At 37.7% G+C, this 143,566-nt stretch overlaps 8 protein-coding genes across 18 annotated transcripts; 6 read left to right on the forward strand and 2 right to left on the reverse strand.

Annotated features, from left to right (window-relative positions):
- Positions 1-554: 554 nt before the first annotated feature.
- LOC125248123 (NACHT, LRR and PYD domains-containing protein 3-like) lies at positions 555-8,609 on the reverse strand. 5 transcript variants are annotated; one of them, XM_048159749.1, is made up of 13 exons: positions 8,510-8,609; positions 7,931-8,025; positions 7,521-7,631; positions 7,170-7,274; positions 6,873-6,983; positions 6,588-6,698; positions 5,134-5,220; positions 2,775-4,535; positions 2,518-2,682; positions 2,301-2,417; positions 1,460-1,633; positions 998-1,171; positions 555-863 (listed from the first exon to the last, which is right to left on the reverse strand). In XM_048159749.1, exons 2-13 carry the CDS (start codon positions 7,975-7,977, stop codon positions 686-688), a joined length of 3,141 nt encoding a protein of 1,046 aa, XP_048015706.1. In that variant the 5' UTR covers positions 7,978-8,025; positions 8,510-8,609; the 3' UTR covers positions 555-685. The 5 variants fall into 5 exon arrangements, with proteins under 5 accessions (XP_048015706.1, XP_048015705.1, XP_048015708.1 ...); XM_048159748.1 differs by having other exon boundaries at positions 7,170-7,289; XM_048159751.1 differs by lacking the exon at positions 7,521-7,631 and having other exon boundaries at positions 7,170-7,289.
- Positions 8,610-37,130: 28,521 nt separating this feature from the next.
- Positions 37,131-53,794, reverse strand: pxylp1 (2-phosphoxylose phosphatase 1). 3 transcript variants are annotated; one of them, XM_048161495.1, is made up of 6 exons: positions 53,640-53,794; positions 51,622-51,763; positions 45,141-45,302; positions 44,938-45,064; positions 40,460-40,599; positions 37,132-38,736 (listed from the first exon to the last, which is right to left on the reverse strand). In XM_048161495.1, the coding sequence occupies exons 2-6, from the start codon at positions 51,698-51,700 to the stop codon at positions 37,721-37,723; spliced, it is 1,524 nt and encodes a 507-aa protein (XP_048017452.1). In that variant the 5' UTR covers positions 51,701-51,763; positions 53,640-53,794; the 3' UTR covers positions 37,132-37,720. The 3 variants fall into 3 exon arrangements, with proteins under 3 accessions (XP_048017454.1, XP_048017452.1, XP_048017453.1); XM_048161496.1 differs by lacking the exon at positions 53,640-53,794 and adding an exon at positions 53,423-53,551; XM_048161497.1 differs by lacking the exons at positions 51,622-51,763; positions 53,640-53,794 and adding an exon at positions 46,166-46,497 and having other exon boundaries at positions 37,131-38,736.
- Positions 53,795-58,568: 4,774 nt separating this feature from the next.
- slc25a36b (solute carrier family 25 member 36b) lies at positions 58,569-78,841 on the forward strand. 2 transcript variants are annotated; one of them, XM_048160077.1, is made up of 7 exons: positions 58,569-58,939; positions 63,507-63,671; positions 69,176-69,253; positions 72,949-73,049; positions 74,041-74,107; positions 74,268-74,557; positions 76,972-78,841. In XM_048160077.1, the coding sequence occupies exons 1-7, from the start codon at positions 58,899-58,901 to the stop codon at positions 77,163-77,165; spliced, it is 936 nt and encodes a 311-aa protein (XP_048016034.1). In that variant the 5' UTR covers positions 58,569-58,898; the 3' UTR covers positions 77,166-78,841. The 2 variants fall into 2 exon arrangements, with proteins under 2 accessions (XP_048016034.1, XP_048016035.1); XM_048160078.1 differs by lacking the exon at positions 63,507-63,671.
- Positions 78,842-82,572: 3,731 nt separating this feature from the next.
- On the forward strand, positions 82,573-86,726 carry LOC125248334 (tripartite motif-containing protein 16-like). The gene is made up of 7 exons (XM_048160076.1): positions 82,573-82,801; positions 83,921-84,302; positions 84,537-84,632; positions 85,259-85,492; positions 85,610-85,763; positions 85,853-85,912; positions 86,056-86,726. The coding sequence occupies exons 2-7, from the start codon at positions 83,967-83,969 to the stop codon at positions 86,580-86,582; spliced, it is 1,407 nt and encodes a 468-aa protein (XP_048016033.1). The 5' UTR covers positions 82,573-82,801; positions 83,921-83,966; the 3' UTR covers positions 86,583-86,726.
- Positions 86,727-90,547: 3,821 nt separating this feature from the next.
- Positions 90,548-95,739, forward strand: LOC125248328 (E3 ubiquitin/ISG15 ligase TRIM25-like). Of its 2 annotated transcripts, XM_048160069.1 has the most exons (8): positions 90,548-90,697; positions 91,144-91,851; positions 92,036-92,131; positions 92,329-92,562; positions 92,652-92,805; positions 92,898-92,957; positions 93,807-94,175; positions 95,152-95,739. In XM_048160069.1, the coding sequence occupies exons 2-8, from the start codon at positions 91,294-91,296 to the stop codon at positions 95,304-95,306; spliced, it is 1,626 nt and encodes a 541-aa protein (XP_048016026.1). In that variant the 5' UTR covers positions 90,548-90,697; positions 91,144-91,293; the 3' UTR covers positions 95,307-95,739. The 2 variants fall into 2 exon arrangements, with proteins under 2 accessions (XP_048016026.1, XP_048016025.1); XM_048160068.1 differs by having other exon boundaries at positions 93,807-95,292.
- A 446-nt stretch (positions 95,740-96,185) lies between these two features.
- LOC125248327 (tripartite motif-containing protein 16-like) lies at positions 96,186-99,959 on the forward strand. Of its 2 annotated transcripts, none has more exons than XM_048160067.1 (7): positions 96,186-96,305; positions 96,556-97,145; positions 97,324-97,419; positions 97,680-97,913; positions 97,999-98,149; positions 98,242-98,286; positions 98,415-99,959. In XM_048160067.1, the coding sequence occupies exons 2-7, from the start codon at positions 96,588-96,590 to the stop codon at positions 98,978-98,980; spliced, it is 1,650 nt and encodes a 549-aa protein (XP_048016024.1). In that variant the 5' UTR covers positions 96,186-96,305; positions 96,556-96,587; the 3' UTR covers positions 98,981-99,959. The 2 variants fall into 2 exon arrangements, with proteins under 2 accessions (XP_048016024.1, XP_048016023.1); XM_048160066.1 differs by having other exon boundaries at positions 96,194-96,305; positions 96,551-97,145.
- Positions 99,960-100,787: 828 nt separating this feature from the next.
- LOC125248329 (tripartite motif-containing protein 16-like) lies at positions 100,788-119,644 on the forward strand. The gene is made up of 7 exons (XM_048160070.1): positions 100,788-100,927; positions 103,000-103,582; positions 103,783-103,878; positions 107,406-107,639; positions 117,805-117,952; positions 118,040-118,099; positions 118,220-119,644. The coding sequence occupies exons 2-7, from the start codon at positions 103,025-103,027 to the stop codon at positions 118,759-118,761; spliced, it is 1,638 nt and encodes a 545-aa protein (XP_048016027.1). The 5' UTR covers positions 100,788-100,927; positions 103,000-103,024; the 3' UTR covers positions 118,762-119,644.
- Positions 119,645-121,543: 1,899 nt separating this feature from the next.
- Positions 121,544-142,630, forward strand: LOC125248331 (E3 ubiquitin/ISG15 ligase TRIM25-like). Of its 2 annotated transcripts, XM_048160073.1 has the most exons (8): positions 121,544-121,836; positions 122,804-122,858; positions 136,496-137,053; positions 137,244-137,339; positions 140,813-141,046; positions 141,143-141,296; positions 141,378-141,437; positions 141,575-142,630. In XM_048160073.1, exons 3-8 carry the CDS (start codon positions 136,496-136,498, stop codon positions 142,015-142,017), a joined length of 1,545 nt encoding a protein of 514 aa, XP_048016030.1. In that variant the 5' UTR covers positions 121,544-121,836; positions 122,804-122,858; the 3' UTR covers positions 142,018-142,630. The 2 variants fall into 2 exon arrangements, with proteins under 2 accessions (XP_048016030.1, XP_048016029.1); XM_048160072.1 differs by lacking the exons at positions 136,496-137,053; positions 137,244-137,339; positions 140,813-141,046; ... (1 more) ...; positions 141,378-141,437; positions 141,575-142,630 and adding exons at positions 123,546-123,641; positions 124,697-124,930; positions 125,057-125,210; positions 125,310-125,369; positions 125,523-126,330 and having other exon boundaries at positions 121,551-121,836; positions 122,804-123,419.
- The last annotated feature ends 936 nt before the right edge of the window (positions 142,631-143,566 follow it).

Genomic DNA, 143,566 nt, shown 5'->3' on the forward strand with positions numbered 1-143,566 from the left:
CACTAATGTCTGATTGCTTTACATCTGTATATGATGTACTATTTGCTGTCTTGATAGTAGTTACTGCACAGCAATTTTTTGTTTAATTATTTTTCATTCCCTTGAGGACACTGGTTTCATGCTAGGTGCACAAAACCCCTTAATCGATTTTACCTCAAAGACGTTTAATGGGTGCGATCAGATACACTGACATCACACATATGCAAAGAAGTTAACCCAGGGTTTAGAAATGTACAGTGTGAAATGTCAGTTTATGAATACCCAGGATTAATTGTTAATCCTGGGTAAATTATAAGATGTGTAAAAGGTGAAGCAAGATAGCCCAGGATACCATTTACTCATGGTTTAGAATGACCCAGGGTTAACTGTTAGTGTGAAAAGCCCTACTGACAGCGGTCCACTAAGATCTGTCAATCTCATTGCAAGTAGTAGCGCATACAAATCCCCATAAAAACAGGCAAATAAGTTTTTCATTTTCAGTTTCTACTTCTTTTGAGGCTACTAATGTACATAAATTATTGTGTTTTGTATCTAGTCATAAACTTTACAATTGGTTTGTATATAGTATACTTGATGTTTATTAAACAAACTGTATATATAGATATGAAAATATAATTCAGAATACAACCTATCCAGACTATCAAATCTTAAATGTTGCTTTCTAGAGCAGTCTTAAAGATTTGTGTTAGTGTTGTTTCTTCTGTTTTAATGATGATTTTTCCAGGATCATGGAGAGCACGTTCAAGTCTGACTCTACCAGATCATTCTCAAGCAGATCAAGCTCTTTCAGATGGGATGGATTTGATTTCAGAGTTTCGGTCAGTACCATCACACCTTCATGTGTAACATTACAGTTGGACAACCTGAAGAGAGCAAAGAGGATTTGTTAGCACAGGTCAGTGGTTTGCTGTTACTTCTTAGTTAAACAGTTGCTTAATCAGATTTGAATGGCATTGGATTTGATATTGCACTAAATAAGATTTTTCCAGACATTTACCTCAGTTTCTCTAGTTTGCAGTGAGGATTCTGCAGTCCGGCACAGAGCTTCTTCACACCTGAGTCTTGTAGATCATTAATACTCAGATCCAGATCTGTCAGACTGGAGGTCTTTGAGCTGAGAGCTGAAGCTAGAGCAGTGCAGCTTTCCTCTGTCATTCCACATTTGTTCAACCTGAGAAATCATTCTGACCTCAGTGGAATGTGGTTCAAACATAGGTACATTTCTCTAACAGTCTGTATCAGTATTTCATTTTTTAGTTAGGTTTTTGTTATACTTGCAATGTCTCTATAGGGCTCTGTTATTGGTGGGAAATATTGCTTTTTAAATGAATAAAGATTGTTTTTAATGGGATGCAATAATGTTTATTTAATTTGTTAATGAAGCAATTAAAGGCTCTTTAGTCAATATTAATTTCAAATAATTTCACAATTTAGTATATTATGTTGTGCTATAACTCACTTCAGTATTTCCAGTGCACACTGAACGTTCTCCAGAGAAGCACAGAGTTGTTTCACTCCAGAGTTTCCTATGTTGTTCCAGCTCAGGTCCAGCACTCTCAGATGTGAAGGGTTTGAACTCAAAGCTGTGCTCAGGGAACCACAGCCTGTTTCTGTTACTCCACAGTTCTCCAGACTACAGAGAAGAGAAAATATATTAATATATAGAAAATATATCAATAATCGGTATCGGCCAATAAAATCAAATTTTCACATTGTAGGCTATCAACCGATAGTTTAAAAACAACCCATAGTCAGGGCTGATATATCCTGTCAATCAAAAGAGGGCAGGAAAATGAACTGCATTTGGGCTTTGTGTAAAGAAAATGCTAAGAAGCTAGTTTGATGTTCAATGTTTATAGTAATTATGTCAATTTATAACATTCAAAAAAGTTAAGAAATATTAATTTAATCTTCAGAATTTAGTTAATGTGTGTTAATATTAATTTGTGTTATGTATTTGTTTATAACTGATACCGGTTTCTCTGAAACAAGTTGATGAAATGGAGATAATAAAGTTTTTATTAGCATTTCTTTCAAAATGTAAAAATTAAATATATAATGATAAATTATTAATTATAATGAAATTATCATTAATTTAAAAGAAGGTTTAAAAGGCAGAACCCCCAAACTATTTGTATCGTTATTGGCAGATATCACTGAATAATCGGTATTGGTGGAGAAATTGCAAAATAGTATCAGTGCATCTTTAATATTTAGTCTCAATCTAACAGCAACAATTCATATTGCACAATTTGGATGATAAGGACTCATTCATGTCTTTTTAAGAGATAACAACCTACTTTAAAGATTCCAGTCTGCACTCTGTGTCCTGTAGTCCAGCAGTGACAGATATAAAATTATCAAACAAAAGATGTTGGTTTGGAACCTTTGGCCTACTCTTGAACCATTCCTCCATTCTGAAATGACACAGAAACATTTAATTAAATATCTTCATAAGTAAATAGTGTATTAGTAATTTAATGTTGTCATATTTAACTTTATTCTATAGAATCTTACATTGGTTGGGCAGATTGTGATTTCTTTAATCCAACACTGAGTATTTCTACTCCTGAATCCTGCAGGTTGTTGTGGCTCAGATCCAGCTCTCTCACATTGGATTGTGATGAAAGAATTTTAGTCAGCGTTACGCAGGCTATTTCTGTGATATTACAGTCACGCAACCTGGAAGAGTAAGAAAGATTGTCAAGATTTTTTTGTTTGTTTGTTTGTTTGTTTGTTTGTTTTTTTCCACTCTTTCATGAAAAAGTGCTCACCAGGCCTTTGTAGACAGCTTGATCACAGGTTCCAGCCAGGTAAAGAATAAGTCTGATCTACCATATTTACGTAGTTCAAACTCATCAAACTTCTCATCTGATATCATTAAAATAAACGTTAGAGCAAAACCAAGTTCTTCGGACTGGATGTCTTCAACTTTTCCCGAGGTTATGTACTTTTGTATTTCATTAATTAGAGACTGATCATTAAGTTCATTTAAACAGTGGAACACAAGGAGACTCGTTTCTGAACAACCGATTTTTATCTTTTCCTTGAGATATTCCGTAATCTCAGTAATGTCCTGGGGGATTATTGTTCTTTTCTTAAAATACCTTTCTAGGAGGCCCTGATTTGACTCCATTGAAAGTCCCATGAGAAAGCGAAGAAAGAGATCGAGATGTCCATTCTTACTTTCTATAGTTTTATCAAATGCACATTTGAGTATGATTGGCACTGTCACATTAATTTCTGATTCCTTTGCAACGCCTTCTACAAGCACATTTTTGCCACTGTTGTGGAAGGAGAGATGCACATATAGAGCTGCTAGATGTTCCTGAATGCTCAGATGAACAAAGCAGAAGACTTTCCCCTGATACCAGCCAAATTCCTCTCTGAAGATCTGAGTGCACAATCCTGAGTACACTGATGCTTCTGTCACATCGATGCCACACTCTCTCAGGTCTTTTTCATAGAAGATCACATTACCTTTCACAAGCTGCTGAAAAGCCACTTTCCCCAGTTTGAGGATCATGTCTTCATCAGTCACGTTCTTCTCATAGTCCTTCTCATGTTTGATGTTGGTCTGAAGGATCAGGAAGTGTGTGTACATTTGAGTGAGAGTCTTGGGAATCTCTCCACTCTCTGCTTCGCTCAACATCTTCTCTAGAACAGCGGCTGAGATCCAGCAGAACACTGGGATGTGGCACATGATGTAGAGGCTCCTTGATGACTTCAGGTGTGAGATGATTGTATTGGCCAGACTCGGATCACTGATTCTCTTCCTGAAGTATTCCTCCTTCTGTGGCTCATTGAAGCCTCGTACCTCTGTCACTCGATGGACACACTCAGAGGGGACGAAATCAGCTGCTGCTGGTCTGGAGGTGATCCAGATGAGAGCAGAGGGAAGCAGATTCCCCACAATGAGGTTCGTCAGCAGCACGTCCAGTGATGTCTCTTTAGTCGCATCCTGTAGAGTCTCATTGCTGTGAAAGTTTAAAGGAAGACGGCACTCATCCAGACCATCAAAGATGAAAACGACAGAGGAGTTTTGAATCAGATGTAAACTTGTCTCTCTCGTAAAGAAGGTTTGAAGAAGACCAACTAAACTGATTCTTTTGTCCTTCATCAGATTGAGCTCTCTGAAAGGAAGTGGAAATATGAGCTGGACGTCCTGATTCTCTTTCCCTTCAGCCCAGTCCAGGATGAACTTCTGCACAGAGACTGTTTTTCCAATGCCAGCGACTCCCTTTGTCAGCACAGTTCTGATGGGTTTGTCTTGTCCAGGTAAAGGTCTAAAGATGTCATTGCATTTGATTGGTATTGTTGCTCCTGCTGCAGTCTTTAATGTTTTTTCAATCCTTTTAATTTCATGCTCATTACTGATCTCTCCATTCCCACCCTCTGTGATGTAGAGATCGGTGTAGATCTCATTCAGGAGTGTTGGGTTTCCCTGCTTTGCCAGGCCTTCAAAAATGTACCGATGCTTCATTTTCATGTCAGATTTTAATTTTTGGTGGATCTCTGTATGAGGAGCATCATGTCTGTAAAAACATAATCTTTTCAGAATCAAATAAGAAAAATATATATTGTCTGTATAGGCTACATATATAGTTATGTTAACTTGAAACCCTTTTTTATGATATTCAAACAATACCAATTGTTTTATAGCAGATAAATATTTTAAGCAATATCATGTAGTATTTCCTCTTTTATAATATCTGTGATCTTTTTTTTTGTGACTAATTTAATTAGATTGCTTTTTCTACTCTTGAAGATTGTTACTTCTCTATTTGAACAAATTGCTAAAAATACAAGAGTGTTGATTCTCATAAGTGAGATACAGTATTAATTGAATAATGACTTCAATTTTGTTTAACTATGTGTTATTTCTCAGTTTTTTTTAAAAACGGATCATGTGAGAGATCAGCGTGATGGCAACTGAACAATGAGAAGTCGAAGATGCCCTGCTGTTCATTTCTTAAACCCTGCAGCTGGCAAATCATCTGTACTCATCCTTATTCACTGTGATTGACATGGCGAGTCATCAGACCCCCTGTTCTCCCTCTCTGACCGGGGAAGCACATAAGAGCACCCTTTAGCGTGAATGAACATCAACAGGTTATCAGAATGAAACAATACCTCTGATGTGGTAGATTTGTTTCATCTCTCCAGTGAATTGTCTTTTGTGTTGCACTGGGATCCGATGAATTTGATATCTCTAGGGAACTGAAAAAGACATGAACTATTAATAGAAATTAAATTCAGATTGATTTGAGTTCTTTCCATTGTTTAGATGCATTTTAAAATATATACAGAACTACAATATACAGTCAAACCAAAAATTATTCAGACTTTTTTGATATTTCTGATATATTTTTACTAGTGGGTGCAGGACACTATAGTTCATTTATGTAAGTGAGGATAGCAAAATAAAGTCAAATCAAGCGCACCGTTAGTTCAGTCAGGCCACGTAGGCATAGTGCTTCGACCAGCTGACGCGGTCAGCTGTCAAATCGCTCCAATCACTACCATTCTCCTATTAGACCGGGGACATATATACATGGCATTACTGCTTGGTAAGTATGTTCAAACTGCTCGCAACCCTCCCTCCCTCCATCCCCACTATAAGCATGAGCATATTACTGTGTACCTTCTGGGTTGTCGTCTTCTTTTTGTTTCAGATTCAAGTCCTACCCCTGACAGCAACATAGTGTAGGCCCAGATCTGACCCACATCTGGTCCATGTGTAATCCACATGTACCAGATGTGGGCCGGATCTGGGCCACACTATGTTGCTGTCTGGGACTGTAGCTGGCATGGACCTCTCTGCTGAGAGACACTCATCCTCATAACCAAGCTACAGTATAGACATCCCACTGCCACATTTGTTTCTACTGTTTGCATTTAAAGGCATTACTATGTGTCTTAATTGTCTATGTATTTCCAAGCTGATGGTTCCGGGGGGTTAATGTTAAAGCTCTTGTATGTTCAATTAATTTCGGAGTAAGAACCCACATAAGGAACCATGCTGCCAAAGATAACTTGTGTTTCAATAAACTCTAAGTAACTTACCAAAGTGGTCCTGTCTGAACTATGACATATTATACCCAGAAATTCTTCATACAGTGGACTACCAGTAAAATTGATTTAAAAAAAATTGGAACCAAAAATTATTCAGACACTTTTACCTGACCATGTTTTGCTTAAGTGTTATCTGACATGATTAAGATTAATATTTTTCTGACACAGTTTGACTCTGAGATCTTGTCATATTTTATTACCATTTTTTAAACTATAGTGAATAAACTGTATTAATGAATTAAATATTCAAGGTGTCTGAATAAATTCTGGTTTGACTGTATATATATTAATTTGAAAAATGAGTGAAAATAGGTTAAGAATTTTTTATAGATTTGAGAAATGCATCTTTGATTTCAGAAATAAAGTAATGGTTAAATAATATAATATGATTGTGTGTAAGGGATTGAGAAAAAAAAACTTTTTAAACATTCACAAAAAAAAGTGTTATTTATAGCTGTAGGCTAAAATTATCACAGCTATAGCATGTGGACATAAACGATAAATAGATAAACCTTTGGTCAAACAGAGAATATCCATGTTTTAACTGAACTGGTATTTTCATCAATTTGTCACTTTTCAGCGACAAAACACTGGGTTTTGATGAATGTGATCTCTCCTCAGAACTAAAAAAAACAACATAATCCATCTCACCGTAGTTCAAAATCATTATTTTCTAGCATATAAAAGATGATCTCAAAGATTTTTTTAGAAAAATAGAATTTGCAAGCAAAGTTTTGTCTATCTCACAATAGCACTAAAAACGTAGGTAATTTAAAACATTGTTATACTGTATTCACCTTCTATCATTTATAATATCTCCATCCTTTAACTGAATTGGTATTTTCATAGATTTGTCACTTTTCAGGGACCAAACACTGGGATCAGGTGAATGTGATCTCTCCTCAGAACTGCAAAAGACAACATAATTCATCTCACTATTGAACAACAACGATTGTGTGCTTCCAAGTAAAAGTCAATGTCGTCAAGATTTGTTAAGGACAATACTGTATTATTTGAAAGAAAATTTTTTAGTTTTATCTCACAATATTGCCAAAATAATCAAAGCTACATCACATAAAAATAGTTCTGTTTACCTCTGATCAAACAGAGAATCTCCATTTTTGAACTGAATTGGTATTTTCATTGATTTGTCACTTTTCATGGATAAAACACTGGGGGCAGCTGATCTCTCCAGAGACCTGAAAAACAACAACCTTTTTCTCAAAAGTTAAAGATTGCTCTTGTCAACAAAAAAATTTGTTTCATTAATCTATGTCTCTCTAAACTTGAATATTATGTTCAAGTAAATGAAAAATTGGTTTCATTAATCTTTATTTATGAAAGGTTATTTGCAAAGAAAACATTATTTTTATCTTGCTACTGTAGGATCAAAAGCAACACAGGTATTCTAAGCCATATGCAAACATAAATATAGTTGGATTTACCTTTGCTTAAACAGAGAATCTCCATTTTTTAACTGAATTGGTATTTTCATTGATTTGTCACTCTTCATGGATAAAACACTGACAGGTGAATGTGATCTTTCTCGCTGAACACTGTCAGATACAACACAAGTCTTCAGAGCAATTCATCACTTTCATTTAGATTATATTAAGATTGTCAATGCCTTTTGTAATAAAATATAATTAGTTGTGCAAGGTTATATCAGTATGATTTAATATTTAATTTTAAACTGAGTTGGTTTGAACTGAATTTGTTTCGATCTGTCAATTAAGCATATAAATATAAAGAATATGCTTCTTTAAAATATTCATTTATATTTGATTTATATCTATATAAATATGATGCATGTACTAAACAAATAAAGTAATAAACAAATATATATTTCTCTCACCTTTTCTCTCCATCACAAGTGTGATAATCAGTGTCTTCAGCATTCATTATGGTGTTTGTGTTTTCCTAACTGCTGAACAATTTTTTTTCTAAAGTCTGTGTCCATCATAATCAAATAAAGACAAATAAATAAAAAACATTCTTTTAGTCTCTCAAATACATTATGAAACAAATGACTGAGAATGAGGAAGAAAAGCAATGAAAGGCACAAACAGAAGCTGGTTTGACCGGTTTGGTTTGGTCGGTTTATGAGTTGTCTGTAAAGATATTTCCTGGTTTAGTTATATAGTTCGCATAAGTTCATGTTGTGTAAGGCTTTGACTGTTTCACAGTGTCTGACTAAAAATAAATACACACATTTTGTGATCATAAAATTAGATTGTTGTAGTGGAAGCATGCCATTTATTTTGTGCTTTTTAAAACACTTAAACTTGAATGCATTCGGCAAATAATATAACTGAAAATTGAGATTAGACAGTGTCAAATGTATTTTAGTCTTTACTCTTTAACTCAAAATGATTTATCCTGCCTAATGTAATCTAGCCAACATTCTTCTCTCAGTCTGTGCAGTTGTACTTACCATGTGTGCTCTGGATTCCACTCACTGTCTTTGAGAAACAACAGAATGATGGTGCTTTCCTTTTTCTCACTGCTTACCTGCTCTGTGAAGGAGGAGCTACTGTAAATCTTGAAATGGACAGGTTTGTGATTCATCAGCCTAACAGATGCAGCAGATAATGGGCAACTGTATAAATATGAACCACTTTACCAAGTGGCAGATGAATATGCACCAAAATACTGTTAAGTTTGATTGAAAACCACTGCTATAAAACATTAAGGCCCTTTTTCCCAGACAGGGTTTAGATTAAGTCAGGATTAGGCCTTAGTTAAGTTAGGACATTTAATTTTTTATAAACGTGCCTTAAAAAGAAACATTACTGATGTGCATCTTGAGACAAAACAATGGCCATATAGCCTACAGTATTAAACAAGTTTGATTATTTGTGTTTGCCTTTTGATAATTCTATTTGATTTATTTATTAAAAAGATGTTTTGGCAGCATTCTCTTAATTTCTCTTAAAACTGATTTATATTTGTTATGTTAATATAATCTTTATAACTCACTGCCCTCTAAACTGGAAAGACTGGTTCATGAGCTATTTTGAATGTTGAAAATGATAATATTTTGTTTGAAAATTCAATGTTTTCCAAACAAATCCTTTATAGAAAAACAGGGATTTGCTCATGACAGATTTTATGTTATCTTAAAAGATAATCAGCCACACTTCAGTTAGTCTTTTAAGATCTAAATTAAGGGTAGACCTCTGTGAGTCCTTGTCATGTAAATTTTCAGAGACTGCATAGTCAGTGTGTTTTGATGAATTTTTGTTTTGCTTTTTTAAAATCTTGTGTATTGTGCTGTAATTAATCTTGTGACCATTGTTTCTAATCTGTTTCGAGTTTGAAGGATGTTTGTGGCGTGCAAAGGCATTTGTTGTCATGATAGTAGTTATTGACCTCTCACAACGACACGCCTCCAGGCACTTAGCTGTTTTCGGAAAGACTCGGTACAGCGTATGTATCTTTCATAAACGTGATAAAACTAAAGACTTTTCGGCAATATGAATGATACTATACTACTCTATAGGTACTAAAGATTAACATGAGATTGGCAGAAACTGTGTGATACCTCCCCCCTTTAAAAAAAATTTATTTCGTTTCATAATTGTTACTGTCTTCCTGCAGAAAGCTGTTGTGCATGAAACTCGTACATAAACACATACATTAGTTTATATTGTTAAAAAATAATAAGTTAAGCTCAATATACCTCAATATGTTTTCTTAATAAAACTGGAAAAGGGTCTTTTGAATATGTTGATGTAGAGTGTTTGCTGATGATAATGTTTGTTAAAGACAATCCCAAGGTCTCTCCCAGTCCCAAGTGTGAATGGGCCTTACATTTTATGTTTGTTTACAGTGTGCATATGTCTGCTTTATTTTCGCTCTTTATGAATTACAGACAGTAGTTTTGGTTAATTTTTTTTTTTGTTTATTTGACTACTGATACTCATTTGAATTTTACACATCAGTTGGGGCTCATTCATGTTTTCTTCAGATGTCCGTATTCATCATCTTGGTGACAGAGGCATGAGATCATCGCAATGATGTAATAATTCTTTCAGAATTTCCAACATTTTAATGCAAATAAGCTTCTAGTAATGGTGTCATGAATATGCAGATGAATTTCCAGAAAAGGGTAACAAATGTTTCACTCCTGCAAAAATAAATGAATTAATTATAATTCAATTACAGCCATTTGTAATATTTTATCAGGATTTTAAGCAAATATTTATACAGCTATAAAATGTGGTCTTAAATTATAGCTTCAGGCTTCGTCCTTAAAGTATAATTTATAAACCTCTATCAAAACCCAAATTAAGAAGAAACATTTGTGCACTTTGAGACATCCTCCTGAAACACGTCACACTCATATTTCATCTCTCCACAGGTCACTGCAGCGTCCTGCGGTTCTCCCCTGCAGAACCGTAATCCTGTTAGAACCAACGAGCAGCCAGGCGTACTGGAATGTGCCATGACAAGGAGAGATCAGGTGGTTGAGTATTTGATTTTTCTCTTTTTTTTTAACAGTCAGTTTGATAAACATTTGCATAATCCATAAATATGAGGAACAGCAGGTGCATTCATGACAAATAAAGAGTGCAGCCAAAATGAGGGACTGTGTTTGTGAATGTGTGAGCTGATGTACTGCCGTCCACTATTAGTGTGTTAAAGAGCTGTAATTTGTCCACATTCACTCCTGCAGAATGTCAGTCCAACGTTTATAACACCAAACGATCCATATACAAATAACAAATAAATAAACAAGCATCTTCACCGCTAGAACAGGAAATTATCTTGAATTCATCTTTGTAATGGTGGGATTTTTGGTGAAAATTTAAGAGATATTAAGGAAATTTAATGAGGTTAAACAAGAAAAACTCTTTGCCTAGGGCGTCAGATGAATAAAGCTGTTTTCCCTTTGAATTAAGTTCATTTTTCTACCCCACTGGCAATTTTTTTATTACTATTATTATTTTTTTTTAGCAAAACCTCATTACATTTTTTTCTGTAAACAATGTCATATCTCATGCTATTTCCTTCTCAAGTAAATATATCTTGTTTTATGCATGTTTAAACTAGAAAACAAAACAAGATTATTTTGTTGCTGTGTTCATTCTGTAGGCCTTGTGACTTTATAGTCAACATTAAACAGCATTTGCAGCTTATTTTACTTCCATTGACTTTTTCTGAGCAAAACAGGATGTTCAGTGATTTTATCCATCAGAAATGGAGGATTCATCCACATTAGATGTGCACACACACACACACACACACACACACACACACACACACCAGTCTGCTCTGTTGTGTCCTGTACGGCCTGCTGGTTTTCAGTGGTCACATGCAAAATGTGTTGATTAGAGAAGAGAGGAGAATGCCAGATATACCACTGTGACACACACTACTCTGTGCTGTCTTTGGCTTTATTGTGAAAATCTGAATCACTGTTTCAGAGCTGGACTCAAATTAATCTCAGTGAAGACAGCTGTGATCATCTCTCTATTTCGAGTTCTTGGCACATATGTTGTTCACTCCAACTTTCAACAGAATTCGGTAACTTTATTTCTGGTTCTGGCTCTTATAATCTCTCTCCTCAAATATCTGAATCTGTTGACAGGAGTGTAAGTCCTGACCGAGTGAGCAGACTGACCTTTGACATTCCAAAGAAACTTTTGAGTGTAAGAACTTACTGTGAAGAGGAAAACATCATGTCTGTGTGGCGAATGTTCTTTTCATCTTTTATGTCACATAGTACTCCAGCCAGGTATTAGTAGCCTCAGATGGCAAACCCATTGAGTGTCTGGTGCAACACAGAAATGGAAAGAGTTCTCCCACAACCATGAGTTCAAAAAAATGATTGGAGCATTACCTATTTTCCGAAAGTCGAAATGCACTTTTCAATAGGTTTTAAACGGTACTAGAGCACTTCAATTAGATCAATGAAGAGCTCGTCGATGGTTTAATCAAAGGTTTGTAGCATTGCACCAAACCTTAAGATGTATTTAGACACTTAAAGGAATAGTTCACTTCAGAATTAAAATTTCCTGATAATTTACTCACCCCCATGTCATCCAAGATGTTCATGTCTTTCTTTCTTCAGTCAAAAAGAAATTAAGGTTTTTGAGGAAAACATTCCAGGATTATTTTCCATATAGTGGACTTCAATGGGGTTCAACCGGTTGAAGGTCCAAATTACAGTTTCAGTGCAGCTTCAAGAGCTCTACATGATCCCAGACGAGGGATATACTTCAAACGAAATCGAAGAACGAACTGATGTGACGTCATTTCGAACTAAATCAGGCCAAAATGAAGTTTGTTTTGTGTTCTTTTTGGACGTTTGCTTCAGCTGCAAAACTCCTTCATGCCACCATTGGTCAGTGACGATAATGTAATAGGAGGTGTGCGCTGAGGCTCCGCCTTCATTCGCGTTAAAGTCGTCTCTGACTTATTTGATCTGTTGAGTTCGTTGAGGTAAGAACTCTGCAGGTGAAAACACACTGAATAGCCGCTTTATAGTACAAAATGAAGTTGTGCTTCTGATGAAATGAGGCACTGACACTGTTTTTCGTGTGTGATACTATAAAGCTGCTTGCTTTTAAGCAATCTATTGAAAAAACATCCATTTTATATGCTATATAAATAAACGTGACATGACTGCTAACATAAACATGTTATGATCAGACGCTTTTCTTATGTTTTCTATAAAAATGCTTGATGTTCTGAGAAGAAAGTGCATGGGACATATTTACATATTTATATAACCGTCGCTCTCAGTTGGTCGTCAGTCACGCATTTCGAACTTCGTTTTACCCCTAAATGAAGAACGAAAAAGAACTTTGTTTGAAGTATATCAGGGCCTTTAGGGTCTTATCTAGTGAAATTTATTGGTCATTTTCTATAAAAATGAAAAATTGTATACTTTTTAACCACAAATGGTTGTCTTGCACTGCTCTGCGATCCACCGTGCATTACATTAGAAAGGTCAAGCATGAGGCAAAAAACTCCTCCAACTTCAAAATCATCCAACATCCTTTTTTTTGTAAAGGGCGTTTGGCTTAGTCTTTGCACGTTTGCTTTGTAGACACTGGATCGGTACTTCTGCCTATGTCACGGGTGACCTTTCCAACATGACTACGTCATGCGTGGCACATTGCATCAAAGTGCAAGATGAGCATTTGTGGTTATTTTTTATTTATTTTTTATTTTTTTGACAGATCATTTCACTAAATAAGACTCTTATTCCTCATTCATTACTCATTTCAGAGCAACCTATGCCAAAACATCACATACTAAAAGTAAACTTTTGGATGTGAATAGATAAGTACAGCTGGGTCTGTTTATGAATATTGACTGTTTATGAATTCCTCAGCCTTCTTAAATGTCTTCAAAACATGTCTTCGTGTCCACGTGATCAAAATACCCATGAATACCCATGTGTGAGAGCGAGAGAAAGACATTACAGAGTGGTGTTCCTCATCAATTTCCTCTCTAATCCCTCCATAATTCCCTCAGAGTAATAAAATATCAGTCGAGACAGCTTTTCCTCCTCTTCTGGAAAAATTCCCGACTGACTTTCGTGAGAGAGGGATTTGGGAGATTAAGGAGTAGTATGTAAATGACTTGAGAGGGAAGGATTTAGGAAGAAGGACCATCACATTCCAGAAGCAGACTGAGATGGGAAGACAGAGAAAAGATCCAGGGAATTTCCTTTGGTATTTTTGCTATTGCACGAAAAAGCTGCGGTCAGTTATTGCACAGTAGAGATTTGAGTCGTGTGACCGCTTGAGGGCAGCGTAGCAGGACACAGGGAAGATATTTAGCACCAAATGCAACACAAATATGGACTTTTATATGAACCAGCTGTTCAGAATCCTTGTTGCCTTTTTTGGTAAGACTGCTCAAAATGCTTTGATCAGTGTCAAAGTTCTTGATCAGACCCTGAATAAAACCACAAATGAAACACTTTAAAATAAATCGGTGAATTTCTGGCATGACGAGTCTGCGTGTCTGGAACATATTTGACCCCAAATTTAAAAGAAGGAATTAATGTTTTGCTTAAAGTTATGAAAGCTATTTCTAGGACCATTAAGAGGCATTTTACAATTTTATTTAATTTTTAATAACAATTAAAGGCATTCACCCAAAAATGAAAATTTGATGTCTATCTGCTTACCCCCAGGGCATCCAAGATGTAGGTGACTTTGTTTCTTCAGTAGAACACAAATGATGATTTTTAACTCCAACCGTTGCCGTCTGTCGTATAACGCATGTCAATGGGAACAGAATCTATAAGAGTCAAAAAAAACATGCACAGACAAATCCAAATTAAACCCTGCGGCTCGTGACGACACATTGATGTCCTAAGACATGATACGATTGGTTTGTTTATAATTTTTTAATTTTTTACCTCTAAAACACCACTATGTCCAACTGCCCTGCGCATCCGGTTAGCGAGGTCAGAAAACGCATTCTGATGACGGAAGCGATCTCTCGCACTTTGCTTCAATGAGTGCGACATCACTTCCATTGTCAGAGCGTGTTCAGACCTCACCAAACGGAAGCTCAAGGCAGTTGGACATAGTGGTGTATTAGAGGTAAAAAAAATTATATAAATACTGTTCGGTTTCTCGCACAAACCGATTGTTTTGTGTCTTAGGACATCAAAACCGCAGGGTTTAATTTGGATTTGTCTGTGCATGTTTTTTTTTTACTCTTATAGATTGTGTTTGGTAACGGTTGGAGTTAAAAATCATCATTTGTGTTCTACTGAAGAAACAAAGTCACCTACATCTTGGATGCGCTGGGGGTAAGCAGATAAACATCAAATTTTCATTTTTGGGTGAACTATCCCTTTAAGCACATTATACATTCTGATGCTTATTACTGTAACCGACAAAAATTCTATGCTCATTTAAGTACAAAAAGTTAAATTTTAAAGCTGTTTTGTATGTGGATTTAATTTTTTTAAAAAATCATTGTACTGTAATATATCATTTTTACTGTATTTTAGTAATGAGAATAATGTAAATAATGACAATTAAATGGGGAAATGCCATGAAAATATCACATTGTAAAAAAAAGTATTGATGTCTCTAAACAGGCTTAATTTTCTGTAAGCATTTTTTTTTCTTTTGATTTTGGGTTTGAAACGTGGCATGTATATGTTTATATAATATTCATTCTGACATTTGAAACATCATTTTTTGATTTTGTAGCTTTCGTTGATATAAATATTAAGGCCAGCGTTCAACTAAACTCACTCATCTCGTAGTATAGTATGTACACGAGCGTAGCACATGTTGGGATCCTCTCTGGCTCTTTCTTCTCCTCATCTCTCTCACTCTTTCTTTCCTCTCCTAATTTCTCTCTTTCTCCACGGTATAGAGTTTTAATCAGTCCCAGCTGTGTGATATTGCACGGCCAATTAACGAAAACCATTTGGCTCAGTCTCAAATGAGACGACCACATGTACCCCTTTTCTCTTGTTCACACACAAATCTTTACTCCAGATTTCATATGAAACTTTTTTCATTTTCTCTATGTGATCATCTGTCTTACAAGATGAAGATAATTAACAAGCGTAACTGACATATTCTTTATTGCAGATGCAGTGAAATTAAACAGAGAAATAAAGCAAGATGCAAGCTCATTAAAAATCCACACCATCTTCCTCAATTCAAAAGTTCAACATCCCTGAGTAACGGAGTAACCGCCCCAGACACGTGAATACTGCCGTCTGATGAAAGACCTCATTTAGGAGCCAAGACCTTTGCAGTTTCCTGTTGATAGTGGATCACAGCTGGAGGTCAAAGGTCATCTGTATGTGTGTGTATCTGTGTCACCTAACACTCTGACAAAGTGTTCTTCATTTTTCATACTGTCCAACATCCCTGATTATACTCTAAACAGACCTTTTTACAGGAGAGCTGAAGAGAGATATTTACTGACTGTCAAACCATTTTTTATTAAAAAAAAAAAAAAAAAATTATTCCTTATGACAATAAGATTATTCATGTTTTTTTCCCTTGCATTTTGTGACATTGTCACAGCATCATAAATGAGATTAGCCAGTGAAACTGCACAAAAACATGAAGATTAAAGGGTTAGTTCACCCAAAAATGAAATTTCTGTCATTAATTACTCACCCTCATGTCGTTCCACACCCGTAAGACCTTCATTCATCTTCAGAACAAAAATTATGATATTTTTGATGAAATACAAGTGCTCTCTGACTCCTCCATAGACAGCAATTTAACCACCACTTTCAAGGTCCAGAAAGGTACTAAAGACATTGTTAAAATAGTCGACATGACTACAGTGGTTCAACCTTCTTTTTATGAATACTTTTTAAAAATAATGACATGTGCCGCTCACATGAACACCATCGACCAATACTAAGCCAGCGTTCTGACGTAAACATGGAAGCGCTGAACATAAACGGTGTCGGAGAATGACTCAAGGTGATGATACACGGGCAACTTTTTGAGCAATGCTGCTGGGCAATGATGCCATCAACAGGAAACCTGGTGAGACACACGGCAACTAATTAGCAACGGACAGTAACTTTTCAAATATTTTCTTCATTTTTATTAAAAATATAAATGCCTTTCCGATCTGATTTGTGATGGGAAAAGGAAGAAGAGCGAGTTTGGAAAAAGGCGGATTCGAACCCGGGTTGATTGCATTAAAAGCTACTTTCATATGCCAAACTCCCAACAGCCTATGCCACTACAGATGTTATGTGGAACACGTATTTTTAGGTTTTATCTAAAAATATTCATTGGCTAAATTACAGCCTGCGCACATTAAATTGGACATCTGTTGGTATTTTAAAGGGTTAGTTCACCCAAAAATGAAAATTATGTCATTAATTACTCAATCATGTCGTTCCAAACCCGTAAGACCTCCGTTCATCTTCGGAACACAGTTTAAGATATTTTAGATTTAGTCCAAGAGCTTTCTGTCCCTCCATTGAAAATGTATGTACGATATACTGTCCATGTCCAGAAAGGTAATAAAAACATCATCAAAGTAGTCCATGTGACATCAGTGGGTTAGTTAGAAGTTTTTGAAGCATCGAAAATACATTTTCGAAAATACATCATCGAAAATACATCACACCAAAAATAACAAAAACTACGACTTTATTCAGCATTGTCTTCTCTTCCGGGTCTGTTGTATATCCGCTTTCACTCCACAGTGACGCTGCTTCTTCTTCTTTCCTGTTTTACGGCGGTTGGCATCCAGCTTATTGGTGCATTACCGCCCCCTTCTGCTCCGGACAGTGACGCTGATGACGTGTTATGTAGTGCGCCAGAGCTTCGTTTACAGTCTGAGGGAGACGCACGCTGTATTCAAGTTATTCTACATTGTTTGTATTTTGGTATTGCTATATTTTTTAAAATGGTGCGTAGGTGTGCATGTCGCGGATGTCCTAATCGTGTCACTGTCCAGAGCAGAAGGGTAAGCTGGATGTCAACCGCCGTAAAACAGGAAAGAAGAAGAAGAAGAAGTAGCGTCATTGTGAAAGGGGATATACAACAGACCCGGAAGAGAAGACAATGCTGAATAAAGTCGTAGTTTTTGTTATTTTTGGACCAAAATGTATTTTAGATGCTTCAAAAACTTCTAACTAACCCACTGATGTCACATGGACTACTTTGATGATGTTTTTATTACCTTTCTGGACATGGACAGTCTACCGTACATACATTTTCAATGGAGGGACAGAAAGCTCTCGGACTAAATCTAAAATATCTTAAACTGTGTTCCGAAGATGAACGGAGGTCTTACGGGTTTGGAACGACATGATTGAGTCATTAATGACATAATTTTCATTTTTGGGTGAACTAACCCTTTAAGCATTAAAATAGGTATGTTCTCTGTTTTGGGTTGACACATGACAACTTACCAGCGTAAAAAGATATAAGTTTACGCTCCTTTTCTACGCTCCACTGCCTGAGAGGCCGCCATCTTGTTTGAATTTTTTCTGAATCTCCAAGCCAGTCACGTGATCGGCTGCTAGCATTCTGATTGGAGGATCTCAAAAAATTGCCCACGACCGATCTAAGGTATCCAGATAGATATTTGTTGCTCATTCTCAATGGGAAAGTGCCCAAGCAACATTGCTTTAAAAAGTTGCCCCATGTATCATCACCTTCAGAAGAGAAGATATTGTTGAATAAAGTCGTTATTACATTTTGTGTGCAAAAACAAAACAATTGCTTCATAACATTAGGGTTGAACCACTGCAGTCACGTCGACTGTTTTAACAATGTCTTTAGTACCTTTCTGGACCTTGAAAGTGTTGATTATATTTCTGTCTATGGAGGAGTCAGAGAGCTCTCGGATTTCGTCGAAAATATCTTAATTTGTGTTCTGAAGATTAACGAAGGTCTTACGGGTGTGGAACGACATGAGGGTGAGTAATAAATGACAGAAATTTCAGTTCTGGGTGAACTAACCCTTTAAAGCACCTTATTTTCATTTTGGTGGCTTAATGTGAGGAGTTTTCTACATGTCACCACATTAATTTCTAGAGAAAAGAAACATTTGGTATCGTAGATAATATATAAAGTTTTTCACTGAAGTAAACACTGTAATTAGACTTAACCTACTTAAGTTTTTAAAAGTAAAGGCCAATTAATTTATACTCAGCAAAGCCAATTTCACTTGCTTGAATGTTAATTTTGGAGCATGTTTGAGCTCCACAGGTAAGCCTGTACAAATGATTTCCAACATTGCTCCTTTTATACACTGAAATCATAAAGTACAAAGCCCATAAAATGACTTCAGTTTCATAGAATGTTCTTACGAACTTCAGCCAAAAAAAATCAGCTGGTTTGTGGTTTCAATTCACTTTGTCCTTTCAAGTTTTCCAGTGATCCAATAACAGAGGTGAGTCTACATCAGAGTGCTTGATTGTATTGTCATATCACGAGAATAACGCAAATGCGTTTTAACATCTTTCAGACTGATGGAGAAGTTCAGCGTGGATCTGAAGATGTGGGGGAGGTGAAGGAGTATGTCAGGGAGTCTTCACGTGACTTTAGTCTACTCATGTTAATCAAGTTCAGTTACACACAAGCACACTACGGCCTGGATCACATTGGACACGCAGATAATGTAAAGAATGAAACCAGTAGGGGTGAAGCAAAAGAAAAGAGCGAGATCAAAGAGAGAATGAAAGTATGACAGATTCCTCCCCCCTTATGTTTGTCAGTGAAGAAACATGATGAACTGTAAAGAAAGAGAAGAAGGTGCTGGAGGACATTTTGTGTTTGATGAATTTGTATAAGTTCATGCTCTTTCACTCTTGCTATTTCTGATTGTTTCTGTCTTGCAGACATACAGTAGAGTCCAAAAGCATTAGACCACTGGTAAAAACTTCTAATTTTGTATTTAAAATTAAAAAAAAAATATTCATACAGTATGTCTACATAATATGCAGAGATGACTTTAACTCTTTTCCCCATCATTTCCACCTGATTTCCACAGACTGGTATTTTAGGCTACTGTAATTTTAAGACCAAATGTTTGGATACAGACTCATATCCGGTTGTCACCAATTAATGAAGCCATTATTGACTGTATTCATGTGAGACACTCCACATGATGACCATTTTGACAACTGTGTCTAAATAAAGAGAACTGAATCTGGATATCTAATAACTTGATAAACTTGATAGCCTGACACAGTAACATTGACCAATAGGATCTGTTTAGCTGAGCAATGGAACAGGAAGGAGTGTTTGATAACAATCAGCATTTAGTAAATCTGGGGGGCTAATAAAGGCCTTCTGAAGCAAAGCGATGCATTTGTGTAAGAAAAATATCCATATTTAACAAGTTATAAACTAAATATTTAGCTCACGAAGTAAGTGTAACGCCTCTTGCAGTTCAAAACAATTACGCTACATCCTATGCCTTCCATATTCAACTTACGAAAAAAGTAAAGGTCTTTGCACGTTAAAAAATAAATTTGACCTCACGTTATGTCAGTCACGTTTACACACTGCCCCCGAAACTTTTGTCTGTCATAAAAAAATTCGAATCAGGTTCGATTTCCTGTGTTTTTCACATCCGTTGCACACATTTTGAGAGACATTTTGACAATTCACGAATATGAAAAAACGCATGAAAATTTCAGCGGAAGCTAGAAGATATTTTACTTCATAAATTGTTAAATATGGATATTTTTTACACAAAGGCATCGCTTCCCTTCAAAGGCCTTTATAACCCTCCAAAGCCGTGTGGAGTACGTTTATGAAGGATGGATGCACTTTCTTGAGCTTCATACTCGTTTCCCGTTCACTGACATTACAAAGCTTGGATGCGTCAAGATATTTTTTAATATAACTCTGATTGTGTTCATCAGAAAGAAGAAAGTCATATACACATAGAATGGCTTGAGGGTGAGTAAAGCTTGGGGTCATTTTTATTTTAAAGAGAACTAATCCTTTAATCAGGATGGCAATTTAAAGGAAAAGTTGAATTTAGAAATATTGGATGAATTTGAGAATTTTACTATTTGCATAGTATTTGAAATGTCCCCATTTTGTTTTATTGACCAGCACTGGAGCTGACAAGAACATAATGGTCATATTCTCCAGCTTAAACTGAGATGTTCAAAACTGCATCTTGAGCTTCAATAAGAATATCTGGCCGCCTATAGAGTCACATGATCTTTCTCAATCGTTTACTTACATTTGATTTGTGAATTATAAATAATTCACATTCTTCTTGCATAACTTGTATTTGTTTTAAATGTAAACATTTTTCAAATGTTTATTTTCAGGTTTATAATATGACCTCAGATTTTTAGACCGCGCTGCCAAACCAAATGACATTTCATTGTTTTAACACCTCATCACCCAACTCTGGACCTGATAGAGCTCAGTTTCAGTCTTCCTCACGTTCGTCCTTTTCCTGTAGGATTTGCTCCAGGTTCTCTAATGACCATAACGTAAAGCTGAACTCTAGAAGGTCTGGTGTGGTTCGATGTGGTTTTCGATGTTTACTCATGCGCTGAGCTGTTTCTGTGTCACCATGGCTGTTCGTGTGCTAGATCACAAACGCCAAAACCACATGATCTCACTCATCTTTACGACCCACCAACAACCCCACGACTTCAGCTGCAAACACACTGGAAACTATTAAGGCTTCACCACAATGTAACGCTTTATATGTGAAAACAGATTAATAACAGACAATGTTTCTCCAGCAGGCATGAGAGACGAGTCAGAAGTTTGGTTTCCTGATGCTAAAAGCAGCTTTCTTCAGGAGAGTGGACGCCCTGAGGGGACTGATGTCTGAAGTGCGTAAAATTAGACGTCCTTAATGAACATCCATGCCACCGCAGTAAACCTTGCCAAGTGATTAAAATGCTACTAGCCCATTTTACAGTGCTGATTTTAAATCATCTGAAACAAATTTAGTCACATAAGAGAGAACTGTGACTCCTTGTTTTTTCAGGAAACTGTAGTATTGATGGCTGTCTCATTCAGGATTGGCAGGCTTATGTTTTCCTCAACTATCATTCTATCGTTCTAGCTATCTGTTCCATTCATCTTGTTCAATCTATCTATCAGTCGATTCTATGATTCTATCTATCTATCTATCTATCTATCTTGTTCATTGTCTATCTATCTATCTATCTTCTATCTTCACTGTCTATCATTATCTATCTATCTATCTTGTTCATTTTCTATCTATCTATCTATCTTGTTCATTGTCTATCTATCTATCTATCTATCTATCTATCTATCTATCTATCTTGTTCCTTGTCTATCTATCTATCTATCTTGTTCATTGTCTATCTATCTATCATTTATTTTCTATCTATCTTCACTGTCTATCTATCTATCTATCTATCTATCTATCTATCTTGTTCATTTTCTATCTATCTATCTATCTTGTTCATTGTCTATCTATCTATCTATCTATCTATCTATCTATCTATCTATCTTGTTCATTGTCTATCTATCTATCTTGTTCATTATCTATCTTGTTCACTATCTATCTATCTATCTATCTATCTATCTATCTATCTATCTTGTTCATTGTCTATCTATCTATCATTTATTTTCTATCTACACTGTCTATCTATCTATCTATCTTGTTCATTTTCTATCTATCTATCTTGTTCATTGTCTATCTATCTATCTATCTTGTTCATTGTCTATCTATCTATCTTGTTCATTATCTATCTTGTTCATCTATCTATCTATCTATCTATCTATCTCTCTGTCTATCTTGTTCATTGTCTATCTATCTATCTATCTATATTGTTCATTGTCTATCTATCTTGTTCATTATCTATCTTGTTCACTATCTATCTATCTATCTATCTATCTATCTATCTATCTATCTATCTATCTATCTATCTATCTATCTATCTATCTATCTATCTATCTATCTATCTATCTTGTTCATTGTCTATCTATCTATCTATCTTGTTCATTGTCTATCTATCTATCATTTATTTTCTATCTACACTGTCTATCTATCTATCTATCTATCTTCTTGTTCATATCTATCTATCTATCTTCTATCTTGTCTCTATCTATCTATCTTGTTCATTGTCTATCTATCTATCATTTATTTTCTATCTACACTGTCTATCTATCTATCTATCTTGTTCATTTTCTATCTATCTATCTTGTTCATTGTCTATCTATCTATCTATCTTGTTCATTGTCTATCTATCTATCTTGTTCATTATCTATCTTGTTCACTATCTATCTATCTATCTATCTATCTATCTATCTCTATCTATCTATCTATCTATCTATCTCTCTGTCTATCTTGTTCATTGTCTATCTATCTATATATCTATCTATCTATCTATCTATATTGTTCATTGTCTATCTATCTATCTTGTTCATTATCTATCTTGTTCACTATCTATCTATCTATCTATCTATCTTGTTCATTTTCTATCTATCTATCTATCTATCTATCTATATCTATCTTGTTCACTATCTATCTATCTATCTATCTATCTATCTATCTATCTATCTATCTTGTTCATTATCTATCTTGTTCACTATCTATCTATCTATCTATCTATCTATCTTGTTCATTGTCTATCTATATCTATCTATCTTGTTCACTATCTATCTATCTATCTATCTATCTATCTATCTATCTATCTATCTATCTATCTATCTATCTATCTATCTATCTATCTATCTATCTATCTATCTATCTATCTATCTATCTATCTATCTATCTATCTATCTATCTATCTATCTATTGTTCTGTATTGTTAGCTTGAGTTTTTTCCATCCTATCAATGTTTTTTGTTTGTTTGTTTGTTTGTTTGCTTTTCTTCCCACTCTTTGCCTTCAGTGTGATGATGAATATATATAAAGCTGAAGGGAACCGAATTAGATATAAACATTGCACACACGATTGAAAGGATTGATTAGATACACGATAGAAAGAGAAAGACAGGCCGGAGCATTCAGATGTTCTTTTGGCAGTACCTGTACAGTATGTTTAATTCAACAAACTCAAACTATAACACACATAAACACACATCTGTCTTTCACTGGCATTGTTCAGTGATTAAGACTGGATTTCTGTGAACGAGGATTTAAACAATGGATGCAGGTTGGTGCATTTTGAAAATGAAGATGCGAATGTTAAACCTTTAAATTTGTGTTGTGCTGCACATTCAATGCTGTAAAGTAGATTATTATATCTGCACGCCCATGATCTCACCAATAATATTTCAACCAACATGCATTATTCTGCTCAATAAAACACATTGGAAAATAAATATAAATGACAAATGCTCCTCTGAGGGGCTTTTAAGATTGTGGATGTGTTTTCTGTCACATTGCTCTGAGTTATAGTGAACTACCAATGAGATACGGAGGCACTTTAAATGACCTACACACACATACACAGTCTTCTTTTCAAGGCTTTTCCAGATGCCATAACCTCTTTTTGAAGCATTGGCAGTAAAAGGACTGTCTCTTCAATGTCTAACGTTAGCATTTTTTTTCCAGGGGGAGGTATTTGAAGTCAAAGATGACAGCATGACGGCTTGTCTTGCAGGTAACTGACATTTTGATTCCTTTCCTCTTGTTTTTGTTGGCTCACAGAAATGTTCAAAGTATGTCAGTGTGTAGGTCAGTCTTTCACAAAGAATCAACACACAGCCTTAACACTCAAGATACCACCATTCCTAAATTCATCTTTATAATTACACCAAGTGAATGGAAGTATACAGTAAATTAATTCTGTCAAACGGTTCTGGTTGAGCACAATCTCATGGGAACCCAAACATGCAATTAAACCTTCAACCTTTGAATTATGAGCTCAGAAGGCAACCAAAACTAACTAGTTAATTCATATTTAATCTCTTCAAAGACACGGTAACTTATAACTATATGAACATGCAGTGGTATTTGCAACCTTAAATTATTAAATTGTAATGTTTTTGTGTGTGTGTAATTCAGTGTGGTGTGTGCTTGTGTAACAAAATCTAAAGCATTCTTAGTGTGTGACGTATGTGTGTTGCAGAACAAAGACCATATTGTGTGAGAAATGTGTGTTTGTGCTATGGTATTCCCCGTACATGTACAATGTGTGTGCTAAAGTGATCTAATTGTGTGAGGAATGTGTTTTTTATAGTGTGTGTGATGCATTCTTTCAATGTTTTTGTGTCTCTCTGTGTGTGTGTATAGTTCAGGTAAAGCCTATGTTATGAGGATAAAACATCCCACACAAAGATGGCAATATCCAAAATTCTTGTCTTTGTGGGAACATTTTTGTCCCCATGAGGAAAACAGCTTATAAATCATTTTTTGAAAACAATTCTGAGTTTTTTGTGATGAGGTAGGTTTAGGGGTAGAGGATAGAATATAGTGTGTACAGTATAAAAATCATTATGTCCCCATACAACATGAAAGCCCAACATGTGTGTGTGCACACTTTCTGAAAGCATTAGAAGTGTGTTTATCAAGTCGAGAATTCTCATCATGTGGTATTTATTATTCTCAGTGTGTGAGATGCATGTTAAAGTGTTTTCACAGTTTGTAAATATTATTTCTGTGAGATAATGTTGTATGTTCAGTCAAACACTGCTTAAACCTTGGACTTCGTCTGCTGTACTAATTAGGGGCCAAGCACTGAAGCTGAAATTATATTGTTGGCAACGCCTTTGCAGGAACAAAACAACATTTTGATCATTTTCACCATGCTTTAAACTTGAGCAGGTTAGAGACAACACCATTTACTGGTTAAAAAAATATTCTATGACTAGGTTTGACAAATTTTAGATTAGATTTCCAAGCATAGTCTATTTTCCTGTGAATTGGACACAAATATCGAATCCACCTATCTTTGCCATGATTTTAATTATTCAAATGAAAGTTAGCATATGACCATGGGACCATAAATTACTGCACCAAATGCGATTGCGATTGCGATTTTCTAACAAATATTTTATCTGAAATAATAATTCATCAACCCAGGGTAAGAACAGAAAAGGGGAAAATTTCCAAGCTACCTCTGGATCCTTTCAGACAGATTTATTGCAGATTGGGAAGTCGTAGATCCTATGCCTTTCGATGTAGAATTATACACACAGAATGAAGGATATTTGACCTTATGCGATTTTCAGGTCGTTGGTTTTGCGTCTTGCGTGTCTGCGTTGATGCAACTGAACTCAGCCACCCCACAGTTTTAACCCACTCTTCTCATACATGCACACACTTATATTCACAGATTTCTTCCAAAACACTGAATAATGAGTGAGATACAAATGTACCGACTGACTGACTGACTGTTTATTTGAGTGTTTGTGGGTCTCAAGCGGTCGGGTTAGTGATTGTGTTATTGTATTGCGATATGTGTGTGGATTTGTTCTGCCCTGGGGGTTCTGTGTCGTTTTGGCTCGGATCTGTTCCACCCATCTGGTTTTGGAGTACAAAACTGAGAGGATCAGACCCAGCCAGAAATATTTCACTCGCTCACACACACAGTGAAGAAACAAAGCACAAACTATTAGAACTTTAATTTTATAACAAACAATTTCTTTCCCATTAGAGTTGGGCTATTTCTTGTTTTTTGCTTTCTTGCTTTTCTTTATTCTGTAGTAACTTTAATTGAACCTTTTTACATTTTCTGATGGCAATGCAAGTTGAACTCACAGTAGTTTCTGAGGTATTCTGGGTGTTTTAAGTGCATTGTTATTGTTCTGGCTGGTTGCTAGGAGGTTGATTACTGGCCTTCTTTTTGTATTCTGGTCAATGTAAAAATTCTATGACAAAAAAGGGACGTTTGAAAATCAACCTTTAAACATAATAGCAGACCTCTCTTTAACAAGACGTGATTTGTGGTATTGTTCATTTTTCTGTAGTACAAAACATGAGTTATACACCAAAGTTGGGGTAAGAGTTTTAAAACAGACATCATTAAACATCTAAACATCTAAACAAATGTCATTCAGACACACAAGGAAATACGCACATAAGGAGATAAGAAAGAAAATTAAAAACAACTCTCTTCTTTATGTGTGTGTGTGTGTGTGTCCCTGCAGGAGGTGAGCTGGTACGACCTGCAGCTCAGTGTGGTGTTGAGGAACAGGTGGAGATGGAAGACACCACAGAGACTGACATGGGGGTGTTTGGGCTCAACCATGTCATACCTGTATGAATTGAGTCTCTATCACTGTCTTCCATCTAAACATGCTAATAAGAAGAGCTAGGATGGTTCTAATCATTGCTAGGGTGTTGCGTGGACATTTTTAGGTGGTTGCTAGTGTGTTCATACAGTTGTTTTTAGTGCTAGGCAGTTTCTAGGTGTTTTGGGTGGTTGCTAGGGCATTGCGTTTTGTGTTTTCTGTCATTCATGTCCATAGTACAAATGGTGCAGGATGTGTTAAGCCCAAAGTATACTTTGGTTTTAGGTTTAAATTTTAAATTTCGTCACCAGAATAGTATGCAAGCCACACAATTTTTGTCGCACATGCGCATTGAATTTGTTTTGCACATATCAGTTTTTCCACAAGGTGGCTGTTGTTTCACAGTAGAAAACTAAACTAAAGAGATTGAACAACAACAAAATACCGGAGACCACAACAACAACAGATGTCCGCATTGACAAGTGCTTGTGTGAGGAGGTTATGAGAGCCACAACTTTAGTTTAAAGGTGCCCTAGAATTAAAAATTGAATTTATATCGGCATAGTTAAATAACAAGAGTTCAGTACATGGAAATGACATACAGTGAGTCTCAAACTCCATTGTTTCCTCCTTCTTATATAAATCTCATTTGTTTAAAAGACCTCCGAAGAACAGGCGAATCTCAACATAACACCGACTGTTACTTAACAGTTGGGGTGTACGCCCCCAATATTTCCATATGCCAGCCCATGTTCCCAACATTATGAAAGGCATTAGACAAGGGCAGCCAGTATTACGTCTGGATCTGTGCACAGCCGAATCATCAGACTAGGTAAACAAGCAATAACAACAGCGAAAAATGGCAGATGGAGTGATAATATCTAACATGATCCATGATATCATGATATTTTAGTGATATTTGTGAATTGTCTTTCTAAATGTTTCGTTAGCATGTTGCTAATGTACTGTTAAATGTGGTTAAAGTTACCATCATTTATTACTGTATTCACAGAGACAAGAGCTGTCGCTATTTTCATTTTTAAACACTTGCAGTCTGTATAATTCATAAACACAACTTCATTCTTTATAAATCTCTCCAACAGTGTGTAATGTTAGCTTTAGCCACGAAGCACAGCCTCAACTCATTCAGAATCAAATGTAAACAACCAAAAAATACTATACTCACATGACCCGAAGCATGCATGCAGTATGACGAACATCTTGTAAAGATCCATTTGAGGGTTATATTAGCTGTGTGAACTTTGTAAATGCACTGTATTATAGTCGAGAGCTCGGGGGGCAGGGAGCATGAGATTTAAAGGGCCAGCAGCCCTGAATCGGTGCATAGTTAATGATGCCCCAAAATAGGCAGTTAAAAAAATTAATTAAAAAAAATCTATGGGGTATTTTGAGCTGAAACTTCACAGACACATTCAGGGGACACCTTAGACTTATATTACATATATTACACGTTTGATGGCACCTTTAAAAGAGTACTAAGACATTTTTAGCGGTCATAACTTCTGGAGAAATTAGCGCAGACACTAAGCTGAAACTGTCTAGAAAGCATGTGTCGACATCTGTGTTCATGCATGCTATCAAATGGAGCATATTTTAAAAGGCTACACGTAAAAAAAAACAAAAAACTAAGTATTCTTTGGGATTAAAGGGAGAGTTTACCTAAAAATATTTCACTCTCGAGTGGTTCCAAACCTGCATGGTAAACCCTAACTCTGAAAATAATTAATTGGTTTAAGTAGGACAAACTTAAGTTAAACAAAGTGGTAACACTTTACAATAAGGTTTATTAGTTAAACATTAGTTAATGTTTATTAACTAACATGAACTAATCATGAGCAATACATTTGTTACTGTATTTACTAATCTTATTAACATTAGTTCATGAAAATACAGTTGTTCATTGTTTGTTCATGTTAGTTCACAGTGCATAATGTTAACAAGATTTTAAAAATGTATTAGTAAATGTTGAAATTAACATTAACAAACACTAATAAATGCTGTAGAAGTGCAGTTCATTATTAGTTCATGTTAACTAATGAACCTTATTGCAAAGTGTTACCAACAAATTAGTTCAGTTAAAATAACTGTTATGAGTATTTTGCACTTTCTTTTTCTTTCAAGTTCACAGAACTGATATATTTTAAGTAAACTGAACTGTTTCATTGTTCTGAGTTTTATGAACTTATTTCTTTTAATTTAGATAAACTTAAGTTTAACTGAAACTGGGCTTGGATTTCTATTTTCCAGCCTGCTTTGCTCACGGCACTCAAAAGGGAGAGTAAATGCTAAAATTAAGTGTTATATAATGTTTTTTGTGCAAGATTAATGTTAAGTGGGAGATTTAGAAGTGATTAATGCTTCATTATGCTAATTTAGAAGAGTTTCTGTTAATGTGGGTTTTTTGGAGAGTGACCATCAAGGTGACAAGTGGTGCATGCAGCAGGTATGTTAGATGCTTTATATTTCTGCACTCATTCAGCAAGTGCTATTATACCATGCTATTGGTTACGTGGTAGCAAATTAGCAAGTTAACATTTTCTGAATTAGCTTGTTACAGCTACCTAAGTTTACACTAATACAATGTTTACATTGAGGTTACATGATCATTTTAAGTTAAATGTATGAATCAGTCTACTCAAACATTTCAAGTTAAGTTGATTAAAATGTTTGAGTACAAAATAATCTGCCAACTTAAACTTTGAATTCCTTAACTTAAAAATTTTGAGGCAACTGATTGCTTCGAATTTTTTGAGTTTTGCCAATTTATTCGGGTTTGCAGTATGTATGAATTTATTTGTTCTGCTGAACATAAAAGAGGATATTTTGAAGAATATGGGTAGCCAAACAGTTGATGGGCCCCTTTGACTTCCATAGTTTTTTTTTTTTTTTTTTTTAAATACTATGATAGTCAGTGGTGCCCCACAACTCTTTGGTTGTTCATCCAGGTTTGGAGCAACTTCAGTAAGGTTCAGTAAATGATGACGGAATTTTCATTTTTGGGTGAAGTATCCCTTTAACATGCTAAATATCATAACTGTAAATCTTTAGCTGTGTTTTGCGATAAGAACATGTTTATAGAAGCACATTCACACACATTTGTTTACTCATTGCGTCTCGTCTAAATTATTCAGCCACTCTGTAAGTGTGTTGAGGGACGAATGGAGAGAGAAACACAACGTTTGGCCAGGCTGATGAACTGCGTCTGGCATGTGGAGGTCAGGATTTCTGAAACACTTCATGATCACTCGGCACCAGCATTCACTCGTCATTCTTTTCCTCGCTCAATCACTCACTCTGACACGTACACACACACGGAAAAACTCGCAGTGCGTTAATGTTCCATAGCTTTCTGCACCCTTTAAGTGTGTGTATGGAGACATATTCGTGTTTTAGGATCTGTTTTTGGAGGAGGAAACATCAGGTTGAAGAAAATGTTATGACAGAGCAGTGAGTGAAGCATCACAGATGTGACCACACACACATGCACAGAACTGAAAAAAGCCTTTTATGAAGACACAGTCATGAAGGCAGTCGTTTATTAATCTTACTTGATGGTGTTGCTCTGAAGAGTTCAAAGTTAAATATGGATGTCAATAAAATATTTCACTGGTGCTCTTTGCTCAGTTCCCCTTCTTTCTAGATTTATTGTTCTGTTTGTCTATTTCATTTTATCTCTATTACTCAGATTTAACAATTAAAGTCAATGTTTTTCATAAATGCTTTTTGTTATACTGGATGAAACTCTCTTCACATCTTCATAGCAAACAATAACAGAAGTGGTCTAAATATTAAAATATTGAAAGCACTAGGAGGGGAAGGTGGGACCTTATACTTTCAAAGCCTCCAAAATTGCCTACTCTACATTAACCTCCATAGACATTAACAATGAACACGTATTTTGACTGTTGTTTGATTAAAAACGGGTTTTGTTGAGTCCACCCTAAACTTTGGTTTGTCTTGGTTTTAACCAGGTCTAACTTATCCACACTGAATTTTAAAGACAACACAATCACAACACATTTAAAATTAACTATTGTAGAGACTATAGTAGAGACATCCTACTCATTTAACACACTGCTTTTTGCATACTATATACAGTAGTAGTATGCATATTTCAAAGAGACTTTGTGACCTCAGTTTGAACGGCTCATAACTCTTTTTGGAGATCCAAATGGGTCCATACACACCAAAAACAAGCCATTTTTTGCATAATCGCTAAAGTATAGGATTATGCAAAAGAAAGTATTTTGTCTGGAAACATAATCATTTCTGTATCATGCACAATTTGGAAAGTAAATCTCCGTACTGTTTAAAAACTCACAGACACACAAATACCATCAGAAACACACACTCCAACTCTCTTTAATTAAGATCGATTTCTCTGTCCAAGCCAGTAAATGAATGATCTTTTCTTTGGCGAGGAAAGCAGCGGCTAATTAAAATCATCTCATAGAGATCACGAGGCCTCAGATTCCTTTACTTACATCCCAATACACACTCCTGGGGAAATTTTGGAGATTACTCTAGGACAGATTTTTGGCTGTTGTGATTGAGTTATTTGACAGGCAAGGCTAAAAACTAGTCTGCATGATTTGCAATCTCGTATTTAACAATAATGACTCAAAGCCAAAAAGGCTTTCTGCATTTAGCAAATGTTTAATGCTGACCAATGAACTGATGCTTGTTCTATTTCTATAATGCTGACTCAATTGACTGAATTCCTACGCTCAGAGCCATGTGCAGCACCACAGACGAAAGTCTCCTGCCACCTTGTGGCCATCATGTGAAACACAAAATTTAAGTTGAACTGGCCTAGTTTCTTTGGCTAGCAGTGTTGCCAAGTGTCCCGCGGAATACAGTACCTCAGGGATGACGTGTTTTTGTAGGCAAAACTCAGAAGCGAGTTAGCATTTTAGGACTTCCAGTTCCATCACCCCGAAGTCAATGGGTTTTTGCTAAATCACCTGAAATAAGGTCTGTGGTTAACAAAGCCTCTAAATACTTTCACGTTTTGATCTATGACATAAAACACACCAGTTATAACCTGCTTGTGATTTTTTAAACTTTTATTGTGTCTTAAAAACGCAGTTTGCTAACAAGTTGCTAAAAGGGTCTAACGTTACTTCCTTTGGCGGTACTTTAGACGTCATCATGACAAACGGGACATTTGGACAGCATTTCTCATGAAAAAGTGGATAAGTATTCATACACAACTTAAAAAATGACCGTGATTTTAACAGTAAAAGACTGTAAAAATGCTGCGGTGAGAAACTGTCAATTGGTTTACAGAAAGTTTCCGTACTATATACGGTGAATAACTGTAATAGATCTAACGGTACATTTAATGTAATTTTACGGTAAAATACCGTTAAATTCACAGTTTTTGGAAGTGAAAAATAACAATTCATTGTAAAATTTACAGTGACAAACCGTAAATTGACATTCCCACAATTCCCTGCGTGACACTTCACATTTGATATATTTTCGTTGAAATAACTCTGTTTCTTCTTAGTTTTTCTAATTTTTTTCTAATCAGTTATGTACATTAGGGTTTTATGTTACATCTAATGTTGTTAAATTAATGTTTAATGCATTTTTAAAATTTCATGCATGTTACCATGATGGTGTTTAGTGTGTGTGTGAATGACACTGTGTGCACCTTCTATGTGTTAGTGTTGTCCTTCTCAGCTTGTGGAAAAGCTGCTTGTGATGAACTGTTGATTCATCATGTGACTCTTATCACCACTGTGTTTGGTGACTGTCAGTGTATTATAAAGGTATAAAACAGATATTAGTACTTCATTAGGTTGGTAAATTAACATTATATCAGTTGATGAAATACGTTATTTTACCGTAAATTTAACAGATTTTTTTTTACGTTGCTGCTGTATTTTTTACGGTAAAGTTCTGGCAACCACAGCTGCCGGTTTTTTACCGTAAATTTCACTGGGATTTTTTTTACAGTGCACAGTGCAGATCATAATCAGCGAGCATGTTTTTAAATAAAGTTGTTTTCTAAATAAAGTTTGAGGAAGCTTGGGGCTGACGACGTTGATCCACGACCATGGTGTGCTGTAGTCTGTTTATAGCCTACTGTTAGCCTTTTATATCTGACGACTTTATTTAGGCTTCAAAATCTATAAATGTTGTGTTAACTTGTAAAGATTATCTTGACAGACAAAACGTGTAAGTGTCATAACCCTTTGTTAAACACAGAGCTTATTTTTTGCGATTTTCCAAAAGTCTATGGGAAAAATGCATAGGCTTTCGATCGAGGGAACCCGTGCGCCGCTAACTTCCGGGTTGGCCTACAAAAACATCATCCCTGAGGTACTCTATTGGGCTACTTTTTTATTGCCGCTTGTCACGTGGTATTAGACAAGGGTGTCCAATATCTCCTTATTTGTTTTTATTAGTTTCCCAGATATTTGCATCTTATATTTCTAATAGTAGTCTTCGTGGTATCTCTATTGCTAACAAACAGATACTCATCAGTCAGTTGGCTGATGATACCACACTTTTTTTGCATGATGCTAACCAAGTCCCATTAGCGCTAGAGAATATCCAGCAATTTTCCAAAGCTTCAGGCTTATCCTTGAACCTTTCTAAATGTGAATTGATGTCCATCAAAGAGTGTAGTTTGTCAGAAATTTGTAATATTCAAGTTAAAGATCAGGTATCATATTTAGGTATTATTATAACAAAGAATGAATTAGGAAGATGCTCCATAAATTTTAATCCACAGATTGAGAGTACACAGAAAAAACTTTGTATATGGCTCCAAAGAGATCTGTCGTTAAAGGGCAGAATTTTACTAGCCAAAGCCGAGGGCTTATCGAGATTAACATACGCTGCTCTTTCTTTGAGTGTCGACAGCGCCATTCTCAAAAAAGTTGATACAATGCTCCTCAACTTTGTTTGGAAGAATAAAACTCATTTTGTCAGGAAATCTGTATTTATGAACACCATTGAGAAGGGGGGATTAAATTTCTTGATTTTACCACTTTAAACAACACCTTTAAAATAAATTGGATAAAAAACTTTAATAAGCCTGCATCTATCTGGAATTTGATCCCTAATGTTATTTTTTCAAAACTAGGTGGTCTAAAATTCCTATTAACCTGTACTCATAACATAATGAAAATCCCTATCAAATTATCCCTGTTTCATAGGCAAATGTTATTAGCTTGGTCCCTCATTTTTAAACACAATTTTACACCTCACTCATATATAATTTGGAATAATAAGGAACTACTGTATAAACATAAATCTCTTTTCTTTGATAATTGGTTTAAAAATTGAATTATTTTTGTATCTCAGCTTTTCAATGAGAATGGTTTAATTTGTAATTATTCTGAGTTCTTAGTAAAGCATGGAATTCCTGTTACTCCAAAAGAATTTGCGATTGTGGCAGATGCAGTGCCACAAGGAGTTCTTATGCTTTTTAAAGGGTTTTCTTTTTCATCCTTTTGTGACTCGGTGGATCTATGTAAAACATTTGTAGGTAAACAGTGCCTTTCTTTATCTAAATCAAAAAACAATAAGAAAATTAGAGTCTTGTTTCAGGAGGAATGTGTTTCTGTGCCATATGTAATTTCTTACTGGAATGGACTTGTGAGCAACATTCCCTGGAAAAAAGTTTGGACATTACCTCACAAGTATCTGATAACTAACAAAATAAGAGAAATAACCTTTAAGTTAATTCATAGGTTTTACCCAGATAAGTGTTCTCTCAGAAGACTTAAGAATGATATTAATACCCTCTGTTCTTTTTGTTTAGAGAAACCTGAAACTACTTTACATTTATTTTGGAATTGCTCTTACACACTAACATTCTGGTGTGACATTTGTGACTTTATTAAATATTATGTGAATCCAAATTTTCAAATTTACCTATAGAAATGTAATTTTTGGCTTTCATGAATGTGAAAAGAAAAATGATATTTATTTTATAAACCTTATTTTTCTGTTAGCCAAGTATCACATTCATAAATGTAAATTCTCAAAGTGCAAACCTCTTTTTTTAAGATTTAAACATGAGATGAAAACTCTATTTACCTGAAGGCTTTGAGAACAATGGATGTGTTTAAGGACTTGGCACTTAATCTGGACTGAAAGACTGGACTCTGGCGTATTGTTTTATTGTTATATGATGATGACAATTGTTGTTATTAATTTTTTTTCTGTTAAACATTTAATAAAAAAAAAAAAAAAAAAAAAAAAAAACTTTTTTATTGCCGCAGGTACTTTTTGTAACACGCTTGTGTTGAAGCGTGGGCTACTTCAAGATCTCTGAAATCACCATTCTTGCTGGGGAAAAAAAAAGTTGTTTTTTGCCAGGTTTATACAATTATGAAGAAATAATTGATGTACCAAAGTTTGTGATGTTAGTGCCATGTTGTTTGATATCTTAATAGCCAGTAAACTAGATACGCCCATGGAGAATTGGACAGCTGGTCTCATACCAACACTGTCAGACAATTATTTGAATTAATCTTTCCATGTTGGACTGTTGCCGTTTTATCAGGTATTTTAGATAAACCCATGCCTTATTGCCATGTAAATCAAAACAAACTGTGTTTGGACACTTTACATGTCAGTCAGATAATCTCTTCTGGTCTAAGTGGGTGGATCTTGAACAGAGTAGGATACAATTTGGCTGAAAGTCAAAATTATATGTATTTTTCAGATAAACCACAGTGAAGTTTTTAGACAAAATGATTCATTTATTGAAAATGTACTTTGAGGTTTGGAATGTGGCAGCACACACTGATCATAAGAACATTATTCATTATGCAAAAGTTCATTTGAATCAATTTTACAGTACTCACAAATACTACCACTCCTTTTAACTTTGTGTTACACAAAAATAAAGTACTAAAAGAAATTAAAGTATTAGTTCACTTTCAACTAAAATTTTCCTGATAATTTACTCACCCCCATGTCATCCAAGATGTTCATGTCTTTCTTTCGTCAGTCGAAAAGAAATTAAGGTTTTTGATGAAAACATTCTCCTTATAGTGGACTTCAATGGACTCCAGATGGTTGAAGGTCAAAATTACAGTTTCAGTGCAGCTTCAAAGGTTTTTAAACAATACCAGACGAGGAATAAGGGTCTTATCTAGAAAAACAATCGATCATTTAAAAAAAAAAAAAATACAACTGTATATGCTTTATAAACACAAATTAATGGCTTGCACGTGCTTCCACTTTCCATATTCTCCAAAACGCTTATGCTGTATGTCCTACGCCTTCCCTATTCTACTTATGGAAAAAAACGAAACTGGCGCCGCGTTCGTTCCATAAGTAGAATAGGGAAAGCATAGGACATACAGTGTAAGCATTTTGGAGAATACGGAAAGTGGAAACACATACAAGCCGTTAATTTGTGTTTATAAAGCATATACAGTTGTAGTTTTTTCGAAAATGACCGATCGTTTCTCTAGATAAGACCCTTATTCCTCGTCTGGTATCGTTTAAAGCCCTTTGAAGCTGCACTGAAACTGTCATTTTGACCTTCAACCATCTGGAGTCCATTGAAGTCCACTATAAGGAGAATAATCCTGGAATGTTTTCATCAAAAACCTTAATTTCTTTTCGACTGAAGAAAGAAGGACATGGACATCTTGGATGACATGGGGGTGAGTAAATTATCAGGAAAATTTTATTTAAAAGTGAACTAATCCTTTAAAGCACACGAGGAGGAATGTGTCAGGACAACATGACTGCACTGAAAACAAGCAATTCTGCCAATACTATTCAAGTGAGAACTCATCCGGGACGGAATGAGTTCTCATCAAACGGAAGGGACGTGAAATGTAAATAATATCCATTTCCTGATCACTGCAATAAAGTGGCGAAGTGCCCTATATCTAATACAAATGTAGTCAAAAAAAAATGACAGTTCAAACATTTTCTCTATTTAGCAAAACCATTAGGATTGTCATAATGACTCTGCTGGATTCCTAGATCACAGACTCAGAATAAAGGCAAGAGGTGTTTTAACAAGTGATTGCTTGAGTGCTTGTCTGGATATAGATGCTTTTGAAGGGACCTTGACATCACATCGTCATCCAGATGTGCATACACTGCAAAAAATGCTGTTCTTACTTAGAATTTTTGTCTTGTTTTTAGTCAAAATATCTTAAAGTTCTTAAATCAAGGAGCATTTTCTTGACAAGAACAAATTATTTTCTTGTTTTCAGGAAAAATAAATCAAAATTAAGCACAAAATAATCTGCCAATGGGGTAAGCAAAATAATCTTAGTCCAAACTGAAAACAAGATTATATATCTTGTTCTTGGTTTGAAATAAGATTATTTTGCTTACTACATTAGCAGATTATTTTGCTTGTTTTAAGGAAAAACTTATTTTTCCTGGAAACAAGAAAATAATTTTTACTTGTCAAGAAAATGCTTCTTGATTTAAGAACTTTAAGATATTTTGACTAGAAACAAGACAAAAACTCTAAGTAAGAACAGCATTTTTTGCAGTGTATTCACTGCCATTTTAAAATCTCAATCTCAGTGATTTCTGTAAACCTCTTCAGTTTGTGTAAGTTGATTCGATGTGATTAGCAAAGTGTACAAAGTGTCGTGCAGGACAATTATTTGGTCCACAGACTTAACACTACATCAAAAACGTTAGTACTCAGTCTTAAAGGAACAGTTCACCCAAAAATGAGGATTCTGTCATTTTCTCACCTTCACGTCATTTCAACAGAACATAAAAGGAGAAATTTTGAAAAATGTTCATGCTGCTTTTGATCCATTCATTGAAACAATGCAGTGACAAGCACCTGGAAACTCCTTGGAATATAGTGCATAAGTTGTATGGAGATTTTTTTTGCTTTTTTGGAGTCTCACTTCCTCAATTTTTTTTTTTTTTTTTGGGTTTGAAACGACATGAAGCAAATGATGACAGAATTGTGCAGCATATTTGGGTAAACTATTCCCATTTATCCTCCCTTGGCACTCTCTCTCATTCTCATTTCTCATTCACATTCATATATTACAGTACAATTTGGTGGCAGGCCTGCTGGTAACTCGTAGCATTGACAATATTGAACATATCCTTTCTCACAAAAGACAGGAAATTGCCCAGAGGGCACAGCGGCTGAGCAGAGCGTCGATTGTGGTCACGGCAGAAAGCTGTGTCAAAGGTCAAGTCCTCTCCGTTATAGAGAACACGAATGAACATATTGTCCAACCACTTTCCTCGTTTTCTATCATTCTTTCTCTCTTTGTCTTCGGGGCTACTCCACAGCTCAAACACTAGGCGGGCCGCAAACTTCGGAAATCCCGCCCCTTCCAGACCGAGCGCGCTTAGCAACGGCGCCATGGTTACGTCATGAGCAGATGCTAAAGCGAAGACTGCCTCTTCTTTACCTTTGCTTGTCTGGCTTTCTCTGGCGATCCTCTCCAATCGTGCTGCGGTCCGATTGAGGTACGGATGTGCCGCGAGCACAGCATAGCGACGATAAAGCCCCGCCTTCCGTCGCTCCAATTCGTCATCTTTCTGCTGCCGTCGAATCACAGCAAAGTGCTGTAGAGTAAGACACGCCCCCTCATCTAGAGCATTTGATGTAATCTGTGTGCTGGAGCATGGAAATGGAAGACCATGGCAAAAGTGACACAACAACGCATCCACCGGATTGGCCGCCCTCAGAGCCTTTGTGGCCACACCCAACGTCTTGGCCATGGTGACATACGTGCGCTCCAGTTCCGTGTCGGCGATCCTCTGTCGATACTGCCTGTGCTGCTCCTGGTCCAGGTACCGGTTGCGTGCGGGACAGTCGCACGAGGAACCACAGAACAGCGTACTCCACTGCTGTCTAACAGTCAGCCGCGACCAATCGAAATGTGGCATGAAGCCGAAGAGGAAGGCCAATCCACTCTGTAAGGTGCGGGTTTTACCTGTAGTCTCCACCCACAACTGCCGCGGTGACCAATCAGCAGTAATCAGATTGTGACGCTTAATGTAGGCCTGGCGAAGATGATCACCGTTTTTTAAATGCTGTACGACTCCTGATAGAGAAAAAAAAGAGAAAGAAATATTAGTAAGCATGGACAATAACATTTTAGTATCAGTGTTATTTTAGCATCTTTGAAATAATATTAGTTTTTCTTATTAATTTGAATGTTTTTATATTTCTTGTTTTATTTTAGTTTAAATTATGTTGTTTTAGTAGTTTTTTTATTATTATGTCTATAGTTTTTATGAGTTTTTATTCCAAATTTAGTTATTTTAGTACTTAAAGGTGCCGTAGAACGTCTTTTTAAAAGATGTAATATAAGTCTAAGGTGTCCCCTGAATGTGTCTGTGAAGTTTCAGCTCAAAATACCCCATAGATTTTTTTTTCATTAATTTTGGGGCATCATTAAATATGAGGTGATTTAGGCTGCGGCCCCTTTAAATTCTCGTGCTCCCCGCCCCCGAGCTCGTGACTGCCTTAAACAGCATGAACAAAGTTCACACAGCTAATATAACCCTAAAAATGGATCTTTACAAAGTGTTCATCATGCAGCATGTCTAATTGCGTAAGTATAGTATTTATTTGGATGTTTACATTTGATTCTGAATTAGTTTGAGGCTATGCTCCGTGGCTAAAGCTAACATTACACACTGTTGGAGAGATTTATAAAGAATGAAGTTGTGTTTATGAATTATACAGACTGCAAGTGTTTAAATAATGAAAATAACTACAGTCTTGTCTCCGTGAATACAGTAAGAAACGATGGTAACTTTAACCACATTTAACAGTACATTAGCAACATGCTAACAAAACATTTAGAAAGACAATTTACAAACAGCACTAAAAATATCATGTTATCATGGATCATGTCAGTTATTATTGCTCCATCTGCCATTTTTCACTATTGTTCTTGCTTGCTTACCTAGTCTGATGATTCAGCTGTGCACAGATCCAGATGTTAACACTGGCTGCCCTTGTGTAATGCCTTGAACATGGGCTGGCATATGCAAATATTGGGGGCGTACATATTAATGATCCTGACTGTTACGTAACAGTCGGTGTTATGTTGAGATTCGCCTGTTCTTCGGAGGTCTTTTAAACAAATGAGATTTATATAAGAAGGAGGAAACAATGGTGTTTGAGACTCAGTGTATGTCATTTCCATGTACTGAACTCTTGTTATTCAACTATGCCAATATAAATTCAATTTTTAATTCTAGGGCACCTTTAAACTAAACAAAAATGAGAAATGTTGTCTTGGCAACTAAAAGAAATGAGATAAGTTTACATGTTTTTTTATACTTTTTTTTCAGGTAACATTTATTTTATTTTAAGTAGCACATTTTTTTGTGTGATTTTAGTTTTAGTTGATGATAATAACCCCGTTTTACACCTAGAAAAAAAAAAAAATATCGGTAACACTTTATTTTAGGGTCTTTTAACTAGTTACTTATTAGCATGCATATTACTAGAATATTGGCTATTTATTAGTACTTATTAAGCACATATTAATGCATGACCATATTCTACATTCTTAATCCTACCCAATACCTAAACTTAACTACCTTACTAACTATTAATAAGCAGTAAATTAGGAATTTATTGAGGGAAAAGTTGTAGTTAATAGTTTATATGTGTTCCCTATACTAAAGTGTTACCAAAATATATACATATTCCCTTGATTGTTGATATGTATCATTAAGTAATCACTTATTCAAAATAAGTACCTGCTCAAGAGAGTATGCGATTTCGGACACAGCCTGTTGACTCGTTACCTGTCTGTGTAAGCTCTCCTATTTCACAGGTGCTGTGATTGGGTAATCGGGGCAGAGATCCAAGTGATGCGTCCCAGTGACCACGCCCACCGAGAGCCATGTGACTAATGAAGGAGGCCAAAAGGGGGTGAGAGGGCTTTCTGCAAAATTACCATGAAAGATGTGTTTTAGTACTTATTTTAAATCAGAAATATATTTGATGCAATACATTGATGATTTTTTTTTCACCCAGATTAAAGGTGCTACAGAGGATGTTTTCGACGACTGAGAAACCAAAGACTGTTACTGAGTTTTTGAAATGAGCGCATGCGTAAGAACAGCCCCCCTCCTTCACAGCTCATTTTGAGGGAACGCCTACCAAAACTCAAGCACGAGTATTGGAACACGAGTGTTTACCACCGGCATTCGCTGTTGTGTTTGCAGATTCATTATGTCGGACTCACCGCAGGTAATAACTCATAATCTGCAGTTGTTACTCCTGACAAAAACATTGCATGCGGCGCCTGTGGAAAGTTACTGGAGCGCGCAGCCGCGCACGTCTCTCACAAGGAACGTCATGGCAGTGATTGACAAGCCAGAGGGCCAATCGTTCACACGATGATCGCGTAAACGATTGGCTGACGTTTTTAATGCCCTGCCTCGTGCACAGATGATGTATATTTATATTATTCCTTTCAGTGCACCTAATAAATAGTCTTTTATCAGTTAGTAAAGACAGTTTCAAGTAATATTGTAAAAATGTATAAAAAAAAACATCCTCTGTAGCACCTTTAACAGTCTAAAACAAAACAGTATGCATCATAATGGCCAACAAGCAGCTCTGAGGATCCATGTGAGAGTGTCATTACAAGATATATCCACAAGGGGGAGGCATGATAACATGTAAGATATAAGCTAGAAAAGCCTCTAAATTTGACATGCTAATTAACATATGCATAAGGGACCTCTTTATAAGGAAAAGTGCTCAATAAAAAGGTCGATTAGCCTTTTGGTTGATTATAAAAATGCAAATATTTACTTTCAGGAGTACGTCTTGGGTTAGTCTGTAGTAAAATGATTAACATTTTAAAAACAATAAAATTCCAGGGCAGAGCTACCACCTTTGTTCTCGAAACGAATCATTTATATAATTATTGCAAGGATTTAATGCAGATCTAATGCAACTAAGGCGAAATCAAAACTAGTACTTTATATAAAATATAAATAAATTTCTGCCTGTCATTACTATTTGCACTATATGCAATAGACTCTGAGGTAAAGTTGATCATTTTTAATAGACATCTGTTCAATACATTTCTTATTCTTTTTTTAGAAAACTGGAATTCAAGAAGATATTTCAATTACACTGTATGTTATGATATCGAACACACTGGGTATTATTTCCCTTTGCAGGCTGTTTTGAGCACACAGGAGATTTCTGAGCAGGGATTTTAGATGGATCACTCCATTTTATTATAATGCATCTTCATTTCTAAGTCAGAACCTGTCAGAGTATTATGGTCAGGTTGGGTCAGGTCACAAATCAGACCTCTACATTTAGATAGCAAGGTTTGCGTGTATGTGAAGAACTACTGCATGATAAAGAGAAAGAGCAGGATTTATGGTTGAGGATTACTTTCTAATACATAAATCTCAGACATCATGGGAATATTATGGGTTGCTGTGCGTGATTAATAATTCTTGCAATATTCTGAACAGCACTGGTCATGTCATTGGTTAGAATACTACGATGAAACCATGGAAACACAACAATGTTATTTTAGGTAGCATTAGATTGACTGTTCAATGCTGCTGTAACCACGGCGACACGGCTCAGGCATGGATAAAAGACAATGGTGGGAATGAAATATTAATCTGATAACGATTCAAAAACTCCATGACAACCTGATAAACACACACACACACACACACACACACTAAACAAAACATAAGCCCACATTTACACACCAGTCACTGGTGGATATCAGTTGTAAGATCAAAGAAAAAATACAACCTTCTAATATGATGGACCATGAAAACAAGCTGCATTTTAAAATGATGCATTCTGTGTCTTTTCAGTCATTTCATTATATATGATAGATAGATAGATTTGGTCGATCAGATCACAAGTAGACGAGGGAGACACATTTCCGTTTACACCTGGTGTTTTAATCTGTCTCTTTTATCCACTTTTAACCACTTATGTCCTGATTTCTTTGAGGGGAGGGTTTATGGGTAAATGTATGAGCATTTTCAGATCATTTAATCTAGTGGATGAAATAAACTCACGCAATTTACATATGAACACAGATGATGGAAAAACATACGGAGCAGCAGCTTTCGTTTCTGCTCTGACAGCTGCGAGACCACACTGAATGCTGCGAGTGTGTGTTAGAAATCATGAATGGTGAGAGAACATTGTGCTTGGTACATTTTTCATCTTCAAACCAAACTTGGGTCTTCATCCGATAAAGTTTAAACCCCGTCTGACTAGAGCGTTTCCCATAATGCTTAAGAATTAGGTCAGTAGGCAGAGAGTAGGTGGTCTTTTGCACTGTTCAAACTAGTAGTTGACCGATTTTTAAAACCGATACTGATAATTTGTGTATTTATGTGCCCGATAACCGATATGCAGAACCGATATTTATTTACTGTTATACTTCTGTTTTTGACATGATTACAACACCACTGAACTGAACAAACCATTTTATTTATAACAATCACTCCCTCCTTGCATAGAAAACAAAACTTATTTATACACCAATAAATTTTGTTAATTTTAATCTTCATATTACAAAAATAATTGTATTTATTAACAGCATCAGCAGCAACACTAATGTTAACACTAAGCAAAATAAATGTAGAATGTCTAATGTTTTCAAATGTAGAAAATAAATTAAAGACAGGAGTCATATCAACTTTGCAGAAATGCATTAATCATTTTAAACTACAGTTTTAGATTTTTTAAGCTGTTTAATAGGCTAAAGAGTGAAGAATAATTCGCTGGATAATGTTAAATAACTGAATAATATTTTCTGGAATATTGGAATATAACAAACAAAACATTGCATTTCTTAACTGGTATGTTATATCAGAATTATTAATAATGTTTTTGTCGTTCTAGATTATGAAATATCTGCTGACAAAGCGCTGTTTATCTATGCATTTACACAGAACTATACTCAAACTGCGGTCGCTCGCGGCGATAATAAATAATTAATTTCCATAGTTGTTTTTACTCGGATATTAGCGAATTAATGAGTATATAGTAAATGTCAATTTTTGCGGTGGCCATGCTGGAGCATTTCCTGAGCATCAACCCGCTGAATGAACAGCAAAATGCAGACGACTTCACGAGACTAATGATGAGCACAGACAACAGAGAGAGAATTAAATTCAGCGCTTTTTTTCCAACGAGCTCATTCATGGCTGTATTATTTAATTCATGCAAAGTTACATCTTTATTGGGACAGGACTTGACGGATTATCTTACATGACTCTGTGAGCTTGTCTCTATTTCTTAGAGACAAGCTGCATAAACTAGCTATATTTCAGGCATTTATGTAACATCTAATTTGTGCATTAAAGCGGAACTCGGTAAGATTTGCGAAGCTCCCCCTACAGGTTCCTTCAGTGAATCACACTGTCGTAAATACTCCAAGCGCAGCTCTGGATTACAACGCTCACCAGTGCAGTAGTTTTGCAAATACAGTACAAGAAATCTCGATGGAGGTGGGTAATTTTCGAAATTGTCTTATAAAGTCATAATATATACATTGTTTTTGAATGACCGTAAAGCATCTTGTCACTCTCGCGTGAACCTGAACATGAGGCGAGATTGTGTCATGTCGGCGCAGCTCAACTTGCAAGTGCTGTTTTCTGGCGTAGACGTGCTAGAGGGGGTTAGTGCTCGCCTCAAACACACCACTACAAGTCAATTAACCATCGTAAGGACTTAGAAAATTATTTATGAAGGTAAAAAAAGTTACTTAGTTCTGCTTTAAGGGCTGTTGTGTTAAATAAAGTTTACTAATACTTTACCTGTGTATGCCGTTGTTTCATCTCCCCTCAGATGCGCTGTAATGGCGTTCCTGCGCGCAATTCGCAAAACACCCACAAGATGGCGGCGTTTATCTGTAAATCCGATATTACAAAACCGATATCCGATTATGGTAAAATGCTTAAATATCCGGGAAAATATCGGTAAATCAATATATCGGTCGATCTCTAGTTCAAACGTATTTGATCGCATGAGCATTTACACTACCAAAGCAATCCGGTCGAATGCGTATTTAGCGCCATCCACTTGTGATTTGATCGACCAAAACGCATCTTAATACCAGGTGTAAACAGGGCCATAGAAAGACAAAGATAGATAGATAGATAGATAGATAGATAGATAGATAGATAGATAGATAGATAGATAGATAGATAGATAGATAGATAGATAGATAGATAGATGGCGTGGGTCATCAGATCATTTACATTTGAATGTGTACCTCTTTTCTGATAGGGTGCAATCTATGGCGGGTTTCTTGGTTTTGGGGATGGAGTACAAAGGGAAACGGTCTCCATGCCGAATCATTACCTGGACCGACAGCAGCCTGTAGTCAGCCGGACTGTGACCTACGACACGCAAATACGTCACCACACGTCTGAAAGAGTCTTCAGGTGTGTGAGAAGGTAAAGGTGTGTTTCTTACCCTCCCAGCCATGCTCGGTGAGGTTAGGGTAATTGCAGTACTGGTGGGTGTCTCTGATGGGCTCTGGGGCGGGAGGATCCGTATGGAGGACTGGATTCACACGCTTTCTGCTTTTACCAAGTGACCTTTGCTCTGCCACCGGATTGGTTGGAATGAGATGCACTAGGGAAAGAAAGAAGGGAGCCATTAAGCACAAGCGCACACACTATTTCCAGCTTCCTCAGTTCTGACCTCATAGAACAAACATTGAGTCTGCACAGTGCTGCGGATTGTTGAATTTTGGGAATTGCCATGGTGATGTGGGCAGAGGGAGGAGTCTGACAGGATATTAGCCACTGATTGACACCTACCAGAAATCCTTTGAATGTGACACAGAGAAAAACACAAGACCAGTATCTGGATGTTTTTGAGCTACATATTTGCACTTTAGGTACACATAAACAATTACAGCAACTCACAAAAGGGAAAGAGGAAACTGTACTATGAAAACATACTCTACCAATTTATTAAGCCAGTCCAAGAGCATTTATACAAACTAACCTGTTTCACCCACATTATGAACAATTAAATTATGATTGTTTTTGATTCAAAAAACATATGTGGATTTCAAAGAAAAGAAATCAAATGTGAAAATAAGGTATTACGATTCATAAATAATGTAAAATGTACTATGTTTTGTAATAACAGCACCAAGCTAAGCCATGCATTGCTAACATTTTCATTATTCCTCTTATATAACAATACAATTTCGGCATAAATTAAAGCATAGGCACTATAAAGCATTTCTGGTAATTCTGGTAATTTCTGGTAGTTCCTTTTATTCCATTCACATTGGAAAATATTTATGCAACATTATAAAAAAAAAACATTAGCATAGAAACAATAACTAAACTGTTCAATAAAACTAAACACAAAATAAATGAATGAATGAATGTCATAGGGCTAAACAATAAACACTTTATTAAAAACTATTCGGAAACCAGCATTTCCAACTACTGATGTAACCAACCAGGAGTTAAACTCACCAGACAGAAGTATAACGGTTAGCTGGTTTATACGCGCAGCGACGGACATTGTGGAGATGTGAACGCGACCATGTGTGTGTGTGTGTGTGTGTGTTTGTGCACCACATTCTGGTTTTAATTCAGCACTGACTTACTCCCTCCTGTAAAAGCAGTCTGACCAATCGCACGTTAGCTCTGAACTCTCAGCCAATCACAGAACAGCTCTGTGTAGGTGCCGGCCACACAAAGAGCTCTTTGTAGCGGAGTATAGTGTAAAAGAAAAATCACACACACCTATGCACAAATACAATAGACACAAATCAAACAAGACAGACAGTGTTTACATTGCCGTTCGAGGCTGATATTGTGCTTCAGCGATGACTGACAGAAACCCACAATTCACCGGGATGAGAACCAGTCCTCTTTCATCCTTCTCTCCTTCTCTTTTTCAATGTATAGCTTCTTTCTCTCCGTCTGCTTGTTAGTCTCTACAGACCTGGAGCCTCTTTCTTTAAAAGTGCATCAGTCATGCTTGAGTGAACTGAAGTGAAGAGAGAGAGAGGATAATCTAAGACTCGGTTCTGTCCTACATTCAGACAGCTTTCAGCTCTTGTTGGAGATACCACAAAGGAGGGAATGAATTAGTAATGACCTCACACAGGGTGAAAGAAACAGGCAACGTGAGGAAGGCAGGATGACAAACGTAATGACAACCCATATCAGAGCAAAAACTGTATTTGCGTGTCATTGCAATAGACGAGCTAAGACTAAGCAACTGGTCTCAAGGTGGATGTATAACTTGGTACGTTTTATGGTGTGTTCACACTTGTAGTTTGGTTTGCTTGGTTCTTTTGGTCATGATCAAAAAAAGAAAATGATAAAATGATTCTGGATAAAATGAGAATCTCGATTTTTTGGTTTCAAATAGAGATCACGATTATTCCACAATTCTGAATATACAACCAAACAAAATAACATGTAATTTACTAAAGGTTCTGACAAAATATAAATTGCTGGCTCTAATTGCTGGAAAAATGTTTGAATTAATTATTTAAAAAATGGTTTTGAACGAATTCAATGACTCATTAATAAATACTTGTTTCATTGCTGGATGAATCAGTGTTTTTGAACGAATCTTTTGAATGAATGATTCAATGACAAATACATTTTTTAACAGTCAGTTGTCGCCAACTAGTGGAATTAGATTTAATTGATACAACCGTTATTTGATGTGTCAAGTTCGTTTCAAAAGGTAGTTTGCTCTATTTTGATCGCCATCATAGACATCGGTGTTTAAATACTAACTTAACTTATATCTCAGTACTTCTGTGATAATGTGAATATTTGTAACACAGAAATAACTCAAGTGTGATTCAAAACATCTCTCTCTGGTTCTGGCAGCACGAGCACAGATTTGAACGTTCCGGTATGATTTTGTCAAAGGTTTAATAGATGTGGGAGAATCGTTGCCATTACTAAAGTAGGATCGTGTGGGTGCTTGAATTGAGATCGCAAGCTTTTTACGATTAATCGTGCAGCTCTAACACAGTCATTTTTGAACCTAAAGAGGAAAAAAACTGCTTTTATTGCATATATTTTGCGACAGAACTTGTTGAACATCCAAAACAGTGTTGGTGAAGTGAAGTGAAGCGTTTGTGTAAGAAAAATATCCATATTTAACAAGTTATAAAGTTAAATATCTAGCTTCCGCCAGACCGCCTTCCATATTCAACTTACAAAGAAAGAGTAAAACTCTCACAGTTCAAAACGCTTATGCTATTTTTCTTACACAAACGCATCGCTTCACTTCAGAAGGCCTTTATTAACCCGACGGAGCCGTGTGGAGTACGTTTATGACGGATGGATGCACTTTCTTGAGCTTCATACTCGTTGTTCATTGCCGTTATAAAGCTTGGATGCATCAGGATATTCATAAATATAACTCTGATTGTTGGTGATCAGAAAGAAGAAAATCATATACACCTATGATGGCTTGAGGGCGAGTAAAGCTTGGGGTAATTTTCATTTTAAAGTGAACTAATCCTTTAATTAAACCTGCCAAGAGTGAACACATCCTTAAGGACAGAGAGAGACTGTAGCATGCCAAAAGCCAACTCTTTCATGTCTGAACACAACAAAAACTTCCAGGTATATCCTGTTGTTCAGACTGAGCTGTAATTGGCTGTGGGATGCAGAGGGCATATATTAAGAGGATCACTGACCAATCCCTGCTCACCTTGTCAATAAAAAAAGACATGTTTGGTTTCATTTGAGTTGGCTTTGCAAATTCTTACCATCTGTGCTGTTAAATGACTAAATTTGCAGGATTTTCCTGTAGCTGTCACTGTGACATGAACTGTTTAATCTGTGGGGCTGGTTTCTAAGTTACAGATAACCGCAGTCCTCGGTGAAAGAGGATTTTCAGTCAAGGACATGGGACACTGGGGTCTAATCTGGGAATAATCTGTCTCAAAATCCAATCTAACTGACCCTTATATTATAAAGATACATAAACATTTCTCTACTGCAGATCATTTTCTCACTAATGACTTTAGGACCTCGAGGTTTGTTGACTGCTCGGTTTCAGGTTTTAAAAATATATCATGTAAACATGATATGATTCCAGGGACTGCATTTAGACGGTCTAAACCAACCGTCTGTGAAGTATCATCCACGTGTCAGCTAGTGGCCCCAACTTCTGCTGGGTTAACAAGCTCATATAAATGTGCTCAGAGGTCAAAGAGTCTGTACTTGTCTACTTTAAGTCAGTTTGAATGAAAATTCAACTATCTATTTTCTAAATGCATGTTACAAATCTTATTGTGAGCAATTTAAATTTTATTTTTATGTTTTGAACTCCAATTGTTTAACTCTTTCCCCGCCAGAGTTTTTTTTTTAAAAGCCAGTCAGTGCTAAAATTTTTATGTAGAATAGAATATTTTGTTGTATGAGTATCCAATATATCAAAAGAAAGAATAGAGCCTCTGCTTTAAAAGTAAAATTCTAACTTCAGCAATTGTTTTTTTATCAACACTCGAATGTGTGCAAGTTTCATAAAAAAGGCAACATTGTGAACAAAAAGCATTTTTTAAAACATTTTTATCAAAGACTACGTCCGGATCGGATTCAGAGCGATGATCAAAACATAGATGGACATTCCATGAACACCCCCCAAAGCTTCACAGTCCTGTACCTCTTCCTGGGTCAACTTTTCATTCGGTAACATTAGGCAGTTTTGATTTATATGCTGTTTATGGTTTTATGATTGCATTATTTTACATGTGCACAAGCAATGCTTCTATCGCTTGTTTCTGCTTCTTCGTCTGTGTTTGTTCTGGAGATTTTGTACTCGTTCAGAAGATGTGTAATAGCGCCCCCCACAGTATAACAGTGAAAGCATGGGTTGCTGGAAAATTCCGTCATTGGCGAGAAAGTGTGCTATATTTGATGGAAAATTCCATCAATGGCGGGGAAGCGTTGTGTCATAAATAATGGAAAATTCCGTCAATGCCGGGGAAGTGTGTCATAAATGATGGAAATTCCACCAATACCGGGGAAGCTTTGTGTCATAAATAATGGAAAATTTTGTCAATGCCGAGGAAGCGTTGTGTCATAAATGATGGAAAATTGTCAATGCCGGGTAAGTGTTGTGTCGTAAATGACGGAAAATTCTGTAAATGGCGGGAAAGCATTGTAACATAAATGATGGAAAATTTCATAAATGGCGGGAAGGCGTTGTGTCATAAATTGACAGATAATTCCATCAATGACAGGGAAGCGTAGTGTCAGAAATTATGTAAATGGCGGGAAAGCATTGTGTCATAAATGATGGAAAATTTCGTCAATGCCGAGGAAGCGTTGTGTCATAAATAATGGAAAATTCCGTCAATACCGGGGAAGCTTTGTGTCATAAATGATGGAAAATGTTGTCAATGCCGAGGAAGCGTTGTGTCATAAATGATAGATAATTGTCAATGCCGGGTAAGTGTTGTGTCATAAATGACGGAAAATTCTGTAAATGGCGGGAAAGCATTGTAACATAAATGATGGAAAATTTCATAAATGGCGGGAAGGCGTTGTGTCATAAATTGACAGATAATTCCATCAATGGCAGGGAAGCGTAGAGTCAGAAATTACGTAAATGGCGGGAAAGCATTGTGTCATAAATTACGGAAAATTACGTCACTGGCAGAGAAGCGCTGTGTCATAAATGTCGGAAAATTGGTTTATGGCGGGAAAACGTTGTGTCATAAATGTCGGAACATTCCATAAATGGCAGGAAAGTGTTGTGTCATAAATGATGGAAAATTTCATCAATGCCGGGAAGTGTTGTGTCATAAATCATGGAAAATTTCATCAATGCCGGGGAAGTGTAGGGTCATAAATAATGGAAAATTCAATCAATGGTGTTGAAAAGCCTTTTTGTCATAAATGACGGGAAATTCCATTAAAAAAAAAGGGTTGAAAAAAAGTGTTAATCAAAAAAGTGTGAAAGTGTTCATCAAAATGTCATAACTGGACCTTCCGATGAAAAGTCACACTTCTCTCAGGTGATGTATGCAAGACTTCTCCAAACATTTAGTTTGATTTCACCCCACCCTTTCAGTTCTGCTTTTTTCTACCTCCAATTTTAACTTCCTCAACATCCAATCAACAACTGGTGCATAGAACCAAGTTCTCGTCCTCTTTTTTTTTCTTTTTTTCTCTTTTCTTTTACATTATAATGCATAAGAAATTATTTGTCGCTTCTTCCATTTCACTGTGACTTTAATATTGTTTGACATTCTGAGCAGTGTATCAGGCTTAAGCCATTTCATTTAATGCAATGCTTTATTCTTTTCTTTCTTCAGTGGAAGAAAGGATCTTAGATTAGTGGTTCCCAGAATGCTAAATTACACGTATGTTTGTTGAACAAGCACCATCATGTACCCTGGAGTGAATTTAAGTAACATTTCAAAATACCACCACAGTACTTTTTTGTAGACGTTTAAGAATTTGTCATTGAAAAACCCATATTGAGGGTGTTCATGGTGGCCTAGCATGGTAATACCATGGTATTCAACCAAAGTATCACAGTATTTCTATAGTGCTGCCACCGTACTGTTTTGTAAGAGTATATATAGACACTCTTTGTATTTGTTATTGATTTTATTGGTTAATTTAAAAAAATAATCCCTTAAAATTGTGTTCTACTGAAAAAGGGAAAAATCCTGATATATATAGCATGTCTTCAAGGGAAATGCCTTTGTTTAGTGTGGTGAATGCAGTCTAATAGAGACCATATTCCCACTGGAATTACAAAACACACACAAGCACATAACAAGAATGTAAATACAATCCAGCGGCGGTTATATTCCCACCTGACACACTAAACATACAAACACCACAGTCCCCAGGGAAACCTTAGAGTATGTATGAATAGCTGTAAGTTCATACAGAGGAAACGTGACTGAAATCATACATTGTGGTTCACTTACAATACTGCAAGCTGAAACTCAGCACCGCCAGCAGCGCACCCACCACCAGCACCAGGATGAAACGGCTCCGTGCCAGCATTGTCCTGTGATTGGTTCGGACACCTGTCCATCAGCCATACATGCACAGCTTCCTTGCTGTCACCTGGGAAATAAAGAGCAACAGAAACTTAATATTGCACGATAACACAGCATTACTAGGAGTTGCACTGCTTAACAAAAGACATGTCTGAGATGTTACAAGGACTCAAAACAAACACAGTAATGAAACCTCCACAGTGCTGGTAATTTCCCTTTTATAAATGTATTGCAGACACTTAGTACAACTAAAGTCTGTTGAAACACCAACGGACAAGACTACACACAGCACCAGCAAACAACGTGTAATTTACCCCAGTCGCAGAAAGCAGAAACTGTTATTAACTCTAAATACAGATAATAGCTGTGCCTTTAAATTCATTCCTACAACAAGCTTTTTGACCAAATCTGAAGCACACACACAAACACACACATCTGATGAACTGAGCAGATGTTTAAAGCCACCATAGGCCACATCATGAAAGCATTAAACCACGCTTCCTTGACTACACCCTTCACTCCTCTGCAGCGGACATGAAAACAAATATGCATTGACATTTGCAAAGTGTTACAAGTTTTCAGCTGCAGCTTGGGTTTGTCACCTTTTTTTTCTTCTTTAAATAAAACAAAGCAAATCCCTGTGACTCTTTTGACAAGCATTGTGAGCAGTCTCTTGCAGCGTGACATGCCACACTGCATCTAAAACTAGTTTATTTTTTGTGTAATTATTATTCATGTCATTTTATGACCCCATTTTAAAGAAGAGAGGACATGAAATATTCATACTTTCAAAATTTGTCACACAACCCACGCAGGATTATTTAAATGAAATAGTGAACGATTCAAAAATGCAATTCATACAGAGAAAGGCTTGAAAACACCCTCTTTTATAATGAACATGTTTTCAGTTTCTGAAATAAAAGGAACCATTCTGTCATGTGACGAGAAAACTATAAAACACACCCTTGAAGACCCTCAGTGACTCAAGGTCATCGAGTTCATTATATAAAAAGAAATGCTTTGTTCAAGCGAAAGTGATATTCACATCTTAAAACATATGCTATATAAAAATGATAAAGATGTGTATTATTTTGTGCCTTATTATACCACTTTTTTTTTGTAAAAACAAAAATAATGTTGTTTTTTAATCATGTATGAACCCAACAGTGTTGGGTGTGTTTAATAAGTAATCTGATTACTGTAATTTAATTACTTTTCCCTTGAAAAAGTAAGGGATTACTCTTAATTTTTCTGTAATTTAATTAGTTACTTGTGATATAATTGCATTAAATACTGTACAGACTATACAACAAAAACAATAATGGATTTAACATCAAAATTTAATGTTAAAATGTATGTTTTTAATGTAACCTCGCTTTATGCACTTTGGTCAGTTTATAATAATTTAAGCAACCATGTATTGTTTATTTGAAAGAATCAGAGCAGTTTCATGTCTATGATTGTATTGTTCAACTGGTAGATTGATACTTAGTAACAAGTAATCCAATACTTTTTAGAAAGAGTAATCTAATTACACGGTTTAAGATGTAATAAATAGGCTACACATGTTCAATTTAACCTATAATCTTGATACTGAGCCCATGTTATTTGGCATCTACTCAAGTCAAGTAACGTTATATGGAGATGACAGCTCGCCTTTAATAAAGCAGTTTTCGCAATAAATGTCTCTGTCTTAAAGTGTTTAAATGCTGGAAGGACAGTTTACCTTCAAATAATGTCCATCTGTCGTGTTACGCGAGTGAAGATGGTCAGTTTATGATCTTAAAAGAGTCTTCAGAAATCGCGCAAAGGAAAAAAATGAGAAGAATGCATATGGAAAAGTGCATAAGGAATAATGAATCTGTAAGCAACAAGATCAGCTGCAGCAGATCAAACACATGCACAGACACGTCACGACACGAGAAGAGGGAAACCCGCTTTACCTGACCGAACAGAGACCAGTTATTCCGTGCAGAGGAGTCGATCCGAGCGATAATCCATCTGTCCGTAGCGAACGATAGACTCAACCCTGCTGCGATCCTCTCTGCTGCTCTCCTAACAATATAAACCCAGTGTGTGCGTGTGTGTGTGTGTCAGTCATTGTTGAGTTTTGCTGCTCCCTCTGTTGGTCATAGAAGGTCAAAGACGTTGTTGTGGGTCCATGTCTAGATCTATCTGTAACTCTGTGAATGTGTGTAGAGATGGCCTAATTCCTCACTAATATAGTGAAGTGATACATTATAAAAAACAATTTGTGATGACATATAAGGTTTTTGATTGAAAAATAAGAAAAATTGTTATGTTTAGGAGTAGAGCAAGGAGAATATCCTTAAAGGAACCCAGGTGAAAAAAAAATACTTTATAGCAAATACTATAGTGTTTTTAAACCATACTATAGTAAAGTCCTTGAATTAATTTATTGTGGTAATTCTATAGTTGCTGTGATAATATAACAAAAATAGTAATATAAACAAATGACTTTACCCAGTATTGTAAGTTTTCTACAACTTTAGGGTATATTATACTACAATATAGTTTACTATAGTAATAATACAGTATTTATAACAGTTTACTATAGTTAATATTACAGTATGCTGTAGCATTCATTAACGAAGTGTTGTGAATACTATAATATATACAGTATACTACAATTTAGTATGGTTCAAAAACACTATAGTATTTACTATAGTATTTTTTCACCTGGGAACACTCCACTTTTTTTGAAAATAGGCTCATTTTCTAACTCCCCTAGAGTTAAACAGTTGAGTTTTACCGTTTTTGAATCCATTCTGCTGATCTCCGGTTCTGGTAGTGCCACTTTTAGCATAGCTTAGCATAGTTCATTGAATCTGATTAGACCGTTAGCATCTCGCTCAAAAAAATGACCAGAGTTTCGATGTTTTTCCTATTTAAAACTTGACTCTTCTGTAGTTATATTGTGTACTAAGACTGACGGAAAATGAAAAGTTGTGTTTTTCTAGGCCGATATGGATAGGAACTATACTCTCATTCCGGCGTAATAATCAAGGAACTTTGCTGCCATACCATGGGTGCAGCAGGCGCAATGATATTACGAAATGGGAGTATAGTTCCTAGCCATATCGGCCTAGAAAATCACAACTTTTCATTTCCCGTCGGTCTTAGTACACAATGTAACGATGGAAGAGTCAAGTTTTAAATAGGAAAAACATCAAAACTCTTTGGTAATTTTTTTGAGCGAGATGCTAATGGTCTAATCAGATTCAAAGAACTATGCTAAGCTATGCTAAAAGTGGTACCGCCAGACCCGGAGATCGAGATGGTCTTCACTGCAGAACACAAGATCCAGGAGATCAGGAGATCCAATTCCTCTCACTTTACATATCCCTTAACCTACCCGACTCTGCCCCCTGGATCTCGTGTGTTCTGCAGTGAGGGGCTACTTGGGAGATCGGCTGAATGGATTTGAAAACAGTAAAACTCAACTGCTTGACTCTAGGGGAGTTGGAAAATGAGCCTATTTTCAAAAAAAGTGGAGTGTTCCTTTAACCAGCTAGGGAAAAAATGGATAAGTAGGCCTATGTCCTCAGTACTATAGTCAAACTAATGCTAACGTGCATGTGTGTGTGTGCACTTGTGAACTTTGATCTGAAAACTATAAATGATCTACCATGGGGCTTCTGGTTTTGCTTCAGGAACCAGATGCTGATCAAGGGTTCATTATCTTAAATTTTGGATGGTTTCATGCTTGTTGCAGTGCTGACCACATGTCAGCAAACCATATTTATCCTTGCAGATGAACCCATATTTACTCCTCCCTTTTAAAGCATAGTAGTAATAATAGTAAGCCTATTTATTTTGCAAGTATGCACAATTATATGGTTAGTTGCACTGTTATTTGCATTTAGCATTGTTTTTCCTTTGCCGTCTGCAACCCAGTCAGAACAAACCTCTAATTTTTGTGTCGGTGTGTGTCATTGGCCTGTTCAAGTGTTATTGGCTGACCCTTTACAGTACTAGTTCACTCCAAGTCCATGGTTTTCCTGTGAAATTGGACTACTTTAACACAGTTGCCGCAGGTTTACCAGGAGAACTCCACCAAAAATGCAGATTTTACCCCCCTGAAATGTGTTTTGGCTAGTTTTGGGCTAGTTTTGAATAGCAATTGGGTGGGTTTTGTTGTGAAAACCTGGCAACCCTAGTGGCCTGCTGTTCAATGTTGCCAAGTCTGTGGTTTTCCTGCAGAATTGGGCTACTTTAACACTGTTGCTGTGGATTGTTTTTCATGTCCGCGGGTTGAAGCGACCCCAGGTAACATGATATTTAGTACCTGGAATGCAAATTTTACCAGGGGAACCTGCTAAAAAAAACGACCTTCAACCATTTGGAGGCCATTGAAGTCCACTATAAAGAGAAAAATCCTGGAATGTTTTCTTCAAAAACCTTAATTTCTTTTCGACTGACGAAAGAAAGACATGAACATCTTGGATGACATGGTGTGAGTAAATTATGAGGAAAATTTTATTTAAAAGTGGACTAATCCTTTAACACTGTTGCCGCAGTTTGTTTTGTTTTGAAGTGACCCAAATAACATGATATTTAGCCCCTGGAATGTGAATTTCACCGGCAGAACCCCGCCAAAAATGCAGATTTTACCTGCCGGAATGCCATTTTTACTGGGGGATCCCCCCGAAATGTGATTGGGCTAGTTTTGGACTTGTTTGAATAGCAATTGGGCAGGTTTTGTTGTGAAAATCTGGCAACCCTGGTGGCGATGCTGTTTAGTGTTGCCAAGTCCGTGGTTTTCCCACTGTTGACGTGGGTTGAAGCGACCCCAAATAACATGATATTTAGCCCCTGTAATGCGAATTTTACCAGGAGAACCCGTGGATTTTACCCACCGGAATGACATTTTTACCGGGGGAACCCCCTGATACGTGATTGGGCTAGTTTTGGGCTAGTTTTGAATAGCATTTAGGCAGGTTTTGTTGTGAAAACCATGCAACCCTGGTGGGGATGCTGTTCGGTCTTGCCAAGTCAGCGGTTTTCCCACAGGCAGAATTGGGCTACTTTATCACTGTTGCCACAGGTTGAAGCGACCTAACATAAATGCATATTTTACACGGATTTTACTCGTCAGAATGCCAATTTTTACCGGAGGACATCCCTGAAGCGCGTTTGGGCTAGTTTTTAATAGTAATTAAGCAGTTTTGTTTTGTAAACCTGGCAACCCTGATGTTGTTGTACATTTTGATATTTTGTTGCATGTTTGTACCCGTTGAACTCATTCCAGGGCTTAAGGTGGAGCTGTGTCAACAATTACAGATCGGTCAATTACAGATGGTGGGGAATGAGGAACTGCAGGGGGAAAAGTAAGAGATCTGTTGTTTGGATAAACCAGTTAGTGAACTACACTAATTAACCACAAAAATAGTGGTTTCCACCCTTTCATGCTTGCACACACACACAAACACACACACACACACACACACACTTTCTTGTACATCTGCCTTTGTGAGGACATTTATAGGACATTCAAAATTGAGTCTACGACAGGTTTGCAAGTTAAAGCATGTCTGACACTGACACATATGACTTATATAATTAAAACCACGCATACACCCACAAAGATTGAATCACTGTAAATATAGATCTGCCTGTTTACACAGAAAACACACAGTTCAAAGAGCCAGTCTTCTGAAGCACCCTATTACAGTGTCTTCATCTCATCCTGGGTTTCTTTATCTCTCTTGAACACACACACAGAAACAGTAGCCGCAAATGTCTTCCAGCTGATTATTTTGTTTGAATGTAAGTTTGTTAATTGTATTTTTACATATCTGATAAAGGTTAGTGTTGATTTCATTTAAGGCTAGGAACTACAGCACAAGTTTTGTCTTAGGTTGAAGACACGTTTTGATAAAATGATGACCTACAAAACAGTTAACCATTCACACACCATATCTGCAATAATTCTCCTTTATGTTTACTACTTTATAATACAGTTCAGATATAATTCCACAGTCAGACAAAATAAACTTAAAATATGTAATTATGATTTCCATTTTCAGTAAGAGTAAACTATGCTTTTAATTTGTTTTGGAAGACATACGATGTCAACAAAAGAGTATGTTTTGTGCACAAAGTTATTGTTTGCTCTCAAAGTACAGCTCAAAATTTTCCGTTTTGAATTTGCATTTTTCTCCTCCCATTTGCAGATGCCAAAAGAAACAAAGTAAGGGTCTTAAAACACAACGGCAGAAAATCAACTTAAAATAATAATAAATACCTAAAAAAAAAAGTAATAAAGAAAAAATCCTAAAAAGATACCTGACATATGCTACATCATCCAGGGTAAAAAGGAAAAAAAAAAAAAAAAAAAAAACGAAAGAAAGAAAGAAAGAAAATGAAAGAAAAATAAACACTGTGTGGGATCGAGGAGTGCAGAGGCTGGTTATATTGAGAGGTGTTTAATTATTAATATTAATACATATGTGAAATATTGTGAGTGAACAAAGAACAAAAGAGCAGAGCAGCTATTAAAATTACAATATTTTATAATAAAAATTACTAATTTTGCCAGAAATATGTAAACCAGCATTTATTTTATATCTAAAGAAATATGTAAACCAGCATTTATTTTATATCTACTACTTTAGTTATAAAATAAATGCTGGTTTACATATTTCTGGCAAAAATTGTAATTGTATTACTTTAATTTGATTAAATCTTTCACTGTAACCTTATGAATGTCATTGTTATGTGAAAGACACAAGTGATCACGTGAAAGGAGTTTGATGGAGGCGGGCTCTGGTGACGCAAATTAACATCGACCAATAGACGTTTCTGTTTTGCGCGCTCTGATTGGTCGATCGACAGAGTGAACCGTGAGCGCGTTTACGTCGCAGAAGTGAGTGAACACGAGCGAAGAAGGTGAACTGCGTACGGGGGAAACGTGCTGTTTTTAACCCCCTGATCTGACCTGCCACTTGGATTTTGACCCAGATCAGTGATATGTAGTCACCCCTTCACCGCAGACTCACTTTCAGACCATCTATCGAAGAAGCGCTGTGCGTGGATTGATTTGTTGTTGGAGGCGAAGCCGCGCTGAGACGCTTTGAGGTCGGGTAAAGTGGTCTCACACCCACCCGCATGAGCTCCACACGGACGCGGACTTTGACACTGCTGCCCAGCCCGGTGGATACCGGAGAGCATGAGCCGAGATGAGCCAGAGAGACACACTGGTGCATCTGTTCGCTGGAGGGTAAGAGCTTTACTCATCAAGACTCTTGACACGTACGCTAACACACTTGGGTAAAGTTGGTTTTATAGTCGCACATTCGGACATCCGTATTCAATAGCCTTGTTAATCACACTACATTAGACATTCAGTGGACATTCACAAGTAAATATGCCATTAAAACAATACTTGCCTATTTTGATCGACTGTAAAAAATGTTGTAAGTTGACAATCGTTTGTTGTCAATATCATGTCGCTGCTTAAAATTCGCAAACATTAATTTATTGCACATTTATTGGAAAGTCTGAATTTATCAGTAGTCTGAATGTGCGAATATAAAACCAACTTTACCCAAGTCACAAACACACCGAATAAAACTAAAATAGCTGGAGACTTCTTTTTAATAGTAGTAGTAGTGATACTACTTGTGATAGTTGAGTGTTTAGACATTTATATTTATTATATATATATAAGAATGATTTATATTATTATTGTTGTTAATTTTTATGAAAATGTTGTTAATTTTTTATGAAAATGCTTTAAAAAGAGCCAATAGTAATAATAATAGTAATTTTCTTATTTTAATAATACATTTTCTTACTTTTAATAATAGTAATTTTCTTATTTTTGAGAGTTAAAGGGATAGTTCACCTATAAATGAAAATCTTAAAAATTGAGTAAATGACAGAATTTTTATTTTTGAGTGAATTATCCCCTTGTATTATGTGTTTGATTTGTGCCAAGACTATAATTTTATTAAAAAATAATTACTGTATCCTGTGCTGCTGGTTGCATTACCATCACACCAACCATTTTAGAAAACAAGTGAGTTTTTGTTTGGTTATGAAATGAGAAGCGACAGCAAATCCGCCTAGGACGAAAGATTGAGAGTTCAGATTTTAGATATTCTGAGAGTAGCTTTGTGTTTTTTAGCAAATGAGTCAGTATTTACATTCAGAATCAAGTTAATTAGGTCACACTTTAGATTAGGGTTCAATTCTCAATATTTATTAACTTAACTATGACTTTTCCCTCAGTAAACTCCTAATTTACTGCTTATTAATAGTTAGTAAGTGTTAAGTTTAAGTGTTAAGTTTAGGTATTGGGTAGGATTAAGGGTTGTAGAAAATGTTCATGTGAAATAAAGGGATAGTTCACCCAAAAATTCTGTCATCATTTACTCACCCTCAAGTGGTTCCAAACCTGTATGAATTTCTTTGTTCTGTTGAACACAAATGAAGATATTTTGAAGAAAGTTTGTAACTAGGGTGCTTTGGGGCACCATTGACAGTCCCACATTCTTCAAAATATCTTCCTTTGTTGTTCTAATTTTCTTGATTTTTTGTGAGTACCATGCACTGTAAACCCTAACGCTCAAAATACTTTTTGAGTTGGACAAACTTAAATTAAACAAATTAGTTCATTTAAATGAACTGTTATGAGTATTTAAAACTTTCTTTTACTTTTGAGTTCACAGCACTGACATATTTCAAGTAAACTAAACTGTTTTGCCCATGCTTTGCCCATGGCTCTCGAAAGGAAAAGTAAATACTAAAATCAAGTGTTGTATAATGTTTTTTGTGCAAGATTAATGGTAAGGGAGATTTAGTAGTGATTAATGTTTTGTTATGCTAATTTAGAAGAGTTGGTCATTGTGACAAGTGCACTGTAAAACTGAACAGTGAAATTAGTTTGTTTCACTCAAATAATAATAAAAGTTAATTGTACTTAACAGAAAAAATGTTGCAGCTGATTTCTAATTCCCAGCATGCTTTGCATCAGACTGTATAAATGTTGAAATTAAGTGTTATTTTGTGTGTTTTTGCATAAGATTAACATAGGGAGACATAAGTTAGTGTTTAATGTTGTGTTATGTTGCGATTGACAGGGGGTTCTGTTATGTTAGTTTTGTAGGGTTACCATTCTGGTGAAGAGTAGACCGTGTGGTTAGGTTGAGGATGGGCTGCAAAACTTTTAAGACCACATTTACTGTATGTTGTTTGATTACATACATGCAAGTATATATTGACAGTCTCTTTGATAGTTATAATAGCATGTGTTTTTTGCTAACTAACATTTAACCAAGATCTGAATGTGATGTTTATGTAAATTAACTATATGTACTTGAGTGGGGCGAGGCTGAGAACTGTGGGAGCGAAGGAATGCCAGTGATGTGATTGTTAATGAGAGACACCTGTGCACCACACTGGCCTTGCTCCACTTCCATCGCTCTCGGCCCCGCCCCACTTGTCACAAAAAAATTTAGTTTTACTAACTTAAAAAAAATAAGTTAGTTAACTTAAATGTTTCGAGGAAATAAGTTTCCTCAAATGTTTTGAGTATTCTGAACTTATTGAGTTTTACAGTGTGCTTTACCATGCCTCAGAGAAAAACACTATTTTGTCAAGTAGCTAACAGCATAATCAGATGCAACTTTATTTTTAGTAACAGTAATACATCATTTTCTCCATCATACAATACGTTTTAAAATGAATTGCATGCCATTTATCAACACAAGCCATCCAGCATTTAATATGATATTCTGAAATCGATCTATCTTACTGCAGTGTGTAACAGTGTCTCACAGCAGCCGCCGAGCGAACGCACAGAGTAACGTTATAACATCATTTTCAACACACTCAAATGTATCTAATATGATAAACAGAGCTGCGTTACATCATACTCATGACCGGAAAAGCGGAAGCGGCGCCGGCGACTGCGGCATAATAAAAGTCCCGCTGCTCGTGAGGCGAGTGTTGCGCAATCGCTCCAGCTCCTCGTTCAGCTCCCACAACACTCGCTCCTGCTCTGCTTCATACTACAGTAACGTTAATAATCACATCCATGAACATGATTTCTTCCCGACTCCAATCCCTATTCTTTTGCACCGTCCGTTGAGATGGAGACCACATGTCCCAAGATTCCTCTCTAAAACTTGGCGTCATCAAACTACGCATTTGTTTTGAATAAGCTTCTAGCGGCCAAAATTATTACATATTGTACCTTTAATATGTGCTTTAATAAACAGCCAATATCCAAGTAATATGCATGCTAACAAGAATTGGACCCTAAACTAAATAGTGAGAATTGGACCCTAAACTAAAGTGTTACTGTTAAGTAGGTGCTAGTTAACTTTTTGGGTTTACCAAGTCAAAATCTAATGCATCTGTTTCCAAAAACTGAAAAATTTCATTATTGTGTCACACACAATATTCCAAAAAACACTTGAAGCTCAAATAAGCCTGTCATCGGACCTCTTTTTTTTTTTTTTTTTCTTCAGAAGTCTTGAATATTTTAGCCTGTGTTTGATGCAGTATTTACATTAATAATGTTTACATTCCATATTCTCACACATATATACATATACACATACTGTACACATAGCAAATGAGGTCTGATTGCTCCACACTGCTAAAATCTTCGCATTTCGACAGGAAGAACAAATCTGATGTAACAGAGGAACAGACCGCTGGGCTGATAATGACTCTGAAAATGACATTTACTTTCAACACAACCTTCGCTTTACTCAATAAATCACTGATATATGTGACCAGACACTCAGCTTGATGCTGAAATGCACAGACAATCTACAAGTACAAACATACCTAAATATAAATGGCGCATTGTGGTTTGCAGTATGACTATGCATAATTTAGCACCACCATCCCAAGAGATCTTGAATTCAGCCTCACTGATGTTTATATTACAGTCTATATAGAGAGAGAAACCTCAAGATATTTGTGCTCGCATTTTTTAAGATATTTCCAAAGAAAAATTAAAATAGATTTAATCTGTAACACTTTAATAGCAAGAATGGGTTTTTGTAAGTGACAGTTGTAGTTTTCAGGAACTCATCTGATCCGTAACTGGCATGAGGGAATCATTATTCCTGGCATTGATATTCTCATTTAGTCATTGTAGCATGTGCTATAAATATCTGTCCTCAGATAAACTGGCACGGTGTTTGAAATAGGACTATTGACGGGCACTCTCATTAACTCTCTGTCTACAGTATATGGCACTGTCTAAACTAAAGAACAGGCTTTTTATTGCATCTTTTTGTCACATCTACTCATATTATTAGGAACTGTTTTACAAAAAACATTAACGTTTTTAACATAAATTGCACCTTTGTTTGGTTTATTATCTCTGTCTCATAAACGGTTCCTCAATAACATTTCTGTAGTTGTAATTTTAGATTCGTATCACATGTATCACATCTCTCTCAGATGCCTTTTTCCATCGGAAAATACAGATAGCATGTTGTTCCCAGCTCGTGATGGATGGTTTGGGTTACTGTTTTGGCTGACCCACATCTCCCGGCACGAGTGCAGGTTTTGGAGATGATTAAGGGCAACTCACCTTTCACGTTAGAGTTGAAACTCTATCGCCCTCGTTTCCTCTAAATCTGTTGTGATGTTTGACTGAAGTCATGTGGCTTTCAGATAAGTCATGGCATGACTGACCCACATCGCGCGGTCAAACTTTCAACTGTTATTGGTCGAATTTGGCCATTTCTTCAGCTTGAGTTCTGTTTGATTTTCTGTGTCTCTCTTTTTTCACTCTGTCTTTCGCTCTCTGTTTCTCTCAGATGTGGAGGCACGGTGGGTGCGATCTTGACGTGTCCGTTAGAGGTGGTGAAGACGAGGCTTCAGTCTTCCTCAGTAACGCTCTGCATCTCTGAGGTGCATCTGAGCACAGTTAATGGAGCCAGCGTGGCACGTGTGGCCCCTCCAGGGCCCGTTCACTGCCTCAGGTACGCATGTCAACAAGTTAAACCCTTTTCAGTAGTGCATACAGTATGTACACAATTTCTTCTTTAATTCTTTAAGGGATTAGTTCAATTCAGAATTCAAATTTCCTGATAATTTACTCACCCCCATGTCATCCAAGATGTTTATGTCTTTCTTTTTTCATTTGAAAAGAAATTAAGGTTTTTGAGGAAAATATTCCAGGATTTTTCTCCATATAGTGGTCTTCACTGGGGTTCAACAGGTTGAAGGTCCAAATTGCAGTTTCAAAGGGCTCTACATGATCCCAGATGAGGAATAAGGGTCTTATCTAGCGAAACAGTTGGTCATTTAAAAAAAAAAAAATAAAATTAAATACTTTATAACCACAAATGCTCATCTTGCACTGCTCTGCGATGCATCACACATTACGTAATCACGTTGGAAAGGTCACGTGTGACGTAGGCAGAAGTACCGAGCAAGTGTTTACAAAGCGAACGTGCAAAGACTAAGTCAAACGGCTTTTACAAAAAAAGGTAAAACAACGATGTTGGACGATTTTGAAGTTTTTCGCCTTTTCCAACATGATTACGTAATGTGTGGCGCAACGCAGAGCAGTATAAGATGAGCATTTGTGGTTAAAAAGTATATACATTTTTATTTTTTTAGAAAATGACCGATCGTTTCGCTAGATAAGACCCTTATTCCTCGTCTGGGATCATGTAGAGCCCTTTGAAACTGCAATTTGGAAACTTTGCAATTTTGATTCTGGAATGTTTTCCTCAAAAACCTTAATTTCTTTTTGACTGAAGAATGAAAGACGTGAACATCTTGGATGACATGGGCGTGCGTAAAGTATCAGGAAATTTTAATTCTAAAGTGAACTAATCCTATAAGTACACTAACAAAAAATGAACAAAGGTACTATGAAATTACCATGTTCTTTGGACATAAACCATGGTAGTGATATTCTTTGAATTGCATTGGACTACCATACTGTTTATATATGTATTATTCAGTATATATATTTAATTGCATAAGGACGTAGGTTTGTCCATTACTTACGTGTCCAATCAGAGGCCTGATCATCTTTCAGTACCCACAAACCCAAGCTCTGAGCATCTGTACTGTATATTTGTGAGTTTTAGTAATGATGAGAATATTTACTCCTCTGATTTAACATGTCGGTTTTAGTTCTGGATACAGGCTACACCCTGTACTGGAATAGTGCGAATGTTGCATCTGCGTTGTGAGAGTGTTGAGTCTGCGTTGCATTAGCTCAGAGTTTTGTAAACATTTGCTCTATGGTTTGTGGGCCTCAAACCGTGTGTCTGTCTTCTCTGCCAGAGGAGACGCCCCCTTTCTGTTGTCTCTTTCCAAAAATGTGGTCATATTTCTTCACTGCTCGACTAAATAAAGTCAGAAGACAAGACGAAATAGGGAGTGTTGGTTTGCCATCTAAGAATTTGTTTATTTTAGTTCTGTCATGGTCAGTTCCACGAATGTAACATGTAAGTATATACATTACCAAGGCAGAGCTACTGAGTTTACACACACACAGCGCATATTGCATAAAGTCTATAATCCCCTCTCTTTGCCTCTTTCTTTCTGTTTTCTTTATAATGAAACTGTTCACAGTAGTTTCCACTCCCCCTTACCCAACCAATCGCTGCCCTCACACTAAAACACTTCGTCCTGGAGTTTGGCTCTTGGATGAAGTGTGTGTGTGTGTGTCTGACTCATTGGTTTAGAGAATGGGCCCCTTCACAGAAAGTTACTAAAGAACAAAGACATGTAGAGACTTTGGTCTCTTATCAAAGTAATAATAAAATCAGTATACACTTACTCATGGTTTATGGCTTGTTATGCAACCTGTCCATGTTGGCATCTGTCTTTTGGCTTTTTGTCACCTGAAAAAATTGCATCTAAGTACAATAGACTTTGATTGGATGCTATGCCTTGGAATGAAGCATTTTAGCCACCTTTCGTTTTTAAAAGTTGACAAGTCTGTTTATTTCGCTATCCCAACTATGCCCAATTATGCCCAGTTATATGCATTGTTGCATTGTTGTTGTTTTTTTTATAATATTGTATAATGTTTTTTTTAATATTGTTCCAAAATGTCTTTACAAAGAACACAAATTTCTTCTCATTTAAAATCTCATTACTGTAATACAGTTCATCCTGTCTCAGGGCTTCAGACATCAACCAAATGGGCGCATTCTGTGACCATGTTTTGTAGGCCTATGTGTGTGAGAGGGGGAGTGTCCGGGAGTGTCTAGTCAACTGTGTGGGTCACTCACGAGTCATCGGTGTGTCTCGCTGTCAACACGTCTAACGTCACATCTCAGTCAAAAATGGCGAAACGAACCATTGACTAATTTTTCTCACCAGAGCCAGGCCATCACTGAATAAAAAAATAAAAAAGTGTAGGAAATATTGTTGTCTTGCCTTTTTGGCCACAATGGCTTCTTCTGACTCATCATCTGATTTGCTATAGAACAGGGGTGGGGAACGTTGATTCTGGAGGGCCATTGTCCTGCAGAGTTTAGCTCCAACCCTGACAAAAACACTCACCTGCCTGTTTATTGCCTGGCAAGGCCAGACTGATATATCTCTTCTACAAGATATATCAGTCTGGTCAGTCCGCCCTCCGTCGCGATTCGAGTCAACTCCAAACCGTACCGTGCAATCAGATTAGTTTATTTCAGTGACGCAAACAGCGTCACTCTAGTGCGGCGAAAGTCCCTTCAATATCAACAAAGATTGCACACGGGAGACCCGAGAGTTTGTTCTATTCAGCCGTGAATTCAGTTTTAAATGACCAAAAACACATTAATTATTTACTTTTTGCTGTTGACTCTCTTGTCGCTTTGCTAACGTCATATCCGCCCTTCTCTGATTGGTTTACTCCGCTTCCTGTTTGCTTGGATTTGCTCCTCCCTAGAAATCGAATTGATTCAATGGCCGACCAGACTCATCCGCTGGTACAGTGGTAAGGCTGGATATTCCAGGCAAGTAATTTTAGTAATCCTGAATACCTTGACTCGCAATTCTGAAGTTTTTTCTTGCAATTGCGAGTTTATATCTCGCAATTCTGACTTTATAACTATCCATTCTTAGCCTGACGTGGTCATACTCAATTCTAGTTCGAATATGAGTCTGATACTGCTCCATTGGGCTTTGATTATGGGGTCGTATTTCAACCCATCCAGGAAAGACCTCAATTGGATAGACCTACAACCAATCAGAGCTACAGAGTAAGTGACGTATGTTGAGCGACGCATAGTTGTCAACAGAACTCTTCTTAGCGACCATCGGGGCCAGCTGATAAATCAAACTTTTGCCGAATCCCGTAGGAAGGACGGCAAAGACATCTTTCCCATCGACAAATGCCTTGATCGCGGTCCTCTGTTCCTTTTTTAAAATTAATGCGCTGTCGATATCTTCTATAACGGACGCGATGGCGGAATCTACACATCTCAGTTCTTCAACAGCCATCATTGTTGTAAACTAATTGACCTTTCGCAAAGACCCGCCCCCCTTAGTTACTGCTGCTTTGTCCGACAAGTCGTGGCGCTGTCACGCCACACAGAGTGGAAAATACATCGCGGAGCAAAGAGGAAACTGACAACACATCGACAGACGAGACAGAGCAGGTTACTTATGATATTAAACAAAGTTCCAGCTTTCAAACTGTGTAGTTATTTAAAAAATTCAAACAATAAAAACCGTTTTGTGGCTCTTTAATGGGTTGTGACCATGACCGTGACAGATTGCTGTAGCGCCTCAGCTCAAGAGGCTCGTGAACCGATCATCTCTTCCTACTAGTTAATTTATAGCATCAAATAAACATGAATGAACATGAGAATGAATGTTGTTTCAAACGCGGAAAGACGTCAATATGCACAATTTGTCAAGTTTAACTCCACCGATGTTAATCTTCTAACTCCTGACTGCTTTGTCAGACAAAATGGCGGATGCGGCGTTCTGATTGGTTAGATCGCTTGTCAATCAAACTCCCCAAGCGCTCTTTGATGACGTGGCTGATTATGTTTCTGGTGATAATCTGTCAATCATCGCCCTGACAATGTGATTGGTCCGAACAGTTTCTGTTCGGGCATAATTACTCCTCTACGGATCGAGTCCAGACCGAACTCCCCGACCTCAAAATGTTGTGGGCGGGGCTAAGTTCGGCTGGCATCCAGGCTAATCCATTCTGACATTATTAAAATGTCAGAATTGCAAGGAAAAGGTCAGAATTGCAAGAAAAGAATCGTGAGATATAAAGTCAGAATTGCGAGATATAAACTCGCAATTGTGAGGGAAACAAGTCAGAATAGTGAGATAAAAAGTTGGGGTTATCTTTTATTTATTTTTTTTACATTTTGGCAGAAACAAGCTTCCATACGCAGGGGTGGGGAACGTGACCCTGCAGACCCTGCAGAGTTTAGCTCCAAACCTAATTAGCACACCTGAAGCTAATCAGGGTCTTCAGGATTACTAAAGTTACAGGCAGGTGAGTGTTTTTTTCAGGGTTGGAACTAAACTCTGCAGGAAAATGTTCCTCCAGGATCATTCCCCACCCCTGCACTATAGCAAATCAGATGACGAGTCAGAAGAAGCTGTTGTGGTGAAAAAACATATGCCAAGACAGATACATTAAGAAAACCGCATTGCTACTTTCAACAGCATTTCGCAGGCAGGAATCTAGCATTCAGTCTGACTCTGAAATGAAAGTGAAATTTAACAGTGTATTTCATAGCTAGGGTGGAACCACCAAATTCAAAGGTTAAATTGAATTGTTAAAAAAGAATTGTGTAAAAAAAAAAAAAAAAGTCCAATCCTAGTGGCCCACAGGGGGATGTGCTCTGAGGGAGAGTAAGGAGAGGCAGGAGTTGTTTACTTGTTCTGATGCTCTAATGACCACTAATCTCATGTTTACATTTAATGTATTTGTTTGTACTGACCACATCTATAAATACATTTGTTAAGCTGTGGTTCTTACTGTAATGACAGTAATGCTGCTGATCCATATGAAGCCTATTTATTACAAAAGCATTTGTCAGTAATACAGTTAAAATGGCGGGAAAATGTGAACAATTGCATTGTGGGTCAATTTAAAGTGTTAGTTCATCCAAAATTGAAAATTCTGTCATTAGTTACTCACCGTCAAACCCGTAAGACTTTCAATCATCTTCGGAACACAAATGAAGATGTTTTTATGTTTTATGTTATTATTTTTGCAGTTATCAATTTGTTTGAATTACTTAATTGTACTGAAAATATCCCAATGAATGTCACAATAAACAAAATTTAAAATGACATGTTTTCTGTTGATTTTGTAGTAAAACACGAGACATTTATTCCATCTCAGCCCCCAAACATTTCTCAAGAACCACGTTGCATGTTTTACCAACACCAGACTGTGTTTATAGTGTTCATAAAGCCATTCAGTACAAAAAAAATGTCAAAAATGTTTGTTTGTTTTGTGCTTCTGTTGATGTGTTTCTCTCTCTGTTTGTCTCAGATTAATTCTTGAGAAGGAAGGGCCTCGTTCTTTATTCCGGGGTCTGGGACCCAATCTAATCGGAGTGGCTCCTTCACGGTGAGTGTTTGACCATTCATGCAGTTAAACAGGCTGATCAGAACATGTCAGCGAGTGTATGTGAAACAGTGAGAATGTGTAGTCTTGATCTCTGCGTAATGAAGACAGTCATTCAGACTGCAGAGCGACTGATGCAATCCCTGCTCAACCGGTAAAGCTGCAAGTTTACAGGGCTTGGAATAAACACACAGATACAGCGTTGAGTTTGGGGGTGTTTTTTATAGGTCAGACACACCGTGTTCTTATCAGCAATGCAGGGTGCAAATTACAGGGCTTCTGACCCTCAATTAAAGTGATACTTCACCCAAAAATGAAAATGCTGTCATTTACCTTTTTTGTATGACATTTCTTCTGCAGAACACAAAAGATATTTTGATGAATGACTTCTTTTTACATTGATAAATATCTTCTTTTGTGTTCCACAGAAGAAAGAAAGTCAGTTTTGGGTGAACTGTCTCATTAAGGCCTGAAAAGTATATACTAAATCATTGTAATTTTAAATAACACAGTGCAATTTTCAATTAAAGTATCGTCAACAGAAAGATAAGGTGTTTTCCAGGCCCGGCCCTGCATTTTTCCACCGCTCAAGCATTTTTGAGGGTTTCTGGAACAAAGAAGCTTATAAACTGAAACTGTTACACCTTCGGCCAAGGTGTAACAACCTGCAAACTGCTCTAAGAAGAACAGCACAGCTTAAAGAGCAATTAAATAAATGAGAGGGCATGATAAATGGAGGTTTTAACATATGGCATCTGTTTGAACAGATGTTTTACGTGCATACGTTCAGGATAAAGTGTTTATCCAATGAGGCACGCATGATAAATCGGTGCTAACTGACACTGGGCCTTACTTAAAGTTATGTAAACGTGTTATATGGACAAAAAGGTGAGATCAAACTTGAGATTAGTTGCTGAGCGTATGGAAAGTGTTTCTATGTCCCATGCTTCAGTTAACAGCTTCAGGATACTGCATGTGCAAACATTTGCGATTGCATGTGGGGGTTTGTGAGGAACAGATTGTCTCTGTGAGCTGCCTACGTAGGCATCATAGTCCTCAATGGGTGTTTTGAAAGGTGGGGATAGGCTGCATTAAACAACTTGCCAGCATTGCATATATCATTGAGAAAAATCATGTTTGGAACATGTTTTCTAGCTGGTCTAAGCTGGGATTTAACTGGTCATTGATTGGTCAACCAGGCAGCTTGTTCCAAAACCCATCTTAAACTATTATGAGGTTGGTTTGTTGGAGATAATGACCGACTTGGACCAGCTATTTGACCAGCTTCCTTACTGAAAAGAACATCTTAAACCACCCTAAATGTAAATGGTTTGCTCGTCTTAGTTGGTTTAGAATGTCTCCGGTAATACTTTTTATAATGGGGAACACATATTCACAGCTAGCTATGACTTTTCCCTCAATAAAATCCTACTTTACTGCTTATTAGTAGTTAGTAAGGTAGTTGTTAGGTTTAGGTATTGGGTAGGATTAAGAATGTAGAATAAGGCATTAATATCTGCTTAAAGGGTTAGTTCACCCAAAAATGAAAATTCTGTCATTTATTACTCACCCTCATGCCGTTCCACACCCGTAAGACCTTCGTTAATCTTCAGAACACAAATTAAGTTTTTGTTGAAATCCAATGGCTCCGTGAGGCCTCCATAGGGAGCAATGACACTTCCTCTCTCAAGATCCATAAAGGTACTAAAAACATATTTAAATCAGTTCATGTACGTTCAGTGGTTCAATATTAATATTATAAAGCGACGAGAATATTTTTGGAGTGCCAAAAAAACTAAATAACGACTTATTTAGTGATGGCTGATTTCAAAACAATGCTTCAGGAAGCATCGGATCATAAATGAATCAGTGTGTCGAATCTGCTGATCGGAGCGCCAAAGTCACATGATTTCAGCCATTTGGCAGTTTGACACACGATCTGAATCATGATTCGACACACTGATTCATTTATGATCCGATGCTTCATGAATCAGTGTTTTGAAATCGGCCATCACTAAATAAGTCGTTATTTTGTTTTTTTTGGTGCACAAAAAATATTCTCGTCGCTTTATAATATTAATATTGAACCACTGAATGAACATGAACTGATTTAGATGTGTTTTTAGTACCTTTATGGATCTTGAGAGAGGAAGTGTCATTGCTCCCTATGGAGGCCTCACTGAGCCATCGGATTTCAACTAAAATATCTTAATTTGTGTTCCAAAGATGAACGAAGGTCTTACGGGTGTGGAACGGCATGAGGGTAAGTAATAAATGACAGAATTTTCATTTTGGGGTGAACTAACCCTTTAATAAGTACTAATAAACAGTCAAGTAACAGTAGTAATATGCATGCTAATAAGCAACTAGTTAAAAGACCCTAAAATAAAACGTTATTAAGTCTCCCAGACTGTCCAAGATTATATTAATCAGATTAGTCAGATAATATCTGTATTTTATTGAAAAACCTGTTATTGCACATACTTTCCACTGTTTTTGTTCAAACAATGTGCAAATTCAAGGCTATAAATGCATGAATGTAAGCTATGCTATACTTTGTGTAAAAAATGCTGCATTATAAGATTTGGCCACATTGCATTTATCTTTTTGAAAAATTAAGCTTCGCTTTGGCAGTTGTGTTTGGAACAATGGTAGATGGTTTCTAGCTGGTCTAAGCTGGAATTTAGCTGGTCATTGATTGTTCAACCAACCAGCTTGTTCCAAAACTATTGTAAGGTTGATTTGTTGGAGATAATGATTGACTTGGACCAACTAATGACTGGCTTCCTTGCTAAAAATAACATCTTAAACCAACCTAAATGGTAGCTGATTTAGTTAGTCTCCCGGCCTGGCCAAGATGATGTTAATCAGATAATATCTGTATTTTATTGGAAAAACCTGTTGTTGAACATACTGTCCAATGTTTTCTTCAAACAATGTGCAAATTCAGGGCTATGAAAAATAACTATAAATGCATGAATTTAAACTATGCATTATAAAATTTGGCCGCAATGCATTTGTTCTTTGAAAAATCAAGCTTAGCTTTGATAGTTGTTTATAACAAGATAGATGTTTTTAGCTATTGTAAGCTGGAAATAAGCGGGTCACCAAACAGCTATTTCCATCCAGTATGAGGTTGGTTTGTTGCTGGTTTGGACCAGCTAATGACTTGATATGATTTATTAGACAAAAAAGTAGTGAAATACACTTATTTGATGTAAAGCACAAACTTTACTCCTGAGTGACACACAGGTTACATTGGCCTTGCATACTGTAATAAATACAAAGCTACAATAAGTTTCTACATTTGCAAAATGTGCACAAAAAAAACAATCAAACATCCACACAATACACTAGTACAAATGCATCACTAAAACAACCTATCTAATAACCAACTTTTGGCTTTAAAACTAAAACAAACCATATTTAAAAATACAATGTAATATCCATAAGACTTTGCCTAGTATGTTTCTCACCAGTTTCCCAAAAAATAATTCAAAAAGGCCAGAATGGTTTGCTTGTCTTAGCTGGTTTAGTTAGTCTCCCAGCCTGGCCAGTTAGTGTTCAGCTGGTTTATCTGGTTGGCAGTCCAATCTCCCACACTAACCAAAGTGACCAAACCACAAAGCCAGAGCAGTCTGTTTTTGTGCAGTATGTTAGGTTGTGTGTTACTCATGTGCATCCTGCTGTGTTTTCAGGGCCATCTACTTCGCAGCCTATTCCAGTGCAAAGGAGAGACTGAACCATGTGTTTGAGCCAGACTCCACACAGGTGCACATGACGTCTGCTGGGATCGCAGGTAACTTCCATTACATTTGACCATGTGATTCAACTACGTTCCTGATGGGCTCAGATAGGGACTGGTTAACACGTTAACTCCTTTGATGCTTGATTGCATGTGTAGATGCGTCTAGCAGATTTGAATTGCAACTTTTCCCTTTTGTTTCATGATTTATCTCTGAGTAACGGGCCAGTAAATGTCACAGATCTGGCATGTGGCCAGAAGAGGGCATGTGTGTGCTGGTGTCTTCTAACCTGTCACTTGGACTTTTGCCAAGGAGGATTTAGATTCACACTCTCAGAGTACATATGCTAGAGTTTTCTTACACCTTTAAGCTGTTTTTTCATTGTTTAAGACATGTGATTGACAGGAAGTCCTTCAAAAGAGAATCACATGGGGAGATCTGTCGATTATTTCTACTATCAATTGATTAATCAGATGATTTCTGTATTTTATGGGAAAACATGCACATACTGTATGATGTTTACCTGTAAACAATGTGCAAATTCTATGAAAACAAATATAAGCTGTGCTAACATTGTGCAAAAGATGTTTAAGTTGAGCAAATATTTGTCCAGTTTTAAAACAGCAGAACACTTTAAATCAAGTTCTGAAAGTCTCACATGATCCTTCAGAAATCATTTTAATATGCTGATTGCTGCTTTTTATTATTATTATCAATGTTGAAAACAGTTCTGCTGCTTAATTTTCTTGCGGAAACTGTGATGAATTTCTTTCAGAATTCTTTGACGTTCAAAACAGCAGCATTTATTTGAAATAAAAATATTTTGTAAGTAAATGTCTTTACTGTCACCTTTATCATCACATCCTTGTTCAATAAAAATATTAAATTCTTTCAAGAAAAAGAACAAATATTACTGACCCCAAACTTTTGAATGGAAGTTTATGTTGTAAAATGTATGAAAGTATACGAAAGTGGCTAATTGTGCAGTGTGTGAAGGTTAGGATTCATTTTCAGCTTAGTAAAATTGCACCTTAATCTTTCCAGGGTTCACGGCAATAACGGCAACCAACCCAATTTGGTTGATTAAGACACGTCTACAACTGGATGCCAGGTAAATACCAACAGATATGTGGCATACTGTTTGATTAATATCCTTAGTGACTGATTCCTTAGCCAGAGATTATGGTTTTAACTTGAACTAGTGCTTATTTTTCCTGATCCCAGATTAAGTTTTGTTTTCCACTCACTAAAGTACGTGTTGTTCTGCACAGGAACCGCGGGGAGCGTCGTATGAACGCGTTTGAGTGTGTGCGGCGGGTGTATCAGACGGACGGTCTACGTGGGTTTTACCGCGGCATGTCTGCATCCTACGCGGGCATCTCAGAGACTGTGATCCACTTTGTGATCTATGAAAGTATCAAACGCCGTCTTTTAGAGGCCAAAGCAGCAACGCACATGGATGAGCATGAGGACACAGCCAAGGACGCGTCTGACTTTGTGGGCATGATGCTGGCAGCCGCAACCTCCAAGACCTGCGCCACATCGATAGCCTATCCACACGGTGAGCATGTCAAGATGCATGTGTATTTTCCCATCAGAGCACTTTTTCATCTTAAAGGGTTAGTCCACCCAAAAATGAAAATTCTGCAGTGCTTCCCACACATAGAATTTACTTGGGCGGGCCGCCCACGTATAATAACGGCCGCCCAAGTATATTTGGAGACACATTGTTGCTTTTATTATTTTTATCCTCTTATACTTTTATATCCGCCCAAGAAAATGAAACCATCCGTGATCGATAAACTAGTTGTTTCGTACCTGCTTGTTATGTGAGCATCAGAACTGTTTACTCCCGCTGACATTCCCACAGGCGCTGCATTTTGTAAAAGACACAAGGGGGCGCTGTTGCGCGTTCTACAAGCTCGCGCAACAGCGTTTCAGTCTGCTTCAAAGTGATTCTCAATCAATGAAAAGCGTAGATTTATGCCAAGCGATTGCTAATGAACTCAAGTTGATGAATTATTACAATGTCTACTTTATGGCCATTATATAAAATGTTTTAGATGATTGTAAGAATCTGAAGGAGCCTGCAATAGTACAGACATTTCAAAATAAGAGTCCCGGTGTATTTCGAGCTTGTTTAAAAGTCACATGCTAAGTTTTTTCTTTTTCTTTTGGGCATTATTGGTATTTTGGTTACACAATAAACTGTATTTAATTTGATTTCCATTTAATTCATAGTAAATTATTGTAGTCTCCCCCACAGGAAGAAAAGACTAAGAACATTATTTGACACATATATTATTCATTTTATAAATTTTACTAGTAAAATCTGTGTCCCATTCACTGAGAGAGACACTATATGACAGCAAGGAGAACATAGGAAAGGGAGAACCATTTAAATGCTGTAATTTTACATAATTTACAATGCATAATAATGCATAATATTAGTATGTAATTAAATGTAATATGCTATGTAATTAAAATTAATTTCAATAAATAAAAATACTGTTAAAAATCACACATTATTTGTTTGTCACGTGTAGTCACCATTTTTGTGCCGTGGGTAATAGGAGGATTTTTCGCCAGTATATTTCAAACCTGTGGGATGCACTGTTCTGTCATTAATTACTCACCCTTGTGTCGTTCCAAACCTGTAAGACTTTCCTTGTGTTTCCTTTGGAACACAAATGAAGATTTTTTAATGAAATCTGAGAGATTTTTTCTCCCTCTATTGACAATCTACGCAACTGACACTTTGACACTTCAAGAAGTTCATAAAGAGATCGTAAAACTAATCCATATGAATTGAGAAGTTTAGTCCAAGTTTTCAGAAGAGTTTCGATTGTTTTATGATGAACAGATTGAATTTAGGTTCGAGAACAAACCTCTTCCAGAAGCTCAAACGTGCTGCGTAACACACCAGCATGAACACAAGAAAAAAGAACATGGTATTTTTAATTTTAATCAATGATATATGCATTCTTTATAACAACTTGTATACAACATTATTAATTTTTTCAAGCAAACATATCTATTTGTATAAATTAAATATATATTAATCCTTATTAAAGCTATTAAAGTTATTCAGTCAAGAACATTGAGTGATTTCCTCTTTTCGGTTGTTGTTTGATTAACAATAATGATGGACAGCAACAGGTTTATTAGGCTGCTGTCACTTGAAGGCCGAATGCACAGATCCAATACACTGATACACATCCGATTTTCTCCCAACTGTTTGTTCACTACCGACTGTGTTTATGTAAAAACTCACCAAAACAGACATTTTGACATAATTTTCTGTGTACGTGTCCTAGGGCTGCCCTTGACTAAATATTTTTCTATTTTTCATTTTCATTTATTAGTCAACTAATCGCACGTTATATTAATAAACCATATAAATCATAATAATGAGCCTTTAATTATATAGGTATATGTATGTGAGTCTTATCAGTGCTCAAGCACAAAAAACAGAAGGAGACTGTATGAACATTTTAATAATTTATTGATAAACTACTGTTTTCTGTGTTTTCGGCTGCAGAGATTAATTCGACGATGCTGACTCGTCATCTCCCCAGTAGTGGACGCGCATATATGCACGTTTCATATGGATAATCTTAGAATATTTGTTTTAGATTTGAATCTGTTCATTTAAAAGTAGACATTTCAAACTTTCCATAGATATATTTTGTTTTGGTTCATTTTTGTGACACGCTCAAGTGCACTTGAGACCGAGACGGCAGAAAGCACATCCTGTTTGTTTTCTTTATTTTATAAAAGAACAACGCTTTGTTGTTATTGTGAGTTTATTCATTGACGAAAATGTCAATAGATTTTCATCATCATTTTTGTAATTCATAACTGTTTTTTATTTAGTTATCGTCTTGTTTTCGTCAGTGAAAAAATGAACACTGCTTTTCACATGGTTTGAAACCAATTCTGAGTGTTTTTGTTTTTCTCTGTTCGGTTCTGCAGAGGTCATCCGTACACGGCTCAGGGAAGAAGGTAACAAGTACCGCGCGTTCTTCCAGAGTCTCAACCTAGTGATCAGAGAGGAAAGCTATCGAGCTCTTTACCGAGGACTCACCACGCACCTGGTCAGACAGATCCCCAACACGGCCATCATGATGTGCACCTACGAGTTCGTCGTCTACCTGCTCGATGGCTGACCTTTGACCGAGGTGCCTCAGTACTCATGGACAAAAAGTTATGTGGTTTTATTCACCTTGTCAAATGGTGTGTGTTCTGGGAGGAAGGTGTTAGAAGAAACAGGGTAATGACTAAAAAGTTGGTGTCTAGAAAGAAGCTTTTCCTTCCCTTTCGCTCTTTTAATGTTGTTTAAAATGATGCTGCTTCTAAAAAGCCTTGACATACCTGACTAAAGATTACAAGTCGAATGGAGTGTGTTACATTAACCATCAGCACCAGTTCACCTTTAACCCCTCAGAGTTTGGCTTTCCATCTCAAACAGCACTTCACGTCAAATTGATCTTGAATGTGGTTTCAGCGGTTTAGTTCTGTCGGAGAAGCTGTTGTGTTGGCAGGTCATTGAGGGTTTTGTCTGCCCCATTTCTGGACTATGATGGCGATTTTCTCAAGCTCTGAGCTGGGAAGGCATTGGAGGGCACCCAAACAGAGGCTCACTTCCTGTCTGGAAACGGCCAATCGGGTTGCTCTTACACCATGCAGTGCAAAAACAGGAAGATCCTGCATAGATTCACATACCTGACACTGTGCGCACACATGTAAAAAAAAAAAAAAAAAAAAAAAAAAAAAAAAAAAAAAAGTGTCAAAGAGAGTGTTTTGTCGTTTTGACACTGTACAGGTGTGTGTGCTAGTCTCAAAAGTGTCATATTTGTGTGTTTATACATGTTGTCGTGTGTTTGCTGCCCATATTTGACCTTAACACATGAATGTAAAAATCAATGCAGCCAAAGTAGGTTGTTGGCACAAAACAATATTTAATAAATATATGTTCTGTTCTCAGCAGAAAAATTACTAATGAAAGAAGGAATAATAATTTAAATTTGTAAAAAGAATTAAGTATTATGCAAAAAAAAAAAAAAAAGCCACTGCACTGTAACACAAAATAAGCTTATTTTTCTTGGTGAACATGTTGTGCCCCCCACACCAAACACACACAGAGAGCACAAAAAAATCAGAGAGTGTGTGGCTGCTCTGCTGAATGCCGTAAAAAAATTCCTCATGCCGCAAAAAAAAAAAAAAAAAAAAAAGTTTCATTTTTGTCTTGTTTTGCAGTCAAAATACCTAGGCATCCATTGAACAAGATCCATTTACTCGAAAAACCATTTCATAATTTCATTATTATTATTGTGTTAAAATTTAATAATAATAACCTCAAGAAAAAGCTAAATCTTAATTCCTGTTAGATTTATACTTAACAAAAAAGAAATTTGCCAATGAGTTGAGACAAATAAACTTAATTCAGTGTATATTTACAGAAAATGTCTTTTGTTTCTTAATTTCAAGTGAATTGATTTTGTTTTAAGGATGTTTTAGATCCTTTTTTCAAGGAAAACAAGACAAAAATACTGTTAAAGAAAATGTTTTTTTGCAGTGTGGACAAAGAAAAACATATTAAAATAAAAATATAGACAAGCTGTCAAAACGCATGTTTTCTCTTTATGACGCAGTTTTGTATCTGGTTCTCTCACTCTTTCATGCCTTTATGATTTGATATGACCCCCCAGCCCTAGTGTTTTGTTGTTGTTTACAGTCAATATGGTGTGAAAGGTGAAATAACCTGCTCTGTTGTCACTGTTCATTATGACATTAATATTCAGCAGTTGATCTTATGGAAAAATAAATGCATATGAGAAAACAATGAAAGACTTGTTTATTTTGGGTTGGATGGAGTTGCTGGATGTTTCTCGCTGAAGTAAATGTATAATGTCAAGAGTTGGAAATTTCTGAATTGTGATCTTTCTGATTAAACATTCACATTCACTTTAATTTTACTTTCACACATGCACCCAGAGATTTTGTGTGCACATGAAACCAGGAAATATGCGTGGATTCCAGTAAAGCAAAAATTCCTTTTAACTTGTTACACGAGTGATTCAGCATTTACAGGTCCATACTGCTGTAGTTTGGTCAAATCTACACAAAGGAAAGTTGTTTAGTTGTCAAAGCAGGTAAGAAATTTACTGAATAAGAAGCTAATGTTTTATTACTATTATTATTATTTGCCTGTGTTGAAAAAAAGTACTAAATAATGCTTATGTAAACTGTAGTAAACACGTGTTTCTCAGTTCCTTTTGGTAACAAGTTAGACTTAGGGTTATGTTTTTATATAAATAAATTCACAAAAAGTAAAGTATTTTTGTACACTGAAAATGTTAGTTTTCATGCAGAAATTGTTAGTAAATTTCAGATAATTACAAAGAATGGGTAATACTTTGAATTTAAGTCACTATGAAATCAAAATTAACCATATTGTAAAGAGGAATATTGCTGTGTTTATTCTCCCTGTACGCAATTATTTTTAAATATATGTGCCCTCACAATCTTTAATTAAAATAATACATAATTCCCCACTCTTTGAAAAGTAATCTAATTTCTGATGACATTTACTGGCGCGAAACAGATGTCACTTTCCCGCCAGAACACGCTCCCTCAGCTGGACTGAGTGGCGAAAAAGACCCTGTATGATTGGATTTAATAGGAGAAACTGCGAAAACGCGATCAAGATTACACTAAAGGTTGAGCTGGAAAGTGTTCCTTATGATGTCAAAAAAACCTAATCCATGGATATTGGCATGCAGCCAGGAATCGTTTTTCTTTATATGTGCCTGATTTCGAAGTCCCTGAGTCGCACGGAACTTTGAAATCGGTCGTGAAGCAACCGTTCACCATAGTAAACTGAACGATTTTAATGAATGTAACGTGAAAGCATGTATGAATGTATCCACACAAAGCAAATGACCCTTAATACATCTAAAATAAAAACATAGTAGATTTTCTTTTGCCTTCCGGTTATTTCCACAGTGATCTGTATGAATGAACTGATCGTTTTAAAATGTTCCCGGTCTACTGACATTTGTTAAGGAATCTGCTTTAAACATACAATGCTCATTATAACTTTTGTTAACTCTATTTACTTCACCAGTTATTCTGCAATCCCATAGAAATATACAGAGCTACCGCAAAAACAGAAGTTCAAAGACAATATTATAAAGATGGCAGCGCACTTGTTTCTCTGGCGAAAAGGTCTTTAGAGCTAATCAACATAAAAATGTATTTAATAAATTTATATATATATATATTCTGACATAATTATTAATAACTGCCATTTTACAGAAATAGTGTTTACAGAATAACGTTAAAGTGTTAAAATATTGGTAATTCTAACTTCGCGCTCATCATATCCGGTCGGCCAGTCGCATACGGTCTAACCACAGAAGTTCAAATCAGCAGCGTAGCCAGAAAAGTGACTCTGGGTGTGCATCAGAAAAACTGGGTGTGCCATATTTATTGTCCGATTAATGTGCAACCGGACAAAATATTGTAATTGAAATTGTTGTAGGGGGGTCTGGGAGCATCCTCCCCCATTTTCGGGATTTTAACGACGCATTCTGGTGCACTCTGACAAGAAAATAATTGGAAAAACAACATTTGCTTTAAATAAAAACAAAACAAACAAAAAAAATGATTGACGGCTGGGCATTGACACAAATTTCACCATTGGATTTGATTTTGATTCTGAAGCTTGTGGTTATCATGTCGCTGCTTAAAATTCGCAAACATTAATTTATTGCACATTTATTGGAAAGTCTGAATTTACCAGAAGTCCGAATGTGCGAATATAAAACCAACTTTACCGAAGTGCCCGTCAGGTACAGCAAATTTCCTCAAAGAAAAAATCTCTCTCAACACTGTAAACTATACAGGGAACCACAGCTGGTAGCCTACATCACTATAATATTAAAAATTAATTTATTTGTAAGCTACTTACATATAAATTACACAGTTTTTATAATAACGTTATAATAAAAAAAATTATGACAATTATAGGCTATTTCTACTCATTTTTATATAGACCTAAAAATTTAAATGGTGGCTGTCAGAAAACAGATTTATACATTCAATATTGAAGTACATGTTAAGCACAAATACAATGAATATGCAATAGTGCATATATTTAGCAAAATGCTCCTCTCGAAGTTCATTTTTGTAGCTGACTGATGCGTTTTTGGACATTGAAGGGCTTTTCTGGGGTAAATGTGACGGTAAATTTGACATTATTACAATATGTTTTAATGACACCTTTCCACAGTTGAAACATGAACATGAAAGATGACATGATACGGATTTTGGTAAGTTCTACTATATCTTTCAACATACCTTTGGATGTTCATTCATGTTTATTACATGTGGAAGAGTTGGTCCGTTCACGCCCGCTCTGCATGAACTGAAGGGCTTAGCGCTACAAGCCACAGAGAGCCACGAATGATCGCGACAGCTCGCGAGACGTCTATGGTCTCACTCCAGTCTATGGGAAAGTATCCCATTTTCGATACTTGTGAGGTTTGTTGTGCTTGCAATTTCACCTGGACCTATTTTAGGTGTGCCAGCTGCCACTTTGGGTGGCACCGGCACACCCTGGCACACCCGTGGCTACGCCACTGGTTCAAATATTTCAACGCATCCGAAGCTCAAATCGGATCCGAAATTTTCGCATTCATATATGATCGGAACTCCACGCAGCCCCCGTACTAGCCTACTCTCCATTGGAAATGAATGGTCATGAAGTACTTCCGGTCCAACGGCTGTCTTTTGTCGTGTGCAGTGGAAAGGCAGCTTCAGTCAGGTTTGACGCCATACTGAATTTAACACGGATGAAAACGAGGTCTTTACAATGGCATGCGCCGTTTAAATGTGTAGGTCACATAATTTTCACAACTCGCAACTTTCAAAACTGCTTTAGACCTTATTCACAGCAGCGCCATATCTTTGATTTTTTAATGGGAATGAAAGCGAGGCTGTGAGGGATAGACATCTCTTAAGTGGGTTGTACAATTATTTAATATGTTTTTTGATTGTTCTGCTTACGAAGCAGTAAAAAAAAAAACTTTAAATGAAATTTGGGTAGACAAAAAACTCCAACGATGCACTAAAAACACGGTAAGTATATCCCTCACAGCCTTGCTTTCTTACCTGTAATGGCACTGCTCTGAATAAGGTTTTTGTCTAAGAAAGTTTTTTTCTTCTTCCTCTTTTTTTTTTCCAGAAAGACAGTTTGTCAGCTGATCAGTAGGATACTGTTAAACAACAATTAGTGAAGGTGTTAAATCTTTTTAAAGTGAGTATCAGAAGATGCCAGTTTTTTATAGTGCTTAACAGAGGAAAAAATAGAATAAAATAAATGCAACGCAGCGTATTATTACAGGAACCTATGAGAAACCTGAGCCTGGGAAGTCACCTGTAGGAGAAAAAAAAACCAAGATCCGCAAATCCGTCGCCACAGTTTCCCTACTCACAGTTCCTATGGTTTATCAAAGAAAGACTTGTTTATTTTGGGTTGGGTGGAGTTGCTGGGTGTTTGACTCTCACTGAAGAAAAAGTACAATGTGAAGAGTTGGACATTTCTGAATTGTGATTTTCTGTCAAATTTTACTTTCACACATGCACCAAGAGATTTTGTGTGCACATGAAACCAGGAAATATGCGTGGATTCCAGTAAAGCAAAAATTCCTTTTAACTTGTTACACGAGCATTTACAGTTCCATACTGCTGTAGTTTGGTTCTACACGGGAGAAAACAAGTTGTTTAGTTGTCAAAGCAGGTAAGAAATTCACTGAAGCTAATGTTTTATTATTATTATTATTATTTGCCTGTGTAAAAAGTTAAGCTAAATAATGCTTATATGTAAACTGTAGTAAACACGTGTTTCTCAGTTCCTTTTGGTAACGAGTTAGACTTAAGGTTATGTTTTTATATAAATAAATTCACAAAAAGTAAAGCATTTTTGTACACTGAAAGAAATGCCGTAAAACAGTTTACACTCAGAAATTGTTAATAAATTCAACAGATAATTACAAAGAATGGGAAAGTAACACATTGAATTTAAGTCACTATGAAATCAAAATGAACCATTCTTATTGTTTAATGGAATATTGCTGTGTTTATTATTTATTTGTGCAAGTAATTATTTTTTAATTCATAATCTTAAATCAAAATAATAAATAATTAGCCTTCTAATTTCTGGTGACGTATTCACTGGCGCGATGCTTGTGTAAACGCCAAAATAGACCGCGTCGTGTCCGAATGTCGTGTGCAGTGGAATGGTATGTGCCAAGGTCACATAATTTTCACAACTCACAACTTTCAAAACTGCTTTATAGACCTTATTCACAGCAGTGTCATCTTTGATTTTTAATGGGAATGAAAGCAAGGCTGTGAGGGATAGACATCTCTTAAGTGGGTTGTACTATTATTTAATATGTTTTTTGGATTGCTCTGCTTACAAAACAGTAAAAAAAAAACTTTCAAAGAAATTTGGGTAGAAAAAAAAACTCAGAACTATAGCTTTTTACAGCAGATACCACTAAAAACACAGTAAGTATATCCCTCACAGCCTTGCTTTCTTACCTGTAATGGCACTGCTTTAAATAAGGTTTTTGTCTAGGTAAGTTTTTTTCTTCTTCCTCTTTTTTTTTTTTTTTTTTCCAGAAAGACAGTTCATCAGCTGATCAGTATGTTGTTAAACAACAATCCATTGAACCCACTGTTCTTCTATCACTCCCTTAATTCCTGTCAAAAATTAGTTTGGAGCTACCCTGACTAAAGTCTATAAGATCGCACCCTTCATGCCGACATTAAAAAAACGTGAAAATTTGTAGTAGAAAGGCTAAAATATAGTATTTTCTTGTAAAACATGTTACAATAATCATTTTATTTACAGCTTCAGTCAGAGACCTCTACTGAAGAAGAACACTCTGATAGCTGAGATGATGGAGACGCTGCAGAAGACGTCCCTACAAACGGCTGCTGTGGAGTGTGATGTTTGCACTACAGAGAAGAACAGAGCTGTAAAGTCCTGTCTGCAGTGCTTGGCCTCCTTCTGTCAAACTCACCTGCAGCTTCACTATGAATCTCCTGCGTTTATGAAGCACAAACTAGTTGAAGCTTCCAGAAACATTCAGGAGAACATCTGCCTCAGTCATGGGAATCTTCAGGAGATTTACTGCCAGTATGATCGTCAGTGCATTTGTTGTTTGTGTGTGACTGACAATCATAAAAACCACAATGTGGTGTCTATGGGTTCAGAATGGACTAGTAAAAAGGTAATCAATGCTTATAATCAGGTAGTTGTCATTTTTTCCTGAGTTGATACTATTCATCAAAGTCAATTATTTTTAAATACCAACTTAAATTAATGAAATAACCTGGCTTACCTCATCATTACCTCACTAATCTCAGAATTTTTGGCTTTTATATTTAAAGACTGCAATATGCGAATGGCAAGATGTATATATCTACTTATATTATTTAATGATTTTGTATGTCAACAACTTCAGATAGAGTTAAAGAAGATAAAGGTGGCGTGTCAGAAGCTGATCCAGGAGCGAGAGAGAGTTCAGCAGGAAATTAGTGAAGCTGTGAAGTCTTTTAAAGTGAGTATCAGAAGATCCCAGTGTTTTTACAGTGTTTCTAAAAGTGTTCAGCATGAGGATAAAAACAGAGAAAAAATAGTATACAATAAATGAAACACAATGTATTATTAAAGGACCCTAGAACCTACAGAGCCCAGGAAGTCACCTGTAGGAGAAAACAAAAAACAAACAAGACCTGCAAATCCATCCCCTCAGTTTATAAACCGTACTCACAGTTCCCAAGGTTTAACAAATCGTGACCCATGGCAATCCGTGCCCTCAGATTTGTAAACCATACCTTTGGTTTTTCAATCTGTACCATCGAATTCCTAATCCGTGCCCACACTTTCGCAAATTTTTCCCAGGGTTTGCAATCTATACTGGAACTGGAAATTCATGGGTATGGTTGATCAATCCGTGGGCGCGATTTTTGTTAAACCGAGGTAACAATTTATGAATCAGTGAGTAAGTCACTTTCATGCTTTGTAGTTATAGCCTAGTGCATGTTTGTGAAAAATGGGAAAACTAATTTTCTATAAACAAGCAACTTTTTTTTTATTTTGCATGATTTATGATAATGGAATAATACATTTAATTGAAATTGGTCACATAAATACAGTATTTTGGCTGTTGTTCCTGTCCAACAGAGTTCAGCACTAGAGACCATGGAGGACATTGAGAAGGTCTTCACTGAGCTCATCTGCTCTCTTGAGAAGAAACGCTCTGAGATTAAAGAGCAGATCAGAGCTCAGGAGAAGACTGAGATAGATCGAGCAGAGGAACTTCACAAACATCTGGATCAAGAGCTGACAGAACTCAGAAAAAGACAAGCAGAGATTGAGAAACTTCTGAATACTGATGATCAGATCCATTGTGTGAAGGTAATAACAGAAAAATGTTGAGAACTATCCATAAAATGAAACATCATGCTTGTTTTGTTTATTTTAGAAAATATTGGTTGTGTTTTACAGCTTATTTGAACTATTGTCTCATTTCAGAGCTTTCAGTCTGTGTGTGTTTTACCTTCATTTGAAGACGTTCCCAGCTTCACTCAACACACTCGTCTGTCTTTTAAAGACATTTCAATCTCAGCATTTAAGGAGGTTTTGGAGGACATCTATCAACAACAAACAGCCAGAATATCACGAGAAGGTCTGAATCTTTTAATATGTTGGTATTGCTCTTCATACTCTGCAGAATTAAACCAACAAATTAACCGTACGCTTGTTTTGGATTTTCAGTGTCAAATGTCCATGTTACAAATCCTCCAGAACCAAAGACGCAAAATGATTTTTTGCAGTGTAAGTTGAACTGTGGTTTCTTCAAGGCAATCACTCATTAATTGATAAGTATCAGTGGATATGATCTGTTACAATGTGATCATTTTGGAACCAAAGTTTACTTTGTTCAATATATGTTTTTTTTTTTCTTTCCTCCTCCTCAGATTTCTGTGAACTTCACCTGGATCTAAACACTGCAAACAAAAACCTCAAACTGTCAGAAGAGAGCGGAAAAATATCATGCTCTGATAAAGTTTATCGATATCATGATCACCCAGAGCGATTTGATGAGTTTCCCTACATCTTGTGTCGAGAGGGTTTGTACGGTCGCTGTTACTGGGAGGTGGAGTGCAGTGGCAAAAATTGGGCTGTAGCAGTTTGTTACAAAGGAATTGGACGTAAAGGAAGAAGTGATGAATCCAAACTTGGGTTGAACAAAATATCTTGGAGATTGGGCTATTATCTGCAGAATTTCAGTTTCATTCATGATAAAGCACAGGTCCGTGTCCCTGTTGTCTCTAGAATAGGAGTGTATCTGGATTACAGAGCAGGAACTCTGTCCTTCTACAGCGTCTCTGACACAATGACTCTCCTTCACAGAGTCCAGACCACTTTCACTGAACCCTTATACCCTGCTTTTTTTGCTGCGCTGAGTTCGTCTGTCAGAATCATAGAGCATAGGAAAGTTTAAAAAGACCAAATGTAAAAGCAGAATTTATAGCAAAGTTATACACTGCGTTCCAAATTATTATGCAAGAGGCAAATCAGTAAGATTTCTGTACAAAGCTTTTACATTCACCAAAAACAGCGGATTATCTGTGAATCCCAGCTGTCTGATGAAAGTTTGTAAAATTATCCGGTGTAGAACGATCACTTTAGAATCCTTCATATCATCGTTTTAGGAAATTTAAATAAGGAGGCCGAGCATATTGTATATTATAACAACCATGTAATATGCATTTGCGTGACAAAGGCATTACTAGCTAAATGTGGACTGTAATGACACTCGAGATTGAGCGACTGAACCGCTGTAGAGTTAGAGGCGGCGCCACGCTCGGTGCGTCATCGACAGTTATATAGTGTTAGGGGAGGGGCTATGCTCGGGGGACGATGTGCGTCATCAGACCCCCGTTTTAGCTCCGCCCAAAAAATCCTGAGCAGAGACTTGGTGAAAAACTGTTTAATGCTCTAACTTCACAATTAAGCATTACACAATTCACAGACTTTGTAATGTGTTTCAGCAATACATTTGTAACATTTATAAAGTGTTTAGAAAGAATTCTCAGAATTGACTTTACAGGGACTTTAATATGCTATTGTGTAAAGAACTATTTTCTTGCGCATCACATCCCCAGCCTCCATTTGTAAATTCCAAAACCTCATTTTAGAGCTATTAACGTTTGAGCTATTGATATGCAAACAAATGCAGTTATTGGATATATATATATATATATATATATATATATATATATATATATACATAGAGAGGGAGAAAGTGTGCTTTCTATAAATAATAAAGGGTAATTTAGTGGAGAAAATTATTTTTATCCTATTGTTTTTTTTTACTTAGTGTCTGTGGGTTTTAGTGCATCTGTTGTTGTAGGCTGTCAGGAACTTTGGCACTGAAATCTTATCGTGAAGTGATATAGAAATGTAATGCTGTCAACAGACCTAGAACTACTAGCTGTGCATTTATTGGAAAATAATTGCACACCTTAGAATCTTTGTCATCCAATCAGAAACAAGGACTGCCCCATGGTGTAATTTGTAATATTATACTGTAGGTTGTGTGGCTGGCAATTAATATGTACTGTGTTAAATATGTATGTATTTTTGTTAGTTAGGTCATGCATTGAATATTGTTTTTTTTTTTTGTTATTTGCAAGGGATTGCTGTCCTCTGTTTGTGTGTTACAGTGTGCCTAGTGGCTTTGTACAGGACACTTTATCTCTGCTTGGACTGGTGATTCTTGTGGTGTGTCGTGAAACTCTAGATGACGCAGGATGATCCTTATCTCAATCTGCTTGCAATCATATCATTTTCTGTAGGGCAGACCTGATTGGTTCCTGCTGTATCAGAGGCCAATGAACTTACTGCTCAACTTGGTCAGCGTTTGCTGTAGACGTTTGCAGCGCGCTTTCAGAAACCCTCCACCTTCCCCAGCTCCACCTGTATAGAGCTGCTATGGGTAATTCATGTTTGCTACATTGTACAGCAGCAGAATGTCGTACTTGCTCACGGCAGTATGTCAGGTATTGAATATTGTTTTCTTTGTATCTTTGTTTTTGTTATTTGCAAGGTATTGCTCTCCTCTTTTTGTGTGTTACAGTGTGCCTAGTGGCTTTGTATAAGAGCCAGGCCTGCTTTGACACTTGATCTCCTCGTTGACTCTTGTGTGGCGGCACTGGCTGTATGTTGTGTGTATAAGAAAGTTTGCACCTGTAATCATGATTAAAGGTTTTTAAGGGCATTTTGCTCGTTGTTCAAGATGCATGCAGGTTTTTTCTTTTCTTTGTTTGTCCTTTGCAGTTTGAGGCATTGTGTGTAAGCAGGCCCAACCCTTCTTGCTGAGAACTATACTCTCCTTTTATGAATTTTATTGACATACAAATGTTTTAGTTGATCTTTTAATATAAGATCTGTGTTAGGATAATAAACCTTGTATTGATATTGTTCCAAATCTTAAGTTTATAGATTCTTTTAACCCTTGTGCTGTGCTGAAAATCCTTTACCTTAGTTGGTGTTCCTGGTCAAAAATGACTGGCCTTTAACAAAATTGGTTGTAAATCTCCTATTATGCTATATTATCACCAAATCTTGGGTTCAATATTTTTGTCAACTTGTTTTCTTTCAATTAGTACTAGTAAATCACACACCCTGCAGAGTAGCATTCACATCTCTCGAACCTGCCAATCGTGCTTGCCCTGAACTTCGACACTGTTTGTCACCGCTTAAAACATATCAATACAGTCATCCAGGATTAAGCTTTAAGCTTAACATTAGGAAAGCTAGTCTGACTTTGATGTAAAATAGTCAGAATGAATAAAAATAACCCTTAAGTTCAAGATATGATTTGCCCCTGTTTTGTGTTGGATTTAGTTTGTTTATATATATATATATATATATATATATATATATATATATATATATATATATAAACGCAATATCACACAAGCAAGATAATCAATTTTGACTGTTTTTGCTCTATTTTGCCAACAAAAGTAGTTCTAAACAAAGCAGAAAAGTTGTGTCTCCCAGTAAAACACAGTGCTGTTTCATTCTTGAATGATTCAGCATTTTTTTAATGAATCAGGGGAGTCAAACCGCTCATTCTGTCAGAAGAGAACAGAAAAGTATCCTGATCGGCCAGAGCATTTTGATTTGTGTAATTACATTTTGTGTCTAAAGGGTTTGTACAGTCGCTGTTACTGGGAGTTTGAGTGCAGTGGGGAAATTGGGCTGTAGCAGTCAAACAAAGTATTCTGGAGATTGCCCTACTATAAACACAATTTCCAGGAGTGTATGTGGATCACAGAGCAGGAACTCTGTCCTTCTACAGCGTCTCTGACACAATGACTCTCCTTCACAGAGTCCAGACCACTTTCACTGAACCCTTATACCCTGCTTTTCTAAATGGACAAGGAGCAGAAATGGAGCAGAAAAAAGACTCATTATAAAAAACAGAATTTATTCTATAAATTACTTGAACTGTTCACAAATGGAAAAGGTCAGTACAGTGTGTGTATACAGTAGGACTTCAGGGTAAATTTCCACCACTTTTTTCAAACTAAAATGATTATGCTCTCAATAATCATGATTTAATAATCTGAAAATTATCTCTTTTTTTTTTTTGATAACACTGATTTGCAATTTTGTTTTATGTTTGATATTAAAGATATGTATAACTTTATAGGGAACTTGTATAAAATGTAATGTAGATTTGAATGGATGTTGTTTTTATCTTGAAGTGAAATATATTGTGAGACTATTGAGGTCAGAAGTCATTGGAATTCATGCAGAAAACTCGTCAGTGGGCATGATGTTGCTTTTAATATTTAATTTTAGAATTATTATAATTCATGGAATCCTCATTTAATAATTCAATGAATTAGATGAACATTCAGAAATTTTTATTATTTATCATAACATATAGGCCAGTTAGGTTCAGCCATTTTAATCTTAATTCATAGTTTATTACTGTTATGACATTCCTTGAGCTAAAAATACAGACTTATGCATAATTTAGAGAACTGTAGAGTAATTCAGATGTATTTGAGTTGTATATGACTGAGATTTTGTCATTTAATTTGTATTTCATTATTCAATTAACTAAATTGTCGAAATACATAGAATTGCAGAAAATATTTAATTTAGTATTTTACATTAAATCATCAAAAATGATATCAAATGTCAGCTGTGATAAAAGTTTTTTACCCCAGTACAGGATCATTATCCCAATAGTGGGCAAAATAAACCACTTTAATGATCTTTTAAGTCTAGAACTAAACTATTGTAAATGTGCAAGTTTTAATAATTACAGTTCAATAATGTTCTGCAGTCGATCATATGTGGAAAATAAACTTTTTTGGTTGTTGTTTTCTCTTTCTCTGCTCATCTCTCTCTCTCTTGGGTAAGTGGGACACAGAACACACGCCCAGTTTTGTTTGCGCGCTGAAAACCAGGAAGTTTTTGGAATTCAAGAGAAAAGAAACTTATTTTTTCACTACAAGTGACTCAACTCTAATAGATCCACACCGCTGTTCTTTAGGGCAAAGCCAAGCAAATTTGAATTGTATTTCTGTCAAGGTAAGGACTTAATAAGATCCAAAGAGTACGACTGATCGATTTGTCTGCTTTTAATCGCATGCAATTATGTATTTGTGCGCGTGTAGAGAGTGTTTACTCCTGTAACTTGTAACAGGCCTGGTTAAACCAAATTTTGCTTTGTACTTCATTGCTAAACCATGATTTTTAATGAAAACTTCGTTTCAATAATACTAACGTTTCAAAAATGTACTACAAAACTATACTTTTTACTCTTTACAATTTCGCTTATTTTTTTAAAAATACAAACCTATTTCTGTGGTGATCATGACTAAAGAGACTATTCTGGGCTCAATACAAGTTAAGCTCTATTGAAAGCATGTGAACAGCATTTGATCAGCAGAGAACATAGTGATTTTTCCTCCGTTAAAAATCGAAATCTTGTGAACAGGCTTCTCTCAAACTTTGTTTTTTTTTTTTTTGCTTAGATACTTGGACTTTCTCAAATCTTGACATTATTCATACTTTCACCTCAGTGAAAAATAGTACTTGTCAGATAACTTTGCTTTTCTTGGCAAAACAGCCCTTATTAAAGGACAGAGACTGAGAATCTGTTCATCTTTGAACACTGTAAAGAAATGGCAGAGTCTGCAGTGAGTCAGTATGTGGATCAGTTCAGCTGTCCAGTCTGTTTGGATCCTCTGAAGGAGCCGGTGACGATTCCCTGTGGACACAGTTACTGTATGAGCTGTATTACTGACTGCTGGGGCCAGAAGGAGCAGGGGCCGCCGTACCGCTGTCCCCAATGCAGAGAGAGCTTCAGTCAGAGACCTCTACTGAAGAAGAACACTCTGATAGCTGAGATGATGGAGACGCTGCAGAAGACGTCCCTACAAACGGCTGCTGTGGAGTGTGATGTTTGCACTACAGAGAAGAACAGAGCTGTAAAGTCCTGTCTGCAGTGCTTGGCCTCCTTCTGTCAAACTCACCTGCAGCTTCACTATGAATCTCCTGCGTTTATGAAGCACAAACTAGTCGAAGCTTCCAGAAACATTCAGGAGAACATCTGCCTCAGTCATGGGAAACTTCTGGAGATTTACTGCCGGGATGATCGTCAATGCATTTGTTGTTTGTGTATTAATAATCATAATGACCACAACACAGTGTCTGTGGATTCAGAATGGACTAGTAAAAAGGTAACATCAAAAATAATTAAAAAAAAACATGCATAAACTCTTTTAATATTATTACCATATTGCCTATTTTTATAGGCTGTATTTTCATTCCACCTTGTTACACACCCCTTTATCGTACTGGAAAGGTGTTGTCTATTTTTGCCTATTGTTTATTATTATTTGTTTTGTATGTCAACATCTTCAGAAAGAGTTAAAGGAGATAAAGGTGGCGTGTCAGAAGCAGATCCAGGAGCGAGAGAGAGGTCAGCGGGAACTCAGAGAAGCTGTGAAGTATTTTAAAGTATGTTTCTTTATGTGTTCTTCAGTTTTAAAGTTTGTTTGACATGCAGAAAAGTTTTGAGCTCTAAAAACTGATTTAAAAAGTGCTAAAAGAATCATGACATACAATTCAAAGACTTCTGTCCACTCTGGAGCTTTTCTGCATTGTTTTGAGTCAAAATAATGATCTGCATGATCATATCTTCGTGTCTCTGACAGAGTTCAGCTCTAGAGACCATGGAGGACATTGAGAAGGTCTTCACTGAGCTCATCTGCTCTCTTGAGAAGAAACGCTCTGAGATTAAAGAGCAGATCAGAGCTCAGGAGAAGACTGAGATAGGTCGAGCAGAGGAACTTCACAAACATCTGGATCAAGAGCTGACAGAACTCAGAAAAAGACAAGCAGATATTGAGGAACTTCTGAATACTGAAGACCAAATCCAGTGTCTGAAGGTAATGATGCAAAAATGTTGAGAATTGATTGATTTAGATTTTTGGAAAAGATCTCAAAAACTAAGTTTGAATTATTACTGTCATTTCAGAGCTGTCAGTCTGTGTGTGTTTTACCTTCATTTGAAGACGTTCCCAGCTTTACTCAACACACTCATCTGTCTTTTAAAGACATTTCAATCTCAGCGTTTAAGGAGGTTTTGGAGGATGCCTGTCAACAGCAAACAGCCAGAATATCTCGAGAAGGTCTGAATGATTTTCCTTGGAAAATAAAATGTGTCATTCATGCTATGTAGGATTATAATTATTGACTTTATTGTTTCTTCTTGTCTTTTCAGTGTCAAATGTTCATGTTGCACAGACTCCAGAACCAAAGACTCCAAATACATTTTGGCAATGTAAGCTATTTTTTTCAAACACAAATACTGTACTGTTGGGGATAAACAGTTTAGGACCCTTGAAACCAGATATGTTGAACAAAGACCCGGAGTCAAAGTTTAAAATAATTAATAAATTGAAGAAAAATTTAATGAAGAATAGTTTGCAGTTTCATCAGCAGAAGCCAGCTTCAAGTCTCACAAGGAGTTTGTAGGCTGCTCTGCATACATTCATATTTCCACAACAATTATACTCCGAGTCAACTAACTACGTCTTCAGGTTGAATGATTCTGATTGGCTAAGAAAAATAGAGAAGATTAGAACTTTTTCACACGTGGACAGATGGTAAGAAGTGATGCTGATGAGGGGACCCTAGATTTAGGTACCGGATGTCCTTTTGGGGTCATGACATAGCGTCTGCTGATCTCAAGCAGAATGCCAGTTGTCCAGTACAAGGGACCTGCAAAGAACACTTAGTGCACATACACAGATACACGTTTCACAGCTTCTTCAAGGTTGAAGTTGATCTGAGCTCTGCTCTGAGCAGGAAACTTTCCCCAAAACATAATGATAACATGTTCTTTTCTCTCAGTGAGAGGTGCGGACAATATTCAAACTTATTTTCTAGTGTTTGAAAAGGAAAATAAATGCTTTAACATATGTTGAAGAAGTCATTCAAATAATTTAACAGAAAGATAAATGTTGATTAATAACTAAAAGATATATATTGAAGCGGCAGTGGATTCCAGAATCCATCCCTTCAGTACATATTAATTTATACATTGTTGTCAAAAAATGCAAAGTGAAATATTAAGGTTATAATAATAATAAAGTTTATGATTCTGTTTGTGTCCCTCCATCCTCCTCAGATTTCTGTCAGCTGCAACTGGATCTGAACACTGCACATAAAGAAATCAAACTGTCAGAAGAGAACAGAAAAATGTCATATTCAGATAAAGCTCAGCCGTATCCTGATCACCCAGAGCAATTTGATAATTTTCATTACATCTTGTGCCGGGAGGGTTTGTGTGATTGCTGTTACTGGGAGGTCGAGTGCAGTGGGGACATTTGGGCTGTAGCAGTTTGTTACAAAGGAATTGGGCGTAAAGGGAGAAGTAATGACTGTAGACTTGGCAGCAACCAAAAATCATGGAGATTATCCCGCTATCAACAGAATGTCCATTTCCTATATAATAATATAGAAGTCTCAATCCCTGCTGTCTGCTCCTCTAGAATAGGAGTGTATCTGGATCACAGAGCAGGAACTCTGTCCTTCTACAGCGTCTCTGACACAATGATTCTCCTTCACAGAGTCCAGACCACTTTCACTGAACCCTTATACCCTGCTTTTCTAGCTGGAAAAGGTTCATCTGTCAGGATCATAAAGAGCAGAGTTTAAAAATATAATTTATCAAAAAATAGTACATTAGATACTACATGACTGTATTGGACAGTTAAATTTACACATCAAACATTCATTTAAATGAAATAGTTCTGAATACGTAAAACATGTATTTGTAAAACAGTTTACATAAATCAAAGTATATTTTCTAGTGTGGTTGATGTAACAATGTTTAAGGCTCTGGGAAGAAGGAGGCGGGAACCGGAGAACGTTTCACATAACTTTAATATCAAAATGAACAAATGCAAAACAAAAGTAAAGCAGCAGCCCCTCACGGATAACTGCCACATAAATCATAATGAAATAACACCATAAATGGTCCAGACCTGGTTCTCTCTCATCCTCCACTGTTGTTGCTCCTCCTTTTATCCTCCCGGAGCTGCTCCATTAATAAATCGAGGCCGGTGTGGAGCGCAGGTGATGCTCATTAGCTAATGGCGCCAACAGCTTTGCTCCGTTCCCACGACTCTCGACCCCGCCCTGCTTGCCACAGTTGATTACAGCAACACTATCTCATGACCAATTTAAATGTATTTTACGAGGTGGCTAATTCATATGAATTTGTATGACGTCACTCGTACAAGAACAGAATAGTATCCTGATCGGCCAGAACATTTAGATTTTTGTAATAACATTTTGTGTCGACAGGGTTTGTACGGTCGCTGTTACTGGGAGTTTGACTGCAGTGGGTAAATTGGGCTGTAGCAGTTTCTTACAATTTAGGAATTTGTCATAAAGGAAACGGTTATGACTGTAAATTTGGCTCAAACAAAGTATCCTGGAGATTGCCCTACTATAAACAGAATTTCCAGGAGTGTATCTGGATCACAGAGCAGGAACTCTGTCCTTCTACAGCGTCTCTGACACAATGACTCTCCTTCACAGAGTCCAGACCACTTTCACTGAACCCTTATACCCTGCTTTTCTAAATGGAATAGGTTCTTCTGTCATAGGAGAGCTCGGATAATGTTTTCCCAGAATCAGATGTTACAGTGGGTCTTCATGTGTGTGTATTTCATCATCTTTAGCAAGGTTACTTTACTGCAGCTCATAATAATTGATGCAGTTCATCATCAAGCCACAAGATGTCAGAATTAGTTTGTGAAAATAATTGGCTGCAGAATGTAGTAAACTGTTTCATGTCACTGTTGACCAAAAAATTGGATAACTGGATTGACTTCAGGATGTGGCTTGGTTTTTGCTTGATTTTTACTGTTTCATATCCGACATTGTTGACAAAAAGCTGAGAAACAGCTGTGAAACCATTTAAAAGGAGATAAAGGCACATTCTTAAAATAATCCATGTACATAAAAGATTAATCTTTATGTTTGTTTTTATAGTTTAATATGTAATTAACAATGCTGTAATTTGTATCAAATAAAGAGAAAATCAAAGTGTGCATTTGTGTGATCATTTAATTAATTTCAAAGTGGAATAGAAATGTGGCTGTTTTAGGAAATATTTTGTCTCAAAAATCTGATTGTTGTTTTTCTTACCATGAATAGCTATTTGCTCTTCTTGTGATCAAGAAGTATCACTTTTTAAAACAAGAAATGTTTTGATGCCAATATTGTCAAGCCAACATCAAAAAATAAATGATTTAATCATTTCAGATGGCTGAACATGTGTTAGCAGTTAATACACATTTCTGTCTGTTATTAGGCAGCATTAGACTGGTCTGATAGCTTGAATAGCCATTACTAAAAAACTTTTGCATAAACAACTTTCTATGTTAACTTCGTGACGTTGTACGGGAGAATAGATATTTATCGTTATTACATTTTAGTCGTTTAGTCGTTACTACAGATAAGGGAAGTAAATGTTATGGTTTATTAGTCTTTACTTGCTCTCCATCTCGGCACACATGCGCACATCTGCACACTGAGAACCAGGAAGTGTGTGGATTCAAGAAAAACGGAACCGTTAGTCGGGTTAATATTTGACTTTTGTTTTCTGCCAAAGCAGGTGAGTACTTAATACAATCTTTAAATAACGTTTTTTCCCCAGTGTCTTTTTGCTTTCGTTGAAATAAAGAGCATTAAAGTATTACTGTATTGATAATTCTGTGTTAATATTGATGTCGTATGTTTATTGTTTTGGTTATACTGATGAAGCGTCTAGGATTAACTGTAAGCATTTTGTAGCTTTTTAAGTAATTTATGATTTATATGTGGGTTTATGTACATCCTTTAATGATTTACTTCTGGCAGAGCAGTTCCTATTTGAGGACAGATTATCTGCAAAGAAATGGCAGAGTCTGCAGTGAGTCAGTATGTGGATCAGTTCAGCTGTCCAGTCTGTTTGGATCCTCTGAAGGAGCCGGTGACGATTCCCTGTGGACACAGTTACTGTATGAGCTGTATTACTGACTGCTGGGGCCAGAAGGAGCAGGGGCCGCCGTACCGCTGTCCCCAATGCAGAGAGAGCTTCAGTCAGAGACCTCTACTGAAGAAGAACACTCTGATAGCTGAGATGATCGAGACGCTGCAGAAGACTTCCCTACAAACGGCTGCTGTGGAGTGTGATGTTTGCACTACAGAGAAGAACAGAGCTGTAAAGTCCTGTCTGCAGTGCTTGGCCTCCTTCTGTCAAACTCACCTGCAGCTTCACTATGAATCTCCTGCGTTTATGAAGCACAAACTAGTTGAAGCTTCCAGAAACATTCAGGAGAACATCTGCCACAGTCATGGGAAACTTCTGGAGATTTACTGCCGGGATGATCATCAGTGCATTTGTTGTTTGTGTACAGATAATCATAATGGACACAGTGTGGTGTCTGTGGATTCAGAATGGACTAGTAAAAAGGTAACATCAACAATAATAAAAAAACATGCATGTGCAATTTTAATATTATTATTATTATATTGCATATATTTATAGGCTGTATTTTCGATTCACCTTCTCACAAAGCCTTTTATCAGACTGGAAAGGTGTTGTGTCTATTCTTGCCTATCGTTTTATTATGTATGTTAATATTCCTCAGAAAGAGTTGAATGAGATAAAGGAGGAGTGTCAGAAGCTGATCCAGGAGCGAGAGAGAGGTCAGCAGGAACTCGGTGAAGCAGTGAAGCTTCTTAAAGTATGTTTCTTTATGTGTTTTTTAGTTTTAAAGTTTGTTTGACATGCAGAAAAGTTGATGAAGTCAATAAAAGTATACAATGACCAATGGGTTTTGAGCTCCAAAAATTGATTTAAAAACTGCTATAAGATGCATCACACAGTGTTCTTATTGAGACTTCTGACAATTGTGGTGCTTGACAGCCACTTATTTACTGTCTTACTGCATTGTTTTGAGTCACAACAGTGATCTGCATGATCAGATCTTTGTGTCTCCAACAGAATTCAGCTCTAGAGACCATGGAGGACATTGAGAAGGTCTTCACTGAGCTCATCTGCTCTCTTGAGAAGAAACGCTCTGAGATTAAAGAGCAGATCAGAGCTCAGGAGAAGACTGAGATAGGTCGAGCAGAGGAACTTCACAAACATCTGGATCAAGAGCTGACCGAACTCAGAAAAAGACAAGCAGAGATTGAGAAACTTCTGATTACTGAAGACCAGATCATTTTTCTGAAGGTAATGAAAGTCCTTTAATCAATATACCACCATGTTTCTATACTTACTCTTTTACATAAGCAGTGTTGTATTTGTCTCATTTCAGAGCTGTCAGTCTGTGTGTGTTTTACCCACATTTGAAGATGTTCCCATCACTCAACACACTCGTCTGTATTTTAAAGACATCTCAATCTCAGCATTCAGAGAGGTTTTGGAGGATGTCTATCAACAGCAAACAGCTAAAATATCACAAGAAGGTCTGAATATTTTGATATATTGTTTTGCCATTCATATTCTGTAGGATTAAACCAACAAATTAATCACACATTTGTTTTTATTGTCTCTTCAGTGTCAAATGTCCATGTTGCAAAGACCCAAAATGATTTTTTGCAGTGTAAGTTGAACTGTGGTTTCTTCAAGGCAGATCATTAATTGATAAGTATCAGTGGATATGATCTGTTACAATGTGATCATTTTGGAACCAAAGTGTACTTTGTTCAATATTTGTTTTTTTGTCCTCAGATTTCTGTGAACTTCACTTGGATCCAAACACTGCAAACAATAAACTCAAAATGTCTGAAGACAACAGGAAAATATCATTTACATATAAAGACCAACAGTATCCTGATCACCCAGAGCGATTTGATAGATATGTGAATGTCTTGTGTCAAGAGGGTTTGTGTGATCGCTGTTACTGGGAGGTCGAGTGCAGTGGGAACAATTGGGCTGTAGCAGTTTGTTACAAAGGAATTGGACGTAAAGGAAGAAATTATGACTGTAGACTTGGCTCCAACAAAGAATCCTGGAGATTGTCCCGCTCTCAAAAGAACGTCTATTTCACACATGATAAAGCCCAAGTCTCAATCCCTGCTGTCTGCTCCTCTAGAATAGGAGTGTATCTGGATCACAGAGCAGGAACTCTGTCCTTCTACAGCGTCTCTGACACAATGACTCTCCTTCACAGAGTCCAGACCACTTTCACTGAACCCTTATACCCTGCTTTTTATTCTGGACAAGTTTCATCAGTCAGGATCATAGAAAAGCAGAGCTTAAAATATAATCTATCTAATATATTAAAAAATACATAATTGTATTTGAGCATCAAACATTGATTTAAATTAAATAGTAGTTCTGAATTCTAAAAATGTGAATATGTGAAACAATTTACCCGAAGTGTAATTTGTAGTTTGGTTTATTAATGTCATGTACTTACTTGCTTAGCAGGAACTCTGTCCTTCTACAGCGTCTCTGATACAATGACTCTGCTTCACAGAGTCCAGACCACTTTCACTGAACCCTTATACCCTGCTTTAGGGTTGGAGACGGTTCATCTGTCAGGATCATAAAGCAGAAAAAAGACCAATTATATATAAAAAACGAATTTATAACAGAATTACCTGAACTATTTACAAATGCACAAAGTCAGTATCTAGTGGATATATACAGCACAAGGGAAATTTCCACCACATTTTTCCATGCTTCTCAAAACATTTAATAAATGTTTATGCTCTCCTTAATCAGGATTTAATAATCTAAAAATCAACATTTTTCATATTTATTACATCAGTTGTGAGGTTAATAGATCTATTTTTTTTGTCAATAGACAATTTCATGTTGAATATTAAAGATTTGTATGTATATATTTTTAAATGTGTAGATAAAGTAATTGATTTAGATTTGAATGATAGTTGTTTTTATTTCAAAGAGAAATAAGAGGAGAACAAATGTGATGTATGTTTCTTTAAGATTTTGTCATTTGTGTCATTAACTGATTTACATATAATTTTTAATTTAGCATTTTACATTAAATCATCAAAAATGATATATGTATTTTCATATCTGCTAAAATCAAATGTCAGCTGTAATAAGTCATGCAATAAGTCAATGTCAGATTTCTGAATGTTGATATAAATAATGTAGACTACTAATGTAGATAATATTTAGAAATGGGACAAAACACATTGTTTACTGTATTATAGGCTACTGAAAATCTACAATAGGCTACACAAATAACATTTTACGTTACATCTGTTTCTGAACAAATAAAGTAGTAATTGATTTAATAAATACACAAGCCTGATTTTTGTTTCAATTGTCAGAATCTATCGTAGCCTAAATGACAAAAAAAAAAAAAAAAAAACATGACGCTTAGCTTAAAATTATAATTTAATGAGTAAATAATTCAATAATATAGCATATATACAGTTTATGAGGACAATAAAGTGGACTGAATCGAAGGAGCTCTAAAAGAATTTTAGAATCATTGTCTGAAGGAATCGTTATCCCATGATTTATTCATCCTCAAGCCATCCTAGGTGTTCATGACTATCTTCTTTCAGACAATCATTAGAGTCCTGGCCTGAAGACATCTACATGGCAATATTCAATTACAGTCATAGCGCCACCTGTGGGTGACAGGAAATGACTTGTTTTACACTGTGATTAACTCCACATAGAGATTTAACCAGAACAACATCATATTTGGTCCAGTCTAATCTTAAGACCTTAGCAATGTTACATTGCAAAGATCTTGAGTTTTCACTGAAGGGCGTCTCCGTGGTGGCCTGACAACGTCTGATGTTTCGCCATGAAAGAGGAAGCTGTTGTAACTCAGGCATACAATGTCCAATCTGCCTCAAACTTCACGCCAAAATTTAGTTATAGTCATATTGCCACCTGTTGGTAGCAGGAAGTGTGGCAAATACAAATGACTGACGTTGTCCTCTTTATATTTATATACTTAAATGCATATTGCCCACCGTGCCGTGTTTTCCTAAAGCCACCGGGTGGCGGTGGCATGGGTGTGAGGGCCCTTTCATCGCTGCTTGCAGCTTTAATTTTTTTTTTCTTTTCTATTTCTCTCACTGTTTCATTATCACTGTCTGCTTTGAGACAGCCCCATTTTGTTTACGTACTCACTGAAAAACAGAAGTATATGAAACATATTTCCCCACTGGTGATTCAATCACTGTAATAGTACCACGCACTGTTCTTCTGGGCAAAGCACATCATATTTGAGAATTATTTCTGTCAAGGTAAGAACTTAATAAGATCCAAAAATTATGACTTTATCTTGTTGTCTGCTTTGTATGTATTAGTTCATCTGTGTGTACAGAGTGTTTATATTCCTTTAACTTGTAATGGGCCTGGGCTGTGTTTCTCAAAATCATTGTGAGCGAAGTCCGATCGTATGGAGTCCATTAGGTGGATAGTGTTTCTTAAGCTCATGATGCTGTTGGGAAACCCATGAATGAACTGCCATTTTAAAATCTTCCCAGTCTACTGACTGTTATGACATCTGCTTCAAACATTACAATGCTCATGATAACTTTTGTTAACTCTACAATATGTAAATTCACTTCACCAGCTAAAAGGGAAGCATTCACATGACTTCATTTTTCATTGATCACATGATTTTCTGAAAGCATGTGGTTTTTTCATCTCTTTATCATGGAAGCAACACAAAGGAATTAAGGTGAAAGTGGAAGTGAAACCTGTTAACGTAATCAACTTCAACAAAACGTGGTATTTATAGATTCATAATATATTACAGATACATTAATATACATTGTACTGCAAGCACTCACACCACACATAAGGAAGGAAAAACACATCTGGAAAGGTTATTTGCTGCAGCTTGTTGAGAGCCGAGTACCGGTGTTGTGGACCCCCTGCCAAACTATTACCCCCCTTGTTGAAGTCGCTACTTGATTGCCTAATCCTAACCCCACCCCTACTTGTGTTTGTAGAGTATATGGAGCAGGAGCCTATGGAAGTAAACTAATGACAAATGTTTTTGAAACAAAAAAGCTTGTTGAATTGCACTAATTAAAAAAACAAACAAACAAAAAAAAAAAAACATTGTATTAACCATATTTTTAGGGCTTGCATTTTTATGGGCTGAAATTCAACACAGTTGTATATTTACGCTGTGAATATTTCAATCAAAAACATTTCACACACTTTTTCATTATTAAAAATTAATTAATCAAATTTCACCTTTCAGATTTCATTCTTTCTGTTTAAAAATACAACCAATTCAACAGACAAGATTTGTTCCATTTTATTTCGCTTTACAAATTTGCTTCCACAAGTTCAGTGGTTCAAATTTGATAGAAAATTCAACATTGCACATCCGGGAACAACAGGAATAGCAGTAGAGTACCGCATTTTTTACCGCAGTAGTGCATTTTCCAGTCCCAGGCAGCGTCCAGCAGGGTCGATTCCATTTTTGTAATTGGCTTCCCTGGAAGTTGTCCTGCTCTTCTAAAGGCAGTGGATTTTGAGAATCCAGGCTTTGGAGGAGAGAGGGCATTGATGGTGGTTTTCCTTCCTTTCAGGATAACTGCCAATTCCTGTGTCTCCAGGTATAATGGTCTTGGGAAAGACTCGTTTTGCATCCAACAAGGTTGTGCCTTAGCGTTTCTAGGGTTTGACATAGAGGACATGATGAATCTTCTCCAATCCACTGGTTTAGGTTCTTGGGTGTGGGAAGAACATCGTAGGTGGCTCTGATAATGAAGCTCAGTCTGCTTCCTTCCATCTCCCAAAGATCCTTCCAGGTGAGCTTTTGTTGCTCCAGGTTTTCGCATTTAGTCCAATGTCCTTGTCTGGACTGCAAGACTGCCTTTGTACATCTCTCTGGCTCCTCTTGCTGCCAGACCTCAGCTACTACCAGCTGTTTTCTCTGGTAAGATGTTGCCTTGCATCATGTGGGTCAGCTTGTCCCATGTCCAAAACCCCCTAGGTAGGCTAGGCCACAAATGGTCCATCTGTTGGATCTGTCATTGCATGGGAAACAATAGATGCATTTTGACAACACATTTGAAGTAGCCTTCAAATTTGGACAGACTTCGTTGCTGTGATTCATTCGGCCTTTGAACACAGCCTTCAAAGGATGCAGCCTCTGAATTGGAATGCAGCTACTGTTTGCTCCAGAGAGTCCAAAAATATGGCGAGCACTACACAGATTGCAATGTGCCATGATGTATTCCCAAGCTTCTCTCATGTTAATGTTGATTATATGTAAAATCTTGGCAGTATCCATACTTTCACTTCAGTGAAATTTGGCATTTGACAATTAATGTTGCTTTTCTTGGCAAAACAGCTCTTATTACAGAACAGAAGCGGAAATGGCAGATTCTGTAGCGAGTCAGTATGCAGATCAGTTCAGCTGTCCAGTCTGTTTGGATGGGCTGAAGGAGCCGGTGACGATTCCCTGTGGACACAGTTACTGTATGAGCTGTATTACTGACTGCTGGGGCCAGAAGGAGCAGGGGCCACCGTACCACTGTCCCCAATGCAGAGAGAGCTTCAGTCAGAGACCTCTACTGAAGAAGAACACTCTGATAGCTGAGATGATGGCGAAGCTGCAGAAGACGTCCCTACAAACGGCTGCTGTGGAGTGTGATGTTTGCACTACAGAGAAGAACAGAGCTGTAAAGTCCTGTCTGCAGTGCTTGGCTTCCTTCTGTCAAACTCACCTGCAGCCTCACTATGAATCTCCTGCGTTTATGAAGCACAAACTAGTCCAAGCTTCCAGAAACATTCAGGAGAACATCTGCCTTAGTCATGGGAAACTTCTGGAGATTTATTGTCAGGATGATCATCAGTGCATTTGTTGTTTGTGTACTGACAATCACAAAGGACACAGTGTGGTGTCTGTGGATTCAGAATGGACTAGTAAAAAGGTAATTTCAACAATAATAAAACATGCATAAAATATTTTAATTATAATTGTTATTGTTATTATTTTTTATTATTTTTGTATTATATTACTTTTATTTAGACAGTAATTTCAATTCACCTTGTTACACCTATTTACCAGACTGGAAAGGTGTATATTTTTGTCTATTAATGTTTTATTAATTTTGTATGTTAACATCCTCAGAAAGAGATAAAGGAGATAAAAGAGGAGTGTCAGAAGCTGATCCAGGAGCGAGAGAGAGGTCAGCTGGACCTCGTTGAAGCGGTGAAGCTTCTTACAGTATGTTTCTTTACGTCCTCTTTACGTTTAAAGTTTTTTGACACATAAAAGTAGATCTTTTAGATTAAGTAAAGATATACAGTGACCAATGGGTTTTAAGCTTCAAAAATGATTTAAAAAATGCTAAAAAGTAGTGACATAGAAGTCATGGTGTTCTTATTGAGACTTCAGTCCATTTTGGAGCCTGACATACACTTGTTCCCTTCTGATACTACACTCTGTACTGCGTCGTCTGCCGCTTAGGCAAGACGCAACGGGGAAACTCCTGTTTTCACCGATTCTGAAGCCTTTTTTAATCACACAGTTAAAACTGCACGGCCATTGGTTTGTGGAGTTTAAGTAAACAAACCAATGACGCTGTCTCGCCTTGGCATACTGATTCATTCTCCTTCAGCGACGCAGATCACATCTCTTCGTTGATCCTGAGACTTAAAGCCACCTTCTTCCTGCAAGCAGCTTGAATTCGCCATTGATCAGCTCACCGCTCTGCAGCAGCAAGAGCGGTGAGCTGATCAATGAGCATTGAAGCAACTTTACGAAGTGCATGGATGCGACCCTCTCCCCTCTGAGGCAGATGGGCGTACGCATACTCAACTACCTTGACGACTGGCTCGTCCTGGCTCAGTTGGAGGCGGAGCTAGTGGCACACAGATCCCTCCTCCTCAGCCACTTGGAGTGCTAGGGGCTCAGGGTCAATTTTCTGAAGAGCGCTTTATCTCCCAGCCAACGTATCTCGTTCCTGGGGATTATTTTCAACTCGACCTGCATGAGGGCCGTAGTCTCGCCAGAGCAATCCCTGGCCATTCAGCAGCTCGTGGAAACTTTCACACCCGGATCCTCTCTGCCGCTCAGAGCGTTTCAGAGGATGCTAGGTCTGATGGGCTCAGCATCACCAGCCGGCCAGTTGGGCCTACTTCGTATGCGCCCACTACAGTTCTGGCTGAAACCGCGGGTCCCGTCCCAAGCCTGGCAGCATGGTCGCTGCTCGCTCAAAGTGAATCAGGCATGTGCTGCAACCCTGGCTCCTTGGATGGACCACTGCTGGTTCGAGCAGGGCGTGGCTATAAGGAGGATGTGCAAGAGGAAATTCGTTTTCACAGATGCTTTTAAAATCGGCTGGGGAGTGCTGGAGGAGCATTGAAAGCAAGCTTCATATCTGGAAATGATGGCGGTGTATCAAGCTCTCCAATCTTTCCTCCCTCTCCTGGTGGGACACTATGTCCTGGTCAGATCAGACAATATGACAGTGGTGTCCTTCATAAATCACCAGGGTGGGCTCTCATCCAAGCCCCTTTTCACTCTAGCAAGAACAATCCTAGAATGGGCCCAGCAAAACCTGCTCTCACTCAGAGCAGCGCATGTTCAGGATGTACTGAACAAAGGGGCGGACATGTTGTCCCTGAACAACCTTCCCTCGGAGGAATGGTCGCTCCACCCCCTTGCGGTTCAGGAAATTTGGGATGTCTTTGGGAGGGCAGAGGTCAACCTCTTCGCCTCAGAAGACAACTTTCGTTGCCCAATTTATTTTTTGAAGACTAAGGTTGCGCTAGCCCATGACTGGCCTAGCCTCCTCCTGTATGCTTTTCTCCCGGTTGCTCTGATTCCTCAGGTTAACAGACAAATCAGGGAAGGTGCCCACAGGGTCCTCCTGGTGGCTCCCCTATGGAGGAGCCAACCATGGTTCTTGGACCTGTCTCAGCTGTCGTCCATGGAGCCATGGCCGATACCCTTAAGACGAGACATCCTCTCCCAAGCAGGAGGGACAATTTGGCACCCCAAACCCGAGCTGTGGGATCTCCATGTATGGCTTCTAGACAGGAGCCTTCAAACCTCCCTGAAGATGTCCTGAACACTATCTCACAAGCCAGAGCTCCTTCAATGACATGTCTCTACTCTCTAAAATGGTCAGTCTTTGCTGCCTGGTGTACAGCCCAGGACAAAGACCCATTTTTCTTGTGACATATCTCTGATATTGTCTTTCCTTCAAGACTTAATGGATAAGGGCTGTACTCCCCCTACCCTTAAAGTCTATGTCGCAGCAATAGCGGCCTCTCATGCTCCCATAATAGTTCAGTCGATAGGAAGAAAAAACCTTGTTGTTCGTTTCCTAAAAGGGGCTAGGAGGCTGAACCCTCCCCGCCCCCATACGGTTCCCACGTGGGACCTGTCTTTGGTTCTCAGAGGCCTTAAGGGTCCTCCCTTTGAACAACTCCAGACTGTTGACTTATGTCCTCTAACGCTGAAAACCACCTTATTGCTAGCCTTAGCATTGGTAAAGTGAGTGGTAGATTTACAGGCGTTCGGGCCTAACGACTCAAAAGTTGTCCTGAAACCAAGACATGGATATGTCCTGAAGGTCCTATCCACAGATGGTCATTCTCTTTGCACTTCCTCCTTCCCAGGATGATCAGGAGTTGAACCTACTCTGTCCAGTCAGGGTCCTGAGCACTTACATCAGTCGTTCCGCCTCTTTTCGTCAGTCTGAACAACTCTTTGTCTACTTTGTGACCATACGAAAGGTCTTCCTGTCACGAAGCCCAGATTATGCAGATGGATAGTCGATGCTATAGCACTCGCTTACTCCTCCTTGGGCCTACAGTGCCCCATAGGTGTTAGAGCACACTCCATGAGGGGCATGGCCTCTTCTTGGGCATGGTCCACTGGCATGTCCATCGCGTAAATTTGTGAGGCGGCTGGCTGGGCCTCGCCATCCACCTTTGTCAGTTTATGGCCATGACCAAAGTCCGGGTAATAACATATTTTTCCCATTCCCTTTATATGCTCTAGGCCAAAAGGGGCTCCTAGAATACAGTTTCCTCAAGTCCCCGATCTTCCGTGATACATTATGTTATGTGCATACGTGCAAGCCCTCCTCAGTGCTCCGCTCAGATTCTCTGTCATCCCCACTTCATAGCACGGCATGATTGTATAATCCCTGTTGCGTCTTGCCTAAGTAGCAGATGACGCAATACGGAGTGTAGTATTGAAAGGGAACGTACTCGGTTACTAACATAACCTCAGTTCCCTTAGATACGGAAGTACAGCGTAATTTGCTGTGCTATTCGTAGGACGCCTCATGCCATCGCTTCAGTCTAATCAGTTTGCTAAGGTGAGACGGCCGCTTATATAGCCCGAGACCCTGTCCATTTTGGCCGGCTCGAGTGGGCTTGCTCGCCATTGGCTCGTGCGGCTCTGCCACGCCGCCATTGGTTCATTTGCTTAAACTCCATGAACCAATGGTCATGAAGTTTTCACTGCGTGATTAAAAAAGGCTTCAGAATCGGTGAAAACAGGAGTTTCCCCATTGCGTCTTGCCTAAACGGCAGACGACACAGTACTCCGTTCCGTATCTAAGGGAACCGAGGTTACATTGGTAACCAAGTACGTTTACACCAAACAGAAACAGCTTAATTTGACTGCTTGAACATTTAGAGATCGATAGAAAAAAAAAGAATTGCTCACATATATTTTGGCTATTGCACCAAGTCACAATGATCTGCATGATCACATCTTTCTACCTCCAACAGAGTTCAGCGCTAGAGACCATGGAGGATGTTGAGGAGGTTTTCATTGAGCTCATCTGCTCCCTTGAGAAGAAACGCTCTGAGATTAAAGAGCAGATCAGAGCTCAGGAGAAGACTGAAATAGATCGAGCAGAGGAACTTCACAAACATCTGGATCAAGAGCTGACAGAACTCAGAAAAAGACAAACTAAGATTGAGAAACTTCTGATTTCTGATGATCAGGTCCATTGTCTGAAGGTAATAAAGGTCATTTCTAGGGCTGTTCCACTCAACATGACAACCGCCTCACCATAGTGTTCAAGTGGTACACCAAAACACTTTTTTTTTGAAGGTTAAAGGGTACATAACACACACAGTTTCTACCAATGTCATGTTAATCTTAAGTACCCGCAGAGTAGTATTGCATCCTTCATATCTCTCATATCTAGTATTTAGTTTTATCATATTTATAAAAGATACATACGCTGTACTGACTCTTTCCAAAAAAAACCTAGCTCCTGGAGGCGTGCCTGATGTGGGCAGAGCTAAAGAGTCATGAGCATGCACAGCTTTTGCGTAGAGATCGCCCGCAAGCTGCGACATAATTATAAATAAAAAGGGAACAAAAATGTTTGTGTTGTTTACATTATATGCACTTGCGTGCCGATTGCCAACAAAACACAGACATTTGTTGCAGTTACTCACCGTCCACGATCTGCAAATCCAGTGTAGAACTGGGACTTGTTTACAAAGCATTTATCACCGAAATTCTGGGATCAAACAAACATACATGCACAACTCCCCAGAAAAACAAACTTCATCCACTGTTCCCTTAATGCTGGGTTCTTTGGGAAGCTGAAAAAGGTCATCTTTCCCTCATAACCAAAAACACACTCCTTTGGTTACATTGTTGAAAAAATCTCGGCTTCCGTAACCCGAACGAAGCACATTGAAGGGCGTGCTCTTGACGACTGTTGTCAGAATCGAATCTGACGTTTGCATGTGCGTTTGAGAAAAAGACACGCAGCAACTGAGAAGGTATGACTCGCGCCCGGGGGAAGTGCATAAAGTGGATGCACGAGCAGCACGCAATTCCGATCAGAGAGGGAAGACGTGTTACAGATGTCATGGCAAAAATCACAGCCCCCAGGTGTGTCATTTCAAGGAGGCAAAGTGCCATAATTGTGGAAAAATTGGTTACATTAAAAGAGCATGCAGAGGAAAAATGGGAAAAAGTAAACGTTTTACTGTCAAAAACACTAAGTATGTGGAGGCAGAGGAAGCTGAGTTGCCCATGTTTTCGCTGTTAAGTGAAGAGAAGGACAAAAAGTCATTCACAGAGACATTTAAGGTAAATGTCAAAGAAATAATGATGGAAATTGATACTGGAGCAGCCGTGAGCATCATATCTGACAAACTGTTCCAAGCTGCCTTCCCAACAGAGCCACTAGAGGTCACAGGGGTCAAACTTAAGACTTATACAGGTGAGATTATGCCTGTATTGGGACAGTTTAAAGCGAAAGTGAGCTACGAAGGACAGAGTGTACTGCTACCCTTAATTGTAGTAAAAGGGGAGGGGCCAGCTCTGTGTGGCAGAAATTGGCTACAAAACAAAAAAAATTAAACATGTCAGTCAAGTGCATCAACCAAAGACACTTCAAGAGGTGCTAGATTCGTGCCCAGAGGTGTTCAAAGAGGAATTAGGCACACTCAGTGGGATTAAGGCAAAGATACTGGTGAATCCTGAAATTTCCCCACGTTTTTGTAAAGCTTGCCCACTGCCTTTTTCCATGAAGGCTCAAGTTGACGTGGAATTGGACAGACTGGAGAAGGCTGGAATAATCACACCTGTAAAACACAGTGAATGGGCAGCCATTGTGCCGGTGGTTAAAAAAGACAAAACCATAAGACTGTGTGGAGACTATAAATTAACCGTGAATCAAGCAGCTACTACAGAAACGTACCCATTACCCCGGATTGAGGAGTTGATGGCTACACTGAGTGGAGGAACTGTGTTTTCTAAAATAGACCTAGCTTCAGCGTACCAGCAGGTTCTTTTAGATGACGAGTCCAAACAGCTGTTGACCATCAACACACACAGAGGATTATTTGTCTACAATAGGCTACCATTAGGTGTCAGCTCAGCACCCTCGATTTTTCAAAGAATTATGGAGAACATCATGAAAGATCTTGATGTTGTCATTTACCTTGATGATCTCCTGGTCACTGGAAGAACAGAACATGAACATCTACTGCGGCTACAGGCAGTGCTGCAAAGACTCAAGGAGAATGGCTTGAGAGTGAAGAAGTCAAAATGCCTTAATACCTTAGCCTGGGATTCGTCAGCATAGGGAATTGGAGCGGTTCTGCAACACACCATGCCCACTGGAGAGGAACGTCCAGTGGCTTATGCCTCACAAACTCTTGCGCCTGCTGAGAAAAAGTACTCTCAAATTGAGAAAGAGGGACTGGCGCTCATTTTTGGATTTAAAAAGTTTCATCAATATCTGTGGGAAAGGAAGTTCAAGATGGTAACTGACCATAAACCTCTGTTGACTTTGTTCGGAGAACATAAAAGTCTACCCACCATGGCAGCGGCCAGGATTCAGAGGTGGGCAATCATTCTTTCAGCTTATGATTACCATATTGAGTACTGTCCTTCCGAGAAACACAGCAATGCGGATGGTCTTTCATGGGTTCTCTTATCTGACATGATGGATGCAGGCACAGTGGCTGTGTCTGAGAATATTCATGCTTTAATCGCCGAACATTTTGAACAAGCTCCTCTGAATGCAGATCAGGTGGCACGTGTAACACACCGAGACAAGGTGTTATCCAAAGTCCTGAAGTATGTAATGGAGGTTTGGCCAATGGATGTGGACGAGAGTTTGAAAGCTTATCACTCACGCAGAAATGAATTGTCTGCAGAGAGAGGATGTGTGCTCTGGGGCACCAGAGTGATAATTCCGGACACATAGACTTTGCCGTCCTTTTCAGGGACACACATTCATGATACTTGTGGATGCGTATTCAAAGTGGTTGGAGGTGTTCAAAATGCCTAGCCTCACCTCACAAGCGACCATCACAAGACTAAGGAGATTGTTTGCAGCATATGGACTGCCGGAGCACATTGTTACAGACAATGGAACACAATTTACGTATGTGGAGTTCAAAAACTTCATGCAGCAAAATGTTATTCTCCATTGAACGAGTGCTCCCGGTCATCCTGCTACCAACGGTCTGGCAGAAAGGTATGTGCAGACATTTAAAAGCGGAATAAAGTAACTTGCTCATTTGACAATGGACTTGGAAGATAAGATCTCGCTTTTCCTGATGCAGTATCGCACTACTCCAAACTGTACTACAGGTCAATCACCAGCGGATCTTTTCCTTAACCACCATGTGCGCACTCGTCTGGATTATGTTCATCCAGATGTCGCTGTCACTGTTCGCCAGAAGCAGTATCTGCAAAAGTTCTATCATGACCAACGAGCGGTGGAGAGGTCTTTTTCTGAAAAAGATGCGGTTTACCTTCGTAACACCACAGGAGGTGGGAACAAATGGGTTCCAGGTGTGATAGTAAAGCAAACTGGGCCAGTGTCTTACAAAGTTCAGGGACGAGATGCTGATGTTACTTTCAGGAGACATGGTGATCAGTTGAGACCCAGGTTTGTAGGGGATGAGCTTGTTAAAGAGACTGATTGCTCAGAGATGGACACTTCTTTTCAACCCAGTGAACCAGAAGAGGAGAAACAAGCAGTTTCTGAGTTTTCTCAAAGGGACTGTGGAGGGGTTACAGGGGTTACTCAGAGTCCACGTCACTCTTCCAGAATTAGAAAACCACCTAAACGTTTAGACTTGTAATACATGAAGCAGACACTTTTGCAATAGCTACAGATAGGACTGTTATTGTCGTAAATGTAGTCCTGGCATGTTACTGTTATAAAAAAAAAAAAAAAAAAAATGGGTTGTTATAATGTTGTTAGTAGAAACAGTAATAATTTTGTTGTGGTATGTTTTTTTTTTTTGCAGATTCTGGTGAAGATGAATGTACCTTTGTTTAAAAGGGGGGGTAAATGTGATGTATTGAATGCTTGCAAGTTTTGCATTTGACACGGTAGAGATTCCGTAGCTAAGGGGCGGGGTCTTTTTGGGGACGCGCTTGGCGCTGGTGTTCGAAGATTTAGTCAGTAAAAAGTGACCAGAGAAATCAGCCATGCGGTCTCACATGTGTTTATCTGAATAGATACATCACAATTTTATAGGCATGCGCATTTTGCACAAGAATGCACATGTGCTCATGCATGTAGTGTCACGGAAAGAATGACAGATGCAAGTGCAAGTTAATCTCTTTATTAGAGCTTCACACCAGAGTTAGTCATAAAACGAGAAGAGACAGTAGCAGGAGAGTGGTGACGCAGGGACTTCGATGGGCAGCTGGAAATCCTGTGGTGAGGTGAGATGGTGTCGTGAGCCCGTGAGTCCGTGCGTCCGAATCCGTGAGTGCAATCCAAAGTGAGAGTCCGACGGAGAACAGGAACAGGAAACAACGACGAGGTAATCCACTCCGGGGAACAAACAAACACGAGAGAGCACAGGACACAACACCAGGATTCCAAACAACGATCTGACAAACACGAGACGAAAGACAAGGTGTTAAATAGGCAGATAATGATTGCACACAGCTGCCGCTGATCAACAATCAGCGACGACGCCCACACAGAACAATCAACCAGACACACCCACACAAACACACAGACACCAGAATGAGACAGCGGATTGATCAACCGTGACAGTACCCTCCCTCCTAGGAACGCCTCACGGCGTTCCCAGAACCACCTACCTGTCGATTGTAATCATCGATAAGGGAGTGATCCAGGATGTCCCTAGCAGGAACCCAACTTCTCTCCTCCGGACCGTAACCTACCCAGTCCACCAAGTACTGGAATCCACGTCCCCTCCGCCTTGAGTCCAGAATACGATAGACCGAATAAGTGGGTTCCCCATCTACGAGTCGCGGCGGTGGGGGAACCGGAGTGGGTGGATTAAGATGTGAATGAAACACAGGTTTAATTTTGGAGACATGAAAGGCGGAATGAATTCTCCTGTACGCTGGAGGAAGTCTGAGTCGGACTGCCACCGGACTAATGATCTTGGTGACAGGGAACGGGCCGATAAATTTGGGAGCTAACTTGTTAGAAACGGAGCGGAGCGGAATATTCTTGGTAGAAAGCCACACTTTTTGACCCACGACGTATACGGGAGGCTTCGACCGGTGGCGATCAGTCTTAGCCTTGGTGCGCGCCCTCACCTGCAGAAGAGTCTCACGGGCTCTACTCCAAGTGCGGTGGCACCTCTGGACAAAGGCGTGAGCGGAGGGGACCGCGACTTCGGATTCCAGACTGGGAAAAACAGGTGGCTGGTAACCTACACTACCTTCAAACGGTGAGAGGCCCGTGGAAGACACTGGTAACGAATTATGTGCGTACTCAATCATAGAGAGTTGTTGGCTCCAGGAGGAAGGATTCTTGGAAGCCAAACATCGCAACATTCTCTCTAAATCTTGGTTGGCTCTCTCGGTTTGACCATTGGTCTGGGGATGGAACCCAGATGAAAGACTGACAGTCGCCCCCAGTAATCTACAAAACTCTCGCCAAAATTTGGACACAAATTGGGGACCCCTGTCGGACACCACATCTACCGGGAGGCCATGTAACCGAAAGATGTGGTCAACGACAGTTACCGCTGTCTCCTTAGCAGAGGGTAATTTGGTTAAGGGAATGAAATGAGTCGCCTTCGAGAACCGGTCCACTACGGTCAAAACGACCGTGTACCCCTGAGAGGGTGGGAGGGCGGTGACAAAATCTAGCGCGATGTGGGACCAGGGTCTCGAAGGGACAGACAGCGGTTGGAGTAACCCATCTGGGGGTCGGTTGGAAGTCTTACCAGTGGCGCAAACCGAGCAAGCCAAAACAAAACTGCGAATGTCACGAGCCATGGCAGGCCACCAGAATCGTTGCTTAACCAAAAACCTGGTACGATTAACCCCTGGATGACAAGCTACGTTGGAACAGTGACCCCATTTGATAACGCAGGACCTCAACTTCTCCGGCACAAATAAACGATTCGGTGGGCAACCGGGCGGAGGCGTTACCCCTTCTAAGGCCACCAAGACCTTCGATTCGACCTCCCATGTAAGAGTGGAGACCACTAATGTCTCAGGAAGAATACACTCGGGAGTAGACGGGCGTTCGGAAGGGTCAAAAATGCGAGATAAAGAATCGGGCTTGATGTTCTTGGAGCCCGGGCGGTACGAGAGAGAAAAATCAAATCGTCCGAAAAAAAAGTGCCCACCGAGCCTGCCTGGAGTTAAGTCTTTTAGCTGATCGGATATACTCTAAGTTCTTGTGATCCGTCCAAACGATAAAAGGTACCCCAGAACCTTCCAACCAATGTCGCCACTCTTCCAACGCTAATTTGACTGCCAACAACTCTCTGTTACCAATGTCGTAATTGCGTTCGGCGGGAGACAAACGATGAGAAAAATACGCGCAAGGGTGCATCTTATCGTCTGTGGGAGAACGCTGAGATAACACTGCACCTACCCCCACCTCTGACGCGTCGACCTCCACCACGAACTGACGTGAGGAATCAGGGGCAATGAGAATGGGAGCCGAAACGAAGCGACTCTTCAGTTTGGTAAATGCAGCCTCCGCTGCATCGGACCACCTAAACATCGTTCTGGGGGAGGTCAAGGCAGTCAGAGGCGTGGCTAGTTGGCTGAAATTGCGAATAAACCGCCGGTAAAAATTGGCGAACCCCAGAAACCTCTGTAGGGCCTTACGGGAATCTGGACTTGGCCAATCCACCATAGCCTTAACCTTGTCAGGATCCATGCGCACTCCCTCAGACGAGACGATGTACCCTAGGAAAGAAACAGACTGTGCATGAAAATCGCATTTCTCCGCCTTGACAAAAAGCCCATTCTCTAACAGACGTTGAAGCACCCGTCTGACGTGTTGCACATGTTCCTGGAGAGATGAAGAAAAAAATCAATATGTCATCCAGGTAGACATAAATGAACTGGTCGACCATATCTCTCAACACGTCATTGACGAGTGCCTGGAAGACCGCCGGGGAGTTGGACAGCCCGAAGGGCATGACCAAGTATTCAAAGTGCCCCCTAGGGGTGTTAAAAGCGGTCTTCCATTCATCCCCCTTCCTGATGCGAACCAAATGATAAGCGTTTCTTAAGTCCAATTTAGTGAAAACGGATGCTCCTTGCAACCTCTCAAAGGCTGAAGACATCAACGGCAAAGGATAAGTATTCTTTACCGTGATGTTATTCAGCCCTCGGTAATCAATACAAGGTCGCAAGGAACCATCCTTCTTCCCCACAAAAAAGAACCCCGCCCCCGCTGGAGAAGAGGAAGGACGGATGAACCCCGCTGCCAGAGAATCAGAAATATATTTCTCCATGGCCTCCCTCTCGGGAGCGGACAGAGAGTATAATTTGCCTTTAGGCGGAGACTTACCGGGCACTAAATCTATAGCACAGTCGTAGGGACGGTGCGGAGGAAGAGAAGCAGCACGGGACTTACTGAACACTTCCTTCAGATCCAAGTACTCCGTGGGCACGTTTGACAAATCCACCGCCTCTTCCTGTAACACAGAAGCAGACACAGTGGAACAAGCAGACAAAAGACAAGACCTGTGACAATGAGTGCTCCACTCCGTGATGGAGTGCTGCTGCCAGTCGACCTTGGGGTTGTGTTCAGTGAGCCAAGGGTGTCCGAGTACAATGGGTGCCAGTGGGGAGTCCATGAGAAGAAACTTGATGCTTTCGGTGTGGTTGCCAGACGTGACGAGAGTAATGGAATCGGTAGACTGAGAAATGTTGGGGAGCCGTTGTCCGTTGAGTGCGTTGACTGTGATCTGCTGGTTGAGTAGAATGGTGGGTAAGTTGTTGTTGCGTGCAAAGCCGGTGTCCATGAAGTTCCCCTCAGCCCCAGAGTCTAGGAGTGCCTGGCAGGTGAGGTTGTGTGTGGCCCATCTCAGTCTTACCGGAAGGAGAGTGGATGGTGAGGACTTCTCGGCGGAGATCCCACCCGATAGTAGCCTCTTCATTACTACAGGGCTTGGTCTTTTTACTGGACATGACCGTAGGAAGTGGCCCGTTCCGCCGCAGTACAAACATAATCCCTGGGATCTCCGCCTTTCTCTCTCCTCCCGGGAAAGCCGAGCTCTCCCTACCTGCATGGGTTCAGGATCGGATGAAGGGCCGACCGTGTCCGCTGAGCTGGCCGACCGTCCCTCCGCTCCACGGGAAACAGGACTGGGAAGAGCAAGACGCTCCAGCCGCTGAAGGCGAGCATCCACTCGTAAGGCGAGATCGATGAGTCCATTGAGGGTTTGAGGAAGGTCCAACACGTAGATCTCTCTGTGGACACGGTCGGCCAACCCATGCAGGAATACATCCCACTGCGCCTCCTCGTTCCATCGGCACTCCGCCGCCAGGGTGCGGAACTCAATAGAGTATTCGGCGACCGTGCGATTTCCTTGTCTGAGCTCAGTGAGTTGTCGAGCGGCGTCCTTGCCCGCCACCGCACGGTCAAACACCCTCTTCATCTCGGCGGCGAGTGCCTGGAACGAGGCGCAGCACGGGTCCTGGTTCTCCCACACCGCCGTTCCCCACAAAGCAGCCTGACCAGTCAAAAGCGTCAGTACGAACGCCACCTTGGATTCTTCTCTTTCAAATGTGCGTGGCTGCAATGAGAAATGCATGGAACATCTGGTCAAGAAGGCTCTGCAAAAGTTCGGCTCACCAGCGTAGGTCTGCGGAACCGGGAGGCGTGGCTCTGGCTGGTCCATTCGCTCCGGAGGTGTGGGGGGAATCGGCGGCGTGGGCAGCGCAGTGGGAGCGCGAAGTTCTTGAAGCTGCTGGGAGAGCTCGGACACCTGCGTCACCAGCGCTTGAACAGCGCGTCTGGTTGAAGAGATACTCTCCTATTGTTGATCCATACGAGAAATGCTGTGATTGATGAACTCCGTCAACGCTGCTGAACTTGCTGCATCCATAGTTGGTCAGATTGTTCTGTCACGGAAAGAATGACAGATGCAAGTGCAGTAGCAGGAGAGTGGTGACGCAGGGACTTCGATGGGCAGCTGGAAATCCTGTGGTGAGGTGAGATGGTGTCGTGAGCCCGTGAGTCCGTGCGTCCGAATCCGTGAGTGCAATCCAAAGTGAGAGTCCGACGGAGAACAGGAACAGGAAACAACGACGAGGTAATCCACTCCGGGGAACAAACAAACACGAGAGAGCACAGGACACAACACCAGGATTCCAAACAACGATCTGACAAACACGAGACGAAAGACAAGGTGTTAAATAGGCAGATAATGATTGCACACAGCTGCCGCTGATCAACAATCAGCGGCGACGCCCACACAGAACAATCAACCAGACACACCCACACAAACACACAGACACCAGAATGAGACAGCGGATTGATCAACCGTGACATGTAGTGTTGACATCACTAACTACTGGTCTGGCTGCATAATACAGAATTTTTAGTCATTTTCACAGAACCATGTGAACGGGGATCATTTTGACAACATTGTCATCTGTATGCGAAAAAATTTAGCACATCATTGTCTTGTAAATGTAGTTCAGTTCATGGAGCTCTCACCTAAGTCTGCGCCGATTCTGCGCAGTAGTGACCGAAGTGCGGCCGTAGTATCAAGGTCTCGCTCACACTCCCGCAGAGTCAATCACAAGCACATGCCCCTGAACCTTTTTTGAGAAGCCTGACTGCTCCAGTTTTGATGTTTGCTGATTGCAGTACGACAAGAGGCCTGAATTAAAATAAGGTAAATACAACTACTAACCACAGATTAAAAGTTAAAAGTGTAGTCCACTGGCTCCTCAGTTCGCTCAGAGAAACTGTCAATCTCAATCATGACGTCACACTCCTGTTTTTATAGCATCAAATAACTAACTAAAACCTAACATATTTAAAAAAACGAACACTTGAACTTACATCAGTGTGATAAAAACTATATAAAACGACAGAAATCCTCTTTAGAAGTGTAATTTAATTGTTTAGTTTGTCCCTCTAACCATTAGATTAGATGGAGAGGGTGGGATTTATGACCTATACTGGGTCCAGCCACCTGGGGGTGATCGAAACGTTTTGGCTTCACTTTTCAGGACTTATGTGGCACACTTGTTCACAAGCTGTAGTGTGTTGTTTTACCAACAGAAGTGATAAAATAAACATGCTTGTTTGTTATGAAAGTAATGTTTGCTGACCACTGCACCCTAGTCATTTCATCACTATATACCACGTTTCTATAATTACTCACTGTTTCACATTTTTAAATCTCTTTTACATGTAGTACTGTATTTGTCTCATTTCAGAGCTGTCAGTCTGTGTGTGTTTTACCCACATTTGAAGACAGCTTCACTCAACACTCTCATCTGTCTTTTAAAGACATTTCACTCTCAATGTTTAAGGAGGTTTTGGAGGACGTCTGTCAACAGCAAACGGACAGAATATCCAGAGAAGGTCTGAATATTTTGATATATTGTATTGTCATTTTTGCGTAATAGGAATCAACCATAAATTAATTGTATGCTTGTTTTGTCTCTTCAGTGTCAAATGTCTACGTTGCAAATCCTCCAGAACCAAAGACACAGAATGATTTTTTGCAGTGTAAGTGGTTTCTTTAAGGCAAATTATTAAATGATAAGTATCATCTGTTACAATGTGACCATTTTGGAATAAAAGTTTACTTTGTTCAAAATTTGTTTTTTGTCCATTCCTCCTCTTCAGATTCCTTTGAACTTCACCTGGATCTAAATACAGCACACAAACACCTCAAACTGACAGAAGAGAACAGGAAAATATCAGCTTCAGATAAAGCTCAGCAATATCCTGATCAACCTGAGCGATTTAATGAACGTCCCTACATCTTGTCTAGACAGGGTTTGTACGGTCGCTGTTACTGGGAGGTCGAGTGCAGTGGGGATGAATGGGCTGTAGGAGTTTGTTATAAGGGAATTGGACGTAAAGGAAGTTCTGATTACTGTGCACTTGGTTTCAACAAAAAATCATGGAGATTGGGCTATTATCAGCATCATTTCGGTTTCATACATGCTAAAATAAAGGTCCGTATCCCTGCTGCCTCTAGAATAGGAGTGTATCTGGATCACAGAGCAGGAACTCTGTCCTTCTACAGCGTCTCTGACACAATGACTCTCCTTCACAGAGTCCAGACCACTTTCACTGAACCCTTATACCCTGCTTTTAGGGTTGGAGGTGATTCATCTATCTGGATCATAGAGCATAAAAAAAGACCAATTATAAAAACATAATCTATATACCATAAATTACCTGAATTATTCACAAATGCAAGAGGTCAGTATGTAGAGTGTAGCACAGGGTAAATTTCCACCACTTTTTTCCACATTAAATCTCTTCTCTAACATTTATTAAATGGTTATGCTCTGATTAATCATAATTTAATAATCTAAAAATCAATATTTTTGACATTTATTCCATCAGTTTTGAGGTTACATTTTTTTAGATAGATAACTGATTAGTACATTTGTTTTATTTTTGATATTAAAGATTTGTATGAATATTTGTAGTTAAAATAATTGATTTAGATTTGAATGATGGTTGTTTTTATTTCAAAGTGTTATTTTGAGATCCTTGAGGTAAGAAGCCTCATTTTAATTGGTGCAAAAAAAAAAAAAGCTTTTTATAATTTATTATAATTCATGAAATCATTTGTTTATGGCACATTTCAGACATCTTTATGATTTATCTTAACATGTAGGCCAATAAGTTCAGTCATTTTAATCTCAGTTTATAGTCTGTTACTGTAATGACATTCCTTCAGTTAAAATTTAGACCTGTGTATAATTTAATTCAAATGTATTTTTTTGACCGAGATTTTGCCATTTAATTTGTCTGTATTCAATGATTTAACTAAATGTTACTTTAATTCTCATTAAATATTCTAAATTGCAATTCAACTAGATTCACAATATTTAGCATTTTACATTAAATCGTCAAAAATTGATAAAAAAAAAAATCAAATGTCAGCTGTGATCAATTATGGGCAAGATAATCCACTTTCATGATTTTCAATTGTGGACTTAAGTATTGATTCTAAAAGTATTGTAAATGTCTAAATTTAATAATTACAATGTTCACCAGTTGATAATATGAGGAAAATAAACATTTTATTTCTCTTTCACTGTTTCTTTCTCTCTCTCTTCTTTAAGCCCATTTTGTTTATGTGCTGAGAACCAGGAAGTATTTGATTTCAAGAGAAATTAAACTTATTTCTCCACTACATAAGCGATTCAACCTCTGTAATAGATCCACTCTGCTGTTCAGCTGTAAAGCAAATCATATTCAACAAAAATCTGTGTGTGTGTGTGTGTACAGAGTGTTTCTACTCCTGTAAGTTGTAACAGGCCCGGTGAAACAAAATCTTGTTTTGTAGCTACTTCATTGCTGAAAGATTGTTTTGGGATTTTGTTTTTATAATGAAAACTTAAGTAGTAGCTGAACTAAATACTCAGTTACATACTGCAATTACATACTGCAACTACTACATACTAATACAAAACTTTACTTTTTACAATTTTGATGATTCTTTAAAAATCCTGGATCCTGGATTTTTTTCAAACATTTAGTAGTTTTGATCAGGACTGAGGTTGATTAACAGATTTATGCAAAAAAATTTGAAAAAAAATATTTATCTGATACATTTTTACAGCAGTTTAATTAGGTGGATGTTTTCATCCACAGACATAACGAAAGGGTAGTAAATTTGCCCACAGTTTTTGAGGTTTGAGGTTTTGAAAATTTTCAAAGCATTTTCCCAAAATATGTATCAAAATAAGATTTGTCACCAAAAATCATTCCATTTGCTGAAACACAGAGAAAGTTGTGGCCAAATTAAGACTCAAAAACACCCCATAGTGGATGAAAACATCCCCAACAACACATAAGGGTTAATAATGTTTATTAGGAATTTCCTGAATAAGGTTCTAACACCATTTAACAGATTTCTTGAAGTGCAAGAGACATGAACGTGAGCAAGAATGTCACAGTTCACACAGAGTCTTGCATCCATCAGTGCAGAGCACATTGCTCCTTTAGTAGGAGTGAAGGCAGATGAAGATGTTATTTACTTTATAATACTTAATTTTTTTTTATTAACAAATAGGGATGTCACCAAAAATCTAGTAGTTGTTACCGATACCACCAAAAGTGCACAATACTCTGTAAAAATATATAAAAATACAAATAAAACAATGATAGGCTATATATTTTTTTCCAGGTAGGTCTAAGTAAAACTACCACAGAAATTGAATAATCAAATATAAAATAACTGCATAGTCATAATAACTGTATAAATTAAATAGATTAATCCTTATTAAAGCTTTTCTTTTGTTGTTTGATTATCATTTACAATACAGACAGCCAATAGTAATGCGTTACACCCAACACTGAATGACAGTTCAATAAAGTTCACCAGTCGTTTAAATGGGAAAAATAAACATTTTATTCTCTTTCTCTCATTATACTGTCGGTGCGTTCCAAACGGGATATATCGCCCTCCGAAGGGCACTTCGGAGTGAAATAATCATGGCCGCCATATTGAAGGGTCGTTCCAAACCGAAGTGCTCAAAACTGGCCACTTCAAAGGGCCCTTTGGAATGAAGGATTTCGAAGGGAACAACTGATGGACACTTCTGGCCCCCATGATCCTTTGCACAGGGAAGTTTGACGTCACAGAATGGGTACAGGAGGCTAGGAGTTCGATTTTAACTATAAAGGTATGTATAATATTTTTATGTACTACTGTAATATTTATACGAGTTAGATTTGGTACATTATTATGGTCAAAACGACATTGTACTTCAACAAAAAAACTTTACAGCTCCCTTTATCAGTCCATTCAAATGTTTAAAATACATATATACAATATAGCCTACATGCGATAAACCTAAAATAAATAAATAAATAAATAAACTAACGTTAAACAAAGGGCGCAGCTTGCACAATCTACTCCTCCTTGATTGTCTCGTTAAGATGACGCAGAAGTGCGTTCCAAAAAAAGAGTTTTTTTGACCCCTACACCCTTCATCCCTTCGAAGCTCTCACTCCGGAGGGTAAACCCTTTGAAGAGATTAGGGCATAGGGATGAGACCTTCCGAATGGAACGCAGGGTGTATCTCTCTTTTGGGACACAGAACACACGCCCATTTTTGTTTACGCGCTGAAAACCAGGAAGTATTTGGATTCGAGAGAAATGAAACTTATTTCTCCACTACAGAAGTGACTCAGCCTCTGTAATAGATCCACACAGCTGTTCTTTGTGGCAAAAGCTGTAAAGCAAATCATATTTGAGCTGTATTTCTGTCGCGGTAAGGATCTAAAGATTATGATTTTATCATGTTGTCTGGTTTTTAAAAAGAAATCGCGTGCATTTATGTATTTTTGTGTGTGTGTGTGTGTGTGTGTGTGTGTGTGTGTGTGTGTGTGTGTACAGCGTGTGTACAGTCACTTGTAACAGGCCTGGTGAAACAAAATTTTGCTTTGTAGGCCTACTTCATTGTTTAATGATTATTTTTGCATTTGGTTGTTTAATAAAAACGTAAGCAGTTGTAGGCTACTATTGAAATGTGTTCTCGATTACATCTTTCTTTCACTTGGGTAAAGTTGGTTTTATGTTCGCACATTCAGACTTCTGATAAATTCAGACTTTCCAATAAATGTGCAATAAATTAATGTTTGCGAATTTTAAGCAGCGACATGATATTGACAACCAACGATTGTCAACTTACAACATTTTTCACAGTCGATTAAAATAGGCAAGTATTGTTTTAATGGCATATTTACTTGTGAATGTCCACTGAATGTCCAATGTAGTGTGATTAACAAGAATACGGATGTCCGAATGTGCGAATATAAAACCAACTTTACCCAAGTCTTTCTTTCAAATATAATTTTGGTTAGGTAACGTTACTTGGACTTTGTCAAATCTTTACAGTATTTATACTTTCACCTAAGTGAAAAATAGCATTTGACAAATTGTTACATTTGAATTATAAGGTTCTATTTGACATTTTTGACAAAATTGAGTTATTCACATATTCTTATTCTGTGACAACTTATTTACAATATGTGATGTTTGTTTGATTGTTTGTTTGTTTTAAAAGTTGTGTACATTTTGGGACTTTTTTTTTTTAGAAAACAAAAAGTGTCTATCCACAAAGGATTATGGAATGCAAAAACTTTGAAACTTTTTGAATATCTCAAAACTGCTCAGAATGCAGATAGAACCTTATAATGCCAAGGTGATGAAGTAATGTTATTTTCTTGGCAAAACAGCCTTTCTAACAGGACAGAGACTGAGAATCTGTTCATCTTTGAACACTGCAAAGAAATGGCCGAGTCTGCAGTGAGTCAGTATGTGGATCAGTTCAGCTGTCCAGTCTGTTTGGATCCTCTGAAGGAGCCGGTGACGATTCCCTGTGGACACAGTTACTGTATGAGCTGTATTACTGACTGCTGGGGCCAGAAGGAGCAGGGGCCACCGTACCGCTGTCCCCAATGCAGAGAGAGCTTCAGTCAGAGACCTCTACTGAAGAAGAACACTCTGATAGCTGAGATGATGGAGACGCTGCAGAAGACGTCCCTACAAACGGCTGCTGTGGAGTGTGATGTTTGCACTACAGAGAAGAACAGAGCTGCAAAGTCCTGTCTGCAGTGCTTGGCCTCCTTCTGTCAAACTCACCTGCAGCCTCACTATGAATCTCCTGCGTTTATGAAGCACAAACTAGTCGAAGCTTCCAGAAACATTCAGGAGAACATCTGCCTCAGTCATGGGAAACTTCTGGAGATTTACTGTCAGGATGATCATCAGTGCATTTGTTATTTGTGTATGATTGACGGTCATAAAAACCACAATACAGTGTCTGTGGATTCAGAATGGACTAGTAAAAAGGTAATCAATGCTTATCATTTCAGGTAGTTGTTGATAATATTAGTCAAAGTTATTTATTTATTTAAATTACAAATTTAAATTACTGAGATATTAACCTACTTCCTCCTTTTATGTTAACATCCTCAGAAAGAGCTAAAGAAGGTAAAGGTGGCATATCAGAAGCTGATCCAGGAGCGAGAGAGAGGTCAGCGGGAACTCAGAGAAGCTGTGAAGTCTTTTAAAGTGAGTATCAGAAGATGCCAGTGATGTTTACTGTGTTTCTAAAAGTGACGTATTATTACAGAATCCTAAAGAGAATCTTAAAGATTTAGTTCACTTCAGAATTAAAATTTCCTGATATTTTACTCACCCCCATGTCATCCAAGATGTTCATGTCTGTCTTTCTTCAGTTGAAAAGAAATGAAGGTTTTTGAGGAAAACATTTTAGGATTTTTCTCCATATAGTGGACTTCAACAGGGTTCAACAGGATGAAGGTCCAAATGTCAGTTTCAATGCAGCTTCAAAGAGCTCTACATGATCCCAGACGAGGAATAAGGGTCTAATCTAGTCGTTTTCTTAAAAAGATAAAAATTATTTACCTTTTAACCACAAGTCCTCGTCTTGCACTACTTCTGCAATTCCGTAATCACATTGGAAAGGTCACACGATAGTACCACGGTAAAGCGAAAAACTCCATCTCATTTTCTCTTCCAACTTCAAAATCGTCCGACATCGCTGTTTTACCTTTTTTTTGACTTAGTCTTTGTATGTTCACTTTGTAAACACCTGCTTCTGTCATGTGTGACCGTTCCAACGTAATTATGTCATGCGTGACGCATCGCAGAGCTAGTGCAAGATGAGCATTTGTGGTTAAAAAGTAAATAATTTTTTTTTTTAGAAAAATGACCAGTCATTTCGCTAGATAAGACCCTTATTCCTAAATTTTAATGCTGAAGTGAACTCATCCTTTAAGTGTTATTTGCAAGGAAAAAACAAGACCGAAAACATAGATGTACGCACAAAAAAACAACAACAACAACAACAACAACGTGCAAACGCAGATATTTTCTGGTTTATGTAATTTTTGCAAATACAAAATGTTTTTTTCCCCCCGGAAACTTCACTTTGCAGTTCGTTGTAGTTATATAATTTATGTTTGCAAATAATCTGAAAAATAATTGTCTATAAACAAGCGGCATTTTTATTTTGCAAGATTTGTTTATGATAATGGAATAATACATTTAACTGAAATTGGTCACATAAATACAGTATTTAGGCTGTTGTTCCTGTCCAACAGAGTTCAGCTCTAGAGACCATGGAGGACATTGAGAAGGTCTTCACTGAGCTCATCTGCTCTCTTGAGAAGAAACGCTCTGAGATTAAAGAGCAGATCAGAGCTCAGGAGAAGACTGAGATAGATCGAGCAGAGGAACTTCACAAACATCTGGATCAAGAGCTGACAGAACTCAGAAAAAGACAAGCAGAGATTGAGAAACTTCTGATCACTGATGATCAGATCCAGTGTCTGAAGGTGATGACACAAAAATGTTGAGAACCGTCCATAAAATGAAACACTATTGTGTTGTGCTTATTTTATGTTCTGGAAAAAATATATTGTGCTTCACAAATTAAGAGTGAATTATTATTCTCATTTCAGAGCTGTCAGTCTGTGTGTGTTTTACCTTCATTTGAAGACGTTCCCAGCTTCACTCAACACACTCATCTGTCTTTTAAAGACATTTCAATCTCAGCGTTTAAGGAGGTTTTGGAGGACGCCTGTCAACAACAAACAGCCAGAATATCTCGAGAAGGTCTGAATGCTTCTTTTCCTTGAGAAATAAAACGTGTCATTCATACTATAGGATACCTAAATATTGACTTTATAGCTGAGTTTCTTCTCATGTTTTCAGTGTCAAATGTTCATGTTGCACAGACTCCAGAACCAAAGACTCCAAATACATTTTGGCAATGTAAGTTGAGCTGTTTTTTCACAAACACAAATATATTTTAATATAAATATCATTAAAAGTGCAAAATAAGAATTTTATAATAATAATAATAATAATAATAATAATAATAATAATAAAAGTATTCCATATGGGTTTGTATGCATCCATCCTCAGATTTCTGTGAACTGCAACTGGATCCAAACACTGCAAGCAAAGAACTCAAACTGTCAGAAGGGAACAGAAAAGCATCACATTTAGTTGAAGTTCAGCAATATCCTGATCACCCAGAGCGATTTGATGGATTTATTTACATCTTGTGCCGAGAGGGTTTGTACGGTCGCTGTTACTGGGAGGTCGAGTGCAGTGGGAATGACTGGTCTGTAGCAGTTTGTTACAAAGGAATTGGACGTAAAGGAAAAAGTGATGCCTGTAGACTTGGTGGCAACAAAAAATCCTGGAGATTTTCACTCGATGAACAGGATGTCTATTTCCTACATGATAAAGCCCATGTCTCAATCCCTGCTGTCTGCTCCTCTAGGATAGGAGTGTATCTTGATCACAGAGCAGGAACTCTGTCCTTCTACAGCATCTCTGACACAATGACTCTCCTTCACAGAGTCCAGACCACTTTCACTGAACCCTTATACCCTGCTTTTTATTCTGGACAAGGTTCATCTGTCAGGATCATAGAAGTGCAGAAATAATAAAAATAATAATAAATTAAAATATACATAACTGTATTTGATAAAAAAAGTAACACTTAAAGCCTTTATGTATAATGCATTATAAATGTATTCATAATGTACGTTAATACATTATATCTTTTCGTAAATAATTGTAACCAAAGTTCAAATGCATTATAATATTTGCAGATTCTGAAATTGGTTGTTTTAATGCATTATACTTTATTAGTACTTTATTAGTTCTCACAATGACACTCAGATTGGATGTCAGTAAATAAATCTGCAGTTCATAAATCAGATGTTACAGTGAATTTTTGTGTGTATTTCATCATCTTGCCATCTGAAAGTGCTCATCTTCAGCAAGGTTATCTAGTGCAGATCATAATAATTGATGCAGTTCATCAACATCAATTAGATTGGACATTATCTGTTAAGGTTATGTGCATTTCCTTCAACCCTAAAACACAACATGATGCATGTGTATTTCAAAATTTGATAAAACACCTGTGAAAATTCTTTTATATTACAGTTTTTCTCCATTGGTTTGGCTCATTTCTTGAAACAGAAATTACATTCTCAAAACAATATGGACAAACCTCTAAACCACTAGGCAATTGTTCACAACAGAATTGATTTTCTCATTCGTTTCATCAAAATTGCAAATGTCTAAGTACATGTCTCAGTGTCTCAGTACATCTTTGCAAATTATTAAGTACAGGTAGCCTACATTTAGCACAATTTCCAAGTGAATAGATCTTGTTGATCTGAACTGATTGTTGATTCTCAGTCTAATGGTTGTTCACTCCAAAACGTGTCAGCATCATTTCATTGTATAAGTCATCACATGCACAATAGTCTGTTCAACTGTGAAAATTAGTCAAGAACATAATACCATGAATACCATATATGAATCCTTGGAGCATTTGATACATTTATTACAGCAATTGACAGTCAGGAGAAACTAGAACTTGACTAACATGTAAGTCAGTTTCTGGTTGCCCATCACAACCTTTTTACAATTAAGCAGTGGTTCCCAAACTTTTTTGGCTTCAGTACCCACTTTACCTGATTTGTGTATCCAGGTAATCCAGGTATGAAAGTATTTGATTTATCTGACTTCAACATTTTGCCTAAAAACTGCAATTATCATTATAATCCTTATTTTGAAGAATATAACATACAAATATAGCTGCAAGCAGCAATTACGGGGCCAAGCACAAAAGCGGCACAAGAAGCCAGCCAACATGGCTGAGAGCATCAGACCAACAGCAGCAGTGAGCAATTAAAGACCTATTAAGATCATTTTAGGCAAAAGAGCTGAAAAATGATCAAAAACGAGGATTTACTGGTTCATCACTTTCAACCAATAGGTGGCGCTGTGACCAAATTAATGTGGTATGGTCAGAGTGAGGTGACAATGACACTTGCAAAGTTTGGTGTCAATATGTCAAAGCATTACAGAGATACAGCTTCAAGAGTCGTTTTTGCATCATGCCTCAAATTCTTTGCTCTGGTATACGAAAATGGTTTGACATATTGACTTGAAATCCATAACTTTTTGTCGGCATGGTCTGAAGATGACACGGTTCAATTTTGGTGAAAATCGGAGCAACGGTCTAGGAGGAGTTCGAAAAAGTAGGTTTTTAAAGAAAAACAATATGGCGGACAGGACGTTTAGCTGACTATGGCAAATTTGATATCTATGTTCTCAGCATAACCCAAGGAATCTACAGAGACCAGTTTCATTACAATTGGTTAATATAGACAAAAGTTATTAGCATTTTTGTAAATGTTATTATAACTTTTGTTATAACGCTGGTCTGAAACTTCTCAGGCTCCTTCAGGGCATTGTGCTGATGACCCATACCGAGTTTCGTAAAGATACGCTAATGCGTTCGTAAAATACAGCATTTTAGCACAAAATTCAAAATGGCCGACGGCCAAAATGTCCGATATGGAAAAATTGGTTATCATTCGACTCGGCATGATGCCCCGAATCCAACGAGACCAAATTTATGATTTTTGGACAAAACCATCAGAAGTTATAAGCAAAAATATCCATTTTTCATATTTCCGCTTCAGTAGGTGGCGCTGCGCCGAAACACTGCAGGATGCCTCAAGTCATGCTTGTGATGACATGTACCAAGTTTGGTCTGAATACGATAAAGCGTTGCGGAGATACAGCCTTATGTCTATTTTCGCAAGCACTATGTTCAATTCGTTCGCTTGTTTTACGAAAACGGTTTGAGGAATCAACTTGAATTCCATAACTTTTTGTCGGCATTGTCTGAACATGATCTGGTTCAATTTTCGTGAAAATCGGAGTAACGGCCTAGGAGGAGTTCGAAAAAGTATGTTTTTCAGAAAATTCAAAATAAGAAGAAGAAGAAGAAGAAGAATCGAAAATAAAAAGAACGCCAACAGATATAATAGGTGCCTAAGCACCTTAAACATGTGTTTAACAAATGTATATAAATATAAACAAATTAAAATGATATCTATTCAAGCACTTTTAACTTTAATTTAAATTTTAATTATTCAAATTATGGCTCTTAAACAAGAAATCATCAATAATTTAATCATTTTACACAGATTGCTGGTTTGAAGCAGTTAAAACAAAGAAACACATTTTTTATGGCGTTATTTTACTGTCAAATGTCGAGAGCACATTATTGTGACGCGAGAGCATATCAACGTAATGCGCGAGCGCAAATCTGTCCGCTCGCGCGCGGATTTCCTTTGCTCTCGCGCAAACCTGGACGCGCGCTCTCAAATATACAGTGCTCTCTTATGAACTGCCTCTCCTCTCGCTCAAATATTGCATGTGCACGCTCAAACTGTTTCCTATGTGCTCAAACGTGTCCTGCGCGCTCAAACTGCACCTGTACGCTCACGAATCTCTCCGTGCTCTTGCAGAAATTAATATGCTTTTGGATTAAACGCTGTCAAAAGTTATCAACCAATCAAAAGAGAAGACTGATCCATGAAAATGATACGTGGAATCTTATTGGCTGAGAGTGAACTGCGCCTGGAATTCTTTCTACAAAAATGGATATTTCATTTCTTTACATTTTAATAATATTTAATCATATTAATCAAAATGCAGGTCATATCTTAGAAATGGCTTGGAATGGGGCGCTTGGATGTTTTCTATACTAATAAGCTTGTTTGTCTAACTCCATCACATTACAGGACAAACCCCACTGAATGATTTATCCAAAACCATCATATTAGCCAATATCATGGACCAAAACATTAAATTAAACATTAATTAAAAACAAAAGATTAAACAACTAATTGAATGTTATAAATCAGTCTATTTAGAAATGTGTAAAATGTTATAAAGCCTATTGAAAAATATGTATTAATTTAAATGAATTAATTACAATATCGTTTGAAATTAATGAAGACATGTTTCATCCAGTGTTTTTAAACAAATTTCTTGAATGAATGATTCTGATACATCAAATACATTTTAACAGTCACTGGTCACCACCTACTGGCAGAACAGTGTAATAACATTAGTTTCAAAGGTCATTTATTGCTGAAATCAGTGTATATTCGGACTATAAATTGTTATTGCAATACCTGCATTATTATTTAATGTTTGCAACACAGAAGTAGCAATAGTGTGTTGTTGAAAATACTTTGTGAAGCTGTTTAAAACATATAGCTTACATGACTACTGCTTTCAGCGGCAATTCAAAAGCAGGTTTAAATATTCCGGTATTATCGTAATTTCAGAGGTTTAATAGACATAACTGAATCGTTGTCATTTAAGAATAAGATTGCATTCTTTTGATTAATTGTGCATACATAAGAGCTTAAGTATTTTTGTATGTCATGTTTTATACCAGACCTCATTGACTATGGTGGTATGTGTGATCTCCACATTTTAAGTATTAAGGGAATGATGATTTGACCCTGATCTTGTTCGGTCTTAAATCAGAAGATATTTGTTGGTAATACTTTACAATAAGGTTTCATTAACATTATTTAAACTTCATTAAATATTAATGCAGTTAAACTAATAATGAAATAATTGACTAATAATGAACTGCACTTCTACAGCATTTATTAATATTTGTTAATGTTAATTTCAACATTTACTAATACATTATTAAAATCAAAAGTTGTATTTGTTAACATTAGTAAATGCACTGTGAAGTAAACAACCAACAAACAGCTGTATTTTTAACATTAACGAAGATTAGTAATTACAGTAATGTATTGCACAGTTTAAGTCCATGTTAGATAATACATTAAAAACCTTATTGTAAAATGTTACCTATTTTTTTTTTGTGATTCTTTATTTATTGAACATTTTAAGTTTATAACTATTTACAACAGAGCCCAAGATCCGCCTACGGTCATAAGAAAAAGAAGATACAATAAGACTTAATAAATAAAAATACATAATATATCAGGGTTTCAACATTTTTGACAAAGTCACAATAAGGTCCAACCAAAATTGTATTGTCCTTCTACTGGCGCCATGTATTTTAGCTGTGGTGCTCTCCAAAAGAGCGATGTCCAGCAAGTAGGACATCCAAGTGGACATAGTTGGGGTAGATGGTTCCAACCACAGTTTCAGGATAACCTTTTTAGCAGCAGTAAGGGCAGCTGACAGAATCCTCTTTTGATTAACAGAAAGTGATAGTGAAGAGTCATCTAGCAAGAGGAAAACCAGAGGGTCCTTTTGGATCTGAGTCCTCAGAAGAACTACCAGTAAGTCCCGGACCGAAGACCAGAACTGCTCAATTCGAGAACAGTCCCAGAACATATGTATATATGTACCTAGGCTTGCGCTGCTACACAAGTGACAGAAAGGATCAGACTTTCTTTTTATTTTATATAATAAGCAGGGGGTGGCATATGCCTTATAAATTAATTTATAATGAATAATTTGGTGGGCCGGATTTTTTGAGGTAGCAAAACAATTCCCCCAGACAGAGTCCCAATTAATCGCGGTGTTAAGTTCTCTCTCCCAGAAGTCCTCCGTCGGAATGTTTGAGTACTGTCTTACCACAAGTGATTTATAAATTATACTCACAATACCTTTAGAAGCCCTACTGGAGTCTATCCAATCTATCATAAAATGAGGAGATATTTTAGTTGACCAGGGTACTCCATAAGCTTTTAGTGCAGATCTTAATCTTAAATACAAAAAGAAGGAAAATCCTGGGAGAGAGAATTCATCTTGTAGGATCTGAAAGGACTTAAGTCCATAATCATTGTATAGATCTTTTAGGGTATAAATACCACATTCAACCCAACATTTAGAAATAAATGGTTTATTACCTGTACGGAGGTTACTGTTATGCCAAATGGGGGTAGAATTGCAGAAATCAGGTAACGATAAGCCACCATGGGGTTTCAGCCGATACATAGATTTAAGACGAATTCTGGGCCGTTTATTATTCCATAAGAATTTTATCACTGTATTAAGCTTTTTAAAGTAACCAATAGGTGGTGCCAGAGGTAACATAGAAAATAAAAAGCTCAACCTCGGAAGAATATTCATTTTAACAGTGGCTATCCTACCATGGAGAGCCAAACAGAGTGGAGACCAGCACAGAAGATTGTTTTTAATCTTATCAAGAAGAGACTGATAATTCCATTTAGCTATGTGTGAAAGTGAAGAAAATACTCTAATCCCCAGATAATTAAACTGGTCGGTGATTGGAATCATAGTGGGTAAGGCCTGAATCTCTGATTTAGCAGCTATATTAAGGGGTAGAAGTACGGATTTGCTCCAATTAATTTTGTAACCAGACAATTTACCAAATGTATTGAATAATTTTAAGCATTCACTAACAGAATCTGTGATGTTTGATAAATACAAAAGAATATCGTCAGCATAGAGTGAAATTTTATGGGTCGTGTTCATACAGCTTATAGGAACTATTGCAGAACATTGTCTAATCGCTTGGGCCAAAGGCTCTAAAGATAAATTAAAAAGCAAGGGTGACAGTGGACATCCTTGACGAGTACCCCTCCCTAAGCAGAAGGAAGGAGAGATATGGGGACCAGTAAGTACTTTTGCTGAACACTCAAAATAGATAGTTTTGACAGCATGTATGAAAAAAGAAACAAACCCAAAATGCTTCAGGACAGATCACAAAAAATTCCACTCAATTCTGTCAAAAGCTTTCTCTGCATCCAAAGAGAGGATTGCAGAGGAAGCTATATAGGTGTCTGCTTGCTGAATAATATGAAGAAGCCTACGTATATTGTCTGCAGCAAATCTACCCCTTAAAAAACCCGACTGGTCATACTTGATTAAGTCTCCTACACAATGATCCAATCTTAAGGCCAAAACTTTTGCCATTAGTTTTGAATCTGTGGATAGGAGACTAATTGGCCTATAACTAGAACACTCAAGGGGATCCTTTCCTTTCTTCAACAGTAAAGTTATCAAAGCTGTGTTTTGGTCTCTATGTAGAGCACCATTTTCTAAAGCAAAACTAAAAGAGTTAAGCATCAGTGGAGCCACTATGTCCCATAACACCTTCAATAACTCTGGGGGGATCCCATCTAAGCCAGGAGCTTTATTATTGCTCATGGAATCCAGGGCAGATTTTAATTCTTCAATTGTCAAAGGACTATCTAGTATATCACGCTGAAAATCATTCAATTTAGGGAGATTTACATGATTTAGGAATAAGTCAAAATTTGTTGGGTCAGTGCTGGATTCTGAAGTATACAACTGTTGATAGTATGATTCAAACACTTTATTTATATCCTTAGGTTGTGTATACACTGAACCCTCATGTCTGATAGCAGATATACTGGCTTTGGATTCACCATCCTTCAATCTTAAAGCCAAAAGCTTAGAGGGGCGTTCGCCATAGAAATAATATGATTGCCTAGTACGATGTATAGTGAATTCAGCTCTATGCAGATATATAGATTTTAATTCTGATTTAAGAACATTTAATTCTTTGGCTATGATATCACTAAACTTACCTTTTAATTCCTTCTCTAGCAAATCAATTTGTTTTTCTAATTCAATTTTACGACTCTCTCTACGCTTTTTACTAAAAGCTGAAAAACTTATACATTTACCCCTAATAAAACACTTAGTGGTTTCCCACAATACTTGAGGATTAGAGGCTGAATCCCTATTGATCTGCAAAAATTCCTTCAAAGAGCTTCGCAATTCAGCCACAAATGTACAGTCCTGTAACAGGGAGGTGTTAAATCTCCAGCGGTTACGTCTGGAGCCCAATGATACAGGTGTTAGGGTGGTAATTACAGGGGAATGATCAGATAAAAGAAGTGGCAGAATATCAACTTTATTAATAAATGGAATAAGAGAAGGGGACATAAGTAAATAGTCTATTCTTGAATAGCTCTTATGACGAGCTGAAAAGAATGTATAGTCCCTGGCACCGTCATTTTGCAGACGCCAGACATCACATAAGTTAGAGTGTCGCAAAAATGAGTTAAAGCATCCAGTAATCACTGAATCAGCCTTAGAGGCCTGAGATCTATCTAGCTGAGGATCCAACACAGTATTAAAATCGCCCCCTAAAACCACAAGACAGTCTTCCAAATTTAAAACTAACCGTAATAATTCTTGAAAAAATTGGGGATCACCCTCGTTAGGTGCATATATAGACATAAAAGCATATTTAGTATTATTTAGGGAACCAACAACATATGTAATTCTGCCTTCTGTATCTCCACCAGAACGTATAATTGAAAAATTAGTAGAACGCCTACACAGTATCAGCACTCCTTTAGTCTTATTGCCTGCCGAAGATGAGGAGATCACTTTGAAATATCTATTTTGAAAGCGATGCACGTCATCTGATTTCAAATGAGACTCTTGAATGAGAGCGATGGAGACCCTTTTACATCTTAGGTAATCTAAACATTTGGTTCGCTTGATAGGGCTATTTAGACCATTAACGTTCCATGACATTATATTTATAGCCATGTTATTGAATAACAGCGATATCCAAACCAACCAGAATAAACAATAGGTGGGAGGACCATAAAATAATCCCCAGGAATAATGGCAGAAATCGAAATATATGCATAAATATACATGTACATACAAGTATTATTATTATCCATATAAATGTAAACATAAAACAGGTTAAACTTACGTGGGCGGACTTGGGCATAGAACAGAAAAACACAAACAAGAACAGTAACAAAATGGGCAGTAAGCAAAGAGTTAGAACACACTCTTCTACCTGCCCACAAAGTAACAATCCTTGGATACGCGGCCAACTAGCAGTCCGGTTCGTCCGTCAACACCTGACCCGGTAATTTTCCGGATGAAAAATTAGTCAGTCACACCGTCTCAGTAAGGTCCTCCATGGGAACTGCAGATTCATGCTCACTATCCTCGGATTCTCGTGATACAGGCACTGAAACTTCCTTCAGAGGAGAATTTGCGGCAGATTGCGGACGAACTTTTCAACCTCCGCCGGTGTCTCCAGAAGTGAAACCTTCCCTCGGTGAGTCACTTTCACTACCGCGGGATAAAGCAAGAAAGACGTAACTCCCAGTTGGGTTAGCTTCTTTCTGGCCAATGCCATCGATTTCCTCTTGGACGCAGTTTGATTGCTGTAGTCTGGGAAGAAGAGCAACGGAGATCCATTATAAAGAATTTGTCCAACACCTCGGGCTCCATTCAGGATCGCATTCCGATCTTGATACCGCAGCATCTTGAAGATGAATGTACGAGGGGTAGATTTCGCGCGCTCACCGCTGTATATACGATGAGCTCTTTCAATCTCCAGTACCTTGCCAGCGAGAGAGGGAATCCATTTAGGAAGGTGATTTTGTATAAATCGTAGAGGATCATCTCCTTCTACATGCTCTTTAAGTCCCACTAAACGGACATTAGACTGGCGGCTTTTATCTTCAATTCTCGCCAACTTTTCCTGAAGGGAGTCCACTACTACCTTGATTTCCACGGTGTCTTTTTTCGCGTTACGGAGAGCAGCCTGCATGTTGTCAAAGTTATTTCTTATAAGACGAACATCCTCTTCCAAGACTCCAAGTCTATCCGCGATCGGGGCGAACTCTTCCTTAAACAGTTCCCTGACGAAGCTGAGGTGCAACTTTAGCTCATCGGCAACAATGGCGCGAAGTTCCCCCTCAGGAACGTTAGGATCTTTAGCTCTCTTTTTCTCTGGAGAGGCCAACGTTAATTGACGTTTTGCCATCCTCATTCGTTGCACCGTAATTAGAGCAACCAGAAATAACCAAGTGTTGATGGTTTGACTGAGAATAAGTATATAAAGGATACCGAGTCAGGGAGCAATCGAACTACACCGCCATTACTACCGGAGGTCACGTGATCTCTCATGTTACCTATTTTTTATATAAATTTCAGCACAAAACGTATGACCACAATAACTTTAAGAAACATTTTTTGTTTGTTTGTTTAGATAAATCGGGGTTTGGCCTGTAATGTGATGCAGTTATAGGTTACATTTGATAAATATTATTAAATTGTAAAGAAATGAAATATATATTTTTGTCGAAAGAATTCCAGGCGCAGTTCACTCTCAGCCAATAAGATTCCACGTATCATTTTCATGGATCAGTCTTCTCTTCTGATTGGTTGATAACTTTTGACAGCGTTTAATCCAAAAGGCATATTAATTTCTGCAAGAGCACGGAGAGATTCGTGAGCGCACAGGTGCAGTTTGAGCACGCAGGAAACAGTTTGAGCACATAGGAAACAGTTTGAGCGTGCACACGCAATATTTGAGCGAGAGGAGAGGCAGTTCATAAGAGAGCACTGTATATTTGAAAGCGCGCGTCCAGGTTTGCGCGAGAGCAAAGGAAATCCGCGCGCGAGCGGACAGATTTGCGCTCGCGCATTATGCTCTCGTGTCACAATAATGTGCTCTCGACATTTGACAGTAAAATAACGCTATAATTTTCTGTATGTTGTTACACACCATTCAAGTCTGATTACTGGTGTCGAGAGATAATGTATTTTAAGCAAAGAGTAGAGCATCAAAACTACAAAGTCACGGCTTCACATGAACAATGTTTACTCTCTCTCTCTCTCTTTCTCTCTTATCTGCACACTGTAAACCAGGAAGTTTGTGGATTCGGGAGAAACGAAACCCATTTCCCTACACAAGCCTCTGCTTAAGGATCCACACTCTTCTAGTTTGGTTAAAGCTAAAGGAGTGAATATTTGACTTGATATTCTGTCAAAGCAGGTAAAAACATCATATAATCCTCAATTAATGGTTTTCTTCTTGCTTGCTTTTTAAAATGGACATTCAATTATTACTGTATGCGTTTGATAATAATTCTATGTCAATCCGGATATCTTATGTTTATTCTTCTGGTTACAGATGAAGAGTTTAAGATTCTTTCATATTAATAAAAAAAAAAAAACTGTAAGCATTTTGTAGATTTTTGTACATGCTCTCTTTCATTAATGATTTACATGTGTTTTTATTGGCTACTCTTTCAGAAATGGCAGAGTCTGCAGTGAGTCAGTATGTGGATCAGTTCAGCTGTCCAGTCTGTTTGGATCCTCTGAAGGAGCCGGTGACGATTCCCTGTGGACACAGTTACTGTATGAGCTGTATTACTGACTGCTGGGGCCAGAAGGAGCAGGGGCCGCCGTACCGCTGTCCCCAATGCAGAGAGAGCTTCAGTCAGAGACCTCTACTGAAGAAGAACACTCTGATAGCTGAGATGATGGAGACGCTGCAGAAGACGTCCCTACAAACGGCTGCTGTGGAGTGTGATGTTTGCACTACAGAGAAGAACAGAGCTGTAAAGTCCTGTCTGCAGTGCTTAGCCTCCTTCTGTCAAACTCACCTGCAGCTTCACTATGAATCTCCTGCGTTTATGAAGCACAAACTTGTCGAAGCTTCCAGAAACATTCAGGAGAACATCTGCCTCAGTCATGGGAGACTTCTGGAGATTTACTGCCGGGATGATCATCAGTGCATTTGTTGTTTGTGTACAGATAATCATAATGGACACAGTGTGGTGTCTGTGGATTCAGAATGGACTAGTAAAAAGGTAATTTCAACATTAATAAAAAAATATGCATAAACTATTTTAATATTGTTATTTATATGCTTTAGGCTGTAATTTCAATTCACCTTGTTACACCCCTTTACCGGACTGGAAAGGTGTCATGTCTATTTTCGCCTATTGTTTTTTAAAATTTATTAATTGTTAAATTTATTATTTGTTTTTTCATCTTCAGAAAGAGTTAAAGGAGATAAAGGTGTCGTGTCAGAAGCTGATCCAGGAGCGAGAGAGAGGTCAGCAGGAACTCAGAGAAACTGTGAAGCTTCTTAAAGTAAGTTTATTTATGTGGGTTTTTTTAGCTTTAAAGTTTGTTTGACACACAAAAATAGTTATTTTAAATTTAATAAAAGTAGATGTGACTAATAGCTATTAAGCTCCAAATATTGTTAAAAATGTGACAAAATCACGGAAAGTGTAGTCTCCAAGCTTTCCAACGATGTGTAACACATGGAAATCTGATAATATTTGGAGAAGTTGTGGCCATTTGAAGGTAGGCACTCAAAAAAGCTCTAAAGAGAGAAAATTCCTCTAAAACTTGTGCAGTTCTCGCCTGTTCTCACCTGCTGGGAGTGACAATAGGGCTAATTTACATCTCATTTAGATAAGCCATACCCCCTGTAAAGCTGCATGGTTGAATAGCAACGACAGATGCAATGGGAAAAATCGGACCGCATACTATTAATAATAAAGGATAATGTGCATCGTAAATGTCAGTAATTTATCTTTTAATTTATCTTTCCTGGTTTAGACCTCAGTTAGTGGTTAGACCTGGTTTGAGTTAGTCTGGCTATCACCAGACCAAGCTCAATTTAAAATTGAACATTGGTCTGGGGAGTTTGCTATGTATTTCCTACTGCACAAGAGGCGTGATCAACGAGCATTAGTCACGCAATTGGATAGTCCTTCTTCAACCAATCAGATCAACGATCCGGGTGACGTACTTTGCAGAGCGATGTGAAAACTCCAGACAGGTTTACCGTGTGTCTCAATCAGCTCCCTAGTTCAGTAGTCAGGGCACTGATCAGGGAATCAGCCACATTCACTTGCATGATATACTGATTCACGACCTAGGGAACTAGGGAGCTGATTGAGACGCAGGTTTAGTTTGTATTGGTTTGTAGCATTGATCCGCGGTTTGCAGAAGCAGCAATGGCATCGAGCGATTTTTGCAGGTTGTGCAAAAAAACGTGAAAGTGATCGGTATTTACACCCACACAAGCAATTTGTTTGCTAACTAAAGAAGTCATTCAGCATCGGCGAGAGTTTAAAAGGCGACTCTGATACTGTTCTGGTTCAGTGTAAATGAACGCAGAATATAGCCCTAAACTACGTCATTGTCATGACAACCAAAAAGAATTCCAGTCAGCTCAGGCGGCGCGAGATTCAAGAAGCAGGGAGATGAAACATATAGAGCAAATAATAAAAATATTGTCTACCATCAAAGGGCATTGAAGTAAAAGAGTCCTGTACTCACATCGTGAAGCAAACCACCAAAATAACAGCAGAGAATCGTCGTGTGTCATTAATCGCTGTTTGTAATCTTCCTATGAAGAGACTGTCGGATCAACGCTCTGCTACATTTCTCTCAGATAAGGTAAATGCTTAACACAATCGCCGTCACTGTGATTGTGCATTGTTATTTTGGAGTGACGGTCGTGCGAGAGACGGGTAGATCAGGGCTGCGTTCAGCCCCGACAAAACGTTGCAAAACGTTTTTTAAAACGGAAATGGTGTTGCGTTGAACACCCCGTTCTGATGACGCAAGAGATGGGAAGGCCATTCTTTGTGTTCTTTTTGGAGAATTTTCAGAGCCTGATGAAATCGGTATAAATACTTGTTTAATACTGCAAAATACGCTCGATGTTAGTCACTGCCCTTGCCGTCTAGAATAAAAGAGAACATCCCAATCGAGTGAAGGGATTTGTGGAATCTAATTATTGTGATACAACATTTGCCTCGCATTTCAGCATGAAAAGACAAACATTTCAGGTGAAGGATAATCCACTTCTTCCCTCCGAGACTGTGTTGATCTCGGTTGATCTATATTATTTTTATTGTGAGTATTATGCTTATCATTATTGCTGATCACTACCATTATATAATCAGAGGAGTATAGAAAATTTTATTAAATTGTCACTTCACAATACAACAGCAAAATATATAAGTATAGTATTTTTGTAACATTAATACCCATTGTGCAAGCTGTCTCTTTAATACCGCGTGGTTTATATACATCTGGCCGCTGATTGGGCTGACATTTCTGACACACCCACCAAACAAGAGAAAACGTATCTCAAACCTGTTGCACACCGTTGCACACCGTTTCCAGGAAACATGACGTTCAACCCGGAAAACGTAGCAAAACGCTGCGCACCAGTTTGAGCTTGAACGTGCCCCTGATAGAGCTTGAAAGCTGCTTGCCGTCGCTTCTCTATCGTCATCGTGTTATACCCGCCAATAGCGAGCAAGGTGGATAAGCCAGTCTGTGATTGGTTCCCACAAAAGTGTAACAGCGCAGTAGAAACAAATGTACGGGTTTCCAGACTGAGTTGCCGAGCGAAATCAAATCGCCAGCAGGTCAGGCTGGGTTTACCCAGACTAGGTTTGAGTCAAAGGATTAAAAAAATCCTGTACATTAAACTCTTCATAAATACTTTTACTTTTGACTTAATAACGCACATTTTACGGCTACAGATACTTTATACTTTTACTTAAGTAGGAATTTAATCTGATACATTTACTATTACGTTAGTAAATCCTTATTTAAGAATATTAAGTAGCACTTTCTCCACCACGGGCTAAAATTATTAGCATCACATTCAGTTCAAGAATGCTAACAGGCAGGTTTACGTGGGCTAAGTCATTCACACCAGTCACTTCAAGCAATTGAAGCGTTATTCAAATTAATAGCAGATGCTAACATTACCATCTAAAAGCACATTATAGTAATTAAATTAAAACGACAGTCCTGAGCTAGCTAATAACAATAGACACATGAGAAAACGTGTACGTGTTCTTAGAATGAACACAAAACGACAAACTTTGATGTTTATGGAAACTCACCCCATAAGAAACAGAAAAGTATTCTTGCAGATCTAGTTGCCTCCAATGAAATAAGTCGTTCGGGCACACTTTCTCTTTGTCGGGGTCTTCTTCGTGGATGTAACCGTCTGTTTGCCTCTAAATGTCCAATAATTCGGCACTTTTTTCCGCAGCTAAAGAATCCAGCAGAGCCGGCGCTGCATACTAAGTAGCCACGCTTCCCTTGGAGGGCGGGGGCAATAACAAAAGAAACAAAAGCCGGCGTATCCGATTCCAGTAAGGAAATACAAACAGACAATGACATGCCCCACTGCGAGATAGAATCTCAGAAAAACAAGCCGATTTCAAACTTAAAATGTACGCTTTTAAATATACCAATACTGCTATCTCAAACACGGAGAGGCTTCTTCATGATCTCAACTATCAGATTCTGCAAAAAAACGAAAATCACCAATTTTGAAAAAAAAAAAAAACGCTTCTTTCTCATTTTGCGCGAATGTTGTGCTGCTGACTTGTGTCCCTGATTTCCGTGACGGGTCACAAATGTGCTATAAAAGTGAACAGATACAGCTTAATTTGACTGCATTAACATTAAGATAATTTGACAAAAAGAAGACGAAGAAGAAGAAGAAGAAGAAGCAAAATGGATTGTTTTAAGTCACAACAGTGATCTGCATGATCATATCTTTGTGTCTCTGACAGAGTTCAGCTCTAGAGACCCTGGAGGACATTGAGAAGGTCTTCACTGAGCTCATCTGCTCTCTTGAGAAGAAACGCTCTGAGATTAAAGAGCAGATCAGAGCTCAGGAGAAGACTGAGATAGATCGAGCAGAGGAACTTCACAAACATCTGGATCAAGAGCTGACAGAACTCAGAAAAAGACAAGCAGAGATTGAGAAACTTCTGAATACTGATGATCAGATCATTTTTCTGAAGGTAATGCAAGTCTTTTATTGATCATGCTTGTTATATGTTTTTTAACATATCAGTTGTGTTTCACAAATTATGTTTGAACTGTTTGTCTCATTTCAGAGCTGTCAGTCTGTGTGTGTTTTACCTTCATTTGAAGACGTTCCCAGCTTCACTCAACACACTCATCTGTCTTTTAAAGACATTTCAATCTCAGCGTTTAAGGAGGTTTTGAAGGACATCTGTCAACAACAAACCGCCAAAATATCTCCAGAAGGTCTGAATCTTTTGATATGTTATTTTGTCATTCATACTTTAAAACCAAAAATTTAACCATACACTTGTTTTGTCCCTACAGTGTCAGATGTTAATGTTACAAAGGCTCTAGAACCAAAGACCCAGAATGATTTTTTGCAGTGTAAGTTGAACTGAGGCTACTTTAAGGCAAATTATTAATTAATAAGTATCAGTGGTAATGTTCTCTTACAGTGTGACCATTTTTAAATCACAGTGTACTTTGTATAATATTTGTTTTTGTTCATTCCTCCTCCTCAGATTTCTGTGAACTTCACCTGGATCTAAACACTGCAAACAATAAACTCAAACTGTCCGAAAACAACAGTAAAATATCAGGTTCAGATAAAGCTCAGCCGTATCCTGATCGCCCAGAGCGATTTGATGTGTTTCCCTACATCTTGTGTCAAAAGGGTTTGCACGGTCGCTGTTACTGGGAGGTTGAGTGCAGTGGGAGCGACTGTGTTGTAGCAGTTTGTTACAAAAGAATTAGACGTAAAGGAAACCGCAATGACTGTAGACTTGGCTTCAACAAAATATCCTGGAGATTGGGCTATTTTCTGCAGAATTTTAGTTTCATACATGCTAAAGCTGAAGTCTTGATCCCTGTTGTCCGCTCCTCTAGAATAGGAGTGTATCTGGATCACAGAGCAGGAACTCTGTCCTTCTACAGCGTCTCTGACACAATGACTCTCCTTCACTGAACCCTTATACCCTGCTTTTGGGGTTCTAGATGGTTCATCTGTCAGGATCATAAAGCAGAGGAGAGTTCAGACAGACCAAAAATAAATATAACTGATCATGTTTCCGATTCAGTTGCTAAACTCCTAACAAGTGTATATATTTCAATTAAAATGTAATCGGAAGTTGGGATGAACAAAAGGCATAACATTTCTTAAACACCATCAATTAATAAAAAAAACATGCCTTTGAGACACTCTCAAGTTGAATATAGGAAATAAATATACAGTATACAACCAGGGCCACATTAAGACTACAGGGGGCCCCTGAGCTTTACCTCTTGAGGGGGCCCTTCATCCACCAGAACTATAACCTACATTCACTCAGTCTTCTTAATCACGAAGTGCAAGTTATCAGCCTTTTATTTTGCACGAATAAATGCCATTACCAAAACATCCGAACCTATAGGTCTGTTATAAAATAAAAATATCACTCCATGAACTACATATTGGCACATAGTCTGAACTATTTGTACAGGCTACTTACAGTACTAAGAACTACTGCTTACAACAACTCCATCTCAAATCAGCCTTTTGTTTTGCAGAAATAAATGCAATAAAGCTCTCATATACAACATTTCACTCGGTTTTATAATTTCATATGAAAATATACAAAAACGTTCCTTTCTGAATGCTTTTTTATCATGCTGAAAATGTAATCAGATCAACTTACAAAGGTTTGCTTAAACTTTTTCAGACACAAAAAAGATAAGTTTTAAAAAGCTGCTGTGTGACAAGGTGTACAGCTAACAAACTAAAAAAAACAAGAAATACGTTTTTATAAGCTGTCGACCCCAAAAAATGAATGTTTAAGGACACAAAAGTGGACACAGGCATTGAGACAGAGCGCAACGGGTCATATAAGAACTACACTGGAGGTGAACGTAATTGGCGACAGGTGAAATAATTCTTTGACATGGTTAAAAATAATGAATGGTTTATTTTTGTTGGTATTTTTGTTTAGCATATGTTGTCGCCGATTACGACCCCCTCCAGTTATTTCTTATAGTAGGCCTAATATGACCCGTTGCGCTCTGTCTCAATGCCTGTATCCACTTTTGTGTCCTTAAACATTAGTTTTTTGGGGTCGACAGCTTAGAAAAACTTATTTCTGGGTTTTTTAGTTTGTTAGCTGTACACCTTGTCACACAGCAGCTTTTAGACATTTTTCTGTTTTTTGTAATAAGTCAGAAAAGACAAGGAGGCAGCCTCACGCAATACAAAGTCAATGGAGACGGTTGGGCGTGGTTTTCAGATTATACTAAATGCGCTCTGTTGTCTATTCACTTGCGCGTTGTCTCAAGGACATGCCCACAATAGGAGGATATCATGAATATTCGCGTAAGCTCCACCCAGTGGAACAGAATATTTCAGGGACTGAATTTGTAACACCAGTCAACAGCTTATATCACATGTCGGAAACCAAACAAATGACTATATTTGAATTTCCGGAGGCTTCCTTAGCACTTGATACACGATAGCTGTGTCTCATTTCAAAGGCTGCATCCTCCGG

The sequence above is a fragment of the Megalobrama amblycephala genome, linkage group LG16 (assembly GCF_018812025.1).
Source record: "Megalobrama amblycephala isolate DHTTF-2021 linkage group LG16, ASM1881202v1, whole genome shotgun sequence".
NCBI classification, from domain to species: Eukaryota; Metazoa; Chordata; class Actinopteri; order Cypriniformes; family Xenocyprididae; genus Megalobrama; species Megalobrama amblycephala.

What these genes read in the sequence shown, in the direction of transcription:
- LOC125248334 (XM_048160076.1), top strand. Translation starts at nt 83,967, where the DNA reads ATGATGGAGACGCTGCAGAAGACGTCCCTACAAACGGCTGCTGTGGAG. An exon ending in AAGCTGTGAAGTCTTTTAAA is followed by an intron (nt 84,633 to 85,258) that starts GTGAGTATCAGA and finishes CCTGTCCAACAG; the next exon opens with AGTTCAGCACTAGAGACCAT. An exon ending in AGCCAGAATATCACGAGAAG is followed by an intron (nt 85,764 to 85,852) that starts GTCTGAATCTTT and finishes TTGGATTTTCAG; the next exon opens with TGTCAAATGTCCATGTTACA.
- slc25a36b (XM_048160077.1), top strand. Translation starts at nt 58,899, where the DNA reads ATGAGCCAGAGAGACACACTGGTGCATCTGTTCGCTGGAGG. An exon ending in GTGCATCTGTTCGCTGGAGG is followed by an intron (nt 58,940 to 63,506) that starts GTAAGAGCTTTA and finishes TGTTTCTCTCAG; the next exon opens with ATGTGGAGGCACGGTGGGTG. An exon ending in CGTCTACAACTGGATGCCAG is followed by an intron (nt 74,108 to 74,267) that starts GTAAATACCAAC and finishes TGTTCTGCACAG; the next exon opens with GAACCGCGGGGAGCGTCGTA.
- LOC125248328 (XM_048160068.1), top strand. Translation starts at nt 91,294, where the DNA reads ATGGCAGAGTCTGCAGTGAGTCAGTATGTGGATCAGTTCAGCTGTCCA. An exon ending in AGCCAGAATATCTCGAGAAG is followed by an intron (nt 92,806 to 92,897) that starts GTCTGAATGATT and finishes TTGTCTTTTCAG; the next exon opens with TGTCAAATGTTCATGTTGCA. An exon ending in TCCAAATACATTTTGGCAAT is followed by an intron (nt 92,958 to 93,806) that starts GTAAGCTATTTT and finishes CATCCTCCTCAG; the next exon opens with ATTTCTGTCAGCTGCAACTG.
- LOC125248329 (XM_048160070.1), top strand. Translation starts at nt 103,025, where the DNA reads ATGGCAGATTCTGTAGCGAGTCAGTATGCAGATCAGTTCAGCTGTCCA. An exon ending in AAGCGGTGAAGCTTCTTACA is followed by an intron (nt 103,879 to 107,405) that starts GTATGTTTCTTT and finishes TACCTCCAACAG; the next exon opens with AGTTCAGCGCTAGAGACCAT. An exon ending in GGACAGAATATCCAGAGAAG is followed by an intron (nt 117,953 to 118,039) that starts GTCTGAATATTT and finishes TTGTCTCTTCAG; the next exon opens with TGTCAAATGTCTACGTTGCA.
- LOC125248123 (XM_048159748.1), bottom strand. Translation starts at nt 7,977, where the DNA reads ATGAATGCTGAAGACACTGATTATCACACTTGTGATGGAGAGAAAAG. An exon ending in TGCAGACTGGAATCTTTAAA is followed by an intron (nt 1,634 to 2,300) that starts GTAGGTTGTTAT and finishes TCTTCTCTGTAG; the next exon opens with TCTGGAGAACTGTGGAGTAA. An exon ending in TGTGCACTGGAAATACTGAA is followed by an intron (nt 1,172 to 1,459) that starts GTGAGTTATAGC and finishes ATGATTTCTCAG; the next exon opens with GTTGAACAAATGTGGAATGA.
- LOC125248327 (XM_048160067.1), top strand. Translation starts at nt 96,588, where the DNA reads ATGGCAGAGTCTGCAGTGAGTCAGTATGTGGATCAGTTCAGCTGTCCA. An exon ending in CAGAATGGACTAGTAAAAAG is followed by an intron (nt 97,146 to 97,323) that starts GTAACATCAACA and finishes AATATTCCTCAG; the next exon opens with AAAGAGTTGAATGAGATAAA. An exon ending in AAGCAGTGAAGCTTCTTAAA is followed by an intron (nt 97,420 to 97,679) that starts GTATGTTTCTTT and finishes TGTCTCCAACAG; the next exon opens with AATTCAGCTCTAGAGACCAT.
- LOC125248331 (XM_048160072.1), top strand. Translation starts at nt 122,859, where the DNA reads ATGGCCGAGTCTGCAGTGAGTCAGTATGTGGATCAGTTCAGCTGTCCA. An exon ending in ATCAGATCCAGTGTCTGAAG is followed by an intron (nt 124,931 to 125,056) that starts GTGATGACACAA and finishes TTCTCATTTCAG; the next exon opens with AGCTGTCAGTCTGTGTGTGT. An exon ending in AGCCAGAATATCTCGAGAAG is followed by an intron (nt 125,211 to 125,309) that starts GTCTGAATGCTT and finishes TCATGTTTTCAG; the next exon opens with TGTCAAATGTTCATGTTGCA.
- pxylp1 (XM_048161495.1), bottom strand. Translation starts at nt 51,700, where the DNA reads ATGCTGGCACGGAGCCGTTTCATCCTGGTGCTGGTGGTGGGTGCGCTG. An exon ending in GAGTTTCAGCTTGCAGTATT is followed by an intron (nt 45,303 to 51,621) that starts GTAAGTGAACCA and finishes TTCTTTCCCTAG; the next exon opens with TGCATCTCATTCCAACCAAT. An exon ending in CACCGAGCATGGCTGGGAGG is followed by an intron (nt 45,065 to 45,140) that starts GTAAGAAACACA and finishes TGCGTGTCGTAG; the next exon opens with GTCACAGTCCGGCTGACTAC.